Source organism: Eubalaena glacialis, chromosome 19 (genome assembly GCF_028564815.1).
Source record: "Eubalaena glacialis isolate mEubGla1 chromosome 19, mEubGla1.1.hap2.+ XY, whole genome shotgun sequence".
Classification (NCBI taxonomy): domain Eukaryota; kingdom Metazoa; phylum Chordata; class Mammalia; order Artiodactyla; family Balaenidae; genus Eubalaena; species Eubalaena glacialis.
In genome coordinates, this window is record NC_083734.1 from 44841190 (window position 1) to 44968242 (window position 127053).

At 46.2% G+C, this 127053-nt stretch overlaps 4 protein-coding genes across 7 annotated transcripts; 2 read left to right on the forward strand and 2 right to left on the reverse strand.

Annotated features, from left to right (window-relative positions):
* The first annotated feature begins 4661 nt into the window (after positions 1 to 4661).
* On the forward strand, positions 4662 to 65072 carry IKZF3 (IKAROS family zinc finger 3). Its single transcript, XM_061174627.1, has 4 exons — positions 4662 to 4710; positions 7096 to 7197; positions 54420 to 54536; positions 64369 to 65072. Exons 3-4 carry the CDS (start codon positions 54452 to 54454, stop codon positions 65070 to 65072), a joined length of 789 nt encoding a protein of 262 aa, XP_061030610.1. The 5' UTR covers positions 4662 to 4710; positions 7096 to 7197; positions 54420 to 54451.
* Positions 65073 to 80034: 14962 nt separating this feature from the next.
* GRB7 (growth factor receptor bound protein 7) lies at positions 80035 to 88809 on the reverse strand. Of its 4 annotated transcripts, XM_061174849.1 has the most exons (16): positions 86412 to 86785; positions 84916 to 85062; positions 84333 to 84489; positions 84066 to 84219; positions 83726 to 83882; positions 83478 to 83599; positions 83305 to 83382; positions 82778 to 82915; positions 82329 to 82439; positions 82027 to 82125; positions 81647 to 81727; positions 81418 to 81534; positions 81193 to 81253; positions 80974 to 81061; positions 80776 to 80869; positions 80035 to 80554 (listed from the first exon to the last, which is right to left on the reverse strand). In XM_061174849.1, the coding sequence occupies exons 3-16, from the start codon at positions 84482 to 84484 to the stop codon at positions 80408 to 80410; spliced, it is 1599 nt and encodes a 532-aa protein (XP_061030832.1). In that variant the 5' UTR covers positions 84485 to 84489; positions 84916 to 85062; positions 86412 to 86785; the 3' UTR covers positions 80035 to 80407. The 4 variants fall into 4 exon arrangements, with proteins under 4 accessions (XP_061030832.1, XP_061030829.1, XP_061030830.1 ...); XM_061174846.1 differs by lacking the exons at positions 84916 to 85062; positions 86412 to 86785 and adding an exon at positions 88615 to 88809; XM_061174847.1 differs by lacking the exons at positions 84916 to 85062; positions 86412 to 86785 and adding an exon at positions 88346 to 88576.
* A 5097-nt stretch (positions 88810 to 93906) lies between these two features.
* MIEN1 (migration and invasion enhancer 1) lies at positions 93907 to 95258 on the forward strand. The gene is made up of 4 exons (XM_061175254.1): positions 93907 to 94029; positions 94133 to 94230; positions 94648 to 94724; positions 94812 to 95258. The coding sequence occupies exons 1-4, from the start codon at positions 93941 to 93943 to the stop codon at positions 94893 to 94895; spliced, it is 348 nt and encodes a 115-aa protein (XP_061031237.1). The 5' UTR covers positions 93907 to 93940; the 3' UTR covers positions 94896 to 95258.
* A 503-nt stretch (positions 95259 to 95761) lies between these two features.
* ERBB2 (erb-b2 receptor tyrosine kinase 2) lies at positions 95762 to 118779 on the reverse strand. The gene is made up of 27 exons (XM_061175253.1): positions 118469 to 118779; positions 112146 to 112297; positions 111023 to 111236; positions 110124 to 110258; positions 109771 to 109839; positions 109473 to 109588; positions 109207 to 109348; positions 108204 to 108323; positions 107812 to 107938; positions 105755 to 105828; positions 105575 to 105665; positions 105136 to 105335; positions 104645 to 104777; positions 104468 to 104558; positions 103618 to 103778; positions 101759 to 101806; positions 100294 to 100432; positions 100089 to 100211; positions 99701 to 99799; positions 99233 to 99418; positions 98943 to 99098; positions 98751 to 98826; positions 98305 to 98451; positions 97837 to 97934; positions 97450 to 97638; positions 96912 to 97164; positions 95762 to 96770 (listed from the first exon to the last, which is right to left on the reverse strand). The coding sequence occupies exons 1-27, from the start codon at positions 118539 to 118541 to the stop codon at positions 96415 to 96417; spliced, it is 3768 nt and encodes a 1255-aa protein (XP_061031236.1). The 5' UTR covers positions 118542 to 118779; the 3' UTR covers positions 95762 to 96414.
* Positions 118780 to 127053: the final 8274 nt, after the last annotated feature.

A 127053-nucleotide genomic window follows, 5' to 3' on the forward strand; every position in this document is an offset into this window, starting at 1 on the left:
CCTCAGTTAGTTTGTTTTCTCACGTTTAGATTCATGTTGTGCATATTTGACAGGAATATCACAGAAGTGATGCTGTGTTTTTTTTTTAATATATAAATTTATTTATTTATTTTAGGCTGCGTTGCGGCTTCGTTGTGGCGAGCGGGGACAACTCTTCGTTGCGGTGCGCGGGCTTCTCATTGCGGTAGCTTTTCTTGTTGCGGAGCATGGGCTCTAGGCATGCGGGCTTCAGTAGCTGTGGCACGCGGGCTCAGTAGTTGTGGCGCACGGGCTTAGTTGCTCCACGGCATGTGAGATCTTCCCGGACCAGGGTTTGAACCCGTGTCCCCTGCATTGGCAGGCAGATTCTTAACCACTGCGCTACCAGGGAAGTCCGATGCTGTGTTCTTTTCATTATCAGTGGACACATAATTTTCATTTATCCCATTACTGATGATGATCACTTTGCTCAGTTACAGTAGTGTCTACAGGGCTCTCCACTATATAGTTTCTCTTTTCATGTTTGTAATAATAAGTATTTTGAGGAGAAGCACTTTGAATCTATATAAATATTCCATTTGTTACTAGACTTTCAATTTATTAACTTTCTTATTAATGTCAATATGGACTCATGAATTTCTGTTTTTTTTCAATGAGTTATAATCTAGTACTATCATAATAATTTTGATGCTCCCTTGTCTCAGATTTGGCCAGTGGAAACCCCTTCAAAGTGATTTCTATATCCTTTTAACATATCCTCTTCGTTCTGTGAGCACTTTCTTGCTTTCTGGCGCAACAAAATGTTCCAGTCTCATCTGTACTTTCCCTGCCCCAGCCTTGGAGTCAGCCGTTTTTCCAAGGAATCTGGTTCCTTTAAGTTGAGAATGATATTTAGAAGTTAATATCTATATGCTAGGAGCTGTTGTGGTGTCACTGCTCCCAGGTGCTCTCAGTGGACAGGGCTAGAGACTATGTGTATGTATGCCATACATATACACACATTTACATTTATATTTTGTATCAATTGATATGCAGTAGAAGCCATATGTTCCTGCCAATACTTGCATTTCCAATATAGGACCACAGGTTTCCATATTTGTAACTCCCTTCTCTGACAGAGAAAAACCTGGGTCTCATTATCCTTTATTATATTTTTCTTATTTGATCAATCCTCCTTTATATAACCAGTCATGCATCGCCACTGCCATCTCCTCTTCAGTGAAGATGCTTTCCTTGCCTCATTTGGGTTCTGACATCCTGTACTACAGCCACTGATCTATGTGGACACCCTTTTCAGCTGTTGTTGTCTGACATCCCAGTGCAAGGCTGCGCCTAATATGTGGATGCCCTCTTCACCCCACTCAAGTTTGGACACTTTGCACTGGACCACACCCATGCACAGAAACTCTCCTCGCTCCATTTGGGCTCCTTGGTGCCAGCCCCCACTGTCCCTGTGCAGGTACCTTGCTCACCCTGTTTACTCTCTGAAACCAGAGCACCCCCCAGGCATAGATGTCCGCTTCACTGTGCTCAGGCTCTGACTCTTCATGCTAGGCCATCACTTACTTGGATATCCTCTTCATGCCTCTCAGACTGTAACACTCCAGGCCACATAATTCTCCTGCCCTTCTTATCCGTCTCAGGCTCTGACTTCCCATGCTGTCTGCCCTTCATATAGAATCCCTCCTCATTTCATTCTGAATGCGCACCACACACAGGCACACTCTTCATGCTGGTTGGTCTCCAGCAGCCTGCCTGGCCTGTCCCCATTCCTTGTATGGATGTTTCTTTCACCCATCTTGGGTTTTGACCCCACATAGCAGGCTGCCCCTTTGCTTATTTTAAAAATATTTGTATTGGGCTTCCCTGGCGGCGCAGTGGTTGAGAATCTGCCTGCCAATGCAGGGGACACGGGTTCGAGCCCTGGTCTGGGAAGATCCCACATGCCGCGGAGCAACTAGGCCCGTGAGCCACAATTACTGAGCCTGCGCGCCTGGAGCCTGTGCTCCGCAACAAGAGAGGCCGCGATAATGAGAGGCCCGCGCACCGCGATGAAAAGTGGCCCCCACTTGCCGCAACTAGAGAAAGCCCTCGCACAGAAACGAAGACCCAACACAGCCATAAATAAATAAATAAATAATTTTAAAAAAAATTTGTATTTTCCCTACCCTTATGCTTTGCTGCTAACATCTAATGGGTGGTGTGTTAAACTTTTAAAATTAGGATAGAATGTAAGTACAGTGACTATATTTTTCAAAACAATAATTGGAATATGTCTGAAATATAGTATAGAATATTTGAAATCAGTGCTATCCGGAGCAATTTTGGGTATATGGTCACCATTAAAATAAAGAACAGGGACTTCCCTGATAGTCCAGAGGTTAAGACTCCGTGCTCCCAATGCAGGGAGCCCAGGTTCGATCCCTGGTCAGGGAACTAAATCCCGCATGCTGCAATTAAGAGCCCGCATGCCGCAACCAAAGATTCCGCATGCCACAACTAAAGATCCTGCACCCCGCAACAAAGAACCTTCACGTGGCAACAAAGATCCTGCATGCCACAACTAAAGACCTGGTGCAGCCAAATAAATAAATAAATAAATATTAAAAAAAAAAAAAAAAAGAACAAAGGAGAGTTTCCATTTCTTTCTTTCTTTTTTTTTTTTTGGCTGCACTGGGCTCAGTAGTTGCGGTGCATGGGCTCAGTTGCCCCGTGGCATGTGGGATCTTAGTTCCCTGACCAGGAATCGAACCCATATCCCCTGCATTGGAAGGCATATTCTTAACCACTGAAGCACCAGGGAAGTCCCGAGAGTTTCAATTTCTAGTAATAGAAGAGTACCTCCTATTGAACCAAACTTCCAACAGATAACAATTATAGGTTCTGGACAAAATATGAAAAAAATCTGATACCTGTTACCAACTTGTTTTTATGGCTTTTTTCCCCAAGGGCAGGCCCCAGTTTTAGCATCAGGGTGACCAAAACTTGAGTAGATAATCCACAGTTTTACTAGCTTAAAAAACGATAGCAATCACAACAGTTGGGAGGCAAAGGGGGAAATCCTAGAATGGAGAGGGCAGAGAGGGCTTTTTGTGTATAAATTCTCTGGCTGGACCAAATCTTTAGCTAATCCTTGAACTACACATATACGGGTCATACCCTGAGCAATCCATCAGAGGTGAAAGTAACTGAATAGAGATTTACACTTCTGCAAGAGTGACCAACTTATCCCAGGTTCCCTGAGGCTGTGAAAGTTCTGTGGTCTGGGAAAATCCTCAATCCCAAGTATACCGGGACAGTTGGTTATGCTAGCTGCTGCCCACCACAAATGAAACAGAATTTGAGTTTAACTACATGCTTTAAAAAGTAAAATAAACAAAGAAAAGATCTATATGCTTCAAAGGAACATAACAGACTCCAGAAATTCTGTAATATCTTTATAATGTCCAGGGTACAATCCAAAATTTTTAGGTTATATGAAGAAACAAGAAAATGTGACCCATACTCAAGAGAAAAGGAAACCAAAGGTGACTGAGCCCAAAGTGACATAGGTATTGGACAAGGATCTTAAACAAGTATAACAATTATACGCAAAGATGCAAAGGAAAATATGCTTGTAATGAATTAACAAATAGGAAATCTAGCAGAGAGACTAGAAAAAAGAACAAAATGGAAATTCTAGAACTAAAAATTACAATATCTGAAATAGAAAACTCACTGGATAGGCTTGACAGCACATTAAGATGAGAGAAGAAAGAGTAAGTGAACTTGAAGATTTATCAATGAAAATATTCAATCTGAGCAACAGAGGAAAGAACTTTGGGGGGGAAAAGAATAGAACCTCAGGGAACTGTGGGAAAATATGAAAAAGTCTAACATACATGTAAATGAAGTCCTAGAAGAAAAGGGGCAAGAGAATGGAGGAGAAAAAGTATTTGAAGAAATAATGGCTGACAATTTCTCAGGTTTGCTGAAAAACATAATTTTACACATAAAAAGTTCGGTGGACCCAAGTGGGATAAATGCAGATAAAACCACACCTAGACATATCATAGTCAAACTGCTAAAAACCAAAAGTCAGGAGAAAATCTTGAAAGCATTCAGAGAAAAAGAATACATATATATAGGAAGACAACAATACAAAATATCACTGACTTCTCATCAGAAACAACAGAGGATAGAAGATAGTGGAATGCCATCTTTAAAGTGCCAGAAGAAAACTGTCAACCCATAATTCTATATCAAGTAAAAACAACCTTTAAAATTGAAGGCAAAATAAAGATATTTCCAAATAAATGAAAACTAAGAAAAGTTGTCATTCACACAGCTGCCCTACTAGAAATGCTAAAGGAAGCTCTTTAGACTGAAGAGAGACAATACCAGATAGGAACTCAGGTCTTTATGAAAAAATGAAAAGCACCAGAAATGGTAAGTATGTGGGTAAATACAAAGTACTAATTTGTTCCTCTTAATCTCTTTAAAGTATAATTGCTGCATGGATTCCTTTTATTCTCCTTGAGGCATATTTTAGGGAGGATAAAGAGAAAGAATAGTCCTGCTCTGAAGAGGAAATCAGCAACTAAGTCTTCCAAAATAGTATCCTTATTAAATTTAGAGTGCTCAAATCTGAAAAAATTTACTGTAAGTAGCTAATATTTGTAATCCTTTTCTTTTCAGATATAAAACCAAACGTGGAACTGAAAAGCACTCAAGAGCAGTCTGTGCCCACAGGTAACATCAGGTCTTTCCACTCTAAAAATACACCTTTACTGAATAGACCAAAGGAAGAGGAATATTCTGATTGCAATAAAAATGCTATGGAAATGTGTTGGGGAAAAAATGTGGTTTTCTCTTCCTGATACAAAAATAACATATCCATTTAGATCATATAAGTTCTTTGGCATCACAGAGCCAAACCATCTACCTAACGTTAATCACTGGTTTTTTATTTTCTTTTCAAATCTTTTCAACTGATTGGTTTGAATAAAGACAGTTTTTGTTGAATAATATAGTAGCTTATATTTGAACAACTTGTGCTTTTCACTCAGGAACAGTGGTCAGCAAACTTTTTGTAAAGGACCGGAGAGTAAATATTTTAGACTTTGTGGGCCATATATGGTCTCTGTTGCATATTCCTCTTTATGTTTTTTACAATCCTTTAAAACTGTAAAAACCATTCCTACCTCCTGGGTCCATACAAAAACAGACCATGGCTAGATTTGGCCTCAGGCCACAGTTTGCTGACTTCTGCTCCAGAATAAACTATAAACATTTAAAATAATCTATTTCCTAAAAATAACTTCTGTGTTTTCTCCATTGATTAACTCACTTTGTTTGAATCAAAGCTTTTGCTACATTACAAAATTTACCACTTAAGTGCCTTGTTATATTACTGTGAGTTGTAACCTTATGTTTTTTGGTTTTTGACTTTTAAAAATTTATTTATTTATTTATTTATTTTTGGCTGCATTGGGTCTTTGTTGCTGCGTGCGGGCTTTCTCTAGTTGCGGCGAGCCGGGGCTACTCTTCGTTGTGGTGTGCGGGCTTCTCATTGCGGTGGCTTCTCTTGTTGCGGAGCACGGGCTCTAGGCACGCGGGCTTGGTAGTTGTGGCACGTGGGCTCAGTAGTTGTGGCTTGTGGGCTCTAGAGCACAGGCTCAGTAGTTGTGGCGCATGGGCTTAGTTGCTCTGTGGCATGTGGGATCTTCCCGGACCAGGGCTTGAACCCGTGTCCCTTGCATTGGCAGGCGGGTTCTTAACCACCGCACCACCAAGGAAGCCCTAACCTTATGTTTTAATTGAACCTGTACCTCATATTAGTTGTTCAGGCGTGCACTTTATGTCCATTATTTCAGGCTTGAGAAAAGTAAACTATTTAGAGTCTTACTGTCTAAGAGTATATGTTATAATATGCAGAAAAGAGAAACTTTACCTATAAATCAAAACCTGAGTCCATGATGACCACATTTTCAGGACCTCTTAGTCATGGATTTTATGTAATATGTTTCCATTTTACTCCTACATGCCAGTAAAATGTCCTGCTCCATGTGTTCAGTCATGCCTGCAGCTGAAAGGAAGCCCCTGCAGTTTCTAATCACCTCTCTTATTTCAGCCCCTCCTTAGTGCCACAGGATTCAGTGTCTTTATTTGTTGCATGTAATAGATTCTCAGCAAATATTTTATTGAAAATTGGGAAGGAGTTTGATAGCAAGCGGGTATCTTTTCTGTTCATTTCTTTTGTTATCATCTTTTTGTTAAGCTACCATGCTTATATGTGAAATAATTCCAGCTACGTCATGCCTTCTTCCTTACTTCTAATATTATCAATATTTATTGTACAAAATTATATTTTTGTTAAACTTGATTTTTGTTAAGTTTGCTGTTTATTTAACCATGCTTTTATTATGTCTACTGCCTTTTACTTAGGAACTCCCGTAACACTTTTTTTTCCCCTTAATCTCGTGTCCAAGTCTACATTATAGGCCTGAGTCTTGCATTATAGTTGTGCGTTTATTTTATCTACATCTGTAAAGTATAAGCTCCTTGAAGACAGGAATTATAACCTATTCATATCTGTAGCCTTGTCAACATTTAGTAAATGTTTGATGAAATAAAGGAATTTGGGAGCCAATATGCTTTCCACAGAATCACATTTATAATGTGAACAGAAAGGGAAAACAGGATTTGGTACAGAAGCTTACAGGCTTCCTCTCAGGAAAGCATCTTTCTCAAATTGAGTTATGCCAGTAGTTTCAGACTCAGTATTTCTCATCACTATATGTTAATATTTCTTGGTCTTAACTAGCAATAGCAGCCTACTGAATATTCTGAGATATACCAAAGGAGAGAGAATTTCAATCCAAAGGAACTTGAGTGCATTTTAACTCAGGTGAAAGAAGTAGTCAAGAAAATGATGTCTAATGGAAAGGCACATGAACCTTGGGCATCTTTCTAAACCTCAAGAGTTTTCACATATATCTTTCTTGGGTGTATGTGAAAGCGATATTGTCTATCACTAAGGGATTGGGTGAAGCTGAAATAGGAGTCTTACTTAATACATGTTTATAAAAATCCTTTAAAGTTGACCGCATAGTTAAAATTCTTCTTATCTCCTAGAAGGTTCGGTGCTTTTGCATGACTACGATTTAACCAAACCTCATGAAACAGAAAATGTGGATGGTACAGAAGGCCCAGCCAATCAAGATGAAGACATAGGAGGTGAGCCGTAGTGTATAGACCAGAAACTAAAGATATCGTTCAGGCTCCACATGGAGAAGAAATCAGGAAATCTCCAAGGAAAACTTGCATTTGTGAATTGAGTTGGAAGGAATTCAGTTTTGTTCACTTTACAAATATTTACATTTAATAATTTGCTACAGGATGTCAGCAAATTTTGAGAATTTAAGGTGCTTATTCAGTGTTCAAGTTATACTAACTTCTTTTTTTTAATTTTTAAAATTAATTTTTATTGGAGTATAGTTGATTTACAATGTTGTGTTAGTTTCTGCTGTACAGCAAAGTGAATCAGTTATACATATACATATATCCACTCTTTTTTAGATTCTTTTCCCATATAGGTCATTACAGATTACTGAGTAGAGTTCCCTGTGCTATACAGTAGCCTCTTATTATCTATTTTATATATAGTAGTGTGTATATGTCAATCCCAATCTCCCAGTTTATCCCTCCCCCTCCTTCCCCCTTGGTAACCATAAGTTTGTTTTCTACATTTGTGACTCTATTTCTGTTTTGTAAATAAGTTCATTTGTACCATTCTTTTTTAGGTTCCACATATAAATGATATCATATGATATTTGTTTTTCTCTGTCTGACTTAGTTCACTCAGTATGACAATCTCTAGGCCCATCCATGTTGCTGCAAATGGCATTATTTCATTCTTTTTTATGGCTAATATTCCATTGTATATACATACCGCATCTTTTTTTTTTCATCTTTATTGGAGTATAATTGCTCTACAATGCTGTGTTAGTTTCCGCTGCACAACAAAGTGAATCAGCTATTTGTACACATATATCGCCATATCCCCTCCCTCTTGAGCCTCCCTCCCACCCTCCCTATCCCACCCCTCTAGGTCATCACAAAGCGTCGAGCTGATCACCCTGTGCTGTGCAGCACCTTCCTACCAGCCATCCATTTTACATTTGGTAGTGCATACACGTCAATGCCACTCTCCCACTTTGTCCCAGCTTCCCCTTCCCCCACTGTGTCCTCAAGTCCATTCTCTATGTCTGCATCTCCATTCCTGCCCTACCACTAGCTTCATCAGTACCTTTTTTTTAGATTCCACATACATTCGTCAGCATATGGTATTTTTCTCTTTCTGACTTACTTCACTCTGTATGACAGACTCTAGGTCCATCCACTTCATTACAAATAACTCAATTTTGTTCTTTTATGGGTGAGTAATATTCCATTGTATATATGTGCCACATCTTCTTTATCCATTCATCTGTTGATGGACATTTAGGTCGTTTCCATGTCCTGGCTACTGTAAATAATGCTGCAATGAACATTGGGGTGCATGTATCTTTTCAAATTATGATTTTCTCTTTATATATGCCCAGGAGTGGGGTTGATGGATCATATGGTAGCTCTATTTTTAGTTTTTTAAGGAACCACCATACTGTTCTCCATAGTGACTGTACCAATTAACATTCCCACCAACAGTGTAGGAGGGTCCCCTTTTCTCCACACCCTCTCCAGCATTTATTGTTTGTAGACTTTTTCATGATGGCCATTCTGACCAGTGTGAGGTGGTACCTCATCATAATTTTGATTTGCGTTTCTCTAATAATTAGTGATGTTGAACATCTTTTCATGTGCTTTTTGACCATCTTTATGTCTTCTTTGGAGAAATGTCTATTTCGATCTTCTGCCCATTTTTTGATTGGGTTGTTTGTCTTTTTGGTATTGAGCTGCATGAGCTGTTTGTATATTTTGGAGATTAATCTCTTGTAGGTTGCTTCATTTGCAAATATTTTCTCCCATTCTGTGGGTTGTCTTTTTGTATTTCATTTTTAAAATAATATGTTTATTTTACTCTTTTCCATTATAAAAGTAACACATGTTCATGATAGAAAGTTTGTATGGGATATTTTCCACCAATTCTCCAATTCTCCGGACACCAACTGGGCATCCAGCAATTCAATTCAATTCAATTCAATTCTTATGCTAACTTCTAGAATTAGTGCAGAACCCACAGGTTAAGGTCTCAGTCCCACAAGACTGCCCTCACTTCAGACACCACTTAAAAGTACCAGGTCCCCAGGTTACCTGCACTTCTGTCCAACTTGACTCCAAATTCAGGATTTCCCACAACCACCCCCACCCTCAGGTTTGATAATTTGTTAGAATGACTCACAGAACTTAGGAAAGCACTTTACATACTATTACTGGTTTATCATAAAGGACACAACTCAGGAACAGACAAATGGAAGAGGTGCATTGGGCAAGCTATGGGATGGGAGGGTGCAGAGCTTCCATGCCCTTTCTGGGCACACCACCTTCTAAGCAGCTTGATGTCTTCACCAGACACTCTCTGAATCTTACAGTTCAAGAGTTTTTATAGAGCTCAATCTCCAGTCCCTTTCCTGGAGGTTGGTGGGTGAAAGTTCCAACCCTCTAATCACTTGGTCTTTCTGGTGACCAACCCATCCTGAGGCTATCTAGGGGCTGCACCTTAAGTCACCTCAGCATAAACTCAGGTGTGATTAAAAGGGGCTTGTTATGAATAGCAAAAGACACTCTTATCACTCAGGAAATTTCAAGGGTTTTAGGAACTTCGTACCAGGAACCTGGGACAAAGACCAAATGTAGTCTTTGACCATGAATCTCTTACAGCAAATGCATCACAGAAGTCAAAACATACTGGCACATTACTAGAGTCACACTCAGTCATTAATTAGTCCAGTCCATCATCATAGCATATGAAAATGTCTTCTAGGGTGAGACCGCTCAGATTTGCAGGCTTCCATTTGATCTTGTCAGGTTCCAAATGCAGTAGTGGTCTCAGCAATACATGGGTTCATCTTTTCAAGCATCTGGTATAACTAAGCTAAAACACAATATTATTCCCTTGCTCTGAGTCTCTATTGAGATTGTAATATAATACTGGATTTCCTTCATTGCATAGCCCATTGATTCATTCCTTTGCCCTCAACTACTATTCCTCCTTCTCTCCATTTATTTATACTTAAACTTTTCCACCTTTAGAAGGAACTTTAGATTCAGCTACTGTGATGTTCTAGATTTCAGGCAACAATACTAGTCTAGTAAGTGCCTCCCCTTGAGTTCACTTCTATTCATATAAGGTAGAGTTACTTAGGTACAGAACTAGTGGGCTATTTTTACCACCAGGCAGTGACTACTTTCAGTGTTAACCTTGATTTTGCCAAATGGAATGAAGACACAACCTGCCTTATCAGGCCTTTAGGAATTCTGACATAAAGGTTTAAAACTATAGTTACAGTTTCTTACTTAGGAATCATCCCTGTTTCTGGCACTTGTAGTTGCATCCCTGGTCCTGTGACTACAGGGCATCAGATAGGAAAGAGAAAGTTGAGGTATGTGGAGAAGAAAAAAAAAGTATAGTTATCATACCAGTGTCCTCTCTCCTTGGAAAGAATCATATAGTCATACCATCATCTTCCTCCCATGGAAAAAATTGCATAGTCATACTAGCAGCCTCTCCCCACCGTCTCTTCCCCAGATCCACCAGAAAAACAGAGGAGTCTATCTAGTGGGGACAACACTGCCTTAGCTCCTCTTATGTTGAGTGTGAACACACACTCTTTTTTTTAAATTAATTTATTTATCTTTGGCTGCATTGGGTCTTCGTTGCTGTGTGCGGGCTTTCTCTAGTTGCGTTGCTGTGCGTGGGCTTCTCATTGCGGTGGCTTCTCCTGTTGTGGAGCACCGGCTCTAGGCGTGCGGGCTCAGTAGTTGCAGCGTACGGGCTTAGTTGCTCCGTGGCATGTGGGATCTTCCCAGACCAGGGTTCGAACCTGTGTCCCCTGCATTGGCATGCAGATTCTTAACCACTGCGCCACCAGGGAAGTCCCTGAACACACACTCTTGAAGACATATAAACCAACCTTTCATGCCTACATCTCCCCCAGTTTTAAACAACCAATGTTTCAACTGCCTGTTCCAATTCTCTATGAAACTATTATTCTGAGGAGAATATCTCTCTGCCTACTCATTATTTGATATTATGAGCTGTAAAGTGTGTTCCTTGCTCTGAATAAATGTGATTTGGTGGTCCAAATGGGTGCAATATCTTATGTTCCGGTTCTTTTATAGTACTTGGACCATTTGCATCTACCACCAGGTAAGCAAAGCCCAGTCCAGAGTCAACGCCTATTCTATCAAAACCCATCTGTAGCCCACTGGGGCTACTGACATTGGTTCAGTGTAATCCACTTGCCAGCTGTGTGTGGGGTCTTCCCCCTGAGGAATCTCCCCCATAGCCATCTGCAGCCTCTGTTTTTCTTGTTGGCATACTGCACAGTTCTTGTTGGCATTTTGAGCCTCAGAGGGTACAAAAGGAATATGTCCAGATTCAGCCCTCTGCACTGCTTTGGTCCCCAAATGTCTATTTATTTCATGGACCCAAGTGGCCACCTCAAGCTAATACCCCATAATATCCATGGATGATTGGTCATCATCCAATCCTGGAAGGGGTTTCTTCTGTTAGGCATCAACCTGTCCTACTTTAATGTACCCGTCCAATTCCCATAGTGATTTCCATAGGGCTATGGTCCATATGGACATCCCTAATAGACCAGACTTCCATAGCCCTCTGCTTATCGGTATGGCCAGACCATTGGCCATCATTCATGAGTCAGGTAAAAACCAAAACATAGAGGCTTTCATTGTTGTTCGATTCTTCCATCCCTGTTAGGTAAACAGCATGTAATTCATCCCACCAAACTGATTTGTTTTTACCTTCTTCAATCAGAGTGGTAGTCTTCCAAACAGGATATTGGCCATTTACCTTGGTGATTGGTAAATCACCTTTACCTTGGAACTGCCATCCATAAACCAAGCAGCGTTTTGTTGGTCAGTCAAGAGCTGTTTATAGGGCGCTGTCCAAGTGACGATAGAATCCGGCAGCTCCTTACACAGTTCAGAAGTCAGTCCTAGGAGAAAAGAGCCTCCCTGCTTGTGAGTATCTCCTGCTTACATTCCCCTTGTAGCACAATCCTGAATAAACCATTTGCATTTTATTATGGAACTCTTCTGGGCATTGCCCTCCCCATTAGAGCATTTTTCTGACATCTCCTAAGACGTCATGGGTGTTTCAGATATTAAGATTATTTTTTGTCCCGCAATCATAGGGGCAGTTTCAATTAATGTCTGATATCAGCCTACTAATAGCCTCTCAAATAGAAATTCTTTATTCCATCCTCCCCATAGTTGTCACTGGGAAGCACTCCCAGGCTTTTGCCGTAAGCCCCAATCTATGTTCTACATAGAGCTATCGCACAGAATTTGTCCGCACCAGCACTCCAGCTTCTCTTCTACACTGTGTGGACTTGGGCAATCTTATCCATCCTCATTCAGCATATCCAATTAATATCGCTTGAAGGATAGATTTACATGCCTCCTGTTTTACAAAGTAGTTCCCCAGTCAGACACAATATCCATACCCATAATACATTCAGGTAAAAGAGGTACAACCAATTTTCCTCCAAACTTTCACCTTAATCAACCAACCCTTATATTACTTTTTTTAAAAATTGAAGTATAGTTGATTTACAATGTTCTATTAGTTTCTGGTGTACAGCAAATTGATTCAGTTATACATATATATACATGTTCTTTTTAATGTTATTTTCCATTTTGATTTATTACAAAATGGATATTGAATATAGTTCCCTGTGCCATACAGTAGGACTTTGTTGTTTATCTATTTTATATATAGTAGCTTGTATCTGCTAATCCCAAATTCCTAATTTATCCCTCCCCCACCCCCTTTCCCCTTTGGTAACCGTAAGTTTGTTTTCTATATCTGTGAATCTGTTTCCATTTCGTAAATAAGTTCATTTGTGTCATATTTTAGCTTCCACATATAAGTGATATCATACGTATTTGTCTTTCTCTGTCTGACTTACTTCACTTAGTATGACAATCTGTAGGCCCATCCATGTTGCTGCAAATGGCATTATTTCATTCTATTTTGTGGCTGAGTAGTATTCCATTGTGTATATATACCACATCTTCTTTGTCCATTCATCTGTCCATGGACATTTAGGTTGCTTCCATGTCTTGGCTATTGTAAATAGTGCTACTGTGAACATTGGGGTGCATGTATCTTTTCGAATTATAGTTTTGTCTGGATACATGCCCAGGGGTGGGATTGCCAGATCATATGGGAACTCTATTTTTAGTTTTTTGAGGAACCTCCATACTGTTTTCCATAGTGACTGCACCAATTTACATTCCCACCAACAGTGTTGGAGGGTTCCTTTTTCTCCACACCCTCTCCAGCATTTGTTATTTGTAGACTTTTTATGATGGCCATTCTGACCAGTGTGAGGTGGTACCTCACTGTAATTTTGATTTGCATTTCTCTAATAATTATCTATGTTGAGCATCTTTTCATGTGCCTGTTGGCCATCTGTATGTCTTTTTTGGAGAAATGTTTATTTAGGTCTTTGGCCCATTTTTTTTTTATTGCAACCCTTATATTCCTAACTGTAACCTCCATAGGACTTCATCAACAGGTTTTGGTTTTACAATATTAGGTAAGAGAGATGTTCCCCAGTTGGACATAATATCCATTCTCATAAAACATTCAGGTAAAGGAGACACAATTTCTCCATGTAAAGCTTGTTTAAAACATCCCAGTTTTCATCCAAACTACCACCTTAATCCTATCAACGCTTACATTTCTATATTCTCTCAATCTAATCGGAGCCCCCTTTAGGGCTTCACTAACATGTTCTGGTAGCACAGTGCGTGAGGTACCCATGTCAGGGAGTTCCAGAAACTTTTCTTCTCCACCCCCCTGACTATTTTATCTCTTCATGTGCAAAAGAATTTGGGTCCCTAGTGAGAGGTTGAGCCAGGGGACCCTGGCTCTTTTGTTATGACAAAGATTAACCTGCCCGTTGCCCTAGGTGATTTTGGGTCAGATTTCTCATTGCAATCTTTGCCTTCTAGTTTTTACACTGGAGTGAATTTTTTTTTTTTTTTTTTTTTTTTAAACATCTTTATTGAAGTATAATTGCTTTACAATGGTGTGCTAGCTTCTGCTTTACAACAAAGTGAATCAGTTACACATATACATATGTTGCCATATCTCTTCCCTCTTGCATCTCCCTCCCTCCCACCCTCCCTATCCCACCCCTCTAGGTGGTCACAAAGCACCGAGCTGATCTCCCTGTGCTATGCGGCTGCTTCACTGGAGTGAATTGAGTGGACTTGTTCGGGGCCCTTTAAAGTAGAGGAACTAGCAGGGGGTCCTTTTGGTCCACCCAGCTTTCTATAGTGCTATATTAAGACCGTTGTTTCAACTCTATCAATGTCCATTTTATTTATCCCATTTCTTGATAACTATCTAAAGACTTTCATCCTGCTGAAATGAGTCCCTTGACTCTCCCCTCTCTTTTTCTTCTTTATTTTGGCCCTATCAATGTTTCCTTTATTCATTTTACTTTTTTTTTTTGCATTTTTCTTCAGTGCACCTACTTTGTAATAGCACATGTCAGTTTTCATTTTTTTTTTTTTTAATTATTTATTTTATTTCTTTTGGCTGTGTTGGGTCTTCGTTTCTGTGCGAGGGCTTTCTCTAGTTGCGGCAAGTGGGGGCTACTCTTCATTGCAGTGCGCGGGCCTCTCACTATCGGGGCCTCTCACTATCGTGGCCTCTCGTTGCGGAGCACAGGCTCCAGACGCGCAGGCTCAGTAGCTGTGGCTCACGGGCCCAGTTGCTCCGCGGCATGTGGGATCTTCCCAGACCAGGGCTCGAACCCGTGTCCCCTGCATTGGCAGGCAGATTCTCAACCACTGCGCCACCAGGGAAGCCCCCATTTTACTTCTTGATAACCATTTACAATTTTCTACCTTGATGGGACAAGTCCCTTGACTCTCCCTTCTGCCTCTCCTCATTTTCTTGTTAATTAACCTAATGTTTTTATTAGCATCTGAAAGACCCAAGAGAGGAAGCTGAGACAGCAGATTCAATAAGGCTTCTCAGACTGTTGCTTGATCTGGAAGCAGTAATATTAAATGGGATGCCCATGCAAAAGAGGTCCCCTGTTCTGTGTTTTCTTAGATTCTGTATTTGTCTTTTTGGCATCTATTCATCACAGGGCCAATTTTATTAACTATATTTTCTTATTTTCTGTATATTTGATGCTTTGATGTTTGGGGACCTTACAGACCCAGGGAAAGACTGCCCTTCCCAGGGATAGCTAGTTCTTAGAGACAGCAAAGGACTTGGCCAGGAGCATGCTTTTCATATATAAACCAACCAATCCAGAGTCCATACCCCCCAACCATCTCCTTATCTAAATCTCATGAACTGAACTAATATTTCTCCTGTCTGAAATCAATCCAGGGCCAAGTAGCAGACAACTAGAGACCACTCCTGTGTCCCAAAGCCTGCTGGAATTATTCAAACCAGGCAGTCCTAAGCTGTTTATCCTGCCTGCCTTGCCTTTTCTCGGAAACTCCAGTGAAGGCTCTAGCCTAGGATTTTGCTTCCTCTTTTCTGCATCCTGACTGACACTGGTGCTTCCCCCTGTCGCCCTGTGTGGTATGTGGTGACCCCCTCTATGGACCCTGTGAGTATAATAAACTTCTTCCTTCCAGACCTTGTTCCCATTTCCTCCTGTGGCTGCACCAACTTTACCATACTATATACAACATGTACATGCTTAGAACACCCCCTTAATCCACAGCATTTACCAAGACCTGGGTAATAGGCATATTTAGTGAGTGACTATCTTGGTTATCACAAAGTCAGTCCCATATGGCTTACATATGAAACGTATCAGCTGCTTCATCTGGGTTGTTCTACTTGGCACTTATAGAGGGAGTTGGACAGTCCTCTTTCTCAGGGTAGACAGACCTTACAGTGGCTTTTATCCAGTCAACCAGGCTGACCATTCCCTCAGGAAAAACGTGCTGTGTTTGTGGATCATGTATAATCATCTGCCATTGTTCCGTAGTGAGCTGTGGGTCCTGGATCAACCCAGACATGCTCTTCCACTCTGCAGCATTCAAAACTAAAGACAATGCCCCTAAGTTAGTCACTCTCACAATTCATTTTAGTAAAGGTTCTTCAGGAAGCTGATGATACTGATTCACAAAATAAGACAACTCCTTCACACCCTACCCCCTGGTTTCAGTAGTTTCTTGGTTTTGCCTTCCCGCCACATGAACTACCTTCTTGGTGACCAGAAGTCTTAGAGGTACTCTCTACTGTTCCCACATAATTTTTCCTTTTGGGGGAATCTTTGAGCCTGGTATCTGAAGCACAAACCAACTGAAATCTGAGCTTGGTTTATCATCAAGGTCTGACCCAGAACTCTCTTTTCATTTCATTTTGGCTTTGCAGATAACAGTAACCAAGGAATTGTACATTTTGCTTTTCTCTTATTAGTTTGCATTTCTACACATATCCAGTGAGTCAACTTCCCAAGAGTTGGATCCACCTCTGAATACCCTTGGTAATTTTACTTTTAGTAACTGATCACAGCACAACTGCTGCTCCATAACACAGGTGACCATGTAGCCAGGAATCAGAGGTTCTTCATCCCCTGCTTTTTCTTCCTTTTTCTTCCCAAACCATATGTTTCCATGAGCCAGGACTGTTCTAGCAAATCCCACTCATGACACCTATTGTGGGATGTTTCCAACACCAACAACTGATTCTTCAGACACCAATTCACCATCAATTCAATTCTGCTACTAACTTCTGGAGTTAGCGCAGAACCCACAGGTTAAGGGCTCAGTCCCACAAGACTGTCCTCACTTCAGACACCACTTGAAAGTACCAGGTCCCCAGGTTTCCTGCACTTCTGTCCAACTTGACTACAAATTCAGGTTTTCACACAACCCCCACTCAGGTTTGATAATTTGCTAGAATGACTCACAGAACTTAGGAAAGCACTTTACATACTATTACTGGTTTATCATAAAGGACACAACTCAGGAACAGCCAAATGGAAGAGGTGCATAGGGCAAGCTATGGGGTGGGAAGGTGCAGAGCTTCCATGTCCTCTCTGGGCATACCACCTTCTCAGCAGCTTGTTGTCTTCACCAGAAGCTCTCTGAATCTTACAGTTCAAGAGTTTTTATAGAGCTCAATCTCTAGTCCCTTTCCTGGAGGTTGGTGGGTGGGGCTGAAAGTTCCAACCCTCTAATCACTTGGTCTTTCTGGTGACCAACCCATCCTGAGGCTTTCTAGGGGCTGCACCCTAAGTCACCTCAGTAGCATAAACTCAGGTGTGATTGAAAGGGGCTTGTTATGAATAGCAGAAGACACTCTTATAACTCAGTAAATTTCAAGGGTTTTAGGAACTCTGTGTAAGGAATTGGGGACAAAGACTAAATACATTTTTGTGTTTTACCACAGCTTGGAAAGTTCATAGGAGTAGAAAGAAAAAAGAAAAACCCACCTCTATCCTACCACCCAAATATAGTCTGTATTAGCATTATGGAATACTTCCAGGCTTTTTTTGGAATTTTGAGCACTATATTTATATTAGCATTGCAAACATTTTATACTAATATTTATGTTGCTAAATCTTATCACTATTGCTTTGTGAATATCACTCAAATCTCATCTTAATGTCATTTCTTCAGAGAGACTTTCCTTGACAACCCAGTTATTTTAATGCAGTAGGCTATTTTAATTCTCTGCATGGCACTTTGCAATGGATAATTTTGGAGTTTTATTTGTTTATTGTGTCTCTCTCTCCACCCTTCATGAGCCAGGATCTTGAGTTTTCTTTTTCTCTCTAGGTCTTTGCAACACCTAGAACAGTACTTGGCCCATAGTAGATGTGCAGTAAATATTTGTTTCGTTAAAAAAAAATACACACACACACACACACATACACACACACAAACATTTTTTTCCTTAAAGGAAGAAAAGAAGAAGACAAAAATTGTTTCTCCAGGTCTTCTTCTTTTGTCTTAGATTCTTAAGGACCAAGAAATGGAGTTCTATGTCTAAAACATCTGAGACTCAAATCACAGCTTCAACTAATATTCCAGCTCTGCCTAGCTATACATTAATTTGTACCAGTTCTCAACCACAGAGACTGAAAAATGCTGCCTGGCACAGGATGTGGTCATTTGTGCTGAGGAAAGGCATATGGTGTTCTACCAGCTTCGTGAAACTTTTTGAAAGTGACATCCATGGAGTCACACTCAGAAAGAGGCAAATGATAACTGTGCCTTTGGCTGGCATTCTTCCGAGTTAGGGTTTCTGAGTTCTGCTAGGAAACATCATGAAGTTTAGGTTTGAAATGATGATCCCTATACAACTTTTGGTCTGGGAATTTATAATTTATGTTAGAATTTGTTCTGAGTTCAGAAGTAGCCTATGAGTTTTATGTTTTCAGCTAGTCGGGGGGAAAAAACAGATGAAATACTCAAGTATAAACAAGAAACCAAATAATTCCATTCAACAATAGGAATTTGAAACAAATATTATTAAAAGCCATGTGGTACAGCACTTCTCTAGGAATCCATACAATAGATTCCTGGCCTCTGTGTTTTGACCCTGCTCCAGAAGTGCTTCCAAGGATCATCTTCAACTGCTGTGATGCCTATGCCGTTTCTGTCACCTTACCTCCAACTACATGTCAGTGGATTAATGGGATACCTGTGTATTTTTCTCAGTTGTTAGGGGTCTGGGAGTGTCATGTAGTTCCTGGTAGAGACTAGACGATACAATCAATCATTCTAAATAATTTGGAAAAGAGAAGAAACAGTTCTTTCTGCTAAGCCTGACGTAGAAAAAAATGAATAGGCTAACTTTAGCATTGAAAGATTAATTCATCATTTCATGATTATGCTCCAAACTGATTACTGTACTGTAATGTAATGTAATGTAATGCTGGCACTTAATCTGGGTCATGTATCTGGGGAAAGGTTGTTACCAGGCCTCTGCTTTTTCAAAAGATATAATATGATCAGTATATACAAATTATATATGCTAAATTATAAAATAACAGAACTGAAAAGTAGCATTACCTGGTAAAAGTTATATAATAATGTATCTTAATATGTATTAAGGCACTTCTGCCATATTCAGCATAGGGAAACATTAAGACTAGAATTAGGATTATACTTTTAAAGGTAGTTAGGGAAATTTAGCTATAATATAATAATGATTATAAATAACTTTAAAGTATGCTTTAGAGGATCTTAGTCTGTTTAAATTTAGTGGAAGCATTTTTTAATGTCCTCTAAAACGTTTTAGAAACTAAGACCGGTCTTGGAATGTTTTAAATTCAGAATAATTGCTGTCATGTTTAATTTACATATTTAAACATATCATGTGCATCTTTCTAATTTTCCAACTCTTAGAAAATTACCTTATAGAAAAATTAGAAACACTCACTTTATTTTTCTCTAGTGGAAAGGCAGACTAAATTTTTAGAGGGAAAAGTCTTTACCCAACTAGAATTGTTGTTTGAGAAGCAAAATAAAATATTTGGAAAAAAAACTTTTTAAAGGTATAAACATTTAAGTTAAATTTACTTGTTTCCCATAAGATAAAAAGATATTTTTGGACTTCCCTGGTGGCGCAGTGGTTAAGAATCCGCCTGCCAATGCAGGGGACACGGGTTCGAGCCCTGGTCCAGGAATATCCCACGTGCCACAGAGCAACTAAGTCCGTGTGCCACAGTTACTGAGCCTGAGCTCTAGAGCCCGTGAGCCACAACTACTGAGCCCGCGTGCTGCAACTACTGAAGCCCGTGCACCTAGAGCACATGCTCCACAACAAGAGAAGCCACCGCAATGAGAAGCCCATGCACCGCAACGAAGAGTAGCCCCTGCTCGCTGCAACTAGAGAAAGCCCGCATGCAGCAACGAAGACCCAGTGCAGCCATAAATAAATAATTAATTTTTTTTAAAAAAAGATATTTTTATCCTTTTTTTTTAACAATATATTCCTAGGAACCTCGTGCAGGAGTTGGCAAATTTTTTTGCAAAGCGCCAGGTAGTAAATATCTTGGACTTTGTGGGCAATACGATCTCTGTTGCAGCTTCTCAACTCTGCTGTTGTAGTGTAAAGCAGCTGTAGCAGATACAGAAATTAATGCACATGGCATTCAATAACTTTATTTATAAAGACTGGCATTAGGGGCTTCCCTGGTGGCGCAGTGGTTGAGAATCTGCCTGCCAATGCAGGGGACACGGGTTCGAGCCCTGGTCTGGGAAGATCCCACATGTCGCGGAGCAACTAGGCCCGTGAGCCACAACTACTGAGCCTGCGCCTCTGGAGCCTGTGCTCCACAACAAGAGAGGCCGCGATAGTGAGAGGCCCACGCACTGCGATGAAGAGTGGCCCCCCAGTTGCCGCAACTAGAGAAAGCCCTCACACAGAAATGAAGACCCAACACAGCCATAAATAAATAAATAAATAAATAAAAATTAAAACAGCCTTACTGAGGTTTAAAAAAAAAAAAAAGACTGGCATTAGTGATAGAATGCAGGGGTGGTTAAATGGTTGTTAACTGTAAAATTCTTTCAACTTCTCTGTATTTCTGAAAATTTCATAATAAAATCTTGAGGGGGGTGAAAAAACCAGAAAAAAAAAAAAGGACTGGCAGTAAGTGGGTCAGATTTGGCCTGCAAACCGTAGTTTGCCGACTCCTGGCCTAGTGTATACATTTATTGTGTGATGATGTAAGAAAGCTTTTGGACCTTGAAAGGAACAAGGTGCATGTAAGCATATCAAAAGGGCATCAATGGGGAGTCTAACACTTTTTTTTTAAAGATTTATTTATTTTATTTATTTTTGGCTGCGTTGGGTCTTAGTTGCGGCACGCGGGCTCTTCATTGCGGCGCATGGGCTTCACTCTAGTTGGGACGGGTGGGCTCCAGAGCGTGTGGGCTCTGTAGTTTGTGGCACGCAGGCTCTCTAGTTGAGGTATGCCAGCTCAGTAGTTGTGGCGCACGGGCTTAGTTGCCCCGCCGCATGTGGGATCTTAGTTCCCTGACCAGGGACTGAACCCGCATCCCCTGCATTGGAAGGTGGATTCTTTACACTGGACCACTGGGGAAGTCCCTAACACTGTTATTTTTAAAATTAGAAAAATATACATCACTAACAACTCTGTTTATCATACACATATACTGTGGGTATATCTGTGCACCACTGTAACTTATATAAATTAATTGATCACAAATAAAACCATATGTGGATTCAGTGTTGTGTTTACCACTTAGTTGGTTCCTCCTTTCTTCCTGAAAATTTAAACCTAGTAGACTGATGCACTGGAGATATTTAAATCAACTCCAGTTTGTTTCCTCCATGAGGCCTGCTTGCACTGTCCCAGCTCCCCCAAGTGTGGTCTTAGAGCTGAGTTTTTGGAGTGTGTTTAATTAATACTTATTTAAGCCTAATTATACTCTATCCACCTGGAATTGTTTGTGCATGACAAACTTTCATCCCATTACATTACAAACTTTTTGAAAAAAAGAGCCCTAGTAGCCCGCATTTACATCTTTCTAAAAATACCTACCTAAGAAGTGATATAACCCATCTAGATTTTTGAAGAGGTTGAGAGTTCTTTTTCCAGCCTGGTCATTGACTCCTATGAACAATTATTATTTCTCTTCTTAGTAACGACCATCTCCAACTGTTGTCACACTGGTCTTGAGCAGTAGGAAATAACCCAGGGTTCCCCAAGTCTTTATGTTTGTTTAGCATTGAGTGAGTGTTGGGAGTATCATAGGCACTTCACTGAATACAGAGGATATTGGGACTTTCCTGTGGGATGTAAAATGTCACTGAGATACTGTAATGTCAAAACCAGGTGTTAAAGCAATTATAACATATCATGAGAGAGAATATCTTTATGGCTTGTATCTGGCCTGTGTTCACAGAGGAACAGAATAAAATAAAGCCTCTGGAGATCAGGGTTAGAGGTAAGATGTGTTTTAACAGTAGTGTACCCAGGGATATAACTAGGTAGAGATGACACACCAGATGGTAGAATATCATCCCAGCGGGGCCCTGTGAAAAAGAAATGCAGTTAAAGGCAGAATGACTGAGGTAGAACCTCACAGCTTTTTGTTTCAGTCCTTCTTCCTCTGAAATTGGATCCCCATCTTTGCCATTTCCCACTTAGAATAAGGAAGGAAAGATTCTGTCATTTGTATGTATGTTTTGAGTTTTTGATTCGCCATGAATATGCTGATGGCATTGCTTTTCTTCTTTGAATAATTAGGGAATATGAATTTGGCTATCAACACCCTGCATTTAACATGATACTGGCTTCCATTTTTCAGCATTTCTAACAACCAACCACCATCTTTTTCTACTTACACTGGCAGTTTTTTCTGGAGCTGCTACTGGGCAAAAAGTACACAGTGTTATCTCAATATCCATCAGCTACAGCTGTTTACCCTGCTTAAGTTGCACATTTACCCTTTGTATTAGTTTTCTAGGGCTTCTATAACAAATTACCACAAACCGGGTGACTTAAGCAGCAGAAATGTATTCTCTCACAGTTTGGGAGCGTAGAAGTCCCAAATCAAGGTGTCAGCACCACCATGCTCCTTCTAAAAGGCTCTAGAAAAAGAATCCTCCTTTGCCTCTTTCTAGCTTCTGGTGACCCCCAGCAATCCTGGGTGTTCCTTGGCTTGTAACAGCACAACTCTAATCTCTGCCTCTGTCAACACATGGCCTTCTTCCCTGAGTATATCTCTGTATGTCTTCTCCTCTTCTTATGAGAGCACTAGTCATTGGGTTAAAGGCCCACCCTCATCCAGTGTGACCTCCTCTTAACTAATTACATCTACAATGACCTGATTTCCAAATAAAGTCACATTCTGAAGTTCCTGACAGACGTGAACTTTGGGGATACATTCAGCCCACTACACCCTTCATCTTCAAAATCTTTACAATCGAATATCAGATATACCTGATTCTCACTGTGAAATAGATTTCTTTTTAATTAATTGTACAGTGGTGATCAATTAGTGTATTTATTTAATTATTCCTTTGTGTAGAGTTAGGATGGTGACTGATTCCATGAAAAAAGTTGAATCTGATAATTTTTTGAAAGGAAGGCCTTAAATTTTCTCTATGCTGATACCTTGTGTGATGCTTAGGTCAAAGATAAGAACTTTAATTAGAAAGTTTGCTGAAAAAATAATTCTCCCCCCCTCAGGAGCTAGAGCTCCCATCCCCAGTAGTTTTCCATGTCAGGGTCTCAATATCTTTTGAGGTGTACAACTTTTTTGCACTCATGAGAAATACAAACTATTTTGATGCTTCTGAAAGTGGGGGGGAAAAACCAAGCCACATTTGTGGTTTATGGATGCTAATTACTGCTACATTTAGGTATGTGAAGGAGGGTCTATGTCTGGAGGGAGCTGGGAGAGACTGTCAGCCTCGCCTAGGCGCTCACTGAGGTTCCAGAGGTACTGCTCAACACACGCAAATACATGCTTCAAAAGGAAGTGCCGTTTTTTATCAAAATATTACATCTCTCAAGCCCAGATCAAGACCTGTCGCTCATGGGATGCAGGGGTTATCTTACAAAATCAGCAGTGCTTTGCTGCAGAAGTTCACTCACAGGGGATTTCTGTAAGTGCTCACAATGGGCAGAGAGGCTTCACGGCTCATACTGTGTCAAACGGGTAACTTCTGTTGGTGATGAAACCCAGACACCTCTCCTTGACTTTTTTTTTTTAAACAAAAAACACCCGGATTCTTTTTTTTTTTTTTTTTTAAACCAAGCTAAGTGGCACAGTGAACTAAAAGGAACTTACAGGAAGATACTTGGCATCTGCGAAAAAGGAATGTACAGTTGTAATAGTTGACAGAAAAATAGGTCTGCCTACTGTCCTTAGTGGGTCCTCCAAGATTCTTTCCCTTTCCTTTGACTTTCTTTTAACCGTGGAGCAATAGTACTGGTGCCTCCTTGGGGTGGAAGCAAGATGAATGAAATTTTAAAAAATGTAGATTCCAGTCCAGTTGGTTAGCAGTACGTGTGAAACACCCATTTGTGCCCGCTAACTCTCATAGTATCTACTCTTGCCAAGTGAGTTCGGCCACTCAAACTAAATTTGGCACCCAGTATGGTGAACCGGGCCATTGTGTACCCTGGTACAGTTTGGTAACCACGTGAATGCACCCTGCTGAAGGGTAAGTGAGGAGTCCCAGTGGTGTGCCAGAGTCAGCTCATAACCACTTGTTAAACTTCACGTTGACGGCTTGAAACGGGCCGTGGTATTTATACCACTGACATCAGCAAATGCTACGAAGAAGCCCTTCCCCGCCTCTGAGTGGGTTTTTAAGCATTTACCAGCATACCACTGGACTGAAGACTGAATGAAATCCTGTTCTGGCTCACTAGGTCACCATTTTTCATGATTCGTCAGAGGGTTTTTTTTTTTTTTTGGTAATTTGCACAAAGGAGAATAGTGTTGGAGAAGAGTAGGTGAGATATCTCCACAACATAGTAGGCACGATCCAGAAATTTTATCCTTAAGGTATGGGGGTCACATTATTACAAAGTTAATGAAATATAGGAGGTTTTTGGTAGCTACTGTTACAAAAAGCACAAAGCAACAACAGTGAAATTTAGACTAGACACAACTGACCGCACATTAAACTTTAAAAGTCTCAAATAATCATGAGGCAGTTACTTCCTACCTAATCCCATAACATAAGAATTTTAGCTTCCTCCTATCAGAGAAGGGAAGAAGAGTGAACAGCTGGAGGCAATCACCAATCCTGTTATATTCAAATTGATATCAATACATATTGCATTGCGGTGAAGTCTTACTCTACTTCATTGATCCCAAAGAGTTGATGACATGGCAAGGACAGTCTTTTTTAGTCTCATTCTTCTTTTATACTGAAGTTTGGGGTATATGGTAAATGCTAAATATTTACCCATTTTTCTTTCTGCCTTTCCATCCAACCATCCATTTATCCATTCATCCCCTGCACTGTTCCCAAGTGCTCACTAAATAATTGTCAATTGATTAAGTGAAAAAGAACATGTGAGTACATTTTGGCCTTGAGGTCTTCTTTAGCAGTGTTCTTCAAACTGGGATAAGGGGAGACTTTCCAAGGATTACATGGATGTGGATAATTTTAAGAGAATCAATCTCCAGGTCTTCACCTTCATTATGTTCTCTTTCCTGAAGCAGGTCTCCCCTATAAGGCTGTTGTCTTTGATGTTCTTCTTTCCCACCTCCCCTTTCACAGTGATCCTTTTCCACTTTGTAAAAGAAAGGGACCTCTCTCACCCATCCCAAATTTTACTTCTTTGCCCTAAAGTGTAAATATTTCCAGGATGCCAAATAAAGGGTCAATTTGATAATTCCTCTTATCAAAGTTTCATAAATGCATGCCCCCCTCCATCCATCTCATTTAGAGGTGCATTCCCAGCAAGTTTTACTTTTTATATTTAATAATTATTGATCAAGATTTATAGCATACATATATTGTTTTCATCAATTGTATGCTAATAATTGTAATGATAACTCAATCCCAAAGAATTTTTAACACATAGCACTTCATAAAAATATTTTTATTTTTATTTATAGTTGTTTTTCTTGTAGAGACATATGATAGGATGAGCAATAGAGGACTCAAGCATAAAAGACTAGCACATAAAGGTAAAATTCTGTGGGAAAAGAGAAATGGAAATAGAAGTTCAAGGAGAAATTTTCTCATTTTTTAAAGCTTATTTATGTATTTTTAAATTTATGAGGGAGTAAATCAAATCACTATTATTTATATTCCATATGCACCCATTTGAAAGGGTGCAATAACATTTTTAACCATCATTATTTCCAATGAACAAAAATGTGTTTTTGTTTTAAAAACTTTTAACTTATGATAAGAAATTATAGATGTCAACTTAATATCCACTTAATATCCACTATATACAAGGGAGAAATATAATTTTTCAAAATTCTTTTGAGAGTACTCGAGCAAAAAATTTGAAGACCAGCCACTGTCATGTAAAGTATATAAAATGTAACATAAGGAGCCTTCAATTTAAGCCTGAACCTATTTAACGGCCTAATACAAACTTGATACTTCAAGGTTTGAGAAACCTCTCAAAACTATGTGAAATTTTGTGTTTCCCGTTATGTGTACATTTTTCTACGTACAGTATAGTTCTCAAAGAGGTAGGTCCACAACCCAGAAAAAATGAAAAAGCCCTGACCAAAGTGTATAAGGTCTTAAGGCTTCTTGACTTTGCTGTTTTTGTTACAGTTTATTTGTAATGGTCTCTATGCTTTTAACATAAACAATTTTGGTTCATTTCTGTATGTGTATAAAATAATATATACTAATTATGAAAAATCATGAAACAGGCACAATCCCCCTTACTTCATCACCAACCTGAACCCAACATAGGGAATGTTGGAAGTGCTTCATCCATAGAAAAATGCTGGGTGGCAATTTGGAAAACAGTTTTTAAAAGAATAGACATCATCTGCCCCTGACAATTCTATGTGGTTTCTTCCAGCATTTGATACCCAGCAGTCTAGCAAATAGGTTGACATAGTATTCAGGCTTAGAATTAGGAAAATTACATTTGGAAGTGACTGACAACGCAGTAGTTTTAAAGCTTTGGATTTTAAAGTGTCACACACAGAGCAGATGAATGAAGATGTCAGAGCCAGGCCTAAAGGAGGACTCTGGTAATCCAGCCCTTGGTGTATAACCTTCAAACACCAATAAACAAGATTATCTGGATTTAACATGTGACCTTTCTCATTCTGACTGGTAGGTCCAGATGTTTTCTCATTCAGCTGCCAGGTTGAAATCTGCTTTTTAACCGACTGCATTTGGATCTAGATTCGAGGTTGCAGAAATGACAGTCTTGAAAACTATATTCTTCAGTGAGTGATGCTGTCTAAACAGTAACATATGGAAATCCATGTTTTAATAATTAAAAATAATTTGCGACCTTACCTTTAATAAATTTGTTAATTATGTCAACTGAATAAGTAAAAATGGGATCGCAGTAGATAGTTCACTATATTAGTCAGTCTGGTGGCATTAAGAGCGTTGACAGGATTTGTTAGAACCAGCCTTTTCTGCACCTGCGTCTGCAGAAGCAGAAATCCCAGTCAGGCCTTTGTTACCCTTTGTTACTCCTCAAAGAAGTTCATAGCAGCCCTAGAGAAAATAGGAAAGGCTCTTTATTAGCTTCTCTTAAGTCACTCTAGGCTTCTGGCCATACATCTCATCCACTTTAATGTACCTTTATTACCTTTTTTCGTTGCTTGGAGCCCAGAACTATTTCTGGCGTTTTTGCATGAACTCTTACTCACCATTAACTTGATTTTCCTGTTCTAGTCCTTCAGGTTGTCCTAGTTCTCTCTCTTAGACTATATAGAAAAGATAACTCTTTATTTTCTTCTTTTCTTATGGGAGAACTAAACTCTCCCATTCTTGAGTGAACCCTCAGAGAGCTTCCCCATGTGCTTTGTACCACTGCTAACTTGTAGGCCAGGGACAGTGCTCATTAGTTAAGTAATAGTCATAGCCTAGTAAAGCACACTAAACCATTAACAGAATAGAAAGTGAGACATAAAAACACATAAAAAGACATAAACGCACAAAATGTGACAAAGAACTAATACAATTAGAAAATCTGGATCTTTGTGGATTTTAGTACAATTTAGAAAGAGAGCAAAAATCAGTAGTTACTTAGGTATTCTCGGAAGTGGATAATAAAATAATTAAGTACTATAGGAGATGTCCTATGAGGCCAACTCTTACGTTGATTGTTTTAGCCTCTTTCCTACTGCCAAGTAGCAGATACAACTTGTGTTTTTAAAAAAAATTTATTAAATTCTTTGCAAAGGGCATGGAATTAGTTGCATAAGAACAAAAGGAGTTAAAGATAGTCTTATGAGGATTTGTCATATGAGTTTAATCATAGCTCAAAAGCTACACTTGTCATGATGCTTCTTGTAATAGTTGGTGAATGAGCTGCTAAACTCTCCCCTCTTGAGACAGTCAGTATCAGTATAGCTGGCTATCAGTTGTTGGGGTTTTTTTTTTTTAATCCTTATAGTGTTCTTTAAAAAAAAAAAAAAACAGCTTTAGTGTGGTTATAATTTACATACCTTTAAGTGTCCAATTCAACGATTTTTCGTAAATTTACAGAGTTGGGCAACTAGCACCATGTTTTAGAACATTTCAGTCACCCTAAGAAAATTCCTTGCACCTGTTTGCAGTCAATCCCCATTATTACTCCCAGCACCAGGCAACCACTAATTTGATTTTTGTCTCTATAGACTTACCATTTCTGGACATCTCATATAAAAGGAGTAATACAATATGTACTCTTTTGCTCTGGCTTCTGTTACTTAGCATAGTGTTTTTGTTTAAGTTTATCTATATTGTTGCACGTACCATTACTTTGTTCCTCTTTATTTCTGAATAGTATTCTATTGTATTGATAAAGTACATTTTGTTTATTAGTTCACCAATTGATGGATGTTCTGATTGTTTCCATTTTTTTGGGCTTTTATGAATAATCCTGCTATGAGCATTTGTGTACAAATCTTTGTGTGGACATAGGTTTTCATTTCTTTTGGGTAGATGCCTAAGAGTGGGATTCCTGGGTTGTATGGTAAATTTATGTTTAATTTTATAAGAAACAGTCTATATTAGTTATTGATTGCAATATAACAAATTATCCCAAAACATAGCAGCTTAAAACATTACAAAGCTATTATCTCAAGAACAGAGGCACAGCTTATCTTGGTCCTCTGCTTCAGAGTCTCTCATAGGCTGCAATCAAGGTATTGACCCAGACTGCGGTCTCATCTGAAGGCTTTAGTAGGGGAGGATCAACTACCAAATTCACTCATGTGCTTGTCAGAATTCAGTTCCTTGAAGGTTTTTGGACTGAGGGCCTCATTTCCTCACTGTAGTTTGGCCAGAAACTGCCTTCAGTTCCTTGCCATGTGAACTGTCTAGCTTACTTCATCAGAGAAACTCATGAGAAGCATGAGCGTGCGCGCGAGAGAATGAGAACAAGATGGAAGTCATATTCTTTTATAGTATAATAACAGAAGTGATTTCCCATCACTTTTGCCATGTTCTTTTAATTAGAAGCAAATCACCTAGGTCCAACCCACATGCAAGGGGAGATTACACAAGGGTATGAATACTAGGAGTCAGGGGTTATTGGGAGCCATTTCAGAAGGCTGCCTACTATATTGCCAAACTTTTTTTCCAAATGACTGTACCATTTTTCATTTCCACCAGCAATGTATTAGGTAGAGTTCCATTTTTTCCACATACTCGCCAACACTCATTATTGTCTGTCTTTTTGCTGATAGCCATTCTAGTGGGTGTGAAGAGGTATCTCATTGTGGTTTTAATTTACATTTCTCTAATAACTAATGATGTTGAATATCTTTGCCTATTGTTCATTTGCTTAATTTCTTTGGTGAAATGTCAGTTCAAATCTTTTTAACATTTTCAGTTTAGGTTATTTGTCTCATTATTGAGTTGTAAGAAATTTTCATTTATGAATCATGCTTTTGGTATCGAATCTAGATTCCAAGGTCACAAAGATATTATGTCTCAGCTAATATGCTAGGCCTTTATATACATTATTTTGCCTAATTTAATTACAGTAACAACCTTGTTAGGCGTAGATGTTATCACTGTTGCACAAATAAGAAAATTCACAGAAGTCAAGTGACTTGCTGAGATCACACAACTAGTTAGCACAGCTTGAACCTAGATTCTGTCTTATACTCCAAAGTTCATGCTCTTTCATCAGAATTTTTTTTAAAAAAGACATTCAAACCTATTTTCTGTGGGCAAAATAAGAGTGAAGTATGATATTGTCCCTTCCTTATAATTATTAGTACCCATTCTGGTGCTATTTGAATACTGTTATTAGAAACCTCTATTTGTGATCATTGGAAGTTGCCTTTTCAAATAGAAAGGGGCATGTGCTGCAGTTTGTTGGCTAGATTCCATCCTCGTTTCATTCTGCCAGACAATATTCCCCCCACAGTTTCTGGTGGAGCTAGGATGCAGTTTTGCTTACAGCCTTGACATGTGTCACTGGGCAGCTGTTAAGCAGTTATACTTTACCCCCAGGGACGAGCATGTTCCAGTGACAAGATAGCTTATTCCCTTATGTGCTTTTAACGTTGTACATTCACCTAGGACAAGTCAGTGCTGAGTTCCTTCCATTGTTTCTTAGTGCTCTAATTCCATTATTTGAAAAACAGAGAGAGGGGAATGGAGGAAGCAGAGAAGAAGAAAAGTCCAAAGAATATATAGCAGATGGTAAATTTTATATTATTTTGTACATATTTTGTTTTAATTAATTTAATGTTTAAAAGAGCAAGAATCTTCTAATTCTTAAGCCTTATATTCATTTTTCTCTCTTCCAAGAATCCTTTATACCCTTTGGGACTGGTTGGTATACTTTAAGTTAGAAATACAATTTATTATTTTCTTCTGCTGTGGCCTAAGATGCTAGCCTTAGGCAAAATTACAACCTGTGCAATATTTTGGAAACATCTCCAACCTTAATTTTGTACTTGAAGCAAAGAACAAATAATTGTTTACTCCTTCCTTCCTCCTTGCCTTCTTTCTTTCCTTCCTTCTGTTCATTTGGTAAGCAGTCGCTGAACTATGTGCCCAGCAGAGTGCTAAATATTAAGGGCGCTAGTGGAATGATATACAGACATTGACATCGAGGAGCGGCTACACAGAGAAGAAAATGGGGACTACCATAGGGGGAGCAGATGTGGAAAGGAAGTACAGAAGAGAGAAACAATGAGCTAGGTTGAGTATGAAACAAGTATAAGAAATCCAAGAGGTGATTGGAAGTATCTGTTGGGCTCAGCAGGGAGGACTGGCTGGAAATAAAGATTTGGGAGTCATTAGCAACAAAAAGTTGGATCAGGAGAATATGTAAAGTGAAAAAACAAAAGGTTCAAGAAACAGACCCCTGGAGACCATTCACACCTAGGAGACAGAGAAAGAGGAGTAAACATGGAAAATAAATTAGGTAGGAATAGAACCAGGAATGAATAGAGTGAGGGAAGAGGTTCAAGAAGCAGGGACTGGTCAGTGGCATCCTGTTCTAAAGTAGCAGAGTAGGAGGGGCTGAAGCCAGACCACACCAGGCAAAGAAATCATCTGGAAAACTGATCATCACTGTAGGGCTTGGGACTTTCTCTAATGTATCATGAGGAGAAACTCTGCATACTACACCTCATCTTCAGACTGTTGTAGACAAGTTGGGGCGTGATACAGCAAATTGACTGACTTCTTCCTTGGCTGGCCTTCTTGTTATCATTAAATTGGTTCAGGCTGCCCAAGGAGTTCATTCATTCATTCATTTATTCATTCAATACCTACGATAAGTGGGCCCTCTGAAAGGTTCTAGGGAACACAAAAGTTCTGGGTTCTGGCCCCTGCCTTGATGATGCTTTTGATCTATATGGGAAATAAACATGTTACTGCCGTACAGTTAACATAACACATACGTGTACTATGTATACCAAGAACTACTTATGCTCTGCATATATATAGAAGACATTTTCATTCCTTCCCTTACCCATGATCCTGAGTTTGGTGTTGTGACAGTCAGAATGTTTTCAACCAATTTAATTGTATTTGGATGACAATTTTTGAATTTTTCTAAGAATTATGTTTTAATATGCCTGAAATTTTTTTAAAATTTTATTTATTTATTTTTTGGCTGCATTGGGTCTTCGTTGCTGCCCGCGGGCTTTCTCTCTAGTTGAGGCGAGTGGGGGCTACTCTTCGTTGCGGCGCGTGGGCTTCTCATTGCGGTGGCTTGTCTTGTTGCAGAGCACGGGCTCTAGGTGCGCGGGCTTCAGTAGTTGTGGCTCACAGGCTCAGTAGTTGTGGTGCACAGGCTTAGTTGCTCCGCGGCATGTGGGATCTTCCCGGACGAGGGATCGAACCCATGTCCCCATTGGCAGGCGGATTCTTAACCACTGCGCCACCAGGGAAGCGCTATGCTTTAAATTTTTAAAATTGAACTCTGTTAAGAGAAAGATAGAGTGAATATTCTATACAAGAAAATTATGAATGAGAAGAAAGTTTTTTCTTCTGGATTTATAAATGAAATATCTACCAGGTACATATTTTAGTCTATCTCTATGTGTGTTTAGGCAACATCTAAAACCTTAACCTCTTTAAACGTATTTTCAAGCAATATTTTTCAATGGATAACAGTTCTTTCTCAGAAATATAAATATAAAATAATAAATACACAGGTTGATCAATAGAAAAATTCATAGCTATAATGGACAGAAATGAAAAAATATACTTGTATACTTTTTTATAGTTTAGAAGGAACTTCCACGCATTATGTTTTTCAATCCTCACAACTCAAAGAATTCACCTGGCCCGATGGTAGCTGAAGAGCTTAGCCCAACTGATCAGCTGTAACCGTACCTACTGCTGATATGTAGTGTATTCCTGTTGTTAAAAGTAATAAATCTCCTCTTGTTCTAATGGAGAAGCAAAGAGTCGCACTGAAATTATTAAGCAAAATTATTTTTACTGTTATGGCAATGAATGAGCTATTTGATAGTCAGATAATAAGACAAAGATTAATGTCAGTAAAATTGAGGTTGGTTCCTTTGCAGCTGAAACTTTCTTCATGTTTTCATGCTAATGCTCTTGAATTTGAAGTGACATGATTTACTGATTACCAGTTTAGCTTCTTTAAGGGCAAGTTTAAAAGTCTGATAAGAATACGTTTTAATGAGAACTTAAACCAAATCAAATATTGTCCAAACTGCTACCTCTTATTTCATCGCTATTGAGATATCAATATTTTATCTCTTATTAGTCTGATTCACATTTTCCAATTTTTTCCTAATTTTAAAATAGTTGTTTTAAAGTTACTAGATGTCTATCATTTTAAATTTTAAAAGAAGAGAAAAATGAAAACATAATGGATACTATAAATCATGACCAAAAGTTTTGTTTTCATTGAAGCTTTATAATTTTACTGATTAGAAAATACTAAAACTTCATATTCTTTAGTTCTCAAAATATTGTTGGTTTTTCTCCCTTCTCACTTTACACAGAAAAATGTAAATTAGAAAATGAAAATGACCCATAATTTCAGTGTTCTTGTTCATAATACAAAGAAGCCATTGTGGGAAAGGAGTACAGACATTAATTTTATAAGGAAAACTGTTCTAGTTAATCTGTCTGTGCTGTATTGGGTGATAGCAACAAACTCTGTAGACTAAATACCTACAATACATATATCTCCCATTTTGCTCTTTAGTGCTTCAAGCTTCTAAATCCTATTAGCAGCTGTCAAAACCTGGTAAACTATTTAGATGCTTTCACAATTTGTTTAATTGGTTAGTTAGAAAATGACATGCTAGAAAAGCCCATTCCCCCACCCTTTCTTTTAGCCTGGCTGAACATCTGTAGCATTAGGGCCTCATTATCTCTGAATTGGCATAGCAAATCAGTGGCATCATTAAAATGCCACATTAAGATGATTAAGCTTCTTTGTTATCCAGTTGACTTTTGCATGTGCTGAGGATTTCATGGTTATGACCCCCAATCCTTGTAAAACACTTAAACAACATCACCCTTTTGTGTCTTCCCTGTCTAACAGTCGCTATCTGGTTTTGTCCCTTCTCACAGTATCTTTGGCAAACTTGAAGCTATTACTCCAGACTTTGTCCCGATTTAAATTGGATTCTGAGATCTCATAGTGCAGAGTGGAAATTCAGAACCTGCTTTTTACACTGGGAAGTTCATACTAAAAACATGTTATCCGAGACACCCAAGTTGCCTGTTCTGTCTGCCATCTTTGATAGGTTCTTCTCTCCAACTGAGCATTTTATGTGCCTGTAAAACAAACTGAGGCACAGTTGGCTGAGACTGCTATTGCCCCTGAAGGATTTAGCTGTTGGATCCTTTCCAAGACCCATTGTTTTTGCAATGTCTCAGGTGAAACCAAAAATGTCTACTCTGGAGTGCAAACCTTTCATGTGATAACCATCACCCCAGGAAATGAGACCATGTGCCTCAGCCCCGGTGAGCCAAGCCTTTGTTCTTTTCAGCCTACAAAATTCTCTCTGGGGTGTGTGTGTGTGTTAGTGTGTGTCATCTTCCTAAGGGGCCTCCAGAACATAGACAAAGATGGGAGCAATTGTACCCCAGAGTAGCTCCTTTAGAAAGAAGTTCAGCTTAATCTAATTTTCTATGGGTTAGATTCAATTTAGACATCTTTTTCCCCCCTCTGGGAATGTTTAGCAATTACCTTTATCAGCAATTTGTGGTTTGGTATGTTCTTTTCTCCACAAGCTCAGTTATAAAAAATTTACTCAGGAAGCCTTTAACATTTTTTATTATGAAGTATATCATACATAAAAAAGGCAAATATAATTACATGTATAAAGAATAATAACAAAACAAGCATCCATGGACCCACCACCTGGCTTAAGAAATAAAATATCGCTAGTGCCTATGAAGATTCTTGATAGTCTTTTAAGTGGCAATTTAAGCCATGTGTCTAAGAAACCTAATATATATAAGAGACTGGAATTTACAAAACTGAAATGGGAGATTATTCACATTACATAAGGTCTGTTCACTGTACAGAAGACTTCAGGATGCTGTGGGGGCCTCTCCTCAAGTATATTCAAGTATTTCTTGCCAGATCTTTAAGACTTTCTGCCTTTATTAACAGTTCAGGTGTTGCCAGTCACTGACAACTGAAAAATCGAGGAAAAATGAAGATAAACATCTCTGAATGTATAATGTAAATCTGTGGAACAATATTATTGGTTTTACATGTAATGTTTTATGAAGACAGAAACAGGAGAATTTTTTGCTAGTTTAAGGTATCTAGGAAGACTTCATGGAAGAAATGTCATTTAAACAGCATCTGGAAGTTTGAATAGAATGTTGATGTGGGGAAGGGCATTTTAGGTAAAGGAAAGACTGGAGAAGAGGTTTGGAAAGCTGCAGTCAGTAAGATGGCTGCTGTGCTTCTCAAACTTTAATGTGTATAAGAATCCTTGAGGATTTGTTGAAATGCAAAATCTGATCCAGTAAGTCTAGGGTGAGGCCTGAGAGTCTGCATTCCTAACAAGCTCCCGGGGGATGCTGGAACTGCTGATTCAAGGACCTCACTTTGAGTAGCAAGGTTCTAGTCTAGAGAGAAGGATGATTCAAGGAGTCTAGTGAGAAATGAGATGATCAGGTCGGCTTGGGGCAGGTTCTAGACAGGTCCTTGAATGTCTCACTAAGGAGTTTGGACTTTATTCTGTAAACAAAATGAAATCCTTGAAAGTTTCTGAACAAGAGTTTTAGTACTACAGGATGATTAATCTGGCAATAGGATATAATCTAAAAGAGAGGTCACATATACCGTGGACCAGTTAGGAAGTTAATGTAGTGGTATATTCATGTATTAAGTATTTATTGTGTATGTACTTTATGCAGAGCACTGTGTCAGATTCTAGAGCAGCGGTTCTCATGCATGAGATTTGCCTAGAAAACATATATATATTTTTTAACATCTTTATTGGAGTATAATTGCTTTACAATGGTGTGTTAGTTTCTGCTTTATAACAAAGTGAATCAGCTATACATATACATATATCCCCATATCTCCTTCTTCTTGCTTCTCCCTCCCACCCTCCCTATCCCACCCCTCTAGGTGGTCACAAAGCACCAAGCTGATCTCCCTGTGCTATGCGGCTGCTTCCCACTAGCCATCTGTTTTACATTTGGTAGTATATATAAGTCCATGCCACTCTCTCACTTCGTCCCAGCTTACCCTTCTCCCTCCCCGTGTCCTCAAGTCCATTCTCTATGTCTGCGTCTTTATTCCTGTCCTGCCCCTAGGTTCTTCAGAACCTTTTTTTTTTTTTTGTAGATTCCATATACATGTGTTAGCATACGGTATTTGTTTTTCTCTTTATCTTTCTGCCTTACTTCACTCTGTATGACAGACTCTAGGTCCATCCACCTCACTACAAATAACTCAATTTCGTTTCTTTTTATGGCTGAGTAATATTCCATTGTATATATGTGCCACATCTTTATCCATTCATCTGTCGATGGACACTTAGGTTTCTTCCATGTCCTGGCTATTGTAAATAGAGCTGCAATGAACGTTGTGGTACATGACTCTTTTTGAATTATGGTTTTCTCAGGGTATATGCCCAGTAGTGGGATTGCTGGGTCATATGGTAGTTCTATTTTTAGTTTTTTAAGGAACCTCCATACTGTTCTCCATAGTGGCTGTATCAATTTACATTCCCACCAACAGTGCAAGAGGGTTCCCTTTTCTCTACACCCTCTCCAGCATTTATTGTTTGTAGATTTTTTGATGATTGCCATTCTGACTGGTGTGAGGTGATACCTTATTGTAGTTTTGATTTGCATTTCTCTAATGATTAGTGATGTTGAGCATCCTTTCATGTGTTTGTTGGCAATCTGTATATCTTCTTTGGAGAAATGTCTATTTAGGTCTTCCACCCATTTTTTAATTGGGTTGTTTGTTTTTTTGATATTGAGCTGCATGAGCTGCTTGTAAATTTTGGAGATTAATCCTTTGTCAGTTGCTTCATTTGCAAATATTTTCTCCCATTCTGAGGGTTGTCTTTTTGTCTTGTTTATGGTTTCCTTTGCTGTGCAAAAGCTTTTAAGTTTCATTAGGTCCCATTTGTTTGTTTTTGTTTTTATTTCCATTTCTCTAGGAGGTGGGTCAAAAAGGATCTTGCTGTGATTTATGTCATAGAGTGTTCTGCCTATGTTTTCCTCTAAGAGTTTTATAGTGTCTGGCCTTACATTTAGGTCTTTAATCCATTTTGAGTAGAAAACATTTTTAATGCATGTTTCCCGCCCCCACACCCCCAATTTTGGGACCCCCAAAATTTCTATTTTAAAACCCCACAACCTCTCGTCTTACAGATACAGGTGAAGCAGTGTCATAGGGGAAACTGAGTTAAAAACAAAACAAAAAACAAAAACAAAAAACAAACCTGTGTAGCTTCTGACCTCAGATAGCTTACATGTCCATATGGGAGATGAGGTGAGTTTACAAGTAACACAGAGAACAAAGGAACAGATTATTTTGCAGCCGGGGGGATCAGGGAAGGCATAGTAGGGGGAAATGGCATATTAGTTTTGCCTTAAAAGATGTGTAGGATTTGGACCTGTGGTAATGTTGGGGAAAGACCTTTTGGGCAATGGAAATAATAAAAGGAAGGATACTCAAAAGTTGTTTAGTTTGGTTAAAGATATCTGAGTATTCAGAATCAACATTACAAAAATTGTTGGGGCCAGATATTGAAAGGTCTTTTAAATTCTTTGTTTCTGAGTTTGGATTTTATTTTGTTGGCAGCAGAGAATATTGGAGAATTTGGACAAGGTCATGATATGACCAGAGCTACAGTTTACAAGAACCATCTGGTGGCAGAGTATAGCATGAGCTGGAAAGGAAAGAGAAAGGAGACAGGGAGAACAATGTAGAGGCTACCACAATGGGAGAGCAATCAGGGTCTGAGATTTGGGATAATGAGTGTGTAAAATAGTGGGGAGGAGAAGCAGATTGGAGAGAGGGTACAAAAATAAAACCAATGGGTGATTAAACGTGGGGTGCAAACAAGAGGAAGGAAAGATGACTGTAAAGATTTTAACCTGAATAACTATGAAGATACCTAGGAGGCCTTTGGGAGCAGAGGACTGAAGAAGGGGAGAGAGATTACACCTGGAGATACATATTTGGTGATTAATCATGTAAAATGCTAGTTGAAGCCTTAAGAGTGGATGAAATTGCCATAGGGGAAGGGGGTGTAGAAGAAAGAAAAAGGGGGTTAAGGACAGTATTTGGGAGGCAGAGCGGGGGGAAGAGCTAGAAAGAAGCAATCAGAAAGGTGAGGAAAGAAGGTACAGTTTCATTGAAGAAGTAGGAATACAGAAGAACAAGGAGTGGAGGTCAACGGTATCAAGGGCTACAGAGATGTTGGGGAGAATGGCACACAAAAGGCCATTAGATTTAAGAGTCAGGAGTTTATTGATGATCTTCAAGGGAGCAGATTCAGTGAATTATGGAGGCAGAAGCCAGATTACAGGGAATTTTATATCAGTTTTGAGATCGTAGAGACAGTAAGCACAGATTAGTTTTGTATGAAATCTATCTAGAAAGGAATGTTGAGAGAGGATGAGTTTGGGTATGATGGGATGAGAGGCTAAACTAAATTGCAAAGGGAATAGAAAAGGAGGAGTTGGCATCTAGAGAACCTGAGGACATAGAATCTATAGGACTTGGAGACTGACTTGATGTGGAGACTGGACAGAAAAGGATTCCAGTTTCAAGACTTGGAGAATGGAAGAAGGAAGATGCCATGTGTGACTATAAAGACATCATAAGTTAGCAGCAATTTTGGGTTCAAAGATGACAAGTTTGATTTTAGATATGTTTATTAATGTTTTCAAGGGATACTAAGTAGAATGCCCCCACCTTTCCTCTGCTCCAATAAATTTTCCTCCCAAGGAAGGGAATGAATCTCTTAGTCCTTAGAGCAGACTAGTGTCGTTTCTGGTAGTTTTGGTGGACTATATTTGGAGACTGGGTGCTCAGCCCAATAATCTCTCAGGAATCCCTTTTGTATCTTAGATACTAATGTATTCTAATATTCAGCTCTGTTTATTTTCACATGGTAAACCATAATGAATTGTTGATCCCCAGTAACCATGCAGAGGGGTATCCAGGTCTTTTATCTAAAACTGGTAGGACTCCAAGGGCAAACCAATAACTATACCAGGAGCTCTTTTGGTCCACTAAGTCCAAGGGACTTCCTTAATGCCCTGTCCATGTGTCTGTATGAGTTCCCTTAGAGCCCTGGGTCTCAAATACTGTGTTCCTTGTTCTATGGCTAAGTCCTAAATGACAAAAGCCAAGAATTTGTTTTGAGCCAGGTCGGGGTAGTATTGAGTTCTAGGTCAAGCCCATTAAAGCCAAAATCCTGAGAGAAGGAGCAACCCTCTCATGTCTTGTGTTTTCAGAAAGACCCGAAACATTGATCTTACTAGTTTTTAATTGTCACTGACCACAGAATGGCCTGAGTCTGTTCATATTAACATTTACAACGAAAATGAAAAGGATCCTTCTCTGCTGGCCCTTTCTATATGCTGTTTTTGGTTCTCAGTAGCTGAAGTTTTCCGTTGAGTTTCTTTTAAACGCCTACATGCAAACTAAAGAGCATTCAAGCTTTGGTGGGATATCACCCGCAGCTGGAGTGATGGAGGAAGGGAGGAGGGTACAAGCCTCAGGTGCATCCTTCTCTTCAAAAAAAAAAGAATTTAAAAAGCAAAAACCACTTAAGAAAACAAATTCCATCTGAAAGCAGGCAAGATGTGTCCAGAGAAAGAAGGGAATGAATCTCTCTCCATTCCCTTCTCATCCGTTTCCCGTAGGAAACGGATATCAATTCATGTATAATCCAGATGCATAGGATGGGCAAATTTGAAACACGTTGGATGTTTCCTGCAGCCCTACATTTCTTCTAATCACAGAGTGAAAGATTGTGAACCATGAACCGTGGTGAGAAGCAGTGGAACGGTGTTGCAGCAATGGCTCCTCTGTTGGTGGTTAGGCCCTGTCTTGCTCTATTAAGCAAACACAGTTAATATAGATGAAAGGTAACCTTGATAGAAGTGAAAATTGAAACTTGAGTGGAAGGTAGCAAGCCAGGCACAGCTGCAGTTATACTTCCTCCTGTGTGGCAACAGGAGCTGCACTTACTGGTGTTGTTTGGAAGGGATGTCGTTTTTTAAAATATCTTTTCTTCAGCGTGTTTTGGTTTTTAAAGTCTACACCATTGATGGGGGAGTGTGGAATATGATTGTAAGGAGCAAATTAGACTTTATGTGTCAGAGTGTGAGGGCAAATCCAAGTTCAGTGTTCTAATCACAGTTAATCTGCTATTAACTGGCTGTGTAACTTTGGACTACTCACCAAAAACGTCTCTGATCCTGGATTTCCTTACCTGAAAGACAAGGGTTGGATTAGATGATCTCTAAATTCCCTTCCAGCCCTGAAATTCCATTGATTTGTGATTCCTCATGGAGCATTACAATTTCCAGTTTCTAAGAATGAATTTTTTTTTTAAAGTAAGCATTTATGCAGCGTTTTATATATATGAAAAAATCCCTTGTAAATATTTATTGTTATTATATCAGGCAAATATTTAGGTTTTCTTAGTATCAGTACATAAATTTACCTTCTTCATTTCTTATGTTCTTCAGCTTAAGAGTGTTGCAACTCTTTTTGAGATAGAACCTGATCAGCCAACTCATTTTGGCCAGCCCCACCTCTCCTATCCAGTTCTACAATTCTAGGACCTCGAGTTTAGCCCTCCCTAACTTGGGTATAGGTGCCCTTCCCCTTGCTTAGGTTGAGCTTCATTTACCTGTGTCAATGAAAATGACTCCTTAGAAGGTTATGTTAAAGGATTACTTCTCCTTTTATCTTTCTCAACATTATTTCACTAGTACTGCCAGCTTCCTCTACATTCAGTGTTCTCTCTTTATCGGTTCCAAGAGAGATAGAGAGATAAGACTCATTTTAGCAGTTCGTATACATGGAAGGGGAAGAGGCAAAGCATGGCTTAAAATCAGAAAAAAACATGTTAACTATTCAACTCTCAGTCTTAGTGGCATAAATTGGATGCAATTGAAGAATTAAAACAGCATTTTCTTCTTGAAACCAAGGAGAATATCACCTTGCCTTGTAACTGCAGCCACCAAAAAAGTACTAAATCTGAGAACCTTTCTTCTCCCCTGGTACTGGAGAAGAATTGCTCAAAATGTCTTTTTCATAGTCGCTTTGAACAGTCATAGCTAAAAGCTATTATCTCTAATTTTCTGGATGGCCTAAAACGCTGTCATCTCTTTGTGTGCGCGCGCGCGTGTGTGCGCATGCGCGTGCACGTGTCTGTGTTTTCCCCTGACTATGGTTCTGAATTCAAATAATGAGTGATCATCCTAATGGTATTTTCTTGTTTTGTGGATGTACAATATTGTTAGCTTCATTTGGTATTTAATTGTCAGTTGTGGGTCTCTGCTCTTTGAGCTGCTTTGATAGCTCCAAAAACAATCATTGTTCATTTCTTGCATTTTCCTCCCTGCAGATGATTCAATGAAAGTGAAAGATGAATACAGTGAAGGGGATGAGAATGTTTTAAAGCCAGAACCCTTGGGAAATGCAGAAGAGCCTGAAATTCCTTACAGCTATTCAAGAGAATATAATGAATATGAAAACATTAAGCTGGAGAGACACGTTGTCTCGTATGATAGTAGCAGGCCAACCAGTGGCAAGATGAACTGCGATGTGTGTGGATTATCCTGCATTAGCTTCAACGTCTTAATGGTTCATAAGCGGAGCCATACTGGTAAATAGTCTCCTTTATCCATTGTTCTGAAAACTGTCCTAATTCAACCACGTGAGAAAAGAAGTGGTGGAATTTAGGACTTACTTTTGATTACTTTCATTGATTTTTCCTATAATTCTGATGTATCTCTCCCTCTCTGTATTTCCATCTACCCAGTGATTTTTATTCCTGCTTCATGGTGCATTTGGCAAACATATTGCAAATGCTATGAATAAAAGAAGACTGTAGAGAGCACAGTGTTCTAGGTCAGCCACATATTTTTCTTCAGTTAGTAAGTGGGAGTTAAATTGTGTGCTATGCTTTTTAAGCGCCTTTCATATATTTTTGCATAACTTTTAAAAAAGTAGATCTCCTTATTGTATTGGGTTCAAATTTGGTAGATGAAAGGACATAGCTTTTATTAACAATTTAAAAAAATTTATTTTCAGACAACAAAAAGGCAGTCAATAGAAATGCATACAAACATAACACTCCCACTGAGCCCAATAGATTTCATCTGACATGGGATATGACGACTTTAAAAAGCATTTCTTGAATTAAAGGAAAAAAACATTTCTGGCTCTCTATACCTTATTAGGACTTCAGTCTGTGACTCTTTTTACAGATTGAGATTACATTCAAAAGGAATGCTAAGTAATGTAAAAACTTAAATCTAGAAAGCACTTCTAAAGCTACTCTTTTTTTTTTGCTCTGATCCAAGACAAGATACCTCAAGTAGCCTTGCTAGGTGAGTGCTTTTTCTCTTCTGGAGGGAAGATTCCATAAGTAAGTCTTAGGCTTGCCTTGAAATACAGCTCCCATCTGATCCCAATATGAACAGAAACTATCTAAAAAATGAGCTTTTGCCATAGGCATCTAATCTGTGCATATGTTTCGCCACTTGCTGGGTGATCAGAAATCTCTTTTTTGTCCTTTTTAAAGGTGAACGCCCATTCCAGTGTAATCAGTGTGGGGCATCTTTTACTCAGAAAGGTAACCTCCTCCGCCACATTAAACTGCACACAGGGGAAAAACCTTTTAAGTGTCACCTCTGCAACTACGCATGCCAGAGAAGAGATGCACTCACAGGTCATCTTAGGACACATTCTGGTAAGTGAGAGCAATGAGCATTCCATATCTAGTAAATGTGTGTTCCTCAGTGCCCATTGCGGAAACTAGAAAGAGTTAAGTATGGAGGTTTTAATCTGTCACTCCGGTTCTGAAGGGTTACAACAGCAGAGACCTCTAGGGCTAATTACACTTCCATTAAGGCATTAATTGCTCTCCGTCTGGCTCAATGGGGTTGATCATCTCCGTACCATCTTTGCACCCCTAGAGAACATCACAGTCAGACAGGAAAAGCCTGCCCTATAAAAATGCTTTTTTAATTTTTGCAAAAAAAATTATAGCCATCAGTATTTTTATGGTAAACTTTATTAAAAGATTATTTTCCTAAAAATATACACACATACTTTTCATTCAAAAGTCTGGATAAAGCAAATGATGTACTGTTTGTAAATTATGTAAAACTGTAAACTGGGTATGACTCATTGTTGGGGGTTAGTTTTGGCTAGTCTGGGCTAAATTGGGGAGTTTGGGCCATTCTGGTCGAAATTTCTTTTTTTTTGCATTGAGATATAATTGACAATATAACATAGTATTAGTTTTAGGTATATATGAGCTAAATTTCTTAAACCCAACTTTCTTCTTCATCAGCCTATTTATTTTTAATCTCTAAAAGATGAGCAGCAGTAAGAATTCATAAAAAGCTATGTTCTGTCTTGATGTTTTCGCTCCTTATTTTAACCACGGAAGATACATTTTTTTCAACATTTAGAATTTCCCCCCTAGAAAAATAAAACTGAGTTTATTTTCAAATTGGGAACCTCATGTTCTTGATGTTATCTGACAAAATTTTAATTGAAGAAAAAAAAAGCTTTGTTTTTATGTCAATCCACATTCTGCTTTGACTAAAACCCAGCCCCAAACCCGCAACTGGTCACAATTCAGAGACTAAGGATTAAACAAATCAGCCCCAACGAAACCCACCATGAGAGATCATAAATGGCAAAAGAAGGGTTTCTTTTACAGCTCATTGTTCAAAGTAATGAATTACGACTGAGTTTGGTCCAAAAAATTAGAGTAGTTCTTTTCTGTTGCTTTTTCCAAGTAAGATCCAACAATAATAGTCATTTTTAAGACAGATTCTAGAGGACCCCAATTTATGCAGAAACTTAACATTCTTAGCCCTAACAGAGCTGCATTTATTTTAACTTGGGATTCCATAAGGATCTTTCAGTGCTTTAAGTCCCAAAGGCTCTGTTTTAAACCGAGCAGGAGGATTAGAAAATAAAACAATCTCAGTCCCTAAAACTGAAAAATTCATGGGGTACATTTTGTCGACAAGTCAGAAAGGCTAGCCCCGCACACAGAATTGAAGTTATTACTTACATAATTTAAAAAATAACTCATTTGGAGGAGTTAGGAGGTTAAAGGTGGCCTGAATTGTATGGATGAACTTTTGAGGAAACTTTTGCTTTATCTTAGAAGTTAAGATGAAGTCATTTTTGCAATTCCTTCTTATTTCTATTATTCAAAACTATCCTGAGGGGCTTCCCTGGTGGCACAGTGGTTGAGAATCCACCTGCCAATGCAGGGAACACGGGTTCGAGCCCTGGTCTGGGAAGATCCCACATGCCGCGGAGCAACTAAGCCCATGCGCCACAACTACTGAGCCTGTGCTCTAGAGCCCGTGAGCCACAACTGCTGAGCCCACGTGCTGCAACTGCTGAAGCCCACGTGCCTAGAGCCTGTGCTCCGCAACAAGAGAAGCCACCACAATGACAAGCCCGCGCACCACAACAAAGAGTAGCCCCCGCTCGCCGCCATTAGAGAAAGCCCGTGCACAGCAACGAAGACGCAACACAGCCAAAAATAAATAAATAAAATAAATAAATGTAAAAAAAGAAAACAAAAACTATCCTCAGTTGGTTAGGTCAGTTTTTATTGATTGAGCCCAGACTTTGCTATAGCCACTGAGCAAGGACAAGCTACATTTATCGAAATATGTCAATGCTCTAAAAAGACTGAATGGCTAACTCCCACAAACTGCAGCATTCTTTACTTACAGCCAGCTGGATGTCACAGAATATGGGATCTCTTCCTACTTCATTCTTAAACCACACTAACCTCCTTGAAAAATAAAAAGTTCCTATTTTTATTTTTTTTCCTGAAGAAACAAGATTGGATCGGGAGCCAAAACACTATGCTCCATGGTATTCATTAAATCCAAATCCTTTCATTTGTGAAAGGACCCTATCCTTTCAAAGAATACTCTAACATGATAGTCAATTGTAGGCCATAACCTTATTTCAGTTTACTAAATTTAAAAGTAATTGTAAGTGCACAAGTATCCAAATACTCTGGCTTCTCTCAGCAGTCTCATTCCTAGTGGACAGCTTTCACAGGGCCTCAATACACCATTTGTTCTATAACCCCTGAGGGTCACTGAGTACCCCTTGTGCTCTCCTTATAGTTGAGAAACCCTATAAATGTGAGTTTTGCGGAAGGAGTTACAAGCAGAGAAGTTCCCTGGAGGAGCATAAGGAGCGCTGCCGTACATTTCTTCAGAGCACTGACCTGGCTGAGACTGGTGAGTTCATGCAACACCCGTTCTGCACATATTTAGTGAGCATCCGCTGTTCTAGGTGGTAGGATACAATAGTAGACAAAAATACAAAAAATCCTGCCCTCCTGGAGTTCATATTTTCACAGGGAAAGACAGACTAGAAACAAAGAGAATAAGTACCTTACACAGTAGAAGGTAGTAATTGCTATTGAGAAAAATAAAGCAGGTACTGGGGGCTGATGGTAAATCAGGAAAAACATCAAGGAGCTGACATTTTAACAGACTTAAAAGCGTGAGGAGAGAGCCCTGCAGATAACTTGGCAAATAGCAAGTGCAAAGGCCCTGGGGCTTGAATTTGAAGAAGTATAGTTAGCCCTTTGTGGCTGGAACAGAGTGAGTAATGGGACACAAGGCCAGAGAGGAAATAGGAAACCAGATCTTATCAGGCCTTATAGGCCATTGTAACGACTTGGCTTTTTCTCTGAGTGAAATTAAAAATCTTCAGAAGATTTTGAACAGAGAGGTGACATGATTGGACTTCTCATTCGAAAAAAAAATCACTCTACTTGCTACTGAGAATAGGTTGTATTTGGGACAAGATTAGAAATTGGGGAGTCCAGTTAGAAGGCCATTGCAATAATTCAAGCAAGAGAAAATTGTGTCTTGGTAATGGTAGAGGTGGTACAAAGTGTTTTAACTCTATACAGTATAGTTTAAAGATAGAACCAACAGGATTTCTTAACAGATTGATGTGGGATGTGATGAAGAATGCAGTTGCCATTAACTGAAATGGTAAAGATTGAGGGTAGAGGCAGTGTGAGGGGTGGCTAGGGCAGAGTCCATTAAAACCAAAAGGATTTTCTTTGCACAAGGCCCCCAAATCATGTACTTGTCAACTCATATGATTTATTGTGATGCTTGTATTTGGTTCTGGGAATTTCATATTTTATTCAGTGTTTTGAATTACATGCCTAGTGACAATTGGTTGAAACACTGGATGTCTTTCCCTGTATCAGTTGTGGTTTTATTTCCTTTCATTCTTGAGTTGAAATAACCTGAAACTTTTTTGTGTCACATCTCTGCAGTTGTCCTTTGACCCATATAGTTGACCATCAGCCTGGTTCTGCAGCTTGGATTGCCTGATATTTTTATTTGTTTACTTGAACCAGTTGCTTATTTAGAGTAGGTATAAATCCTCGTGGGATTTGGTGTTTGACAGCAGTAGTTGCAATTGAATAGTTTGAACTTTCTAAAACAGAAAGATTACAAAAAAGTGACAGAAATAATATGAAACTCAGGAAAAATGGAGTGCAAATCATGAGTAGTTTAACTGTACCCGTTTTGAGTGAGAGGAAACTTTTGTTTTAGATAAAGCCTATTTTATGGCGTTAGGAGCTGGCCAACTGAATTCTGTTGGTTTGCACTGCTTCTGCTTTTTATCCTGATGGCATCTTTAGTTTTATCAAGGAGTTGGATTTCCTCCTTATTTCTAAAAAGAAATGTTTACTCTTAAAAAAAAAAAAAGGCACCTAAAACTTGGGTTTTGACGTCTTAAAGCAACATGCTTAAGGTTAGTCAGGCAATACCTGGGCATCTTTACTTGACGTTCCATATTTCAGACAATAGACAAAGCTCTTACTGTGAGAAATTCTCAAGTTATGAAAATCTATTATATTCCAAATAGAATCATTGATATTTAAAGCAAGAAGGATTAAAGAGAGCATCTAATCCCACCTGTTCATTTTATTTTATTTTATTTTTTGACATCTTTATTGGAGTATAATTGCTTTACTATGTGGTGTTAATTTCTGCTGTATAACAAAGTGAATCAGCTATATGTATACATATATCCCCATATCCCCTCCGTCTTGTGCCTCCCTCCCACCCTCCCTATCACTTGTTCATTTTAGAGGTGAGGATATTGAGACTCATCAAAAATTCAGTGACTTACTTAAAAATCACTAGAACTCCGGGTTGCAGGGCAGAAGTTGAGACACAGATGTAGAGAACAAACGTATGGACACCAAGGGGGGAAAACTGTGGTGGGGTGGGGATGGTGGTGTGCTGAATTGGGCGATTGGGATTGACATGTATACGGTGATGTGTATAAAATTGATGACTGATTAAAAAAAATATCACTAGAACTTTTGTTGTTTTCATGATTAGCTATTTTTTTTATTTTCAAAGACATATTGGGACATTATTCACATACCATTAAACTCACCCTTTTAAAGTGTACAATTCAGTAGGTTTTAACATATTCACAAAGTTATGCAACCATCACCACTCTAATTTCATAACATTTTTGTCACTCCCAAAAGAAGCCCTGTACCTATTAGCAGTCACTCCTGTTCCCCCTCTCTCCAGCCCCCGGCAACCATTAATCTACTTTCTGTCTCTGTGGATTTGCCTATTCTGAACATGTCATGTGAATAGAATCATATAATGTGTAGCCTTTTATGTCTGCCTTCTTTCACTCAGCATAATGTTTTCAGGGTTCATCCACGTGGTAGTACTTTATTCCTTTTTATGGCTGAATAATATTCCATTATATGGATTCATTGCATTTTATCTATCCATTTATCAGTTAATGGACATTTGGTTTTTTTTCCCACTTTTGGAAAAATGGCTTAATTAGCTATATATATTTTAAAGGTTATGTATTATCTAGTTAGCAAAAGTAGAGTAACACACATACTAATAGGCACATACGTATGCATATATGTCTTGATTGTCCTGGAAGCAGGGGAAAAAATTGAGTAAAATATCCTCTATGAACAGTAAGTTCAAAATTACTGATTTTGAAGTAAGGTTACCACCTTACTTCCCATCCCCATGACCTTTTTTAGGAATTTCATATTAGAAAAGTATCAAAAGAAATGTTTTCACTATCTTCAGTGGTATAAGGTGATTCAGGAAATACTGAAATACAGAGGTTGAGTTAATTTGCATTTCATAGGCTGGTTTGATGGATCCATGCAACACACTTTAAGTCTTAGCAAAAAAATAAAGGGTTAACTAAGTCAGCAACTTTTGATTTTTTTAAAAAACAAATATGTTGTTATGGTGGTTTCAGGTGAGAAAATGTATAAAGTCACAGCTTAATCAAATATAAATACTGCATGTCCTGTCTATCTTTGATATTTCAAATAGTTCTCATGATTTTTCCTGAAATCCAAAATATAAAGAATGTTTACTCAAACACAAGCCAATCCTTTAATTATTGCCACAGCTCCCTACGTGGTTTCCATTTCTGTTTCCTTCTTAAAATTGGGAGTCCCAGTCTGGACATAGTGTTCCATTTTGAACCTGACCAATATAGTGTCACCAGTGGTACCTCCCTAGCTTTTATTTTATTTATTTATTTTTAAATTTATTTATTTTATTTATTTGTTTTTGGCTGCGTTGGGTCTTCGTTGCTGTGCCCGGGCTTTCTCTAGTTGCAGCGAGTGGGGACCACTCTTTGTTGCGGTGCGTGGGCTTCTCATTGCGGTGGCTTCTCCTGTTGCAGAGCACGGGCTCTAGGTGTGCAGCCTTCAGTAGTTGTGACATGTGGGCTTAGTAGTTATGGCTCACGGGCTCTAGAGCACAGGCTCAGTAGTTGTGGCGCACGGGCTTAGTTGCTCCGCGGCATGTGGGATCTTCCCGGACCAGGGCTCGAACCCGTGTCCCCTGCATTGGCAGGCGGATTCTTAACCACTGCGCCATCAGGGAAGCCCCATCCCTAGCTTTTAAAGTGATGATGCTGCACTGTGGATGTGGCACTTATTCATCAAGGGCTTATTGTAAATTGAAGTGCAGCCTAGAGTGAGAGCCAAGCCTTGGGACAAACCTGCCCCAGTCAGGAAGCAGGCCTTTATGGAAGCAGAACAAATGAAAAGGCCTTGGACTGGAGACCAATCCGCAAAAGAAGGTCGTGTTGGGCAACAGGACTTCTGGCCTTGCTAATCATTTTCTTTTGTTCAGATAGCATGCATTGGATTCTCATGTGCCAGGCTGTGTGTCAGAGCTGTTTATAAAGATGAGTGAAGGTTAAGCCCCTACCCTTAAAGTATTCACGGTCCAACAAGGGACCGGGTACTTGATCTGTTAATATAAAGGTCTAATAGAGATACATGCGATAGTGTCACTTCAGTCCAAGTTTCTGTACCAGACATCATCAAGATACTCTAATTCTGTCTTAATGGAGTATACATGAAAAGAAGAATGAATATAGACAATCACAGATTTCATTTTCTCATTAGCTTGATCCTTATTCCAGAAAGGGACTAACAGCTGGTATAGAGATTCATTTAGCCTCATTTCACACAAATTATGAATACTTGGAGTGGGACATATTTTTGTATGACAATGAGTTTTAGTAATAACAAGATTTTTAAACTAATTGAATAATTATATTTATTTATGAATCTAGGAGTCAAAACCTTTTATCTTCATTCTCACTGTTGCGGTTGAGATAATACAAGCATGAGAGTTTCAAAATAAATTTATATTTTTACCAAATAGCAGTCCAAAGAAAAGGCTTAAAATGTTTTAAACGTCTATTTTCCCAACAGATTATTAGAAAGTCAATACTAACTCAACAAGTAGTATTCATTCTACTTGCTCAAAAAGGCAACAGTTTTATGTAACTTTTTTGTTAGAACCTGCCTTGCTCTTTGATAGCAGTCTCTTGTTAGACAATTCTTATTGCATAATAACACCCCTTTGTTCCACTCTCCATCAGTTACTGGCTGACCACACCATAGAAGAGACAGGAAGAAATGCCTCTTATTTGAGATCCATTTAACACTTCAAGATCTAATGAAGGATTTTGAACAAAAACAAAAACACAACGAATTATATAGTTAAATCTGCAATCACTTTGAAATAGAAATGGCATCATGCAAACAGTTAACTAAAACCCAGACAAACTATTAACATTTTTGCAGAGATTAAAGGTAGTAACCTATTCTGTAATTTTGACTTCGTATGAGTTTTATTATTTATTTTTTCAACATGTCATTAAAATCATTTTGCTAATGAAAATGGGTATATCCACTGTATACTAGTAGGCAAGTAACATGAAGGGGAATTGACCCCAAATTATAGTCCTCCTCCCACTATGCTCACTCATGAACCAAGTGTGCAAATTGTCCCTTGCCACTGTCCCATATTCCCCACACCCACCCCTTGCAACACTAAACTGCCAAACACCACCCAGGAACGGATTTCCTATTTCGTCATTTAAACCCATTATCTTGTTCCCTTACTATCTTGCCAAACTTGTTTCCCTCCACTTACATTCTGAGATGTGATGTGGCAAGATAACAAGTCTAGACTATTTGTATAAATAGACAGTTGGGTCTTAAAGTTGAAGCAGACGACCAAACGCCAAGTCCTCTTTTTTCTTTTCCCCCTTTCAGTGTCCTGCCTAAACTCCTTGTAATCCCAAAGAGATTGGCTTCACTCCAAAGCATTTCTTTGTGTTTTAAAGGGTGTTCGTTTAGTACAGCAGCTGTCCAACAACTGCAAGGCACAAGACTGAGAGTTTGGGAAAGAAAATGAGAGTATACCATAGTCAGTTGAAACTTTAGCCTTTGCCTAACTTGCCAATTAGAAAACACAGTTAACTCAGTAAAGATGAACTTAATCTCTAGAGTGTGTTCACATGTACAATGAGGATTGGGATCTTGGAGCTGATATTTTGAGTGAATGACCCTGTAGGTGGGTGTGGGTAGATGGCAGCCCTCTAGATTAGTAGTTTCAGAGGATTCCTTTCAATCCAACCAGAGTTGTGGAATATGGGAAAGTCTCCACCCTTGCCTCAAATTATCAGTCTCTCCGTAAACACTCCAGAATTTTATCTTTTTAAATGTCAGGCATTTGGTCACTGATTTCCAGAGTAAGATTTACCTAGAAATGACTGTCATGACAAGCTTGGTGAGTAACCAGGGATAAAAGATGATGTTATCTCTGAAGGTTGCCATTTAGTGACATGCCCCAATTATGTTATTTAGGTCAGTGTATCCCCGCTTTAGCCTCCTTCCAAATATAGAGTATATAGAGTATGTGTCCTCAGAAAGATGGTTGTGGTAATTGATGGTGACTGTGGTAAAATGTAGGGAGATGCTGAGAGCCAAATGGAAAAACTAAACTGGCAGCATAACGCTTGCGGTAAGTACTGGGAGTGACAGACAGATCTCTGGGTAATGATGGGGCCGTTAGAGGAGTAACTAAAAGACTAAATAAGAGTAGTGGTAAAATGGGGATAAAGTTAAAAATTCCCAAAGTACTGTTTTTCATTCTTGTTTTACTATAAATCTTTTTTGATAATAAATACATGGGGCGGGCATGGGGGTGGGGGAGGACCTTACCTGGCTTTAATCCTCTCAAAGTTGCTGGAACCAGAATGAATGTTCCTAGTCAAAGCACAAACTTAGCTGCCTCTCTGATGCTTCTAAGAAAAAGCCTCCTAACAGCCTCAGGAACTTATTTCAAATCCCAGACCTTTGTCTTTCATCTCTCTGCTCTTGGGGCTCTGGGTAGTGCCACATCTGGTGGTGGTTTGTGTGAAAGGAAATAATATGTATAATAGTTTCCTGTTTGGTCATTTAAACCTATCCCTGTGCTGGACAGAATTTAACCCACTTCATTCAACAGCAGTGTTCTGTCACTAAAGTGCCCGTTATTTACAACGATCGGTCAGCTAAAGTCGCAGTGCTTTACCACTAGCCCCAAAGCTGCCCAGTTCCCTTATTCGGACCCTTATTGTTTTCCTTTACACAAATAGTGTTGTTATAGCTTAAACTGGAGGCTGGGATTTATTTCTTTAGAGCATAGAATTATTTTTGATAAAAAACTCACAAAGTCTAGTAAATATGGTCATTGTCATCATTCTCTTTTATTCATTTTTGGAGCCATTATTCTTGAATTTTTAAAACCCTGAGCTTTATAATTTATTGTGTAATGACTGGCAAGGAGTTTTAAAAAAACAGAACCAAAACCATGCCAGTAATAAAATGAAAAATATTTAATACTTTGAATTCTCTCTTTCTGATTTGGCTTTGGTCTCTCACCCTGGCCATACTTGACAGTCTTGCCCTTGAGGTCTTTCTTTCTTTCTATTTATTTATTTATTTATTTATTTTTGGCTGCGTTGGGTCTTCGTTACTGCTCATGAGCTTTCTCTAGTTGTGGCGAGTGGGGGCTACTCTTCCTTGCAGTGCGCGGGCTTCTCATTGCCGTGGCTTCTCTTGTTGCAAAGTACGGGCTCTAGGCGCGTGGGCTCAGTAGTTGTGACTCTCAGGCTCTAGAGCGCAGGCTCAGTAGTTGTGGCGCACGGGCTTAGTTGCTCCGCGGCATGTGGGATCTTCCTGGACCAGGGATTGAACCCGTGTCCCCTGCATTGGCAGGTGGATTCTTAACCAGTGTGCCACCAGGGAAGTCCCTTCCTTGAAGTCTTTCTTTGTCCTTCATTTACTGCAGAGATGGCCAGTTTTCTTCTCTCTGGGCATGTCAATTTACGATACTGAATATCTGAGAGACCATGGAACTTGTGACATTATTTCTGTATATTACAATCTCTCACACAGCAAACTCTTCAGCTACAGAATGAGCACTGACAATTCCTAAATCTGTGTATGTATTTGGGGGAAAAAAAATCCATTCTGTAAAAATCATCATTTGCTTTTTACTCTAATCACTTAAGCTGATTTCAATTTCTTCTTCCTTAGAGACATTAGGAATGTACAGATACTTCATTTTAGCTTGGACACCCTGAAATGCTTATGATAAAACAGAGGGAAATGTTTGTAGCATCACAACATGTTTGCTTAGGGCAGGGGTGAGCAAAACTATGACCCTCAGGCCAAATGTAGCCAGCGGCCTATTTGTGCACAGGGGTTTTTACATTTTTAAAGGTCAAGGAAGAACCAAAGAATATGGAACAGAGACTGTACGTGTCCCACAAAGTTTAAAATACTTACTATCTATCTGACCCTTTACAGAAAAAGTTTACTCATCCCTAGATTTGGCTAGCATCATGTGTTAACATTTAAAGCCTTGTATTTAGAGCAGCTGGTATCTCTTTGAACTTCAGACATAAACTCTTATTGGGTATTGCCTGCTGTACCAGGCTAAATTGTACTATATTTATTCCAATTTACTATTTAGTTGATTCGATGTTGGCACTATTTATATATTCTTCTAGCGGTTCTCAATTCTTGCTGCATCTTAAAAATCATCTGGAGAGCTTTAAAAATGCTGTTGCCTAGGCCCCTACACCAGAGATCCTGATTTAATTGATCTGAAGGGGGGCCTGGGCATGTGTGTGTGTCTTCTATGCTCTTCAGGTGATTCTAATGTTCAGGCAGGTCTGAGAACAACAGACCTATACCACTTAAAGGTCTATTTGTGGATTGACAATTGGACCATATTCTTAGGCAGTTTCTATTCACATTTTTCATTAGAAATATAATTAAGATGCATTATACAAATTGTTCTTTAATTTCAAGACAGAAGTGTTGCTCAGGGAAATTTTAACTGAGACAGGTTTGAAATGTGAAGAGCATATGAAACAGATAACGCAGAGACCAGAAAAATATAATTTAAAAGATAGGAACTGAAAGGAGCGTGCTGGAAAAAAAAGAAAAAGAAAAAGAAAAAACCACTCAGAATTTCAATACACAAATCACTGAGTAGATTTCTTGCTGTCTGGGTAAGTGTATCTATTTTCAAAAGTGCTATTAACATAAACATAGCAGTAAATCTGGGGCACCGTCCTTTTTTTTTTTCAAAGTTGTTAAGAAGAATTATATCAGTCTGCAGGTGTCACATGCAGTTACTCAGAATCAGAAAGAAGGCTGATCGGGGGTTAGAAGATCTCCATCTATCTATCTTTTTGCAACCAACCACGTCCAGGCTGTTTATTTAATACTTCCTCTTGCTAATGAAGGTACTGGTTGGGGATGGGTCGGGCTTTCCCATGTCGGCATAAGACTGCAAGATTTGAATGTGCCCTGGTGTTGGCTTCACTGACCACAGCAGGTACCCCAGGCAAGAATCTGAGCAGTAATAACAGGTAACAACAGAGTTTGCATCAGACCTCTGACACTTTTCCTTCCAGTTTATTTCTTTTTCTCTCCATTTATCAACGTGTTCTTTTCCCTCTTCTTTTTTCATTTTTCCAAACCAGCAAGTGTGGAGGCAAGACACATCAAAGCAGAGATGGGAAGTGAAAGAGCTCTCGTTCTGGACAGATTAGCAAGCAATGTGGCAAAGCGAAAAAGCTCAATGCCTCAGAAATTCATTGGTAAGCATACAACCCTTTTTCCTGCTGTTGTTAGCAGATAGTTTGAATGAGATAACATAGGATGCTTACTACACAGGCCCTTCCTAGTTTAATATCTGTTAAAATAAGGTAATTGATTTTCCATTGTACAACTTTTATTCTTCAGGATTCATTTTGGTAACTAGAGCAAATGATAAAATATTTTAACTAAAGAATCTTAACTACTGAAGATGGGATTATTTGGTATCCAATTTCTTAAATGAAGTTGGTGTTAAAAATGCTGTTCCTTCCTCTTTATTCCGAATGACATATGTTCCATGAGAGAGTTTGTGCAATTGATACCAGTAAGATGTTCAAGATAGCATTTCTGTAATCTTTTGCAACTATGTTTTACAACTTGGTTCCCTTATCATGCTCAAACTTTTTTCATGCTCTAAAATGTATTGCCATATTTTCTTGAATTTGATTGAGAATTGGTTTTAAGACAAAGTGGTTGGGAATACATAGATTTAAATAACAAGGTTTGATTTAATCATTTGTCTTACTGGAGTTAATTTTTATACCATTGGTTTTCACATTGTCAAAAAATACAGCAAGAATGAGATGGCTAAGAAATAATTATGTCCATTAAAGTGTTAGGACTGCCAAATGGCAGAAATATTGTGTTGAATTCTCCCAGATGTTTACATAAATGTGACTATGATATTTAAAATGATTTGTATTTGTGAAGTAGGCAGCTGAATTGAATGTATTGGTTTTGCTATAAATTGAAAGTCGGTGATATTGAACAAAAATAGTTATCACACGAAAATAGACCTCCCTCAACACCAATAATATTTTAGAAACCTGTCAGTTTTTCCAAAGCTACTTGCTGCTGCTGTTGATTTCTTACTTCAGTCCTTTTGTGTTTATTCTTTTCAATAGCTTTTACAGATATCAAGTGCCTGCCTGGCTTTTAAATCTGGTTAAATTTTATTCTGGTTTAGGTAATTTTAAAATTCTGGTCTAATTAGTTTTTTAATTTTATGTGAATTATAGAGATATATTGAAAGAACCCATATATTTCAAAGCTACCTAGCTTGGTTTTTTTTTTTTAACATCTTTATTAGAGAATAATTGCTTTACAATCATGTGTTAGTTTCTGCTTTATAACAGAGTGAATCAGCTATACATATACATATATCCCCATATCTCCTCCCTCTTGCATCTCCCTCCCACCCTCCCTATCCCACCCCTCTAGGTGGTCACAAAGCACCAAGCTGATCTCCCTGTGCTATGCGGCTGCTTCCCACTAGCTATCTATTTTACATTCGGTAGTATTTATAAGTCCATGCCACTCTCTCACTTCGTCCCAGCTTACCCTTCCCCCTCCCCGTGTCCTCAAGTCCATTCTCTACGTCTGCGTCTTTATTCCTGTCCTCCTAGCTTGGTATTTATACTTATTTATTGTATGTTGTTTGACTGAGAAGTTATTGTATTCTTTTAGTCACTTTAAGAATAAACTGTGTCAGACTAAAGTTGGTGAATTTCATTTCAGAGAGACCCTCTCCTCTTTACCATCTTCCCTCTCCTTGGTGAGAAATGTCAGGGGGCGTGTAGTGACTTCCATATGGGGTTTAGGCACAGTGGACCAATTGTGATTCCAAGACATTATCTTAAAACATTGCTCATACCTCTTTTGAGCTGTACTTATGTGAAGAGGTTCTGGTTGGCGTACAAAAGGAAGCTTGGATTGTTATTCTATGCCATGAATATAATTTAATTTGGGGGGTGTTTTGACTGTAGAAATGGCTGCAGCTGATATGGGTGGGGAGGAACATGGGGAGAAATGGGCAAGAAAAAAAATGTAAAGTGACTTAATTTCATTCCAGTTATGGTCAATGCATGTTGGTCTAAGAGAACTAAAATGTGAGAGAAGGTACTTAGTTCACATAGTTGCCCTAAACCTATCCTTGAGCTAAAGCCCTACTTAATAAGATAAAAGTTGCTTTGGTATCTTCATGGGTTTAAAAACACATGTTTCACATGTCCAAGTCCATGCCATTTTGCTTATTGCATAAGGGATCCATTCCATTTGTTTATTACCATTGTGACCAGAGGATTTTCACTTTTCCATTTCCAGACTCAGGAGAGGTGCTGATCTTGTAGGTACTGATTTCTGTCATCTTCTGAACCATCATGTTCTCTCTGAGATGGAATCAGGAAACCCAGTAGAGTTAGCTCTTGATTTGAGCTGAGGTAGCAACTTCAGGACTTCAGGGCCCTGAATAGCTGGGGGAATTTTTTTTTTTTTATAAATTGTGGTAAAGTGCAGTAGGAAGAGCACTGGATTAGAAGCCAAAAGACTGAGGTTGTGATTCCAGTTCAGTCATTTCTTAACTGTGTATGTTTAGACAAATCACGTAACCTTTCTGGGCCTCTGTTTACTCACCTGTGAAATGAGTAGACTGAACAGGTGATGAAGTGACCGAGAAGGTCCCTCGCAGCTCTACCATTCTGTAAGTCTGCAAGATGAATTATAAAAGGCAGCAATAATGAGCACCACTTTTTGTTTATAAACCCATATGTATAACTTTTTTCTCAAGGTTGTACAGATATGGTATGTTATTTTCTGTTATAAACCATAGTATATAATTTAGGAGTTTTTTTTTAGGAAGATGTCATTTAATCTGAGAATCTATAAAACAGCTGCATTAGTTCAACATTTATATATTTTACTTCGTACATTACTACTTATTCATTTGCTCTTTCGTCCATTCATTTATCATGCAAATGGTTACAGAGCTCCTGCCATATACGTGATACTCTTGTTCCTGAGCACTGTTCTAATCCTCTAGCATTAGCTTATTCCCTGAACCTTAAGAGATTTTTTTTTTAAAATAAAAGAAACCCCTTCAATCATTTAACTGAATCCACCTTTTGATAGAAAATAGTAATATCAAGGGGAAAATAAAGGAACATTATGACACTGTGCAGTACATGGGATGAAGTGATATAAAACATATGGGGCTAATGTCTTCCCTCCTTCTCTTCTCTCTCCTATATTTCCTCTCCAAGGCATCATTTTCTGAAAAGATTCAGCTGCCAGGGAAATGGCAATGGGTAAAGTGTGAAGGAAGAATGAGTCACTCCCTTTAATCCTTGTTGACAGTTGCACAGCTTGGCTTCCCTGACCTCTTGAACTACGAGGGTAAAGGTGAAATTATACCATCAGGTCAGCCTGTTACTTTCCTAACAGGCTTGAGATAATTACCAGTAGATAGCATTTTTCATCCATTAGAGATGAACTGAGGAAGAGGGATGGATTGGATTAAGTCTAAATGCATTTAGAAACACGAAAACATGCCTCTATTGAAGAGTAAGAGTAAAATTAAATTACCCAAGTAGGAGAAAAATGAAATCACTTTTTTCCTAGTTCTCCAAGAAATTTTGAATCACTTTCTATAAAATAGGAAATAAATTCACACACATTCATTAGAAATCAGCATCTTTACGTCATCAAAATAATTCTTTTTAGTTGTTCTTTCCAAAGGACAAGAAGACCTTGCTTTTAGCACCTAAGCCCTTTAGGGATTGTCTTTTTTCTGAATCTTATTTTCCTGTTACAAACTTGCTTGACTATGCTTCTAACTAGGCCATCTTCAAATACTTGGCTCAAAATAGAGGCCAGATTTCTCTCCTGAAGGGAGGAGGAAAATGACTACATTTCTGCATATTTCTTTTTCTGATTTTCATTCTTTCTCCAAAAACAGATGTGTTATTCAGACCAAAGTGGTTACCATAGCATCTCCCTATTTTTTAAAATTTCATGTATTACTTTATTAAAGGAAGTTTTCATGTTGAAAAGAACATGAAAAAAGATCTCACTCACCCCCCGGTAAACATGTTGTGAGGTTTTGACACTTCAGCAAACACTGTCGGTTCTCCCTGTGAAGTAACTAATGAGAAATTGTCTGCTTTGGTTAACAGAGCAACAGGAAGCAGTTTTAATACCTGTTTCTAAAAGCAAAAAGTATCTTCTCCCATCCCTTCCCAAAGGGCCAAAATCCCTAATCCTATAAGCATCAAAAGTCATAACGTTTTTGAGCTTGAAGGGATATTAGGAACCACCCAGTGAAGTTCTTTTACTAAGGAGGGAAGGGGGAAAGGAAAGATGGAGAGATGCAGCTAGTAGGTGACAGAGCAGGGCCAGAGCCCGGGTCTATAAAGTGCTGCAGTCCAAGGCCTTCCTCCCCCAGAAAGTCACCCAGAGCAGTGCATGTCATGTGTGCTACACAGGGGCTTTGGAAAGGGAAGGGTCTAGTCATTGAAAGCTGGTGGAAGAAAAAGCCTTGAAGAAGGGCAGTCGTTCTCTCTTGAGGGTGTGTTTTCTTGAGAAAAGATCTGTGGTGACTCCATCAGGGCAGATGACAACCAAATAGCACTTCACGGTGACTCACAGAGGACAAAGGCTTCTGCAGCAACAAAACATGGTTTCCAGCTCAGTTTTCCTTACTGCCACCCCCATGGCTCTCTCTGTTCTCTCTCCTCCTTCCTGCTTCTCGTTCTGTGGCTTCCTACCCTCTGCCTTCCTCCTCCTGGAAGAGGTGTTAGCCACTTCAGTCTCATTTAGATCGAGATCATAGCCATCATCATCATCAGATATTCCATTTACCCTACTTACTTGCCCTTTTTGGGGGGAGGATATGTGCTTGGAGTACGAGTAATCGATGATACACTTGGGAAATTGTATAAAGGCATCAGCAGATACAGTTAAGTGACTTGAAGAAACTTAAAGGCTTAAAGAAAACCCCAGTATTTCACATTACCCCGTTACGATGACTGTAACATCAGAATTGTTATTTTTCTAATGTTCAAATCATTTCTCCTCCTCTTCAAAAAATCTTTCAATGGCTCCCCATCAGAATAAAATCCAAACCACCCAGGCGTTCTGAGTCTTTCACAATCTGTCTCTAAGTTATCTTTTCTAAATGTATCATTTCAGCCGACTAATCTTTTAATTCAGAGGTAATGAACTACTCCCACTTCTTTGTAATCCTTCTTTCCACGCTCACTGTCTGGAATGCCCTCCCTCCCATCTGCCCCCTAAACCTCCACGTGGTCTACATTCCCATACTTGCCTGAATTCTCTCTCTTCTCTGTTCTCCCTCTGCACTCAAGGCGAGTTTAACAGTCTGCTTTTTGTGATGTGTGTAACTGTCTCTACCACCACCTCAGATTTCAAGGAGACTTTAGAGGAGAGAATAGATTAATATTTGTCCCATGTTACGTGGCATATTTGAGACGTGGTCCGTATTTTTCTCTCTCCACTCTCTTGGCTACTCTATACTTTGTTCCACCACATAGTATTAAGGATACTAACTTGTAATGAAATTGTGTACATACTACATCTCCTCCTGGACTGCAATTAAATTTGTATTCTTCAAAACACTTAACATGGTGTGAGGCAAATAACAACAATAATAACAAAATAATAATAGATCTACCACTTATTGAGTGCTTACATGTGCCAGTACTCTGTTAAGTACTTTATGGACATCATGACCACTCTGTTCATCATAGATATTTCTTGAATGCATGCTACTGGTCCATATGGAACAAAGGATAGTTGCTTTTCTACTGCCTATGGGAACCATCCCAGCAGAGAATCTGAAGTCACTGCTTGTGGTGGGGCTGTGCAGCCATGGGCGAGGTAGCAGCCAGGAAACAGCAGTTAATGCTCAAACATATACTGAGGTCTATGGGCCCTTGGATCACATCCTGGTTCTCCATGTACCAGCTGAGCAACCTGAGCAAGTTAATCAACCCGTTTGTGCTTTAGGTCCTTCGTCTGACGAAGAGATGATAATTCATCTTAGGTAAAATGAGATAATATGCAAAGTACCTAGGACAGCACTGGGTATATAGTAGTGGCTCAATAAGTAGTAGCTATTCTTCTTAGTATTACATATAAGGCACAGTGCTCGGTACTGTGAAGTAGAGAAGTAAACAGGTTAGAGTAGTGGATCTTGTCCCTCCATCCCGAAGGCAGAGGTCTAAATCCACATGCTGAGCTAAGGTCCCTTTTAGCTGTAGGCTATGATTCTGTACTTTCAAGTTGGCACTTAGAAGCCAACAACCATATGCCCTCACCACATTGCAGCAATTCAGATCAGGCAGTTGCTCAGTTCAGAGTTACCAAAGCCTAGATGGTAGGGATTGACACCTTTAAAAGGGATCACAGGTAGGGAACGGCCCAACCAAGTAGGCTTGGTTTCTAAACTTAGGACTTATTGTTGCCATTTGTATTATCATTGGAAGAAAACCTCTAAGTCAACCCGAAGCTTCTCTCATTAATCACTCCAACGTGTGTGGTACGATTTTGACTAGAAGCTCTGTGCAGGTTTGGGAGCAGTTACACTCTTGTGGTCTGACTAACCTTTTTTATGAGTGTATTACTAAAGAAACGTGAGCTGTTGGCTTTTCAATTACTGTAGCTCACCCCTTCTGAGTTTCATACCCATTGAGTCATCGTGTCTACAGGTGACTGATAATCATCTGCACTAATCAAGTTACCGTAACTCGGAGATGAGGGGATCTGATGAGTGCAGGTTGCGTGCACGTGAAGATCTGAGGCTCTCCCATCTTCTTAACAATGAACAATGGTCTGTGTTAACCACAGAACTCAGTCACATATTTCCACTCATCCAGGGGTTGATTTTCCTCTTATTGTTTTGCCTCTTACAACTTCAGCACTCAGCTGTTTTCTGACATGTGCTGCAGGTGGTATAGATTATGAAATTGTAGGCCTAGTTAAGTAAAAGCAACTCTTGGGAGAAAAGATAAAAGCAGAGTTTGTGATGTGCCTGCCCCACCTCGGAAACTTTCTGGAGCCTCTCTGTTAGACGAAAAGATAAAAAGATTTCCAGGGACCCCTGGTATTTGGGGAACTGAGTAGAGCCAACCACACTGGAAAATCATCAGTAACCTTGAAAAGGCCAGGAAACCAAAGTTCATCATTTCTTTGTCACTTTCAGGGGAATGAATATTTGTGACTTTAGACAGCTTTCATGTTCTCAGTCTCGTTCTTCCAAACAGCTCTAATCAGAGACTTATCCAATCTGGCAGTTGAAAAGAACGAACCGTTGATTACTTTGGCAAAGGTCTACGTTTCTGTTCCTTTTTATTGAGTTGCCAAGGTACGGTGATTTTCTGTGCATATTTTTTCTCTCAGGTATTTGTCTGGAAACTGTCAGGTTGGCCTTAAGGTAGTGGGGATACAGGACAAATCCATCTGATTAGATTAGATCTTTTAGCAGGTCTTTTTGTCTCCAATTTCTCACTGTTCTGGTCCATCTTACACATTGCTGTTACATTAATATCCTGAAAATAACATTTTGACCACAAGCATCTCTTGCTCAATGCGGTTTGTAGAGGTTTGCCGTTTGTCCAAATCTAAACCCTACGGTTGGTTATTCAGAATGCCCATCATTTGGTCCCACCATGTGTTATCTTTTTTCGGTATCTCCTAAAATGTTGGAGGCAAAGTGCCAGGAGGCTCACAGAGCATTTGAAAACCTTGATCCACATGGCAAGAAAGTTGTTTTCTTTTTAGTTCTCTTTCAATCTTCCTGATTATACCAAGGAGAAAGAGTTAGACGTAATTAGATGTTAATTGTCTTCAACACTAATCACACCCTTGGTAATCTCTATTTTTAGCAAAGAGAGAGGGGATCTTTGTCTCCAGGTACTTACAGTATCTGATCAAACTTTAATAAATTGCTGTGCTTCGTTGTCTTTATTTTTCATAGTTACCTTCTATTTGTGGCAAGTGATTCTGGTTTTCTGTTTATGTTAGTGATATAAAGTTTCCTTAAAAAACGAATTTCTTTAGCAAAAAAAGAAAGGAAGGAAATGCGAGCTGATTCAAACCAAATTAAAACCCCTAACATTTACCAAGTGCTTTCTATGTGCCAGGCACTGTTCTAAGCGCTTACCAATTGAGGTAGGTACAATCATTACCCCCATTTTACGTGAGGACGTGGAGCCATAGACAGGTTAAGTAACTTACCCAAGGTCACACAACTAGTCATGATGAGGCAGCATCGAATCCACACCATCTGACTCTAGAGTTCATGCTCTCAACCACCACACCACCCTGGGGTATGAATATTGCGGAAAGTGGAGGAATAAGTGAAGTTTGAGAAATACTTTCTTCCACACTTCTTGATATTGCTCTAACCAGACTCTCTTACTCCTCCCTGCCCATGTCTTGGACGGCCCCACGTGTCTGTCTTGGTTCATGCTCATCCCTCAGTTAGGATGTCTCTTCTACCTCTCTGAAAATCTAAATCCTACCGGTTCATCAAGACCCTTCTCAAAATTTAGGTTTTCCAAGAATGCTTTCCCTTCCACAAGTACTCCTGAATTTTTTGCGTTCCCATAACACTTAAATATACAGTCTGTATATTTACAAACCACCCTGCTCTTCCCTTTTAATTCTTTTTACAGAAGACACGTTACCCACCCTGCTTACACGCCTCAAACGTGGCATTTAAAATAAAATCAAAAGCTTCCATAGAGCAAGGCAGCCCTTTCTCAACTTTTAACATTTATTTTTCTCCAATTCCATCTAGCCAAGTCTTATTTCTCTCCCCCTAGGTTGGAGATACCTCAAGAACAGGAACTGGTTCTTCCAATCCTTTTTGTTTTCTTGTGTTTTGTCTTCCCTGAAGCCTTTACTGTATGGCAGTAACACGTTCTGGAACCACAACATGCCTAGGAAATGTTAGGGAAGAAAGGATATGATTGAGCAAATCTCTCAGAATCCAATGTCTACGGAATGAAAAAGCATCAGCAATAATGTTAGCCTCACCTCCAGCCCTTGACACATCTTCCCCACTTTCTCTTGCCTCTGCCAGCCACTCACCATGGAGCACATCTGCCATCACCGAAGATCCCGCTCCTGCCTTTCCTGTGGCCAGAGAGCCTCTGTTTTCTAACACACAACACCCACACGCCCTGAAGGTGGCTAAACTCTGTTTTCAAAATTTCTCAGCAGTTTGACATGAGAAGTAGGAGAGGGTGACCACAAGTTAATTTTTCAGTTAAGTGTGAGATAAGTCCTAATGATCACATATGTATCAATGATACATCTTTTCAAGCAAAAGAAGAATAACACACTTTATGAAGAGGCCAAAGATCATCATGATCTTTCATCAAGAAAGGCTTTCTAAAACTCCCTACATTTGCAGCTCTTTTATTTAAATCTCAGTCAGTCTGATAGCTGACGTGTTTGGGGAATGGTAAGTTGGAGTTTTGGGGGCTATTTTTTCTGCCTCTGCAGCTATTTAAAAAGCTGCCGAGGCCAGAGCATCCCCACTTTTTGCAGCACTTCCGGTCCCCCGGCTCCCTAGTATTACAAACAGAAAAGAACAAGCAAACTAAGAGTTTGGGGATTGACCGTGTCTTCAGAGTTCATGAACAATAGAAGTGCAGAGGTCCCCATGCTCCTGCATACTGGCAGCTGCCTCGCCCCCACTTAAGCCCCCTCCTAGTATTCTCTTGCTTCTTTTCTCCAGGGTTCCCTTCTGACATCAGCAGTGGAAACAACTCACATTGTAGCCTCAACTTAGTGACATCTCTGACTCTCCCTTTTGCCTGCTGGTTTCAGTTATTTTGACTGTCTAAACATGTGCTGTCACTCACTGTCCCCTGAGACTTCAGCACCCGTGTGGGACCATTCTGCCTGGGCTGAGTGTTCTTGAGCAGGCCACTTGTCCTTCCTCACTTTTCAAGGACTCCAGAAAATAATTTTACAAACTCTCTGCCATTGTGTTGTTCCTTTTGTCACTCTTTCTTTCCCTTGTTCTAGGTGAGAAGCGCCACTGCTTTGACGTCAGCTATAATCCCAGCTATATGTATGAGAAAGAGAGTGAGATGATCCAGACCCGAATGATGGACCAGGCCATCAATAACGCCATCAGCTATCTTGGGGCCGAAGCCCTGCGCCCCTTGGTCCAGACACCGCCTGCTCCCACCTCAGAGATGGTCCCAGTTATCAGCAGCATGTATCCCATAGCCCTCACCCGTGCCGAGATGCCGAATGGTGCCCCCCAGGACCTGGAAAAGAAGAACGTCCAGCTGCCAGAGAAGAGCCTGCCTTCTGAAAGAGGCCTCTCCCCCAACAACAGTGGCCACGACTCCACGGACACTGACAGCAACCATGAGGAACGCCAGAATCACATCTACCAGCAAAACCACGTGGTCCCTCCTCGGGCCCGCAATGGGATGCCACTTCTGAAGGAGGTGCCCCGCTCTTACGAACTCCTCAAGCCCCCACCCATCTGCCCAAGAGACTCCATCAAAGTGATCAACAAAGAAGGGGAGGTGATGGATGTGTACCGGTGTGACCACTGTCGAGTCCTCTTCCTGGATTACGTGATGTTCACTATTCACATGGGTTGCCACGGCTTTCGTGACCCTTTTGAGTGTAACATGTGTGGCTATCGAAGCCACGATCGCTATGAGTTCTCGTCTCACATAGCCAGAGGAGAACACAGAGCCATGCTGAAGTGAAGATCTGGGCCCGGAGATGATTTGCACCTGAGCATTCAACATCATTTTTAAAAGCTGATAATACCCCTCGCCTAACAGATCACTCTCAAAACAAACTCAGTTCTGATCCCCTTTTCATGCCATTTTAGTGTCCAAAGGATCACGTTCACGTGGGCAGCAGAGAAACGCTGTCCCCATTCAGAAATTGTTTGCAGATATATCATGTTACTACTTTTGTGAAACCTTTGTTTTCCCATCAGGGACTTGAATTTTATGATGTTTAAAAGCCAGTGAAGTATTTGGTCATTATCTTTTGCAGCAGTAGACAGGCATTCTTTGGAGTCTGTTGCCAACCAGAAGAGTCCCCTGGTTGTGCTGCATGAGACATTGTTTCTGAGATACATCAGCCATATGTGGAAAAGACTTTTAGCCATATGCCCAGGTCCACAGAGAAGAATTGCTGACCAGCTGACCTTGCTGGGAAGTCTTGCCCTTCTGCACTTCACACAAGACTAAAGGGTTAGGATATAAACCTTCCATCGCAAATTATAGTCTAACAATAAGGAAAAGAACAGCCATAAAATGTTACCAATAACTGAAGCCCCTAGTCTCCAAGCATCAGATCCACTTCTTATCACACAAGCAAAAAAAAACCCAGTTTTCTGATGGTACTTCTGCTTCTACTCTTTATCCTCCCATCTCCAGTTAAAAGCTGCTTTGGGTTAAACCATTCATGCATAGGAGAAACTCTATCTCAGAAGAACTAATGGTTTAAATATAGACTGTCATGGGAACTCCAGGAGGTTGTCCACTGTGGGTGATGGCATCCATTTCCTACGATCTCAATTGGCAGGCTTGGTTCTGAGGGGGGAAATTGTTTAGCAGCACCACCAGGGATGGAGGGAAGGAAGAACAACCATCTGAAAATTTTTCATCTCCTTCATGGAATATTGGTGTACAAACCCAAAGCAAACTTGCCAATGATTTTTTGACAAAAAAAATACCAAAGAATCCTGAAAGTATGACTTAGCCTCCCCCTCCCCACAGGAAAGGAACCGAGGATGACCATGATCAGAGCTGAACTTCAGGATGGAGTGAGGAGGGGAGCACCTCTGCTGGCAGGATATCCTTGATCAGGCAGGTTGGGGGGGGGGTCCCACCCCCCCACCCCCCCACCCCCATTTTAAATGGAGCTGTTGTATTCCACAAAGATTCCTGAAAGTCTGATCTTCGTTCTGCAGATGTGTCGGTCATCTTTATCATTAATTATGGGAGACATGCTATCAAGGAAAAGTGATGTAATAATTGTAAAATTAGCACTGGAATGAGGGTCACAAAATCTGTTTGCTGATTACATATTTGCCACTACTTAGCCAAATGACTTTGGGCAAATCACTTAACTCTTAAAACTAAGTTTCCTCAACCATAGAATTAGGAATTGGATTTAGATGTTCTCAAAGGTCCTTTACAGCTTTAAATTTATGTGATTATGCAGTAACCACAATTATTTTTTTAAACCTTTTAATGTATGGGTATTAAGCAGAAGAGTATGCATATGAATATATGTTTCACATTTCTTTGGTGTGAAAATGGAAGTATTGTTAAGTTTTTCCTTTAACCACTGAGTTGTGGTGTGAAGAGGATGGTGGGGAGGAACAAAAAACAGGAAGGTATTTTGATCTTGCCCCAGAGTGTACACACAAACGGGCACCTGCAGCTGCTTGCCAAAGCCTTTTTTTTTTTCTCCTTTTAAAGAACCTATGTTAGGGAAAATAAATTCCGCTTCCAGGGACAACTTCATGGAGCCTATTTACAAATTAAGAGTCAGCTGCGTGAACATTTCTACCAGAGCCAAGAATCCACAATTCCTGGTGGATTAGCGTTTTATGTATCTGCCTTGATATTTCGAAAGGGCTTTATGCATTAGGCTCAAACTCAACTCGTTTATGTGCTGCCAGTAATTAAAATGTTCCACCTCAGAGTGCACAAATGGTTTATCCTTCTTTGTAGCATGGCGTCTGTCTCAGGAAAAAAGATTTTGTGAAATTTCATGGCAATAGTCCCAACATGTTTGAGATTTCAGCTAAAAGACTAGATGTATTTCGGTGTGTAGTCTTCAGTTCCTCACTGTATTTCCGTAATCCTGGACTCCAAGCTACACCAGGTTGCTTACACCCATTGTGAAAGAAGAGCTGCTTATTATATTCTTGAAATATCACACATCATGTTGACTCTTCAGGGGACAAAAGAAAGAGCATTTGGAAGCAAGGGTTAGTAGGAGAGAAAGCTAGGGAAAGCGAGCATTTCTACCAGATTAGTGGGAAAGTCTTTAGTGAAGAGACCAACTCCTGCACCTTAAGACAGTGAAACTAAGGCCCATCCCACCAACCTGGGGATTCTGTAGGTATGACCCTCATTTTCTCTGTGAGTAATGGATTTTCTGAATGATTTCCATTCTTCTGAGGTCAGTTTTCTGAGTGGGGCGACCACTCACACAGGCTGCACTTTCGTTGTCGCCTTCTGAGCCTGGACTGGGACATGTCAAGTCCAGAGAAAATGTATGTGTGGAAACTCCACATTCTTAAACCTTGAAGTTGAACCAGGTGGTATGTAGTGGTTACCACAACACAGGTAAACACTTACTTCTGCAGGCACTCCTTATTCTACTTAACCCCCTCCCTTGCTGGGGGTGGGAAAGAAGGTAAAGGAGAACCTTAGCAAGATGCCTAGAAAGGAGGACCGAGCAAGATTCACATCTGACCCTGCTGGACGGTGAGGTCCCCTGGCAGCTTCCGACAGCACGTTTCCTTTCTCAGCCAGAGTCCCTGTGAACGTGAGCCTCCTAGGTCTTCTCTCTCCATTTCCCACCAACCCTCTTATTAGCCAGGCCCCCACCACACACCCAGGAGGCCGAAATCTGAGGAACAACCAAACCCGTGAAAAGTTCCCTTACAGCCAAGGTGGCAGAATTGGGATGAGGGTGGAAAAGGCCGAGAGCTGGCTCTCCAAATGTTCCTTATCGCTATTTGAGTTGTTGCATAGGTGTTCCTCCTGGCAGAGAACTAAACAGAGGTGTCTCCCCCATTACCCTCCGCCAACACCACCAGGAAAAATATGTTAATAAATCCACCAGGCTTTAGATTCCCTAAGTCATTCTCCCAAAAAGACGTATTAGTCTTGACACAGATAAGCTAGCTAATCATATGCTTTGTTACCCATTCTGAACTGTTCCTGACTCAGCTTCTGACTTTGTCAGTGACAAAATGTCTCAGCTTTTAAATGCAAGGCTTAACATTTTGCCAGTCCCAGAAGTAAAACGACCTCAGATTTCTTTTGCAAAGAGAAATGTTTAAAAACACAAAATTTTACTCAGTTGAAACACTGTGTTATTAACAAATCTCACGTCAACATAACATTTTTTCCAAGTAGCCTCTGTATCACTGTTCTTATCCTCTGCTTTTTTCCTCCTGCTAAATGTGAGATTTAGAATGTTTTCAGGGGAAAAAAGCAGTACTTCTGATATATATCCCAGGACAGCCAGTAAGACTGTAATGGAAATGTTAAATGTTTAGTGTTTGAAGTCCTAACTTTAAAGTGTACTCCACTATGAGTAGGTACGTTGATCTCTAGTGGAGATTTGGAAACTCTGTGATACTTAAGATTTGAGTTCTCAGAGTGTCCAGGCTCTTTGACAAAGACTCAGAATTAGGAGTTTGAGCTCAAGAAGAGAAAAGAAAGTGGAGTGATGAAACTTTTGTCCTAGAAAATAGAATTAGGCTGTGCAGAAGACAAGAGATACACAGTGATCTCTCTTATCTTTTAAAGAATTAGGAGCTATTTTTGTGCTCAGACAGAAAGTATAGTTCAGAGAATCTCTATAGGCAGAGTTCAGAAAAGCAGAATGATTTGGGATTTAAGTGCCTGTAAAGAGGACAATTTTGACCTGAAACCAAATGCTAAACCTGGGTCATCCCAGGGAAAGGACTCTGTTCTCTAAGCCTAACAGACTGAACAGTTCTGAGAATGATGAGTGAACCCAGGGTCAGAGACTGTGGACTTGGAAGAGCCTAGAAGAGAGGTGTAGGCTTTCAACTTGTATGAGCTCATAGCACAAGACTGTACCTCTGTTTACCCAAGCTGTATATAGCGTGTCCCACATCATGCCAGCAACATGAGAAACAGGGGCTTCCCTGGTGGCGCAGTCGTTGAGAATCGGCCTGCCAATGCAGGGGACACGGGTTCGAGCCCTGGTCCAGGAAGATCCCACATGCCGCAGAGCAACTAAGCCCGTGTGCCACAACTACTGAGTCTGCACACCACAACTACTGAATCTGCGTGCCACAACTACCGAAGCCTGCGCGCCTAGAGCCCGTGTTCCACAACAAGAGAAGCCACTGCAATGAGAAAGCCTGCGCACTGTAACGAAGAGTAGCCCCCGCTCGCTGCCACTAGAGGAAGCCCGCACGCAGCAACGAAGACCCAATGCAGCCAAAAATAAATAAAATAAATAAATTTATAAATAAATAATAAATTTTAAAAAGTTTTTAAAAAAACATGAGAAACAGGTCTTTGCACTTTGAAGAAGCTGGAGGCAAGTTTCCTCTGAATATTACAATATTGGACTGTCTTATATGCTGATATTGAGTTGTTATTTGAAACTGGAACGTTAATGTTTTGATTTTTAAAAATGTAAGGACATAACAATATCTACCTCCCAAGGACGTTGTGAGGTTTCATGTAATTTTGTCTATTAGGTAAAGTTACTCTGTTTTTTGTGGGCGTGGGGGCGGATTATGTTGGATGGTTGCAAATTTTCCACTATATGTACTGTATCTGGATTTAAAGACATGGAAAATATTCAAAGACCATACTAGGACCGTGATAGTAATTCACTTGCCAATGAAGGCAACTGATCTCTAACACACATGTTTCCTTCATGTTGTTTTAATGCCTAAGAGTAAAGAATATGCTGAACCTTAGAACCAATGTGTGTGAACCACATGGTACAGATACTTCATGGCTTTGAAGCCAGGGAAGTAGCCTAGCTTTGGTCCCTCACCGTCTTACGAGCCCTCAACCACGAATTCTTCAAGCGATTTAGAGTTTCCTCAAATGGTCCTCACTCTCCATCTCTCCATCGACCCCACTCGAGAAAGCCTGGAGAGCAGTCCCATGATGCCACCCACCTTCTCCCAAGCCCATGCCATGCATCTGGGGGGCCTACTTCATTTTCTGAATATGGGTGCAGCTTTGCTTCTTCCTCTCCTAAAAAGACTGAGAACAGCCATTTTGACATGTTAGGAAAATGGGGCAGCCTTAAAAATGACTGATCCCATTGCCAATGACTCATTTACACAAGGACTTTTCCAGGTTAGCAACCAAGGTCCTTTTCGGTGGGCCTGCTTCTGTGGGTTCACAGAAACCAAATTACTGTGGGTTGCAAAGAACTAGCAGGTCATTTGAAAAGCAGACATCCCTTCACCCAGACTGTGGTTTTGCATGCTCAAGTTCTCAGTCTGTGAGCTTTAGTGAGGGATCATTTTGGCTACTGGAAAAACCATAGTTTATTTTAAATTTCTGGTTGCCAAAGACACCACACGTGTGGTCTGTGGATGACCCTTGTCTGCAGAATGACGGGGCGGGGGCAGGGCAGAGAAGGGAACGTGGTTTGGGTCTCAGGGTGGCCTTCCCACCAGGAGTGAGGGAGAGAGAACTTGCCGAGTGGTTTTGACACAGCCTGTGCTCACAGCACGCTCATCTAGGTTTCTCAGAAATGCCCTCCCTGCCCAGCAGTGACCTCCTCTCTTGACTCCTCTCAGATTTTACCTGGAGTCTGACCCCTTGGAGCACTGTGGTGCCCTACACCTCTGTAAAGACCGTGTAAAGAATCAGCTTCTGAAATGTAGCAATGCTAACCTCGCCAGAACCGTAATGAATGCATTCCCGCATCACAAACAACCCTGCTGATAGTTTTCAAAGTTTCTTTATTATGTTTGATTTTTACACTGAAAAATAAAAAAAAAAAAACTGGTGTGTTTAAAATTAGTCATTGTGCATGCCTATCATTTGTCGTTGCTGCTGTCAGAAAATGGAATTAATTCTGCCCCTAGGAATATTTTCTTAATTTAGCCCCTCTGGCTCTTTCTTAAAGTTCAAATACCTAGATAAACAGAATTATCATTGAAATAAAACATCTTGCCTGATGTCTTGCTGAACCTGCCGTTGGTATCCTGCTGCTGGCCCCCATGTCCCCATGGTGGGGTTCTGGTTCCACTGGCCCTTAGTTCACTAAGGGGACCTGAGGAGGTCGGGGCCTGGACGTGACAAGCTCAACAGATTGGGCACGGTGTCTCCCAGTTCCAAGACACCAGCCCACCCTCCCTCCCAGCAGGGATCCTTCCTAAAAGATAGGCAAGTCCTGATTTTTCCATCTCTGGGGTCTCAGAAACATCCACACTGAGAAACTCAACTTGCAGTTGAACTCGGCCACGTTGAAATGTAGTCTGTAGATACTTGGAAGCCCAAGCCTCAGGCGCTGGGGGAAGCTCCTAGGAGAATGGCATCGGGATCATGTGGCTCTCTTCCTGTCTTGATATCCTCTGTTTTCTCTCAGAAGAGGTCGGAAGAGAGTCTGAGGGGTGGTCTGGTCTTCTGCTTAGCCTCATCCAGAACACCTTACCTTTCCCCTCCTCTGTGGAAGAGGCAGGAGGAAGACGTTCCTGAAGTTGGGGCCTAGCAAACGCGGGGCCAGGTCGGTGGCAGCTTTCACTGGCTCTGTCTTCAGCACCATCCCCCTCCCTTCAGCCCCACTAGACCGCCCTGAGACTCTCCAGCCAGTTTTCCAGTCTCAGCGCTAAGGCCAGGGAGAGAGGAATGGCTTTGCAGCCTGCCTGTGTACTGGAGCATTAAATACATTCAAAAATAGCCCCTCAGGAGCTGATTTTCAGCCTTGGAGAGGATGGTCTGTGGCCTTCCCCATCCTCCCTTCCCAAAGGAGAAGCAGCTCCGAGAGAAAAGAGGGAAGCAGGGAGACTCCTCTGCTGAGGAGAGAGCTCGGCAGCTGGCTGGGTCTGGGATTGGGGCTGAATGGACTTCCTTCCAGCTTGACGATAGCTTCCTTTACTATTTCTTGGCAACTAAGTTGATGCTTTGGCGGGGGGGGGGGGGGGGGGGGGCGCTGGTGTTGGAAGCCACCCTACACCTGCACCCTCCCCCTCCCCCATCCCTCAACACAAGCAGGCCATTCACCCAGGCTGCGGTGCAAACCTCCACCTGCAGGCAACTTCCACCCGAGGGCAGGCAGGGGGGACAAGACCTAGCTCCCTTCCCTCCCTCCCATCCCCTAGAATCCAGAGTCTGAGGAAGAGCGGGGGTGTGAGAGTTCTGGGAAGGCCAGGACCGCTGAGGACTGGTAGAGGAGCTCCTGCAGCCAGGACAGACACAAGGTCGGGCTGCAGAGCATTCCCGGTCAGACAGTTGTTTGCATAAAAGCCAAAAGCCACTGCACCTGGGGTGGGGAGGCCCTCTGGGGAGGTACTCCCTGGCTTGGGGGAGATGGGGGAAGGAAGGTGTCATGGAAAGTCCCTGAAGGACACGGGGTGTTGAATTTGCTGCGGTTTTGTTTTTAACTCTGTCTTGACCTGTGAAGTAGGCAGCTGCCTCCCTTCCCCCCCAAATAACAGAGCTTCCCCCAGAATAACAGGAACATACCCAAGGAAAGAGCCTGCAGTGGAAAGAATGGAGGTTAGAGGGCCTGCGGGTGATGTAAATTGCCCCCCTTCCCCAGGACTGAGGGGGCAGGAAGGCCCAGAGCAGCCTTTTCCCATCACCTCGCCTTTCCCCTCAACCCCCAGCCCCCCAGGCTCCCTGGCCCAGAAGAACTGCCTAGTCAAATAAACCACAGCCCCGGGGGTGGATGGGAACTAGGGGGGCAGATGCCGCCTCCTCCCCCTGGCTCATCCTTCCGTTGGCTCAGTCCCTATGCTACCCCACTGGAATCACATTCTCAGCACCTCCACCTCCCTCTCACTCACAAACCTTACCTGCCCTCCCCTAGACTCCTGGGGGGGGGTGTGTGTGTGTGTGCGTGTGTGTGTGTGTCTGTCTGTGCACTGGGGGAAAACAGGCAGAGTCAGTGAATCCAGCAAAGCTCTGTAGTCTCCGTAAAGCAAATGCTGGCCTTGTGCAGACTCCAGCTGGGTACTTGGACTCCTGGGTCCCAGTCCCAGCCCTGCCACTCTCTGGGTGACCCTGGGCACTTTGCTTTCCCTCTCTGCGCCTTGATTTTTTCCCTGGAGTCAGGGATTTCTAAAGTTCTTTCCAACAGAGACAGCCTGGCCTCAACCCCACTGCTCCAGCCAGACTTTTCCCATCATCCAGAAACAAGAATAGGAAAGAAGGTTCTGTCCCCTCTTCCTTCCCTCTTCGGGAGGGAGGTGGGGCGCTGGAGCCAGGGTGATGGCGGCCTATGATTTTCCCAAGTGGTCGTAGAAAACCGTTCTATAAAATTCCAATCCCGGTCCACAAGCTGGGGGTGGGGAGTGGGGACAGGGACGGACAGTGGAATGATGGGAGACTCTGAATATGGGCAGTGAGGCCCCTGTCCTCTGTCAGGACGTCCTCTTAGCTCTTCGTGGACTCAGACGCCAGATTCCCGTGTTGGGGGTGCCTGGGAGAGGAAAGAGAAGGCCGGGTGGAGGGGGGAAGGAGTGTGGTGCGAGGTGGGAGTTGAGGGGGGTGTGAGGGGAGGGGCAGCGGCACTTCTGAGAAACAGCTCGGCGTCTCAGCAGCCCGCAGCCTAACCCCCTGCCTGCGGCTTCACAGCTCGCTCCTCCTGCCGCCCACGCCGCTCGGGGCCTCTCCGGGGGTCGGCAGCCCCCGCGGAGGCGGCTGCTGCTGGGGAGGAGCGGTAGCTCCGGGGACAGAGGAGTGGAACCCGTGGGGCGGGGAGGGGGGATGGAAAATGGAGGAAGGCGTGGGTCGCGTGACACCCCAGAAGTAAAAACCCATCCTTTACTCGGGGTCCTGAGCGCTGGACCTCGGCGAGCCGTGTGTCCCCCCTCCTCCCCCAGCCCAGGTACTCTCCCATCACACCCCGAGCAGGATCCAGAAGTGAAACTGCTCAGGGTCACAGCCCAGCGCCGCCGCTGCGCCCCGCCCCGCCCTTCCGGGCACTGAAGCCTTGCAGGATCTCCCAGCGCTCGGGCGACTGCAGGGGAGGAAACTGGGGGAGGGGAAGGGGAAGTGCCCCGCCGGGCAGTCTGCAAAGCGAGGCCTTCTCCCCTGGGGGTGCCCGCTCGTAACCACAAATGGGAACCTCGAGAGGCGCGGACCTTAACAACGGGAGCCGAGGGAGAGGCGCTTGCACTTCCCGCCACCGCCACTGGGTGTCACTGCAGCCGCGCGGCTGAGCCGGCTCGGGGCAGTCGGGAGGCGGGGGAGAGGGTCCCAGGGAGCCGGACCGCCGCGCCCGCGAGGTCCTCCCTGGCCTTCGCCCCCGGAGGCCCCGCGGTGCTTGGATGCGGCGCTCAGCCCTCCCTCCACCCGCCTGGTCTCTAGAGGCCTTCACCCAGCCCACCGACTCGCAATGAAGAGCAAACTAATCCCCTTGCCCCGCGACGGATGGGCTCATTGCTGTGGCGCCGCGCGAGCCTACTCCCGCTGGCCCGGGGATCGACGGCGCATCTTCGGCGGCTTCGGCGGGGCCGGGTCAGCTGAAAGTCAGGCACCGCCCCCCCAAGCGCGCCCCCTGGCGAAGCCGGCGGGCCTTTCAGCCTCAGAGGCGGAGGGGGCTCTGTCGAGACAGGTGCCCGCAGCTCCGCGACAGCTCGAGCCCGTCGGCGCCGGCGACCGCGTGCAGGCCGGGTTGTTCCGGGGGGACAGCAGGAAGGAAGGGCTTGCGGCGGGTGCAGATCACCTCGCGCACGTGTTGCGGAGCCAGAGCGACTGTGGGATGGGTCCCCGGCTGCATCCTCACTCCTACTCACCCAGCCGCCCCTTCCCACCCCCAGCTCATCCCTTAGATGTCTGGGACGGATGGCTCAGCTTGGGAGAAGGGAACCAAAAGGTGGGAACCTGTATCGGACTGATGGATGTAAGAGGAGAGGGGAGAAAGGAGATACCCTGGAATCTTTTGGAAAATTGGGTATGTCTGGTAGGAATGCGCACTTCTACCCTGTCCTGGATCTAACTCAGGGCGCGTGTTGGGCAGGTAGATGCAGAGGAACAAGTCCATCGGCTGCGGGTCTGTGGGGGTACAGGTGGCCCGTTCTGTCCCGGCGTACAGCTTCCCCTCACACTCCAAGGTCACAGGGCCCAGCGCCACTACAGAGACCTTAGAGGGATCCACGTGGTGGCCCTAACAGAGTGGCATTGGCTTCCCACTCTCCCTCAGTCTCCCCAGAACCACCTCAAGGTAAACCCAATCCGAGTAAAAACAAACTGCTTACCATGAAAATACACCTCCGGCTAAACAGCCCTCCAGGTGCCTGGGAAAGAAAAACCTGCCCCTTCCTTGGGGCAGACGCGGCCCTGCAAGAGGATGCTAGAAGCCATCGTAGTTCAACCCACATGAGATTGAATTTCAGGCCTCATTAGGGCCTGGTACAGCACAACCCTTCTCAGCCCAAATGGTACCACTTCCCAACACCCCTTCCTGTATGGAGATCATGAGGGACCCCTGAGCACCAGCCTCAGCCCCCAGGATCACCCACCCCCCTGTGGTTCTTGATGCCAGTCTGCAACATCAAACTTCCCCAAGATCCGATTCTCTCTTTTGCCTCCTCTCGCAACTCCCTACCCCAGCTGAAAGCTCTGGTGGAAGAGACTACTGCACACCTCACACCCAAGCCCCAAAGCTGAGGTTCTGCTACAGACCCCCACCACTCCCCGACCTCTGTGCAAGTTGGACCAACCCCTGACCTCTCTGGCTCCTCTTTTCTGCCTGCTGGACGAGATAGGCGGTTCAGTAGTGGAAGCCTTTTTTCCAAATACACCATGAAGCCGAACTCCCAGATATAAAGGCAGTGCTCCCTCCAAAGCTCCCCAACCTGCCCCCAAACCCCTGCTGGAACCCTTGAAAAGTGCTCATGTAGACAGTTCAGAAGAAAGGATCTTTCTGAGTGTCCTTGGGCTCCCCTGCCTCTCTCCTTTCCTCCCTCCCTCCCTCCTCGGTGTGCCTGGCACTGGAGCAAGAGGAAGGAGCCAGGCAGGGTCACTGGCCTGAGGTGGGACCCTCAGGCCTGCGCCAGGAGGTCCTCCACCCATGAACTTGGAGGCTGCATAGATTTCATTGACCAAGATGTCTGGGGAGCAGGGAGAGAATGAACTGGCCAGAGTTTTGTCTGGATGACCCTCCCAGGACATCCTAGGAGAGATGGGCTCCCCTAGAATCATGCCCACCTTTTCCCAGAGTCCAGAAAGTTGGCACCAGCCCTCCCTGCCCTCCATACCTGAGCAGGCAGGGAGGCCAACCCTGTGGCCACACCCTCCTACAGGCCCAGTTGCTGCCAAGGACAGCTCTGCACCTTGGCGCCAGGCTCACAGCAGCCACACGAGCCCCAGGAGCCGGCGTCTACGACGTACTACAGGCCTTTTAGGGCCAGCTCCCTGCATATGGCCCTGCATCACCCTCTCTCAATGCTTGCGTCCTCCTCAGCAGGGGGAGATATGGGGAATTTCCTTTTCTTTCCCAAAGTCTTTTTCTGGTTTCTGAAATGTTCTTTAACAAGCACATTTTTTAAGATAATCAAACCCAATCACTTAATATTGAAAAGACATTATCTGAGGCACTAGCCCCTACTTCCTCCACCTGCCCCGCCTCCTTCCACCAGCCCAGATTTCCTCATAACCACAGGCCTCTGCTATCCAGCACTGCAGCTCTCCTTGGCAGTCCCTTCTGCTGTCTGGCCTCTGTGGGTCATGCTGCATCCTCAGAGCTGGGGAATCTTGCCCTGGTCCCTCTGTGAGCTGAGGGGCCCTTGTCTCCCACACTCTCAACTGCTGCCTCTCCTCCAGGAAGCCAGCAATCTCAGCCACTCACCAAGGATGTCCAGCTGCTGATTTCCAGTATCCAGCTCAGGGCTGAGCCAGCTGCTACCTCTAAAGGCCCCCAGCAGTCCAGGTCCCTCATAGTGGCACTGAGAAGGAAGGGGGCAGGGAAAAAAGGACAGGGCAAGGAAGGACTGTGTTCACCACTCGCAAGATGGGCTGAGTCTGACCTCTGTCCCTAACTGTATCTATGACCTCGGGGGGGACTCTCTTTGAACCTCAGTTTCCCATTTATAAAATGGGAATGATCTCTGTCTCACATACTCCAGTTAGCTGATTGACATAGAAGGGCTTTGTCTCCTGCCCTGTGTCTTAGGCTGTGAGGGGACACTGTGTCCTGTTTTTTTTTTTTTTTAAATAGAGCTTTTTTGTTGTTTTTTTACATTTATTTATTTATTTTTTGGCTGTGCTGGGTCTTCATTGCTGCACCGGGTTTTGTCTAGTTGCGGTGAGCGGGGGCTACTCTTCGTTGCGGTGCACGGGCTTCTCATTGCGGTGGCTTCTCTTGTTGCGGAGCAGGGACTCTAGGCATGCAGGCTTCAGTAGTTGTGGCTCGTGGGCTCTAGAGCGCAGGCTCAGTAGTTGTGGCACACAGGCTTAGTTGCTCCGCGGCATGTAGGATCTTCCCAGACCAGGGATCGAATCCGTGTCCCCTGCGTTGGCAGGCGGATTCTTAACCACTGTGCCACCAGGGAAGCCCTGTGTCCTGTTTTTATGCAGCCTAAATCCCTGGACATGCTTAAGAGGTGACTCATTGTAACCCCTTTACTCTCACCCCAGCCTGGACCCCTTGCACCCATGCTTCGGAAGTGGCCCTGGGCATTCATGGCCAGCACACAGCCAGTACCAGCCAGCTCGAGCCCGAGGGGCAGCCACTGATAGGATGGTTCTGGGAACCGTGGCAGGTAGCAGGTGGCAGGCAGCAGGTTGCACTGGTCCCTGCCTCCTTAAATCCTGCTAAAAAGAAACAAAATCTGCACCCCTCTCACACCTGGGCTGCAGTAAGTTCTTCAGGGTAAATCCCGGAAGGTTCCAGGCTGAGGATGGATGAGGCCTTTCTGCCCATCTCCGTCTGACAGGCCTGGCTCCCCAGCCTGGGATTAGCCAGGGTTGGGGATGCTTCCGTCACGAGTGGCTGCTGGAGCTGCCAAGCCTGGCCCAAGGGCTGGCTGTAGTGGTTGGTCCTTCTCAAGGTCACCTCAGGACAACACCTCCCATCAGTCAGAGGGCTGCAGAGAAGGGAGGGGGCTCTCCAGGGGAGGACCCCCTACAGGCCACTTGGGAATTCCACCTGGAAGTCAGCCAGGCAGGGGCAGGGGAACGGCCCAGACCTGGCTCTCCCACTAACCGATTTGGGGCAGTTCTCGAGGAGGAGTCAGTTTCCTCACCTACAAAATGGGATCCCACCACCTCGCGCCCAACCAATCTCAAAGATTTGGGGAGAGATCCTACATTAAATTTTTTTTAATTATTCTAGATTTCCAAGCTTACACAAAATTAAAGAATAATTTAATGAATCGCATGTACCCATTACCCAGCTTCAATGTCAACTCATGGTCAACCTATGACTATACTCACACTCTCTCCCCTAACCTCTGGGTTATTTTAAAAACAAAGCTGAGACATCATTTCACCCATAAATACTTCAGAATGAATCTCTTAAACGTATAGACTTTAAAAAAAAAAAATCACAATACCACTATCACCCCTTAAAAAATTAACCATAATTCTTTAATATTATCAAATATCTCATCAGAGTTCAAATTTCCCCCAATTGCTCATAAATGCTTCTTACAGTTCTCTAGTTTGGATTTGAATCAAATAGGTCAACACATTACATCTGCTTGATAGATGTCTAAATTTCTTGAAACCTAGAGAGTCCCCATCTTTTCTCTTCTTGTAATTTTTTGTTGTTGAAGAAGAAACTGGGTTATCTGTTCTGTAGTTTCCCAATCTGGATTTTGGTAATTGTATCCCCATGTGTCATTTCACGTGTTCCTCTGTTCCTTTTATTTCCGATAAACTAGTCATTGGATTCAGGGAGCTTGATTTCTTGGCAAAAATAATGCCCCATTGGGGTTCACATGTGTGGAGGGAGGGTCCATCTCTTTGTGATCTGAAGATTGAGCAGCAGTTCAGGTGTTACCAGTCTGATACCTTTCTTATAAAGCTCCCCCATCATGTAAGAGCTGAAACTATAAAACTCTTAGACAAAAACATAGACTGGTATGGGCAGTGGGCAGAAGCCAGACCCTGCAGGGTCTATCTGGGCTGAAGTGGAGGCATGGGGGAACAGGCAGAGTGATATTTTGGAAAGGTCACTCTGGATGTTGAAGGACAGACTGGAGAGGGAAGCCAGACTCAGAGGGCTGAGTGCTGTGGGATTCCATTTATAGGACTTTCTGGAGGGCATAGAACCAACTGTAAGGACAGGCAGCAGACCTGGGGTTGGGGAGGAGGGAGAGGGTTGATGGGGCGGGGGGTGGGGGGGTGCGTCACAGGGACCTGTTGGAGGTAAGGTAACAGAGCCATTGTGTGCCTTGGTGGTGGCAGATCGTGCGTTTCTCAGGACTCCTTATCTCGCCAGGTAGCCCAGGACTTGCCAAGGACACGGATGCTGTCTGACTCATCTCCAGCTCCCAGGCCCTGTTAGAGTGACCTCCATAGCTTTAGATCCTGTCAGGAAACCTCACCTGGATGACAGTCCCCTGTCCATTCATTCATTTAACAAGCAATCCTTGGGCACCCACTATGGGCCAGGCTCCATGCTGGGCACCGGAGACTCTCAGATGACCAAGAGGACCTCAAGAAACATCCAGGCTTGGCCAGCATGTGGCCTCGATCCATCCGACGCATTCTCAAGGCCTTGACTGGTGCCCACCTCTCCTCTACTCCACCTAACCGTGCCTTGCCAGACAGAACTCACCCCTGTGAGTACCGAAAAATAATCTTTATTGTCACTAGTATAAAACAGAGGTCAACTGGCCTCTCAGTCTGTACAAAGTGTGGAGTGTAAAGACCACCTGGGCTGCCCCCATTTCTCCCATAATGCCCTGCCCCAGAGCAGCGCCATGAAGGGGAGGTGCCCACCCAAGTGCCTTCCCTTAAGGAGAAGTTAAGGGTGGACCGGGCGGGGAGCACTTTCGGCCTGAGGGAGGCCAGGAGCAGAGGAGGAAACCGGAGTGGGGGAGCCCCCGGCCGTTCACGATGACCGTGGCCCCGCTTTCTGCCCTCTCCGAGTCCACCCTAGGAGCGGAGGTGGGTGGGCAGCCCAGGTGCGCTGAGACGCAGGCCTGCCTGTGTGGCGGTCAGAGGGCCACGCGGGTGCAGCAGTGGCGCAGCAAGCAGGGCAGGATGCCGCGGTTCAGCTGGTGGAACTCCACAAGCTGCAGCAGGTCGGTGAAGCGAGTCTGGCCCTCGTCCATGCTGAAGTACAGGCGCCCCTCCTCCTCGCTCTGGGGTGTGGCCATAGGGGGTGGGAGGTCAGGGAGGGGCCCGGGGCCGAATGAGGTCCCTCCTGGGCCAGGGCTGAGGTCCCCACAGCTTGAGCAGGAGGAAGGAAAGAGCGGGAGACCCCAGGCACACTGGGGGCCAGGGTGGGGAGGGGGCCTGGTGAGGAGGACGGGTTGCTGGGAGTCCTGCATCTCCACTGCAGCAGGAACCTGGGACTACTCACCGGCAGGATGAGGTAATGTTTGACTTTCTGCACATGGCACAGCGAGAGGACAAAGCCCTGCGGGTTCCGCTGACTCTCTCGGACGAGGAACACGCTGCCAGGAGACACGGCAATATTACCCGAGGACACACGGCTGCCACCTTGACCCAGGTCTCTCTTGTCCCCGGCGCTGCTGCCCTGCCCAGCCCTGCCCCTTACCCGTCTACCAGGCCCTGCTGCCCGATGAGCCGCTGGCTCTCCTCGCGGGAAATGCGTCCGTGGAACCAGGGCTGGGTGCGGTGGATGGCTGGGGTGAGGGAAGGCAGAGGGGCGGTCACTCCAGGGCGGGGACCCTCATTCTAACCCCCCCCCGCCGTGAGGAATGCGCAGAGAAGCCATGGCAGTCCCCACCCCTGGGGACGGCGGGCCCTCACCCACCTGCACTGAGGCTCGTGCCCGAGCTCGGGGTGGGCAGGCTGAGACGGTGGTTCGTCTTCTTCTGCAGAGCAGTGGGGGACACGGGGGGTCAGGGCGTGGCTGGGGTATTACCAGCCCCTGAAGAATACAGAGCCTCCTTCTGCAGCTGGGGGCCTCCCCTCTCCCCTCGCTTTCCTCTTCCCGCTCCATGGAAACCCATGTGGAGAGTAGGTCCCCAGTACAAACCCTCCAGGCCTGGGCCTCCTCCAGGGCGGCACTCAGAGCTTCCCGGGGGTTCTCGATGACACGCCCGGCATGGCCAGAGAAGTCCATGGCCACCAGGGTGTTGTCTGAGACACTCCTCTGCAGATTGGACAGGATGGGGGGACGGGTCAAAACAGGACCCAAGTATCCTCGGCACGGGGCCTGGATGCCTCCCCCATCTCCCCACACTAACACCCCTGGGCACACTCACCAAGGGCGGGGAACCCACACAGGGTGGGCGCAGGTGGCGGCACAGGGCCTGCTGATAATTCTTATACAGCTGCACCCCATACTGGGGGGTGGAGAGAGAAAGAAGGCCGGAGGTCAAGCAGGTGCTGGGAGCTGGGCTGTGGCACCCCCCCCCCACCCAGACCAGAGCTCCCCAAGAGCAGGGCTACATCTCTGCCCCTGGATAAGGGGCTTTCCTGAAGCCAGAGCTGAGACTCCAGCCTTGGACCAAGGATTCTGAGAGAGCAAGGTTGTGATGCCCCCTCATTCTGGAGACTTCCTGAGGGCAGAGCTATAACCCCTCCCTCACGCCAGGGAGCCTCAGGGCTGGGCCAGCCCCCCAAGCCAGTGCCAGGACCTCACCTTGAAGAGGCGGAAGGCGGCTAACCAGCAGGTGCGGCTCTGTTCATCCTCACTGCAGAAGATGCGAAGCCCCTTGTGGCCATTTCGAAGCTTGTTTGGCTGCGGGGAGAGGAAACTGGCTGGTCCTATATCTGCCTTTAGGACCAGAGATCGTCTCCCATCTCCCGTCTCCCATCTCCGTGGGGCAGGGCAGGGTGCAGGGAGAGGAGTCTGGGGGTCCCAGAGGGAGCTTAGAAGCCCCAGGTAGGATCCTGGTGCCTGAGCAGCTCCTGCTCTCTCCCAGACCAGGCCAGGCTCTTCACCTTGATACAGAAGCCAAAGTCCGTGGGCATCCCGTAGAGCTTGCGGCCCTGGGTCACCACGTACACGTTGGACTCATTCACATCTGCTACATACTGCAGGTGCCTCGGATCCTGCACAGCACAAGTGAGCAAGACTTGGTAAAGGCAGACCCTATCCCCCATCACTGCCCCCCTAAGCCAGCTGGGGAGAATTCAGGCCCAGAGAGGAGCAGAGAAGTGCCCCAAGTCACGCAGCACATAGAAGTAGAGTCAGGACTTGAACTCAGTTCACCTGCCTCTCCCACTGCTAACTCCTGAGGCAGGTGAGCTGGGAGGGAAAGAGGAGCAGCTGTGGGTCTCAGGGCCTAGAGGGTGAAAGGTCCAGGAGTTCCAACAGAGAAGGGGCAGCTCCTAGAAGGACCAGGGATGGGGTATTTGAGGGGCTGGGGCTGTCACCCTCAAGACCTCACCTTGGAGGTGCCCTTGGTGGAGTAATAGAGGCCAGACCGGCGTAGGAAGCAGAAGAAGCGTTTCCAAAGCTTGCGTCCTGACCCCCGTAGCTGCAGGAAGCCTTGGATCTCTGGGAAGCTGCCTGCATTCAGGAAGTTCTGAGGCCAGAGGAGAGCAGGGTGAGAGGCCTAGAGGTGGCCACACACACACACACACAGAGGCTTTCCCAGGACCTGCCTTTACGGCAGGAGGTGCTCCACATACATTTATTGTCTTCATGGACCTGCCTTTACGGCAGGAGGTGCTCCACATACATTTATTGTCTTCATGGACCTGCCTTTACGGCAGGAGGTGCTCCACATACATTTATTGTCTGCATTTAACAAAGAAACTGATACTCAGGCAGAGAAAGTGACTTGTCCACAGTCACTTAGGGCTGCGCTGGGCTTTCCACCCCAAAGAGGGAAGGCACAGGCTGAAGGGCCAAGAAGCACTGCGCATTCCTGCAGAGTCATGGATATGCCGTGAAATGGGGGTGTCCCCTCACCTGGATGAGGTCTTCGTGGGATATGCCCGTGTGTGCGTCCAGACAGCTGGAGACCATCTTTTCTGGGAACAGGGAGTGCTGGGGGAGAAAGGAGCCAGGAGTCAGGGACTGAGGGTCCAGGGTGGGGATCAGGGTGTCCCGGTGCCCAGACCCCCACCTTCACACACACTCACTGGGGTGCTCTTGAACAGCTCGTACTTGGCAAAGTTTTTCCGGAAGAGAAAGCGGCTGTCTCCGCCGATGGGCCAGGCAGCCTGCACTTCCGCCACCGACTCGTGGTCCTCCAAGACCCGCTCTAGGGTCAAGGGCAAAGAGCAGGGGTCAGTGGAGACCAACGAGGCCTCCCGGCTGGGCCACCGGCCTAGCCCAAGGTGTGAAGCATTGACTCCCGGGCCAGGCAGCCCCCTGCACCCCAACTCACCCAGTGCTAGGTGGGGGTGGCACTCCACCAGCCCCCAGTTCTCGTCACTCAGGGCATGAGATCGCTGCACCAGCATCTCACACACGTAGCGAGCCGTGGCGCCCGCTGCCACCTCCACTGACCGGCAGGCCCCATCTTCGCTGTACACCTTTATGACCTGTGCCCCAGGAACGGCAGAAGACTCGGGGAAGGGCAAAGGATGGTTCTTTCCCGTCCCCCGTCTGCTCTACCCTCAGGGATCCCTGACCAAATCCCCCCACCTCCTCTGAGGCGGCACTACATCCACCCCTGTCCCATAGCACCCCAGGCTCCCTGCCTTCTCTTTCCCAGAACAACTCACATGGGGGCAGCTGGTGTCTCGAGGGAGCAGCCCCCTTGCACTGGAGGGCCCCCCAAGAATGGGGGTCTGTGAAGGAGGACTGCAGAGCTCGGGGAAGGGGTTGGGGATGGAGGGTAGAGAGGTTGACCGCAGCTCCTCCTGTCGAAGAAGTTTCCTGGGCGGCGTGGGGGGAAGGAGGGGTAGTGAGGAGTTGACTGCAAGCTTCTGTGCGTTACCCCGGCACTGATCACTCCCCCTCGGCCTCCCTCAGCCGTCACCCCATTTTACCTGCTGGTCGGAATGGGCAGAGGCTGGGACCTCTTCACCTCCCCAGACAGAGGAACATCGGGAGGCGGGGGAGTCCCAGGAGGGGTCCCAGGGGCCAGGTACAGGTCTTCTGAGGAGCTGCTGAGATGAGGTGGAGATAGACCCAGCTCCATGACATCTGAGGGAGAAGAGGGGGCTGACACAGCTGCTCTTGTGCCCCTGTCCTGGGGAGAGGGGCCAAGAGGACCCAGACCTCCCGACTTCACCCTGCTGTCAAGGTGACCCCGGAGTGTACACGGCACCTCCTTGCTCCCCCCTAACTGGCATTCCCTGGAGCCTTTGAGGAAGGGTAGATTGTGCCCATTTTACTAAAGGGGACACTGAGTTCCCGAGAAGGAAGCATTGTTGCCCCATCACAGGTGAGCCAGGGAGTGGAACCCGGTGTCTGGGCTCCAAGTCCAGCACTCTTCCTTAGGCCCAGGGTGCCCGGGGCAGAGCTGTGAGGCCCCCACCACAAGCCAGGCAACAGCAACAGACTCCACGACCAAAGATGGTCTGGGGCTCAGGGTCTCGGTGTCACCCTTTCTGAACGTGGGGCACTCACTCCTCTGGGCTCTGCCCCAGGTTTTTCCAGTGCTTTGTTGTCAGAGCCTGTTGTGGCAACGCCTGCCCAAGTGCTGAGTGATGCACAGAAGGGGAGAAGGAAGTGCGGAAGGACAGGAACCAGGAGGGCAGGAGGCGGGCTCGGCTGCTGTGGGAGGGAGAAAGCTAGCCTGGGGGCCCTGGCCCTAGCAGCCCCCAAACCTTGTGTGCCTTCCCCAGGCCCCTCCTCCTGCCTAACTTTCTTAAGGCCTCAATGCCAAGCTACTTCCTCTGAGAAGCCTTCCTGGATTTTCCACATTCAGACTGAAGGGCTCCCTCTCCGCACTGTGCTGGGGCCTCTGCGCCAATTACCGTGCACCTGTCTTATCCACCCACTGGTCTGAAGATACCCGGCCACCCCAGGCAAGGCCAGGATCTTACCCATGTCTTATCACCCACAGGCACTACACAGGCATCCTGGACGAGTAAGGAGAGAAGAGATGGGGCAAAGATGCCCACTAGCAGGTAGAGGCATTGCAGGCCCCTCCTCCACAGGAACCAAGACCCTTTTGGCTGGGCTGAGACCTGGGAGGACCTGGGAGGACTCACAGTTCAGGCCCCTGCTTGCTCTCCAGACACTGGGCCAGTGTTGTTAGGTGCCTAAGAAACCTGGGATTGACCTCCCCAGGATGAGGCAGGTCCCCAACCCTTAAGTGAGGGCATGAGGAGATTTTGGGGACAGGTGAGTCAGGGTGGGGTGGGACAGCACTGCCTGGGGCTCTCCATTCAACCTTGACTCATCTGCACAACTTCCTGGCTTAGGAGAGACACAAACAACCCTGCCTCTACCCACCCCCTCCACTCCCGCCCCCAACCTACTGGCCTGGGAGGAATGGGGGAGGGGCCGGGAACAGGATGGGGGAGGAGGAGGATGTGAGGGGCGGGGGGCGCGCTGAGGCTCCTCTGACATCATCTCCTCCTCCCCACCCTTGGCCTCACTCCAACTCCTCCAGCACAGGTGGCACCTGCAATGGGCCCCAGTAGCCACCACCCAGCCCAGGAGCCCCCTCACCCAGGAGGGAGAGAAGAAAGGCCTGGCCTGGATTCAGAAGCCCATCTGGAGTGGAGCTGACCTCTCAGGGGTGCCCCTAGTGCACCTAAATTAACCCAAAGAAACATGCAGCGCTCCTTCTCCTGTCTGGGGCCCAGCAGACTTCCATTCTGCTGCTGCCCACCCTTAGCACCCAGGACTCAGCTGGCCCATGGGGCTCATCCTTATCACCCCTGGGGGATGAGGGTCCTTCTAATTAATACACTCTCTTGGGTGTCCTGGCCAGAAGTGTACTCAGGAGCAGGAGTAGAAAGTCAAGACACACAAGAGGACAGACTCAGACAGGCAGACAGGGAAAGGCCAGGAGAGAGAGCCAGGAGGGTCCTGCCAGGAAGGGGAAGACACACCCACCATCGAACATCAAGAGACACCAGCACATCAACACTCCACTCGCACCCCTGTCTAACCTCTGGCAGACAGCCCTGGTGACTTCGTTCCGAGAAGGACTAGGGGAGGGGCTGCAGGAGCTACCTCCTCCAGGAAGCCAGAGACCAACAGTGGGGTGGTCTGGGACCCAGAGGACTGGGTCCTCCCCCATCCCAGAGGGAAGAGGAATCTGGGCAGCATTTGGAAGGGAAGAGGGTAGATTTAAGTCAGACTAGAGTCTGGCCTCTGTGGGCAGGAAGGCTGACTCAAGATGAGTTTAGCCTTCAGATCCCTCCACCCTGCTCTCCAGACCCTTCTAAGGCAAGACAGGAATGGGGCAGTCGGGACCAAAGAGAAGAGGGAGCCGGAACGGGGTCCTAGCTGTCCCGCTTGGGCAGCCTCCACCCCCATCGCCAAGAGATCTGAAGCTTTCAAACTGGGGCCCTGGGAAGGTATATTGAAGAAATCGACCGCCCAAATCAATCTGTCCCCTCATTACTGCGAATCCCAGCTGCGGCTTCCCCAGTAGCCTCTCGTGCCCTGGCGGCTCCGGCCCCACCCTCCTTCCCGTCCTCCAGGCCTTCAGCCTCCTTGTTTACTTCCTGAATCTTGCCCCACCTGGCTGGCCCCGAGGGCGGGTGGCAGGGCCCAATGCATGAGGCCCGTAGAAAACAAGGCCACCTTCGGTACCTCCCAGGGTGGGGGGAGGGGCTGGAAGCGCCGGGAGGTGGCGGGAAGGCCCCGGCCTGGCCCAGGACCCCACGCCCCGCCCCCATCGGGTTTTAGTGTGGGGGGGAAAAGGCTTTACCCGTGGGGGAGCCCTTAGGGCGAGGGCCCAGGTGAGGAGGCGGGAAACCCCTAGATGACCCGGAGCTGTGGGGAGGGCCCCGGACCCTGAGGCCCCGCCCACTCCCTAACTAGGGAAAAAACGCCCAATGGGAGTCAGGGGGGCAGCTCTTTTAAAGTTTAATTTGGGAAGAATGCTAGAGTGTCTGCGGAGTTAATCATTAAAGGCTGCTAGCCTTCACGGGGGGCCTCCCCAGCAGGATATCAGGGGGAGAGGGGAGAGCAGAGTCCAGGACAGGCAGACCAAGAGGGGGCATTCTTGAGGGGCAGTGGGTTGCAAGGCCTGACAATGGCGGGCAGGTGCATTCTCCATCCCCAACGCGCCAGGGAGACCCAGACTCGGACCGGGTCTTTCCTCAGCCTATTCAGACAGACGAGGCAGCCCTCCCCGCCCCGCACGCACACACACTCTCCCCAGGCCCCACCGAGCTGCAGATCCCCCAGCATCTAGCCCTCCAGCCTGCCGAGACCACTCCTTTCTGAAGCCAGAAGAGACCACCCCCCGCCCCCCGGGCCTGCCCCACCCCCACCTTCCCACCCGAGGGCAGGGCCCTGTGTTCCTGAGTCAGGATACAATCCAGAGAGACGGAGCTCTAGCAATTAAGAGAATCCCTCTCCTTTACTGCCCTCCAAATTGGAGGGTGCCCCGCTGCCCCCGCGGAGACGTCTGTCTTTAATAAAGACTTGGGGGAAACTCAAACTGGGGTCAAGTCAGACTGAGCAAGGGAGAGACCTGGGGCAGCTCCCTCGGTACTCGGACTCCTCTCCTAGCTCTCTTTCTGGGAATGTGGGGAGGGGCTAGTTTCAGCGGGAAAGCCGCGTCTCCAGGGGGAGGGAATCTGGTATCTTGCTTCCCCGGCCCCATCAGCTGGTTCGTGAGTGTGTTTGGGGTAGGGGAGGTTAGGGAGGGGGAGATGCGGAGAAGGACGAAGGAATAGGCAGAACAGGAAATGAGAATACGGAAACACTGGGGGTAGATGGTGAGGAGGGGGCGGGATGGGAGACTGGAGAAAAAGAGAAAGCGAGGCCGCTAGAGCAACACAGCAGGAGGGCGAATCTTTTTCCATATTGATCCTGCATCTGCCGGTGCTCCCCGCCCCCAAGATGAAGTGTCCGCTCTGGTCCTTACCTGGACCCTGGGTGTTGGTACACCTGGCTGGGGCCACCGGTTTAGGGAGGGAGACTCCAAGCCCTTAATTACCTGTCCCCCTCCTGTCCCCGCCCTTGGCCTGACATCACTGAGGGGGGAAGGGGAGGGGGAGCCAGGCGGCCGCCCGTCCTGTCCACCTGGGCATCCGGCCAGCCAGCTCCTGGCCCTGAGACTGGCACAGCCTGGGGCCCTGGTGCGGCTGGCGGTGGGAGCAGGTTGTCGTCTGGGACCGATCTCGGTCCCCTTACCTGGAGGAGCCCCAGCAGGACACAGGGTTCGAAGTCCGGCTCTGTCTAGGAACATCAGATACCTGGACTTGATTTCAAATCCGCTCCCTCTTCTCTACAGGTGGTAGGAGGGTGTCCTGACTTTGGACGCAGAAGTGGGGGCAGGCTGAGCTCTGTTGTCCAGGCTCCTGGCCCAAGGAAACAGATTATCCTGGGCAGGTGGGGGCGGGGCCTGAAGGAGAGGCAGGGGAGGAGGAAGCACAGGAGGAGGGGCGGGGACTCCCTGACACTCTACGCTGGCTGGGATTGTTTTTGTCCTTCTTAGCAGGTGCCAGGGGAGAGACAGTCGAACTGAACAGCCTCGAGAGCGAAGATCTAGGATCCTCATGACCTGGGAGGGAGGGGCTGGGGCCTGGAAAGTCAGGGGAAATGTCCCTGCCCACTCTTCCCCCTTCCCCTCCCCAAACCTGGTCTGTTCATTGGCCAATTTAGGGGGCCTGTCTGCTGCTCAGGGTCCTACCCCCTGGAGCAAAGGGCACTCTGCAAAAGAGGGAAGCCAGCCAGAGGGAGTCCAGCAACATGGCCTGCCCCTTGACCTCCAGCCACAGTCTGGCCACCCAGGCTGCACCCTGGCCCCTCAGAGGCACCCAGCATATATCTTCCCTTCTAAGTAAAGTCCAGGGTCTCAGCTTCCCCTTCTAAAATCGAAGGGGTTAGGCAAGGTCTCATAGCAGGAGGAGTGATTTGGGGAAAGCTCTGGCCAGATGCCAGGGGACTCCCCTTAGCTCTCTCCTTCAGCACTAGGCAAACACAAGGGTGGAGAGAGGGCCTGGAAGGCTGAGATCAAAGGCAGCAGCCGACTCCCAGCCCAAGTGGGTGACAGTGGGTTAACCAACAATTCATAGGGGTGATAAGAGGTCTGCCCTGGGGGACCAAGAAGGAGTGGCTCCAGGCTCAACTTTCTCCAAACTGGGTTTTCCTTGGAAAAACCAGTATGAGTGGACTAAGCAAAGATGTGGGGGAGGGGGCACGGTCACCCGGGCCACTGGACAGCTTGTGCAAAACACAGTAGACAACCCATTCAATCATTCCTTCATCCACTCAACTAATATTTGTTAAGTACCTAGTATATGCCAACCCCATGCTTGGCACTGGGGATATAGTGAGCAACAAAACAGACCCCACCCTTATCTTCATGCAGCCCAATCAGGGAGACTGGTGTTAATCAAAGAATCACATAAATAATAAGGAATGACAGGAGAAGGCTTCCCTGGTGGCGCAGTCGTTAAGAATCCGCCTTCCAATGCAGGAGACATGGGTTCGAGCCCTGGTCTGGGAAGATCCCACATGCCGCGGAGGAACTAAGCCCGTGCACCACAACTACTGAGCCTGTGCTCGAGAGCCCACGAGCCACAACTACTGAAGCCCGTGCGCATAGAGCCCGTGCTCCGCAACAAGAGAAACCACCACAATGAGAAGCCCACGCACAGCAACAAAGAGTAGCCCCCACTCGCCGCAACTAGAGAAAGCCCGTGTGCAGCAACGAAGACCCAACGCAGCCAAAAATAAATTAATTAATTAACTTAAAAAAAAGAAAGAAATGACAGGAGACAACTATGCTGGGAGAATGGCTTACCCAGGAAGTTAGTAAAGACTTCTCTGTAGAAGTGACAATTGAGCAGAGGGGAAGTTGTCTGGGGCAGAGAGGAGATTTGGATTGGTGGATGGGAAGTGGGGGGGTGCACCTTTCATGATGATGGAACAAGTGCCAAAGCCCTTGACTAAACGGGACAGAGCACGCGGAGGCAGAGTGGGGTGGAGAAGGAAGGAGAGGAGGCCACATAGGTGCAGCTGAGCAGGTGTGGAAAGTGTGGGGAAAGGCTTTGTACTCAGCTCTGTTTCTCAAAGCGTGGCCTGTGACCACGGCCTCCAAATCTCCCTAGGCTTGTATAAAAAAACAGATCCCTGGGCCCCTCCCCAACTACTGAATCTCGGTCTCTGGGGCCAAGACCCAGGAATGTGTGGTACTGACAAGCCCTCGGGTGGTTGTTCTGTAAACCGGGTTTAAGAGCCATCCATCCTGTCTGTCCAGACCAGCAGGAACTATGGGCAGAGGCCAGACCCTGCAGGGTCCATCTGGGCTGAAGTAGAGGCACAGAGGAGCAGGCAGATTTATATTTTGGAAGAATCACTCTGGATGTTGAAGGATAGGTTGGAGAGGGAAGCCAGACTCGGAGGGCTGAGGGCTATAGCATTCCATTTATATGACTTTCTGGAGGGGGCAGAATGCTAAGGACAGAAAGCAGATCTGGAGTTGGGGAGGAGGGAGAGGGGTTGACAGCAGAGGAGCTTATGAGGAGGTAATGGAGATGTGTGTATCTCGGTCATGGTGGTGGATGTACAACAGGACTCATAGAACTGTACACTCAAGAGGATGTGTATTACTGTGTATAAATGATACCTGAATTTCTTAAATAAAAAAAGAAACAACAACAAAAAAGAATAGATTTATAGATCAGTAGAACAGAATCAAGAGTCCAAGTAAAACCCCTTACATTTCTGGTCAATTGATTTTTTTTTTCTTAATATCAACTCTTTCTTTCTTTCTTTCTTTCTTTCTTTCTTTCTTCTTTCTTTCTTTCTTTCTTTCTTTCTTTCTTTCTTTCTTTCTTTCTTTCTTTCTTTCTTTCTTTCTTTCTTTCTTTCTTTCTTTCTTTCTTTCTTTCTTTCTTTCTTTCTTTCTTTCTTTCTTTCTTTCTTTCTTTCTTTATTTTTGGCTGTGTTGGGTCTTAGTTGCGGTACGCATGCTCTTCTTTGTGGAGCACGGGCTTCTCTCTAGTTGTGGCGTGCAGGCTCAGTTGCCCTGCAGCATGTGGGATCTTAGTTCCCCGACCAGGGATCGAACCCAAGTCCCCTGGTTTGGAAGGCGGATTCTTAACCACGGGACCACCAGGGAAGTCCCTGGTCAATTGATTTTTGACAAAGGTGCCAAGACAATTCAATGGGGAAAAGGATAGTCTTTTTGATAAATGGTTCTGGGACAACTGAATATCCACATGCCAAAAGATGTATTTAGATCCTTCCTTTATATGATATACAAATATTAACTCAAAATAGGCCATAGACCTAAATGTAAGAGCTAAAACTACAAAACTTCTAGAAGAAATTATGCGGCAAATCTTCCTACCTTGGGTTAGGCAGAGATCTCAGATGCAACAGCAAAAGCACAAATGACAAAAGAAAAAATTGATAAATTATACTTTACCAAAATTTTAAAATTGTGCACTTCAAAAGACACCATTAAGAGAATTAAAAAAAAAAACAAAAAACTTGTGGACGACTGGAGGAAAATAATTGCAAGTCGTATGTTTGATTAGGGACTTTGTATCCAGAATAGAGTTGACCCCTGAACAATACAGGGGTTAGGGGCACCGATGACCCATGAGCAGTTGAAAATCTACTTTACAGCCAGCTCTCCCTATCCAGTTTCCATCTACAGATTCAATCAACCTTGGATCATGTAGTACTGTATTATGTACTTTTAAAAATCCACATATAAGTGGACCCATGCAGTTCAAACTTGTGTTGTTCAAGGGCCAACTGTATATAAAGAACTCTTAAAAATCAACACTAAAGAGACAAACAACCCTATTAAAAATGAACAAAAGGGGACTTCCCTGGTGGTGCAGTGGTTAAGAATCCGCCTGCCAATGCAGGGGACACGGGTTTGAGCCCTGGTCCGGGAAGATCCCATATGCCGCAGAGCAACTAAGCCAGTGCACCACAACTACTGAGCCTGCGCTCTAGAGCCCGCGAGCCACAACTACTGAAGCCTGCGCACCTAGAGCTCATGCTCCACAAAAAGAGAAGCCAACGCACTGAGAAGTCCGCGCACGGCAATGAAGAGTTAAAAGAAATAAATTAGAACACTTCCTAACACCGTACACAAAAATAAACTCAAAATGGATTAAAAACCTAAATACAAGGCCAAACACTATAAAACTCTTAGAGGAAAACATAGGCAGAACACTCTATGACATAAATCACAGCAAGATCCTTTTTGACCCACCTCCTAGAGAAATGGAAATAAAAACAAAAACAAACAAATGGGACCTAATGAAACTTAAAAGCTTTTGCACAGCAAAGGAAACCATAAACAAGACAAAAAGACAACCCTCAGAATGGGAGGAAATATTTGCAAACGAAGCAACTGACAAAGGATTAATCTCCAAAATACACAAGGAGCTCATGCAGCGCAATATCAAAAAAACAAACAACCCAATTAAAAAATGGGCGGAAGACCTAAATAGACATTTCTCCAAAGAAGATATACAGATTGCCAACAAACATATGAAAGGATGCTCAACATCACTAATCAGAGAAATGCAAATCAAAACCACAATGAGGTATCGCCTCACACCTGTCAGAATGGCCATCATCAAAAAATCTACAAACAATAAATGCTGGAGAGGGTGTAGAGAAAAGGGAACCCTCTTGCACTGTTGGTGGGAATGTAAATTAATACAGCCACTATGGAGAACACTATGGAGGTTCCTTAAAAAACTAAAAATAGAACTATCATATGACCCAGCAATGCCACTACTGGGCATATACCCTGAGAAAACCATAATTCAAAAAGAGACACGTGGACTGCCCTGTTGGCGCAGTGGTTAAGAATCCGCCTGCCAATGCAGGAGACACGGGGTTCGAGCCCTGGTCAGGGAAGATCCCACATGCCGCGGAGCAACTAAGCCCGTGTGCCACAACTACTGAGCCTGCACACCACAACTACTGAAGCCCGTGCACCTAGAGCCCGTGCTCCACAACAGAAGCCACCGCAATGAGAAGCCCACGCACCGCAACAAAGAGTAGCCCCCGCTCACCACAACTAGAGAAAGCCCCCGCGCAGCAACGAAGACCCAACGCAGCCAAAATAATTAATTAATTAATTAAAAATAAAATAAAATAAAATGCCATCAGCTAGTGAGAAATGGCAACTACTCCATACCATCAGCCAACCCCAGGACCTGGGTCCGCTTGCCCCACTTTCTCTTCCTTTTTTAAACTGGAAAGCGCTTTGCAGTCTAAGACATGTCATTAGATTAAATAAGACCGTGAAGTCCAGCGGACACTAGGTGCGGGGCAAGTCGGGCGCTGGGAACGCAGGCCAGGAAAGTTGGTCTGGACCCATCCTCCCAGCCCAGCTCTCCAGCTGGTGACAGTGTCAAAACAAAGCAGCAGCAGCCGCCTGAAGGGGGCGCCCGGATGTAACGCGCGGCCCCGCCCCGTCACGTGCCTGCTGCGTCGCGTCACACCCGGAAGCAGCTGCTGTGGGGAGCCGGCAGTAATGAGCGGGGAGACAGGGTCGGCGTCCGTAGCGCCCCCTCCCGGGGAGGTCGAACCGGGCAGTGGGGTCCGCATCGTGGTTGAGTACTGGTGAGGGGCTCCGGCCAGTGGGGGAATCCGGGCCGGAGGAGGGTGGGTCCACCGGAGGTACCGTCCCCGAAACCCAAGCGGACCTCAGGTATCTTCTCCCTAGTGAACCCTGCGGCTTCGAGGCGACCTACCTGGAGCTGGCGAGTGCCGTGAAGGAGCAGTATCCTGGCATCGAGATCGAGTCGCGCCTGGGGGGCACAGGTGAGGCCTCAGAACACCTGCTGAGTCAGTGTTCTAAATCCCAGCTCTACCACTTTCTAGCTCTGGCATTGGCTGTTTTATATAGTGTCCAGCAGTGTCTGGCACATAGTAAAATGTCCATGTAATTTGAGTGAGGGGGGGTTACAGATGAAGCCTGTTGGGAAAAATGGGTGAGACTGAAGTGTAGGGTTGGAGGGGAGGGAACCCTCTATTGAGTTACGAAGCCAAGTTCAAAGGAAGGACACATAGGTGATGCCTCTCTATGTTCCTTTGGCTTGACCCAGGGTTAGGAAGAGGATGGGGCCCGTGAAGGACATGAAGGAGGAGCCTGTGTTGAGTGTAAGGAGTGTGGAGGGCCTCCCCTGACTTTTGCCTGTTCTCAGCATACAGTTCATTCATCCGTTTATTTAATACCAGGGGCCTTTGAGATCGAAATCAATGGACAGCTGGTGTTCTCCAAGCTGGAGAATGGAGGCTTTCCTTATGAGAAAGATGTGAGTACTTGCAATGCTGGGAAGACCCCTGGTTCACCCTGCCCTTACAATGAACGCATCATCCCTTTCCACATCTCTGCCCTCTAGCTCATTGAGGCCATCCGGAAAGCCAGTAACGGAGAACCCCTAGAAAAGATCACCAATAGCCGCCCTCCCTGCGTCATCCTGTGACTACACGTGATTCTGGGTTCCTGCTCTCTTCTGGGATCCAAGCCTTGGTCACCCCTTTGATTCTGCTGAGGGCTCCCTACTGCCTCTTTCACCGCACTTAGTTCCCCGTAGCTAAGAGACCCTGGCCTCCACTTTGCCCCTTTGGGTACCAGGAGGGTTCTGCGGTCTTAGGGGTGAAAGAGAAGACCCTCTCCATTGACATTTCTACAGCCACCTTATACCCCTTTCCCAGGATCAGTGCCCACAAAAACCTGCTCCCCTCTCCAGCTTAGCCATACGTGTCAGATGCTACCATAGTTCTAATTTATTTTCCACTAACCCCAGGCAATGTCAGCTATTGGCAATAAAGTGGCACTGCAAACACCAGTGCCCACTAGTGTGTGTTTTTATGTCCAGTTTGGGACTGTGGAAAGGGAGGAGAGGGAGACAGAGGCCAGCCCAACCTTTATACCACCAACGTGATCGTGCTGTCTGGGTGGGTTTTTTCTGGATAGCTACTTCTAATTCAACGATTTCCTTGCCAAGGCAAGGAAAATGAGTCACACAGTAGACACTGCCTCTTCTTTCCTCCATGCTTCCCCGACTACCCCTACCTACAGGGAGGAAATTACCCCATTCTGGTGGGTGGCCTTAGGAGTTTCTTTTTTTCTAAGCAAGAATGATCTGGTCATCAAAGGGCTCTCAGGTCAGAATCCCAACCAGTTTCCCCCCAACCCAAGAGCCAGGAAACTGGCAGTAGCCTCCTCATTCAAGCTTTCCGAAGATTCCTAGCCAGTCCCTCCAGGAAAGATGAACTGAATGTAGGTTAGGAGGTGAGCAGTAAAGGAATGGCTCAGAGCCACCCCAGACATAGGCTGGTGTCCAGCTGTTTTCCAAAATATATTTGCAAATGGAGAAAGTGGGTATGGAGAAGGGACATTCCTCCCGCAACCCCAGGGACTGCCCCCCCACCCCGCTTCCACAATACCCACTCTCCACCGAGTCCTTATTTCATCTTAAAAAAAATAATAAAATAAAACAACCAAAAAAACATAAGTAAAAACAAAACCAAAAAAGCACTCTGTACAGGGACCGGATCTGGGCGCTGCTGCTGTCCCCTTCTTCTTAGGGGCAGAGCTGGGTCTCAGGGAGTCTCTGCTCTGGTTCCTAGACACCCTCTTGGGGCCTCTTCCCCTCCTAGGCTCAGCTTCCCTGTCCTTCAGTGTCAGGTTCTGGAAGAAGTCAGGCTGGGCTGCTCCTTCAGGTAAGGAGACTGGCTGTGGCATCCAGTGGACCCTAGTGGCTGGGGCAGGGCTCCAGCATCAGTCAAGACTCCCCTGTGCCGCCCCCTCTTCCAGCCAGGCTGGGCGGCTCTCAGCCACCTACGAGTTGGAAGAGGAAGGAAGATTGCTGGCATGGCAGGCTGCCCTGGCTGTGATCCAAGGGCCCTCTCCCTGCCTCGTCCCGACGCGGGCCAGAAGTCAGGCCTTCCACACTCCCTGAGGGGCCAGCAGGGCCTCAGCAGCCCGGGCCTTTTGGCTCATACTGGCATGTCCAGACCCAGGTACTCGGGGTTCTCTGCTGTAGGGGTCCCTTCAAAGGTGCTGGGTGGAGAGCCTCGCTCTGATGGGTCCTGGTCCCAGTAATAGAGGTTGTCAAAGGCTGGGCTGAAGGCCGGAGAAGGGTGGGACTGAGGGGCAGCCCTGCCCCGGGGTGCCAAGTACTCGGGGTTCTCCACGGCAGCCCCAAAGGCAAAAATGTCTTTGACAACCCCATTCTTCCCAGGGGAGAGAGTCTTGGGCCTTTCCAGAGTGGAACCGGCAGGTCGAGGAGGAGGCCGAGGACCCTCTAGGGGTGAAGGGGGCTGTGGCCGAACCTCTGGCTGGTTCACGTATTCTGAAAGGACAAGAGAAGGAGGCTTGTTAGGGGGAGGAGCCCGTGTGTTCTGGCTGCTGCCCCTGCCCCCACAGTGGACCCTGGGCTGAGCACCCCCAATCCCCACCTCCCAACCTCTCAGCTCAGGCCTGGACTCCATACCGGGCTGGGGGCTGCAGGTCAGGGGGGCAACGTAGCCATCGGTCTCGGGAGGAAGCGGTACTGTGGGGTCCTCGCTGTACCGCTGTAGAGGGCTGGAGTCATGTTGGGGGAGGTTCTGCAGCCCCTTGGCTGCCCCCATTCCCAAGTCGCCGTCAAACACGTCAGAGCCAGCCCCTTCGGAAGGTGCCAGTGGAGACCTGGGGGGCTCCTCCTCCGAGGGCTCCAGACCCAGCGTCAGCTCACCACCGCCACTCTGAGGACGAGAGAGAAGGCCATAATGGGGGTCATTCATGATGGAGACTCCACGGGAGGTGACAGGGTCACAGGAGATAAAAGAAAGTCGCCTTCGGGGTTTGACACAGTCACTGTGGCAAGAATGGGGTCACAGTTGGAAAGCAGTAGGAATCCTTCTTGGGGATAATGGGGTCTCCTCCGTGAGAGGTGATGGTTGGGGGACATTGGAGAAAGGGACTCTAGTCCACTGGGGTCGGGAGAAGTAACCAGACACACCCGCCACACTGTGACCGGGGGCACTGACCCTGGTGGATGTGCTGCGGTGCCTGCGGTGGGCTGTGCCCCCAGAGCCCGGGGCAGGGTCTGGGCAGAAGAAGCCTTGCTGGGGTACCAGGTACTCCTCAGCATCCACCAGGTCCGCCATGTCATCATCCTCCAGCAGTGAGCGGTAGAAGGTGCTGTCCAAGGGGCTGGTAGGGCCCAAGTCTTCATTCTGGGGAGGCGGGAGACAGAGCGTGGCAGCCTTTCCCCAGCCCAGCCTCCCGAGGGAGGCTCAGGGAGTGCCAGAGGTCTGACGAGTCAGGCAAGGGCTGGGCTTGGAAGCCTGGGACCCAGGAATCATCTCCCTTTCCTCCCTCTAAGGGAGAGTGATCTTAGCCATAGGCAGGGATGGCGTGGAAAGGCCCAGTACCTGGATGACCACAAAGCGCTGGGGGTCCCTGGCCATGCGGGAGAATTCGGCCACCAACTCCCGGAACCTCGGCCGACATTCAGAGTCAATCATCCAACCTGGGGGCGGGCAGGAGTCCAGCATCTCAGTTCTGGCTGCAGCCTGTGTGCAGAGCCCCTCACCCCCACCCCCGGCCTAGACAACCCCAGTTACTAGAGTCCAACGCCCTCAGGTGGTAGAGAAGAGGTACCAGACTCGGATCCTGAGAGAGAACCTTTGAGAATCTCTACTAGTTTCCCCTTTTTATTTTGCACATAAGTCTCTTTCTAGCTGGTCCTTGATAGCTCCTCTGGACTGGTACTGTAAAGGGAAGTGAGACCCTTTTGAGGCTGCATTAAACATATCAGCCTGCTCTTGGTCCCTCCCATGCCCCTCCACCCAGGACCTCCCACTCCTCCTCCAAGCAGCCGGCTCAGCTCAACCACGCACATTTGACCATGATCATGTAGACATCAATGGTGCAGATGGGGGGCTGGGGCAGCCGTTCCCCCTTCTCCAGCAGGTCAGGGATCTCCCGGGCTGGGATCCCATCGTAAGGTTTGGCCCCAAAAGTCATCAGCTCCCACACAGTCACACCTGGGGCAGAGATGGGGTTAAGAGGTCGGGGGACCAGAGGGAGCTTTAGTGTACTGAGCCCCAGAGGCTCTATCCAAGAGCCTGGCGCCATGGGGGAAGGAGGGGAGGGATGCAGTGTCAAGGGCAGGAGATACCCAGTCTTTCCGCAGTCCCTGGCAGACTGAGGCACTGGCAGCCCCTTCCTTCCTTCATGCTAAAATGTCCATTAATTCGCTCCATCCCAGCTCTCATCCTTCCACCCGCATCCCGCCCAGGGCCACGGCTCCGTGTCCACCCTTCCAACCCACCCCATCACACACCATAGCTCCACACATCACTCTGGTGGGTGAACCGCCGGCGGAGAATGGACTCCAACGCCATCCACTTGATGGGCACCTGGGAGAGCAGAGAAGGAAGTGCTCCAACCAGGTGTGGGGGGGAGGTGGCCGTTCTGAGTTCTCCCAGGGACCAGACCCCACTCCCCCTTGCTTCACTCTGCTCCCTCCTCTGACCTTGCCCCCATCCGCATGGTACTCTGTCTCATCAATGTCCAGCAGCCGAGCCAGCCCAAAGTCTGTAATCTTGACGTGGTTGGGACTCTTGACCAGCACATTCCGGGCAGCCAGGTCCCTGTGCACGAGCCGCACGTCCTCCAAGTAGCTCATCCCCTGGGGTCAGAGGCATCTGTGTGGACCTCGCTCTGCCAGAACTCTCCCAGGAAACCTCCTCACCCTAGCTCTGAGTGGAGACAGAGGCTTCCTCCCAAGGGCGCCCGCAGAGCCCCGACCCCCAAAGTGCATACCTTGGCAATCTGCACACACCAGTTCAGCAGGTCCTGGGAGCCCAGGCGCCCGCGGTGCTCCCGGACATGGTCTAGGAGGCAGCCATAGGGCATAAGCTGTGTCACCAGCTGCACCGTGGATGTCAGGCAGATGCCCAGAAGGCGGGACACGTATGGGGACCCTACACCAGCCATCACATATGCTTCCTGGGAGCAAGGGTACACACTGAGAGGGTATGGGAAACCACTAGCCCCCAAACCACCACACACCCCTCCCGAGGGCTGAGCCGTGACTGAGGACCCTCACTCAATCCAACCCCATTCGTCACAAACCAGAACCATGGCCCACAGACTCAGGAGGTTAAGAGTAGAGATCTGGGGGATCACAAAGTGTCTCCTAAAACCCCAGTGAAAACAGAGACCACAGCCCAGACCTGCAGCCAGGAGGTCCCCACTGTACTCCCAGCTGGAGAGGGTGGAAGGGCTTACGTCCAAGATTTCTTTGTTGGCTTTGGGGGATGTGTTTTCCCTCAACACTTTGATGGCCACTGGGATTTTCACATTTTCCCCATCGGGGATCCAGATGCCCTGGGCAGAGAGAGGAGCATGTGAGCAGGAAGAGGGTGGGCCAGATCCAACCTGCAGTCGTGCAAGGGGTCCCTACTTGTGCTCCCAATCCCCTTCCCCACCCTTGGGCCAACCCCATTATTTAGCAATGACCTCACCATTTCAGCCCACTCCCTATCCCCTGATACGTAACTGCCCTACCCAACAGAACCGCCCCCAGCCCCTGGCTGTCTTCCTGACAGAACCCTCGTCCACGCCCTGACCGCATCCTCTGGGACCGCCCACCCAGGACTTCGGCCCCACCCCTGACCTTGTAGACGGTGCCAAAAGCTCCGGATCCAAGCACCTTCACCTTCCTCAGCTCTGTCTCTTTCAGGATCCGCATCTGAGCCTGATTTGGCATCGCTCCGCTCGGTGTCAGGGGCTCCACCAGCTGGGGTGAGGGGGTGGTGCGTCAGTGCCGCGGGCTGGGCCGCAGACCCCAGGCCACCCGAGAGGCCCTCAGACCGCCTCACCTCTGTCTCCTGCAGCAGCCTCCGCATCGTGTACTTCCGGATCTTCTGCCGCCTTCGCTTGATGAGGATGCCGAAGACCAGCCCCACGACAACGACCAGCAGAATGCCCACCACAGCGGCAATGATGGACGTCACAGGGCTGGGGGCAGGAGCCAGGGTCAGGGATTGGGGACCAGTCTGGGGCAGGAGGGATGAAGGGGTCCCATGGAGGGGCATGAAGGTCACTGGCGTTTGGAAAGGGAAGTTGGAAGGGTGACGTGCAGGTTCCCATCCTGTTTCACCTACTCAGAAACCTCCCTCGGCTCCTTACTGCCTCCAGAATGAAGTCCAGACTCCTTGCTGGGCATTCAAAACCCTCTCCACCCACATCTCCAAACTGTCTATGCTCTTGCCCAGGGCTCTAGCCCAGGATTCTCAAACTTCCTGACAAAAATCACCAGGGAGCTTGTCAATATGCAAGAGTCTGGAGCCCTACCCCCCAGAGATTCTGATTGTGGTATGAGGTGGGGAATGTGCACCCAGTGATTTTCCACCCATAGGTCATGATTTCCACACCTCCCAGCCTTTGTTAATTCTACTTGGACCATCATTTCTGCATGAGGTCATCTTTCAAGACTCAGCTCATCCTGGGATAGAAGGATCTCCTGGGTGCTGACCCTACATCATTGTCATCCTTGCCCCCTTCCCTTGCTTAGCCAAGGGCTGGCACATCACAGACCTCTAATGAACACTTGTGTCATGGACAAATGCTTACCTAGGACACACTCCAATCTGTTTTTCTCCCCAAAGCCCTTCCCCAAACACCCCACTGCCTAGAAATCAAGTCCAGTGATGGCAGTGATGGACATCACAGGGCTTGTGGCCTCATGGTGAGGGAGAGCCTATGCCCTCCAAGATCCTGCCGTAACCTGATTCAGACTTCACCCCTTACTCCTCTGAGCTTACTCAGTGGCCCACCACAGCAGAACCTCCAGCAAACACATCCTAGATTGTCCTGACCCCTCTCACCATGCTGCCTGGTTGCTCTCCTCCTAATGCAAGTGACATACCTGCCCCTCTTTCAAGACCTGGCTCCCATGCCACCTCCTCCTTGAAGCCTCCCACTGCCCCCAGTTAAGAATTCATTGTCCCGTCCTCAGTGCTGCAGCTGTGCTCTCTTCTCAACGTGCCTTGAGTCCCAGGGAGTTGCAGGCTGCCTGTGTCCCTTAGGAGACCCCTACCTACTCGAGGGTGGGGAGGTGCTGGGTGTCTTTGCCATCTTTTCCTGTTCCCTGCCCCCCAAGCATCCCGAGTAGGTCCTCCGTCCACTGGTTGAAGCTAATTGAAAGGAGGATCCTTAGTGGAAGAGTGGGCTGGAGAGGGACATGTGTCATGTCAGGAGACCCCCTCCCTGCAGCAGTGACCACTCAGGGGCCGGAGGGGGACTGAGGGGCAACATGGGATGCGTCCTGGGGACCAGGCTGACCTGGCTCTCTGCTCGGCGGGGCAGCCCTTGTCATCCAGGTCCACACAGCTGCAGAAAAGAGAGAGTCCTGTCAACAAAGCTGGCAACCACCTCTTGCACCCACTCAGCCTCACAATATCCCCAGAGGTGGGTGTAGCTGGGTTACGATCCCTATTTGACAAAGGCAGAAACTGGGCTCAAGGTCACCAGGGCTCTTTCTACCACCCCACAGGGGAGGCCTTCTCCAGTCTGCAAACCTGCATCCCCTGCACCTCCCTGTCTTGGGTAGGAAGTGGGGGGGCACCCAGAGGAGCATCAAGTCCAAAAGCTTGGCTATCCCCTCTGTAGAGGATGCCAGGGTAGTAGTTGGGCACGACCTCCACCAAGGACAGTTTGACAATACTGTGACCCAGCAGTTCCACCTCTCAGGATAGACCCTAAAAAGGCCAACACCTGTACACTAGGGGGCATGTACAAGATGCTCCCTTGTACATGGAGCTCCAGTGCAATAAACTGCACCCCCCCCCCAAAAAAAAGGAGACGAGTTCAATGAATATCCCTCGAACAGGGACATGGTTAAATAATACTACATCCATACTGCAGATTGAGTAGTTAAAAAAAAAAAAGGAGGTGGGTTCATGTGCACTCACAAGAAAGAACCTCCAAGATACATAAAGTGCCGGGACGGAGGGGAAGCAAAGTGCAGAACTATATGCAGAGTACAATCCTATTTACATTAAAAAAATGCACACACATTAAAAACCAAAACTGATTATACGTGAGTCAGATGAAATGGCTGAGAAATAGATGAGCTAGATGAAATTACTGTTTCTTGATTATTTTTGACTTCCCAAAACAGCAATCTTCAACCTAACATAAATGTAAAATGCATTTATGTAAATGTGTAGAGCACACCAGAGTGATCTGGTGGTTCTCCCCAGGGAGGGGAGGGTGGGGGACTGGGTGGGTGGGGGAGTGGACGAAAGGGCACTTCTGCTTTACAGTGTTTATACTTTGATACTGCTGAAAATGTGTATCACAAGAATGTATGCCTGTATTCCATGTGTAATTAAAAAACAACTAAGTGAAAAACATAAAAAGAACAGGGCAGATCACTGTGTTAGGACATGGAAAAACATTGCAAGAAAAATTGCAATGCTGAGTAAGAAAAAGCAATTTCCAAACAATATGTATGGTCTATGATCCCATTTTGGTAAAAAGAAGTATATACTAGGGACTCCCCTGGTGGTCCAGTGGTAAAGAATCTGCCTTCCAATGCAGGGGACGTGGGTTCGATCCCTGGTCGGGGAAGATCCCACATGCCGTGGAGCAACTAAGCCCGCGCGCCACAACTACTGAGCTCGTGCGCCTCAACGAGAGAGCCCGCATTCTGCAAACTACAGAGCCCACGCGCCCTGGAGCCCGCAACAACTAGAGAGAAGCCCACATGCCTCACTGAAGATCCCGCACACTGCAGCTAAGACCCAACACGGCCAAAAAAAAAAAAAAAAAAAAAAAAAAGTATATACTAGAATGTGCACAGATAAATACTGGAGAATAATAATAATAATAATATTAAACATATACTTTATATGTTATAATAATAATACATATGTTAGTGTGTGCATAGATTAAAAAAACTGGAGGAAAAATATCGCAAGTTATTAACAGTGGGGTAGAATTGCTACTACTATTCACTTTCATGCTTTAATTAAAAAAATTTAAACAACGTGCTACTTCTGTGATCAGAAAAAAAAGATATGAAAAATTAAGGGTCTCAGGGTAAGCAAAGGCAGAGTTGTCCCACTTTTAGAATAAGAGCCCCAGAGAGGGTCCTGGAACGAAGCCTTTCTTTCCATGGAAAAGGCCCTCAGACTCACGAGTGGGTGCAGTTGATGGGGCATGGCTGGCACATGCCTTCCTCATCTGGGAACTTCCAGATGGGCATGAAGGAGAGGTCAGGCTTCACACCACTGGGGCAGCGAGCCACGCAGAAGGGAGGATCCTTGTAGTGGGCGCAAGCCACACACTGGTCAGCCTCCTGGGAGGGGAGGAAGGGTTTGTGGGGGGCTGGCACCGACACCCCCAGGGCAGCAGGATCAGGCCCTTGGGTCCCCTTTGTGCTTCCCTCAGCCACTCAGCAGCACTGTTCACCTTGCTCCTGGGACAGCCCCAGACCTGCTGTGTCTGCTGCCCCTGTTCTGCACCCAGATCCCCACCTTCAAAGCTTGATCCCCAGGCCTGGTGGGGTGGGGGGAGTGTATTACCTAAGGTATAACAGCAAGTAATAATAGTAACTAACTTGTGAAGACTTTTTCCTGTGCTTGGGCACTGTGCCAAACCCTATTTTGAGTTAATTCTCACTGCATCCCAATGGGGTAGGTACTAGTATAACGTTCACTTTACGAATGAGCCAGTGCAAGTGGGGCCTGGATTTGAATCCAGGTCACCTGATGTCTAAGCCCCCAGGTCTAACCACCTTAGCACAGCCACGGCCAAGGGCACAGGCTTCCCTGGGCCCTTTGCATGGTCTGAAGGGCCTCAGTGTCCGCAACTCTTGCCATCCCCAGCATCCCAGCCCCCTTCCACCCCCTACCACCCTCCTACTGCTCAGGTCTGGGCTTGGAGCCCTCCCCAGGGGTATTTTACTGGACTTGGCCAGGTCCCTGGCAGCACCCCCAACCCTGCCCTGCTTCCCTCCACCCAGCTCTGAGCACACCATCACCTCACCGAGCCAAAGCAGGTCACTGAGCCATTCTGGGGCTGACACTCGGGGTGGCACGGCAGACAGTACCTGTCCTTCACGTACTCCCGGGGGAGCCTGAGGAGAGGACGGCCAGTGAAGGGGTCTGGAAGGAGCCCCTGTGCAACCCCCAGCCCGGCCACCCCCTCCTCTGCCCCGCATACCCCTGCAGTACTCGGCATTCTTCCACGCACTGCTGGCCCCGAAGGAACTGGCTGCAGTTGACGCACTGGGTGGGCCCTGGACCCCAGCAGTGCCCGTGGGCACACAGTGGGTAGCAGGCCAGGCCCTCGCCCACTGCAGTGAGGAGGAAGGGGTCAGAGGGGACTCTCAAGGGAGACTCCAGGTCCAAGGGAGCTGGGGGAAGAGTCTGTGGGCATGGCTCTGAGCTGGAGAGGTGGGGATAGGTGCCGCGCAAAGCAGGGAGAGAAAGAGTTTTGAGGTTCCAGGAACAGAGAGGAAAGGGAAGGGAGGGATGCCAAGGCAGTGTGGCAGGACCCTGCTAGAAGCCATGCCAAGAGGCCAGGCCAACCAGAGCTGTGTCAAGGATGGTGCACCAGGGACGGGCAGTGCACACGCACAAGTAAGTCCCAGACTGCTGCTGCCAGAGGCCCGTGGGCACGCCCGCGCAGCAGCGCTAGGCTCCCTGTCTTACCGCACTCGACCTCTGGCCGGTTGGCACTGTGGAGCAGGGCCTGGTGGGGGTTCCGGAAGAGCTGGTCCCAGGGCACCGTGTGTACAAAGCAGAGGCGGGCGTTGCGGTGGATGAGGGCCAGCCCACTGCCCAGTTCCCGCAGCGAACGCAGCCCCAGCCAGCGGATGCCCAGCCCTTGCAGGGTCAGCGAGTAGGCACCACTGTGGGAGGGGGAGTGCTCAAATGCAGGGGGGCAACGCACCACTGACCCTCCCCCCTCAGCGAGGGCTGCTGTCACCTTCCTCCTGTCCCCAGCACACTCTGCAAACTCCCATGGGAATGCTGCTGCTGGAGTCCCCGGGGAATAAGAACCCCCATTCTCCCCCTACACACTCAGAGCTTCTCCCGGGCCTCCCGGGGCAGCTCCTCCCCCATCAGGCCTCCCTCCCCTGGTGCTCACTCATGCAGAACTCGTCCCCGGATTACTCGCAGATTCTGGAAGACGTGGAGGTCCGGCAGGCTGTCTGGCCACGCTGAGATGTACAGGTAACCTGCAGGCACAGGGTGAGGCTAGGCGTGTGGGGACAGGACGAAGACCCCCCAGCCCCATCGAAGCAGGATTCAGAGAGACAGAGCTCACCTGTGATCTCCTCCAGAGACTCAAATACTCTGAGCTGCTCAGGCTGTAGCGGGGCAGTGTTGGAGGCTTGGTCCCTAGAAGCAGGATTAGGAGAGGGCCAAGAAGGGGGTGGGTACGACCTCCCTCCACAAGCTGGCCCTGCCATCCTCCCCCACCTCCCCTCCACTTAAACCCGTCGCCCATCGAGCCCGGCTGTTCCCATCCTGAACTTCAAAGCCCAGGCCCTGGTTTGGCAAATATCAAAACAATATTTATATCCTTTGATCTAGAAATTCTACTTCTAGGAATGTGGCCTAGAGAGACACTGGCCCCTGTTCCCAAAGGCATGTGCAAGGGAGAACTGTTTGTTAGAGGGAAAATACAAAACCTAAGGAAATAAAAAATTTTTAATTTTTTAAAATTTAAACTTAAAAATTTTAAAATTAAATACCTAAACACCCATCAGTAAATGGGGAGCTATTAAATATAATCCTGATCTATCCAGACTACAGACGAAAAACCAACATTCAGGACCATGTAGTATCTGCTGGGCACGGTTACAGGAGCTTTACAAATATTAACTCATTTAAACTTCATAACACCTTATGAGGGTGGGACTATTTTTGCCCCCATTTAACAGATGAGGAAACTGAGACCCAGCAAGAAGGTCACATGATTAGTAAGCGGTAGAAGCCAGGTCTCAAACCCAGGCAACCTGGGCTCTTAGCTGCTACTGTTTGCTGCCACCTGTTCCACAGCTGTGGAAAGAACAAGGCAGCTGGACATGAACTAACTGTCATAACCAGCTCTCCAAAGCCAGGGGCAGACAATATTCACAACAGGCTCCCATTTTAAATCAACCTTTCCCCCCAAATTACTAAAACTACGTTTCTCTGTGCGTGTGTATCCATATATGTATGAATGGTCTAGAAGAACACACACAAACTAACAGTGGTCTCCTCTAGAAAGGGGAGTAAAGGTGGAGGAAGTGTTGAAGGGAATTTTATCCTTTTTTAATACATATTTTTATTGAAGTATAATTCACATACAATAAATTGCAGATTTTTAGTGTGCAGTTTGATGAGTTTTGTCAAATGCATTCACTCACCTATCCACCACCCCAACTGGTATACAGAACATTTCCATCACCCCAGAAATTTCCTTTGTGTCCCTTTCCAGGCCCTCACCCTGGCGCAATCACTGTTCTGATTTCTCTCACCACGCAGTGGTTTTGCCTATTCTAGAGCAAAGGGAATCATACAGTGTGGACTCTCTCTTGTCTGACTTATTTCACTTAACATAATGTTTTTGAGACACATTCATGTTGTTTTATGTATCAGTAGGCCGTTTCTTTTACTGCTGAGAATTTCACTGTATGGATATACCACCTTCTACAGTTGACCCTTGAACAATGCCTGGGTTATGGCACCAACCCCCCACAAAGTCGAAAATCCAAGTATAACTTTACAGTCAGCCCTCTGCATCCACGGTTCCAGATTCAAGCAACCCCGGATTGTGTAGTACTGCAGTACGGATTTATTGAAACAAGTTCACATTTAAGTGGACCTACGCAGTTCAAACCCGTGATGTCCAAGGGTCAGGTTTATTTATTCCTTCAGCTATTGATACACATCTGCATTATTTCCAGTTTGGGGCCATTATGAATAAAGCTACTATGAACTCAAAGAGAATTTTACTTTATCTGGATGGTATGACCTCCATACAAGTGCATGTTCATAGATAACATGTCATTTATGAGAAAAATCTCAGGAATTCCCTGGCAGTCCAGTGGTTAGGACTCCTCGCTTTCATTGTCAAGGGCCTGGGTTCAATCCCTGGTCGGTGAACTAAGATCCAGCAAGTCGCACGGCGCAGCCAAAGACAAACAAACAAAAAGAAAAACTCCCCCCTCCAAAGTCCCTGCTGGCCTTCCACCTGCTTCCTTTGCATCCCTGGCCTCCCACCTCTGTCTCCCGCCATCCCCGAGAAATGCTTCCACTTCTGGGGCCTCAGGATTCAGTGACTGCCCTGATGCTGCCTCAGGCCATGTGCCCACCCTTAACTCTGAGTATCCTTACCCCTCAAAGCTCTCCGGCAGAAACGCCAGGCTCCCAAAGATCTTCTTGCAGCCAGCAAACTCCTGGATGTTGGCACTGGTGACCGCCCTCACCTCCCGCAGGTGTTCCATGCCCAGACCATAGCACACTGTGGGGAGGGGGGCAGGGGGGCATCTCAGCCTCCACAGGGAGCACCAGGAATTCAACCTCCTGGGTCCTGTCCACAGTCCCCTCCTGGGGCCGCATGCCCCCTCCCCACATTGGCAGAGACATGGGGGAGCTTGTGGGACTGCTCAGGGGAGGGCCAGGGGCAGAGTCAGCGGGAGAATAGGACTGGGTCCCAGGAGGGTCTGAGGGAGGGTGGCACAGAGGGCTAGGCCAGGCTGGGTGTGCAGGGGGCGGCCACTGGGTACCTCGGGCACAGGGCTTGCTGCATTTCTCACACCGCTGGGTTCCATCCTCAGCTGTCACCTCTTGGTTGTTCAGGGGACAAACCAGGGTGCAGGATCCCACGTCCGTAGACAGGTAGTTGTCTGAGGAGATCAAGATCGTCTGTCCACGTGCCCTGGCCTTTCAGCACCGCCCCCCCGCCACCATGAGCTGTGTGACCACGCCCAGGTAGTACAATAAGAATGATATCAACAGATACCGAAATGTCCTTATACCATATCTGAGCCCTGGAAAACTCGTCCACTCCTCATGACAACCCTGTGCGACAGGCACTGTTAGATTCCCATTTTGCCAAAAGGGAAACCAAAGCACAGAGTTTTCTGTAAATTACTCAAGGTCCCTGTGCTAGTAAGTGGAGGAGCCAGGATGTGAACCCAAGTGATCTAGCTCTACACTTCGTATTCTCACCCACCATGGGGAGGGTACGACCAGGACCCAAGAGCCCACTGCTGTCTCCTGTGACAGGAGGAAAGAGGTCCCCAGGTCTGAGGCCAGTTCCTAAATGCCCATCAGTAAATAGGGGAGCTAGTAAATAAAACTCTGATCTATCTAGACCATAGAGTAAAAATCAACATTTAGGGGTGCTTAGTATTGGCTGGGCACAGTTATAAGAGCTTTGCAAATATTAACTCATTCAAACTTTATAACCACCTGATGAGGATGGGACTATTTTGGCCCCCACTTAACAGATAAGGAATCCAAGATACAGCAAGAAGGTCACATGACTAGTAAGGGGCAGAGCCAGGTCTCAAACCCAGGCAGTCTGGCTTCTGTGTGTGGGCTCTTAGCTGCTATTCTTTGCTGCCACCTGCTCCACTGCTGCTGAAAGAACAAGGCAGCTCAATACGAACTGCCATGACCAGCTCTCCAAAGCCAGGGGCGGACAGTACTCACAACGTGCTTCCATTTACATAAACCAAAGTCCCCAGCAAAACTACTAAAAGTACGTTTCTCCCCGGCACTCACAAGGACAGGCGGTCACGCAGCTGGCGCCGAAGGTATAACGGCCCTCGGGGTTGGGCATGGACTCGAAGGTGTCCGTGTTGTAGGTGACCAGAGCTGGGCAGTGCAGCTCACAGATGCCACTGTGGTTGAAGTGGAGGCAGGCCTGGGGGACAGGCAGCTGGTGGGCACTGGGCTGTTTTGCCCTGGTGTGCCGGAGGGTTAGGGCAGCACCAGGCGGGATGCCCCTCCCCTTGCACCCCGAGGGCTGGGGCGCCGGGGGCACGTACCAGACAGTCAGAGTGCTTGGGGCCCGTGCAGCCGGCAGCACACTGCTCGTGGCAGCAGTCGGTGGGCTGCAGGCCCTTACAGCGGGCACAGCCGCTGGCACAGATGGTTCGCGTCACTGTTGGGCAAAGGGCAGGATGAGGGCTGGGCGGCAGCCTAGGCACCGGCCCCTCACCAGCATCACCTTCTGGGGAGACGTCCTGCCTCAGGGAAGATGCCGAGGCCCGGCACCCACCCACCATGTCACCTTTATTCCCACCCAGCCCCTGCCCCCAGATTCTGGGCCTCCCTATAACTCACAGCTCTGACAGTCCTTGGAACTTTCTCCCCAGCAGTGGGGAGCTTTACAAGCTGGAGAACAGGGTGGGCCTGGGGAGAGAAACAGAACGGCAGTGAGAGAGACAGAGACCTGGAGACAGAATGCACAGTGAGGGAGAGACGCAGGCAGGAGAAGAGGACTCCAAAACCGGAGGCACGATCTGGAAGCAGAGGGAGACAGGGCAGAGGACCACAGAGATGAAGAGACACAGAGAAAGAGGAAATGGGTGGTGTTAGTGCAGCAGCAGCGGGGGGGCGTGGAGTAAGCCAGGAGTTTGGGGTCGGTGGGCTGCGTGAGAAAGAGGCGGCTGCAGGTGGGGAGGAGCGTGGCTTACAGGCCCGTGAGCGGTTGGTGTCTATCAGCATGAGGGCCAGCTGGTTGTTCTTGTGGAAGATGTCCCTCCACAAAATCGTGTCCTGGTGGCAGAGCCGGGGGTTCCGCTGGATCAAGACCCCTCCCTTCAGGATCTCTGTGGGGCAGGCAATAATCAGGGGCTTCCTCCCCCATCTGTCATCTTCTGACCTCCCTTGGGGCCCGCCTGCCTTCTAAAAGGGGAGTGGGGCCCTTAAACACGCCCCAGGTTCCTCAGGGAGCAGAGAAGACTCCTTCAGCATCTTTTAGCGCTACCAACACCACCCCACACGTGAACAAACGGAGATCCAGGGCGGAGTGAGTTGTCCACGTCACTGTCCCCTCTCCTCCACCTCTACTCTGTGCACATTGCTTAGCAGTTAAAAGAGAGCGTGAAATCCAGCCTCACCACCACTAGCTAGCTGTGTAACCTCAAGCAAGTCACTTATCCTCTGTAAACCTCAGTTTTCTCATCTGTAAAACGAGAATAACACTGATGCTTCCCTTGCAAGATTACAGCATGACTGAAATGGGGTTATGCAGGTAAAGCACCTGGCACTCAGAGTCTGGGACACTGTCATCTCTAAGGCTGCCACGTACAGTTACATAGGTTGTTCACTGTACATGTGCATTCAGCCAAGAAGTGGGCAAAAACCCAGCCTGCATCCTAACTATCAAGCTATGTGGGCTGGCACAAGCTGTGACTTCCTGGGAAGAAGGGAAATCTTTTTCGAATCCTCACAAGGGCGCCTCCCCTAGCTCCACTTGCATCCATCCGGAAGGGACCCCAGTTCTGATTCACACGAAGCATCCCCATGGCTAACAGGGGCCCCGGTCAGCTCTCAATAACCAGCAGAATGTTTCAATGATAAGGATGACCACCTGTGAGGCTTCGCAGCTGCAGCTCCTGCAGCCCTCCCGGAGCAGCGCGTGCAGCAGGGGTGGCACTTTCCAGAAGGTCTCCATTGTCCAGCACGGCCAGGGCATAGTTGTCCTTAAACAGCTGGGTGCCTCGCACGATCCGCAGCCTCTGCAGGGGGACCTGACTCACTTGGTTGTGAGCGATGAGCACATAGCCCTGCACCTCCTGGATCTCCTGGGAGGGGACAGGGTAGGGTAGGGCTGAGGCAGGTCCAGGCTCTGGACCACTACCACCCACCCCCCCAAGGCCTCCTCAAGGTTACCCTGTGTTTGGGGATCTTGGGCAAGGCCCCCAGCCACTGAGCAGTCCTGCTCCCTCAGGCATAAAATGGAGATCAAGGCCACTCCCCACCTCCCCGAACCAGATTCTAGTACGATCAAGAAAGAAAATGGCAGGGGAACACTCTGTAAACTGTAAGCAAGCGCCCCACCCTCTCTGCATCTCAGTTTCTTCATCTGTAAAGGAAAGGCCTGGACGAGATGATGTTTGTGATTTGACAGACTAAGCATCGCACCTGAGGCCCCGCTCCAGGGCACCATGGACACAACCCAGAGGCTGGTTTCCATTCTCTCTCCTGCTCCTGACCCTTTCACATACATTTTCCATGTGATCTTCAAAATGGGCCCCCAGGGAGTTCAAGCATGTCTGTTGCTCCCAATATACAGATAGGGAAACTGAGATCCAGTGAAGCCAAGGGCCTAGACCACATTCACATGGCTTGTCAGTGGCAGAACTGGACGGGGAACCCGCCAGCCCTTTCATTACTCTGGGTAGGAGGGGGACAGTGGCTGGGGCAGTTGGACAACGAAGGTGATCATGCTGGCAAGAGAGCAAAAAATTTAGCAGAGGAACGGGTGCATTCCACCCAGAGATGTCCACGGCCAGCCACGTTGTAGAGAAGGAGTCAACCGGTCTTGCAGTAGGATGGACGGGGGTTAGACATCAGAAAGGACTTCCCAGTTGAGGAGCCACAACAAAAGAGGAAATACAGGGTGGGGAACACTCTTCTACCACCCATCTGCAAGCAGAGGGCTCAGCCCAGCAGGAAGCAGGGCCTGGCTGGGTTTTGCCCATGGGCCTCACCTGCAGGAAGGAGAGGCTGGCATTAGAGGGCAGGTAGGTGAGCTCCAGGTTACCCTGCACCACCTGACAGCCCTGGTAGAGGTGGCGGAGCATGTCCAGGTGGGTCTCGGGACTGGCTGGCAGCCGCAGCTTCATGTCTGTGCCGGTGCACACTGGCAGGAGAGAGAAGATGGGTCAGAGGGCACTGCCCAGTGAGCTTCGCCAACCTGGCCACCTCTGCCAACCTACTCCCCAGAGTCATGCCACCGCAGACAGCGAGAAAGCACGACGGAAGGATCCCTCCTCCCGTGTCCCTTGTACCCACAGAACGTGCAACAGCAAAAGAAAGTTTGCAAATTTGGGAAGAGGAGGGACATCAGGGGAGAAGCTCCCCTGACTTGGCCCATCCTGAGCATCCAGAGGGGGTCTCGCTGTGCCAGCCTTAGGGAGCTTGCCCGTTCGATCCAGGGTGTTGGCTGGCAAAGAAAGCCTCCCTTTGTCCCAAAGGCACAACTCAGGGCCAACGGGTAAAAATCCCCCAAGAGAGGCGATGATGAATCATGAATCCTCTGGATACCCCCTGACCCTCTCCCGAGCAAACAACGCCACCCACATGCCAACCTCCTGGCAAGGGATACCCACCCCCACAATGCCACCCAGAAAGTGGGGAAGGAGGGTCAGCTAGAGTCATAGCTGGGGCATGGGGACCACCAGGGGCCTGGTCACTGCAGGGACTTCTGGAATTCCCCCAGGCAGAGAAAAGGAGCATCAGATCCCAACTATGGGCATCCGGACCGGAGCTGCAGATGCTGAGCCAGAGTGCTGCCTACTCCAAAGGCTCCTACACTGGTACCTCACCCTTGCCACCTCCTCAGGGCAAGACACCAGAACCAGCTGGCAGAATCTATGCCACGAAACTCCTGCCACAAGGGCATTACGTCAGCCCTGTGTACCTGCCTGGTGCCAACCACCAGCCAAGGGGCATCAAGATGAACTGCTGCTCAGTCCACCTGGACCCCAGCCCAGTGTCCCTGAGACCAGAAGTACTCACTAAGCCCAGGGATACTAGAAGGGGTAAACTACCCCGGGTAAGGGGGCGCTCTGGGCAACAGCTGGCACCATGCCTGCCAGCAGTGGGGGAGATTAAAGTGCCCAGTTAAACCCGTTTTTCTGCTCTGGTGAGAAGATGAATCACCTGGCACATCTTGCCCAGGAGGGTGTGCCAGGGGGAGGTGGGTGGGGTGCACCCCCAGATCCACAGATCCACAGGTGCCTGAGCAGCCCTGAATTCCTGTTGGTCCCCACTCCACCTCCCACGGACTATGTGCAGATTCAGGGGGACAGCACAGTGGCTGACTTTGAGGTCTGACCCCAGGGCTCCTGCTCTCCCAGCAGCTTGGAGCCTAAGGTCAAATCCTGGGGGGTAATAAGAGATACCCCCTGCCTCCAGAAATCGGGGGAAAGGCTGGTGGGACAAGCCCCCAGGGTTCTGGCCTGGGCCAATGGCCACTAGCTGGCAGCCTCCCAGGAGCACCTAGAGTGGTGTCTGTTCCCAGCCCTCTGGCCAGATAGGGAAGGAAGCAAAGAGGGAGGAAGGGGAGGACCCAGAAATAGAACTCAAGGGTCCCTCCCCCGAGACTCCCAAGAGAAACAGGAGCCGGGGATGGCAGGCCAGGCCCAAAATAACGCCCGCTGCCAGGACCTCCCCCAGCTTCAGCAGCTTCAGCTGCTTTGTAGGCACAGCTGTCTCCAGGCCTAGACCCCAAGGCCCTGGCCCAAGCCCGGGACAGGGACGGGCAGAGCTGGGGCAGGGGCCCGTCTCCACCCCCTGTGCCCTCTGCCGCCTCGAAGGGACACCAGCTGCAGTAGCCAGGCAATAGGAAAACAACAAGGGAACACTCGGCAGCCACTCTGGGTGGAGCCTCACCCTCCGGAGGCTGGGACTACAACCTCGATTTTGCAAAGAAGGAAACTGAGGTTGCCAGGGGTCATTCTCCCAAGATCAGAAAGCTTGTGAGCAAGAGGGAGGATTTGAACTCGAGTCTGCCCCGACTTCAAATCCCACATGCCTTCCACTAGGCCTAACTGCACACACACCCCTCCCCACACCCTGTTCAAAGGTAAATACACACCAGCTCTGTGGATGCCACTGATCACATTATAGGCTTCGGGCAGGGCCGAGTGGCTGAGCTGGGCGGGAGGACCAGAAAGAGCAGTAGCCCCGCCCCCACGAGCTTGTTTGTGTCCGTTTTTGAGTCTGATTCAGACTAAGTGTTTGCAACAGGTGGTAAAGTTGGGACCCTGAGACCTACTCCCAGGGAGCTGGAGGCTTGGGGGCTAATACCCTCCAACCTGACACCTCCTCTACCTCCTCCTCTCTCCCCTTCACTAGGACCCTCCACACCTCCCCCCCCCCCCATCTCCTCACTCATCTCCCCCTCCCCAGTCCTCGCCATGGTCCCCATATCCACTCTGCCCCCCACTGATTTTCTGGGGCGGGGGTAGGAGGTCCTGTTCCACACAGGGGAGCGCTTTGTCTCCAGAGCACCTGTCCCTCAGGAGCCTCGACCTCCAGATCTCTGGGGCAGTCAGTGTGAGGCAGGACCAACCCGGAGCCAGGGACACAGTGAGCCCTGGATAAGTGTTTGCGGGATGAATGAATGAATGAATAAATAAATGAACTCCAATCAAAGGTCTCCAAACCAAAAGGGACCAGTTGAGGTCACCATGTCCAGTCCTCTCTTCAGAGGCTGGTCACGGCCCCCATGTCCCTCTAGCTGGATGTCAGTGGTCAGGTCCCAGCTCTGGGGGGCTCTCAAGTGGGTTCTTTCTTCCCCACCAGCCTTCAGCTCCAGCTGCCTCTCTTGCTCACCAGCATGAAAGCCAACACTTCCTTTGGTTTCCATGAACACTACCTGCATCCCCAAAGCTCACCTCCCCCAGACCCGTGGGGCCAGAGCCCATTCCAGTGACACCAGGACCCACCCACCACACATGCCTGGTGTATCAGACCATGGGCCGGGGCTCAGGTCATTAGGCCACAACCCTAGCTGGGCCGCTTACGGTGTGACCTTGATCAAGTCCCTGGATCTCGAGGGCAGAGGCCAAATCAGATTTACCTCTATGTCCAGCAGTGCCTGTGACTTAGTAGGCACTCAGTGAATATTTACTGACCTGACCTTGACTGTGAGGAGGGGATAATGACAACTCTTACTCTCTGCAGAGAAATTACATGAGAGTTAAATGAGGTAATGAATCAAGAAACAGTCTGTAAACGTGACAAGGCTTTGTAAACAGAGCTGGGGCAACACAACATTGGCTATAATAATTCTCCCACTTCTTAAGAGAGCACGCACCCCTCACCCTATCTCGGCTCTCTTCCCAGGGGTGGGGAGGAAAGGTGGCCTACTAAGAGATAGGGGTGTCACCCCAGAGGAGCTTCCCACAGGGCGGGGAGGGGGATCTCTTTCCAGGTCATCCCAGCACCCAGGGCCAGGCACAACCAGCCTGGCCCTACACCAGCTCCCCAGCCCCACACTGGTCCCTCCCTCACCCGTAGCCCTGTAGGTCCCACTGGCCTCTGGCCTGCTCCTGCCCTCAGTCCCCTGCCATGCCAGGAGGGCCCAAGAGGAAGGTAGACATGGGCTGGTACAGGGAAGGAAAGGACTCCAAAGCCGAGAGGGAACCTGGTGGGGGGCGAGGAGCAGCTCACGCTCATTTTCTAAAGCCCAGATAAGGGATGTCATTCACCTGAATAACAAAATAGCACCTCTACCCGAGTCTGGCCACCTGACTGCCGCTGAGGCTTTGCTTAACCCATTCCTGTCGAAGGGAGTAAGACTTTGATCAACTCTTAATGCCTCCTCATCAGAGTCTAAAAATGCCCTGGACATTATTGGGTCGCTGGGAAGCCTTGGCTAAATCACTTCGTTTCTTTGAACTTCAGTTTTCTCATCCGTGCACCTACTTCACAGGATTGTTGCAGAGATTAAATGAAACTGTAATGGATGAGAACCAGGCAAATAGGAAGCACGCTGTACTTTTCTAAAAGTTAAGGCAAGAGAAGTTCATATAGCAGGAGTCTGGGTAATTCCAAACCAAGAGAAAATTAACAGTGCTCTGTATTTGACTTTGTAATACAATGTGTTTTCTCTTGCGGCATTTGATCCTATCTTTCAATTATTTTTTTTTCTTGGATATTAAAATGAGGTTACTTTCCCTGACTATAGCAAAAAGAAGGAGGCTGTTGGGAGAATCATTCAGGAATTAAACTATGAGCTCTGCAAGATCTGTTTGCTGCACTTTACAAAACCCTGACCTCTAAGTAAAGAAAATCCCAACCCTCTGGGCCTTCCCCATCTCCCTTTCCCCCACATGCCTGTGCCAGCCCTCAGCCCTGGCATATACCGGGCGTGCTAGAGGCAGCTGAGTGGGGCTCTGCCATTTTAGCCATTGCCCTGCACAGCACACCCAACACCTCTCTCTGCACCCAGCACTGTAGGCCGAGGGGCGAGGAAGACGTGAGAAGCCCCCCGTCAACGGCGGGAGAACCGACCCCTCAGATCCCAGCACTGCAACAAGCCGGCCGCCCTCCACCTGCCCAACTCCCAGGCCCAGGTGAGGAGGGCAATGGCTCAGCCTGACAGCCCAGCCTCGCCTCGCCTCGCCTCACCTCGCCTCGCCTCGCCTCGCCTCGCCTAGCCTCACGCTTCTCAGAAGGTCAGGGGTGAAGACGCCTGCCTGGGAAACAGGGAGGGGAAGGGGAGGCTCCTGGGAAAGAGGAGCCTCCTTCCTCAGAGAGAAGGCCACGCGGGGGCACCTCCCGCTATTTACAGCAGCTCTTGAGGGAGTTCCTTGAGAGGGCAGAGTTCAGCAGGGAGACTGCCGTTTGGCCACACAAAGCCCAGACACACAAACACACAGACCACACAACTCAAGAACACCCTAGTATAGACGTCCCTCAGATAACACAGTAGAGCTCTGACAGAGGGGGCCCTCGGGCAACACACAGACAGCCCGACACCCACCCCTTCTCCAGACTCCCTGATCCGTGAAGACCACCCACTACTGCTAGAACATTCTCATTCTGTCTTCTCCACAACCAGGAGATGTAGGGAGCAGCGTCCCCCCAATGTTCAGGGTAGATGAATATAGTGATTTTGAAGCTGTGGTTGGGGGTTGCACTGCCTGGGGTCCAATCTGGGACCCACCAATTACTTGCTGCTACTTCACCTCTTGAAGCCCGGGTCTTCAAGCCTGGAAAATGGGCACACTAGTTAGGACTTCTCTTACAGGGTTGTTCTGAGGATGAAAGCAGGGAACCCAGACAAAACACGCACAGCGCCTGGCACACAGTGTATTTCCAGTACGCGTTAGCTTTCACCGTTATCGCACCCAGACGGACAGATGGGGCAAGACACACACTGCACCCCACCCCAGCACCCTTCCCCATACACAGCACAAAGGAAAAGGCAGGACAACCCGGCCCTCGGCATACCCGCATCTGGCCCGGTTCCTTACCCTCCCCCTCCCTCCAAGTGCCCAGGAATCCCTCCCTCAGAACCCTCCCACTTTATGCCCCAGACCAGGAAGCCCACCGCCACCCCTCCGTGACCCAAGCTCTCCAAGTCACAAAGCACAGAGTCCCCAAGTCGGCCCTAAAGAGACTTGTTCAAAACAAACGTCTCCCCCTTCCCCCACGCCAGTCTCCGGCGTGAGGCAACTCTGCAGTCGGACTGGCCACCCTCTGCTCCCCGGCTCTGGCTGGACAGGTTGCTTTCCCCACCTCCCCCCTCCACACCCCGATCCTGCCAGAAGCTGGAGTAACTCAACCCAGTCGGCCGAAAGGGGGCGGGGAGGGGGCCGGGCAGAAGGGACCCCCAGGAATCCAGCCCGGTCCAGTCTGGAGGCGGAGGCTGCCAACTGGAAAGGCTTTGAGAGAGGAGCTTGAGGGGGCTCAAGAAAGGGGAAAACACACACACACACACACACACACACACACACACACACACACACACACACCTGCAATACACCCTTTGAGGGAAACTTTCTGAACAATTTCAGAGACCTTTTTTGACAAGTTCCGGAGCCGTCGCAGGGTCTGCAAAGCGCCAGTCCCTCGAATGGGACGTCTAGAGCCGCTCCGGTGTAATCGCCCCCCCTGTCCCACCTTCTCTGGCCCCTCCGAGCCCGAGGGCCGGCGGCTCTGAGCCGCCGCACTGTCCGAAACTTCGGGTCGGGAAGCTCCGATGGCCCCTCTGTTCCCGCCTGACCAGGGATTTAGACGGGGGTCCCAGGCTGCACCGGCCCGTCGCCGCTCCCTGCCCTCCCCACCCCAGACCCACCTTGCGTGCCCGCGGCTCCGGGGGGCAGGAGGGCGAGGAGGAGCCCCCAGCGGCACCAGGCCGCCAGCTCCATGGTGCTCACTGCGGCTCCGGCCCCATGGCTCCGGCTAGACCAGGCGGCGAGGGCGCCGGGCGGGCGAGGGGAGGGGGCCGGGCGCTCGCGCCGGAAAGAGCACCCAGCGCAGGGGCGGCCGGCGGCCTCGGGGGGTCTTCTCGGCTCTGTGGGCACGATGGAGGGGAATCTCAGCTCCACAACTTCATTCCTGTACTTCCTCAAGGCAGCCCTCCTCCTCCACCTCCTCCTCCTCCCGTGATTGGGAGCCAGCGCGCTCGCAGCTCGCCCCCCCCACCCCCTCCAACCGCATTCCAGCAAGTCCCTGGGAGTGGCAACTCCCAGCTTCACTTTCTCCCTCTCTCCGCGCAGGCCTGGGTGGCGTTGCTGCCAGCGCCCGGACTCCAGGGTTGTCCGCAGCAGTTCTCACCCGTTTCCATGGAGAACCCCCCCAAAGCAGAGGAGGGTGATGGCGCCCCTCCCCCGGGAGTCTGGGGCAAACGCTTTAGCCTGCCATTCTTAATTTTCTTTTAAGTCGCAGGTTTTATCTTAAACATTCCTGGCCGTTTGCATCCTACTCCATCCCATGCCTATTTGTTTTAATATCCAATAATGGTTTTCCTACCACATCCTCAGGTAAAAATGTTAGTCAAGGAGGGAGATGTGTTGCGTTTAACCTGTGGCTTCCAGGACTCCCTGGCATACCTCCTCGAATCTTCTAGATATCTTTTCCAGTCTGAAAAGCATGCTTTTAAGGGGGTCTACAAGTTTGGGGAGAGAGTCAAATTGGAGAAACCTACATCTCAATCCTTCAAAGAACATCCTTGTTTCTTTACGGGGCACTCAGCACCCAATTCATCCAAGGTTCCTTCTCTGTCCCTTGCCTTTTATTAGTCTGCTTAATTCCACCTCCCCACCCTGCATTCCACCTGGAGCCCCTGACCCAGTTACTAAGACCCGGTCAGGGGTCTCGTGGGGGTGGGGATGGAAGGAAGGCGTGTTTTTGTTGGAAATGCCAACAAAATATTGCACGAGATACACTTATCCTAACAAATTATTTGTTGTTTATCTGAAATTCAAATTTAACTGGGCATCCTTATTTTTATTTGCTAAATCTGGCAACTCTAGTTGGAATGCTCAGCCTTGAGCACGCCTGTGCTGGTCAAGAGGGCATCAGAGGCACCTACTGGGGGCTGCAGAATGAAGGACATTAGCATCTCTTAAACTGCTTCCTTATTCCTAGCGTGGTTCTAGGCAGGCACTTTCACAGTAAGGAACTTGAGAACACGGCACCCTGGGATCAGAATGACCTCGGTTCAAATCTCAACTCCACCACGAGTTAGCTGTGTGACCTTACACAAGTGACTGAGCCTCTCTGGGTCTCAGTTGGCTCACTTGTAAAATAGCATCTGGCACACTGTGCTAGGGGTTAGAGGAGATAATACTCCTGAAGCTCTAAGCACAGTACTTAGCACATACATAGTAATTGCTCGAAAAGTGGTCTCAGGTTTAGTTATACGGGGACAGATCCAGGTTTTGTGGGACCTGAAGCTTATGACATTTGGGGGACTCTCTTTAAGAAAAAGAAAACAAAGTTATAAATACAAAATTAGACACATAAATGCAAATGAGGGGCCTGAAGCTTACCCTTCTTTAGCACCATGGTAAGTCCACCTCTGGCTCTAATCAGTGATGATTTCAATGATCAGGACAAGTCTTTCTTTTTTATTTTATTTAGTTAGTTAGTTTTTGAGAAATAGAATGGAATAGAAGATTGACTACAGGTAAGTGGGGTAAGGGCATGTGTGTCCTGGGTGATGAGGTACAATGGATTTATTCTTTGGATTATAGTCATGAATGTTCAAGAAATACTGCTGTGTATGGGGACACAGCGGCCCTTCAGGATGGGCATCAATATCCCTACTTTCTCTAGGATTAGAGTTAGAGTTAGGATGAGGGTGAGGGGCAAGGAAACGGACGCTCAAACACGTTAAACAATTTGCCCAAGACATTCTCAGAGCTAATGAGGGAAAAGTTGAACGGCCAGCAAAGCCAGCCCTTCACCCTCACCCCATCACCCAGCCCAGGACCTAGTCAAGGTGCTTCTCAGACGTGCAGCCTCTCAGCCCTTCAGGGAGAGGAGACGGGGCTCTGGCTCCAAGAGTCACTTGCTGGTCTGAAGTGAAGGACTTGCACTGGGCGCCCAAGCTTGAGGCTTCAAGAGACCATCAGGGTCTTAAGAGTCAGGATTAGAGATGTTCTGTCTCCCTCGGGCCCCATGCTCCCTGCCATTGTGTTGGGAGGGCTTGTCCTGTCAGGAAAGCTGCTGTGATGGCATCCTTTCCTGAGTCCCCTACTCGGTGCCACCGTCTGTCCTAGAGCCACACCCCTCATCTCACTGAGTCCTCTGGTGGGGTGTTATCTTTCCCCATTTTGCAGAAGAGGAACCCTTGGATCCCGAGGTAACTGAGCCATGAGACTTTGGCTTTATCCATTTGGCTCCAGAGCCCAGAATCAAGGGTGCATGAACACGCCTGTGCTGGTCAAGCACCCTCCCTGCGGGTCCCTGCACAGGAGTCAGAAGGGGGTCCTCCAAGAAATCCGGGCAACTACTGGTCCCTCCCTCCACAAAGATCCCGCCTCCCCACCCCCTACTCCTGCCTTGGCCAGACAAGCCCACCCTCTCCCACATCCCGGATCCCAGCAGGCAACTTGGTCTGGAGACAATGCTCAGTCCTAGATGGCTGCTTAGGGAGGGCGGAGCCAGTGGGAGTGGGGGCTGGAGTGGGGATGGGGGAGGAGCGGGGGTCAGAACTCACGCCCCTGGAGGAGGCTCCAGCGGGGCTGAGTTTCCCAAAGAGAATGAACCCATTCAGAGCCAGGAAGGAAGGGGAAAAAACCTTGTCTGGCATTTGACAAGCGGAGAGGAAGGGGGGCAGGGGTGGGAGCTGCTGATTCGCTTCTCCCCTCAACTGCCCCTCCAGCAGGGCCTGCCAGGACAGCCAAGGAAAGGGGATGTCTGAGAGACAAAGGCGGGGGGGGGGTTGGGGGGTGCCCTCAGGAGGAGAAGGGAGGGGGCCAGGGGACTGCCAGGGTTGCTGGAGGAGCCTAAGAGTTTGCCAGAAGGGTCCAGTGAGGGACCCCGAGAGACAGAGACAACTGCAGAGGCAAGGGGTGACTGCAGAACAGAGGGCAGCACACCAGAACTGCCTGAGATGGTCTTTGGGTGGCAGGTACTGGGTCTGCGGGCAGTGGAAGTGACTACCGGCACTGAAGAGGAAGGAAGGGGCTCTGGCTTAGGGAGATGACCTCGAGGGGTCAACAGGCTGGGGTCTGGAACCAGCGGCCTGTGAAATGCCAGTCAATCACTGACCAGCCCCTGAGACTGGGGGCACAGGAGGCCGTGTGTGTGTGTGTGTGTGTGTGTGTGTGTGTGTTGGCACCAGAGTCTCCTCCTCACTGCCTACCTCACCAGCCAGCCTGCGGTCAGAGGATTGAAAACAAACAGAAAAAGGGAGGAGATGCGGTCCACAGTCCGAGGTCCAGGCCACAAACTGGGGCCTACCCCACAACGCCTCTAGTCTGGGGCATGGTTTGCTGGGGAAGTGTCTGTATTAATTAGTTAGTTGGAAGGAGTACCCTGAAAGTAGGCACAAGGCCTCTCTGGGGCCACAGGAGAGTAATCTAGAAGTTTTTGATAAGAAAATCTGTCCTTCCTAAAGGTGGCCTTTTCAGAACACTTGCAACCTAACCCCTGGGAGGCCCCTCTGTGGGCCCAGGATTAGCCCCAGTCCCCAGGTTAGCAAAGGAGCAGAGCCCAAAGGGCACACCAGACACATTAGACCCTGAGCATGCTGATTGCCTCCCTCAGCCCCTCACCCTCATCTCAGGAATGCAGGCCCAAGGCCTGTGTAGTTTGCCTTCCTCCCTCCCTAGGCCGCTTGTGCTCTCAGCCTCACCTGGCTTTAATGCATGTGCATGAAGCACCCGTGCCGTCCGTGCACACACAGCTGTCACGGTTTGTGTCCGTGTCCTGTGCTGTCGGTGTGTTTGTGCTGGCTGCTCACCATGTGCCCTTACTCTATCTGGGGGTCTGTCCTCAGACAGTAGCTGGGCCGTGTGGCCTTGAATAAGGCTTCACCTTGCCATCTGAAATATGAGAGAGTTGGACTGAATGGTCCCTGGTCACAGTGTTTTAGGATTTGGTGTGGGGGTCATGACCCTTTCAACCCCTACACTTGTCCCTTGAAAGCCCCACTGAGTCATCTGTTTGGCAGATTCCAGATTCCTTGTTTCACAAGCACTGGGTCTTCCTGCTCCATTCAAGCCTTCAGGACCCCAAGCTCACCCCACTTGCTGCTGTAGATAGAGACCACTGGGGTGTGAATGAGGACACTCTTGCCTCTGGCTTTTGGTTTGGGTAAGAGGAGGCTAGCAAGCTTCCAGAAGCATAAAGCTAGGGCAATCATGAAATCCTGATGTGGGGGGACAATTCCAGTTTCAGATGATTTCATTCATGGAACCCACATTGTTGATGCCTCCCTTTCTTTGCCCTTTCCATCCAATCGTCTTTAAGATCTATCAGTTCCCCTTCCAATACATCTAAGCTTTTCCCACCACCAGTCTAAGCCTCTGTCAGTTCCCTAGGCAAAAGCGCTGGCCTTTGATCTTCGCTCTACAGCTCTTGCCCCCTTTCAATCCACCCCCTTTTCCCCCACAATACCAAAGTAAATGTTTTACTATAATTCAAAAAGATACATGCACCCCATGTTCATAGCAGCACTGTTCACAATAACCAAGACATGGAAACAACCTAAATGTCCATCAACAGATGAATGGATAAAGAAGATGTGGTACATATATACAATGGAATACTACTCGGCCATAAAAAAGAATGAAATAATGCCATTTGCAGCGACATGGATGCAACTACAGATGATCATGCTAAGGGAAGTAAGTCAGAAAGAGAAAGACAAATACCATATGATATCACTTATATGTGGAATCTAAAATATGGCACAGATGAACCTATCTACAAAACAGAAACAGACTCATAGACATAGAGATCAGACCTGTGGTTGCCAAGGGGGAAGGGGAAGGAGAGGGATGGACGGGGAGTTTGGGGTTGGTAGATGCAAACTATTACATTTAGAATGGATAAACACCAAGGTCCTACTGTATAGCACAGGGAGCTATATTCAATACCCTGAGATAAACCATAATGGAAAAGAATATTAAAAAAAGAATGTGTCTATGTGTATAACTGAGTCACTTTGCTGTACAGCAGAGATTGCCACAACACTGTAAATCAACTACACTTCAATTTAAAAATAAATAAATAAAAATAATTTTTTAAAAAAGTAAATGTTTTAAACATAAATCAGATCATTTCATTCGCTTTGGTGCTAAAACACCTCCTAATGGCTTCCCATTGCCTAAACTCTTCCCTGTGACCTGAGACCTTCTAGAATCTGGTCTCTGGCCTTTGCTTCAGTCTCACAGCCTTCCAGCCATGCAGCCTGCTTTTCTGTTTTTCAAAAAGATGCCAAACTTGTTCCTGCCTTAGGGCCTTTGCACTGGCTGTTCCCTCAGCCTAGAACAGTCTGCCCCCAGGTGTTAGCAGGGCTGGTTCCTTCTGGTCATGAGAATTTCAGTTCAAATGTCACTTTCTCAAAAAGTCTCTGACCACCCAATCCAACGTAGCCTCCACCTACCTCCCCACTCCCTTGCCCTCCCTCCCTCACTTACATTATCCAATTATATAACTCAATGCCTGTGACTACATGAAATTTTTTTTTTTTACATTTTCTCTTTCTTTTTAACTGATGACATACACAGATGGCACAAATTTTTCAAAGTACAAGAATAAAAAATGTCCCTCACTTCCCTGTCACCCAGACACACAATTCCCCTTCTCCCCAGAGGCAACAATTATTTCCACTTTCTTATATATCTTTCTAGATACAGTCTCTAAAATAACAAACATAATATATACTCTTATTTTTCCTCACATGAGGTGATGTGTAAACACACACACACACACAAACACACATACCGTTCTTATACTTACCAAAAATATCATGAAGGCTTTGCTATGTCAGGACATTATAAATCTGCCCCATTCTTTTTTTTTTTTTTTTTTTTTTTTTGGCTATTGAAAATAATGAACAATGCTACCATGGACAGCTTTGTGCTTACCCCATTTTGCACTTGTGTAGATATACCTAGAGATTGTGTAGCTATACCTAGGAGAGAAATTGCTGGTTAGAGAGTCTATGTAAATTACCAGATTACAGGGTATGTATATTTTACACAGTGCTAAATGATCCTACATAGTGATCATACCAATGTGCTCTTACATTAGCAGTGAAATTATCTTAGTCTTTTATTTGGTACTCATTTATTGTCTGTCTCCCTCCTCTGACCATGAGAAGGATGGCACCTTTTTCATCACTCTGTCCCCAGAGATTTGCCCGTGGTAAACTGCAATACATATTTGATGAATTAGGAACCCTCATTGTAGACTATCCTCCAATTTTTATTCTAAGAATATGGTCAGTTTGCCTATGAGCCCTCAGCACACTATAATGTTTGCTTTGTCTTTCTCCTCCCTGGACTGGGAAGGATTTCTGATTCACCTATTTTTTTCCTAGTGCAATGGCTGACACCCAGTAGGGCTCAGTAAGCCTGAGTTGAAGGAATGAATCAATGACTTTGCAGGCTGTGACTCACATAAGAAACCAAATGCAAGTTAGGAAGCAGATTAAGCTGAGGGGGCTCTGTGGGGAAGGAAAGGAGGCTCTCTGTGCTGAAAAGTGGGGAGATGGAGAAGCCTGGTAATTGTGTAGGGCTCTTCTGGCAGGAAAAACTCTCAAGAGATGTCCCAGAGAAACAATACCTCATCTCCCACCAGGACAACATGACAGATGTCTCCACTGCCCTCTCCACCTTTAACATAGGATTGTTTTCTCCATCAGGTAGCCATGAGTTTTCAAGGACCTATGAAATGTTTGAGACATGAACAAATTTTCAATGTTAGCTCCAAAATACGATAAGAAAGCTACAAAAAAAATAATATTTATTAAATATGTACAAAATGTAACAATATGTCAACTATTTACAGCAACTCAATTCAACTATATATAGTTACTTATAAATTTCTTTAATGTGGGTGTTGCCACATTTTAGTATGTTTGATGTAATATAGGATGAGGCTTCCAAAATTGGAACCTTAAAAGTTTTAAAAGAGCTCTATTTCTACCTCGGTGTTCTCTCAAAGGGAGAATTCCTGCTTTGTCCGTATTTCATCCTCTTTAATCCTAAATTTCCTCATCTTTAAATGGGGATCCTCATAAAAAGGTTCATCCAAGCGTTATAGTAAGGACAAAATAAAATAATGTATTATAAAAGAACTGATCTATCACACAACATTGTAAATAAACTATACTTCAATTAAAAACTAAAAAATAAAATTTTAAGATTAAAAAAAAAATGAAACGATCCATCAGATGCAAAGTAGTATTAGCACTCTATTGTTTTCCATCAGCTCCTGGAGGGCTGAGTGGTTGTTTTGTTCATTTCAGCTTCCCAATCAGTATCAACTGGGTGCCCAACTCCAGGGGACACTATTCATGTTATATTTAACTGGAAGAGACACCATTCACAGAAAATATAATGTGAATGAAGCACCCCTGAGCGCCATTCACAGAACATACAATGTGAATGGTGCCTCCTGGAGTTGTGCCTTGCCACCTTGGTGCTAGGGCTAAGTGCTCAGGAAATGTTTGCCAAACGAGTGAATGAATAGAATCCAATTTTACTTCCAGCTCATTCCACCTCCCAGGATAAAAAGTTGACCAGGGGTGAAGAGAGTGGAGAGGAGGAAAGGCAGTCATTAATCTACACACACACTAATTATGCATCTAGCTACAAGGAGTCAATGCTCCAATGAGACGGGTGTGTGTGTTTGTGCTGGTGGTAGTGTGGGGAGGATGGGTGATACTAAAGCGAGTGTTCTCCTGTTCCCAAAGATCCTCCTGTTAATTTTTCTTGAAATAGGACACCTCTCCTATCTCAGCGTGGTCTGAATCACACTGGTGATTTGACAGCCCTGGTTTGGCACCCAAATTCTTACGGTGAATTACGTTGTTCATTTACTTAAAAAAACAACAAACACAAAAGCAAAAACAAAAACAAACAAAAAAAAACACAACGCGTTCTTAGCGAGCGCCTACCCTGAGGCAAATTCTGTACTAGTGCTGGTAGTAGAGTGGTAAACAAGACAAAGAGACCACTGTATGTTATAGCACCCTCCAGGTGTTATCACCCCCAGAAGTAGTGTTTAAGTTGAGACTAAAAGAATCAGCAGGAGTGATAGCAAGAGTGATACAGACGAGGTAGAGCCACGGGGCTTGAGAGACATGACCCCTTGAGGGAAGTCTGGGGCAGACGAGTGAGGGAGACCAGTAGGCAGGGGCCAGATCGTGCAGGGCTTGTGGAGTTATGATTTTATCTTGAGGCAAGTGGGAGCCAG

Coding starts and splice junctions, on each gene's coding strand:
- MIEN1 (XM_061175254.1), top strand. CDS start 93,941: ATGAGCGGGGAGACAGGGTCGGCGTCCGTAGCGCCCCCTCCCGGGGAG. Junction 94,030..94,132: donor CGCATCGTGGTTGAGTACTG/GTGAGGGGCTCC, acceptor TCTTCTCCCTAG/TGAACCCTGCGGCTTCGAGG. Junction 94,231..94,647: donor GTCGCGCCTGGGGGGCACAG/GTGAGGCCTCAG, acceptor ATTTAATACCAG/GGGCCTTTGAGATCGAAATC.
- GRB7 (XM_061174846.1), bottom strand. CDS start 88,669: ATGTTCCTAGACAGAGCCGGACTTCGAACCCTGTGTCCTGCTGGGGCT. Junction 84,490..88,614: donor TCCTGCTGGGGCTCCTCCAG/GTAAGGGGACCG, acceptor CTTCTCCCTCAG/ATGTCATGGAGCTGGGTCTA. Junction 80,555..80,775: donor AACATTACCTCATCCTGCCG/GTGAGTAGTCCC, acceptor GCCACACCCCAG/AGCGAGGAGGAGGGGCGCCT.
- IKZF3 (XM_061174627.1), top strand. CDS start 54,452: ATGGGAAGTGAAAGAGCTCTCGTTCTGGACAGATTAGCAAGCAATGTG. Junction 54,537..64,368: donor AATGCCTCAGAAATTCATTG/GTAAGCATACAA, acceptor CCCTTGTTCTAG/GTGAGAAGCGCCACTGCTTT.
- ERBB2 (XM_061175253.1), bottom strand. CDS start 118,541: ATGGAGCTGGCGGCCTGGTGCCGCTGGGGGCTCCTCCTCGCCCTCCTG. Junction 105,336..105,574: donor CGGGGACGAGTTCTGCATGA/GTGAGCACCAGG, acceptor CCCCTCCCACAG/TGGTGCCTACTCGCTGACCC. Junction 99,419..99,700: donor CCAACAAAGAAATCTTGGAC/GTAAGCCCTTCC, acceptor CCTTGCTCCCAG/GAAGCATATGTGATGGCTGG.